At 46.7% G+C, this 144,179-nt stretch overlaps 3 protein-coding genes and 4 pseudogenes across 3 annotated transcripts; 4 read left to right on the top strand and 3 right to left on the bottom strand.

Annotated features, from left to right (window-relative positions):
* Nucleotides 1–30,646: 30,646 nt before the first annotated feature.
* LOC125528915 (3-ketoacyl-CoA synthase 6 pseudogene) lies at nucleotides 30,647–32,119 on the top strand (annotated as a pseudogene).
* Nucleotides 32,120–34,055: 1,936 nt separating this feature from the next.
* On the top strand, nucleotides 34,056–36,357 carry LOC125528914 (cytochrome P450 709B2-like). Its single transcript, XM_048693330.2, has 5 exons — nucleotides 34,056–34,326; nucleotides 34,611–34,834; nucleotides 34,929–35,179; nucleotides 35,275–35,632; nucleotides 35,920–36,357. Exons 1-5 carry the CDS (start codon nucleotides 34,056–34,058, stop codon nucleotides 36,355–36,357), a joined length of 1,542 nt encoding a protein of 513 aa, XP_048549287.2.
* A 3,097-nt stretch (nucleotides 36,358–39,454) lies between these two features.
* Nucleotides 39,455–107,217, bottom strand: LOC125531899 (disease resistance protein RPM1-like; annotated as a pseudogene).
* Nucleotides 41,593–42,619, top strand: LOC147982790 (uncharacterized; annotated as a pseudogene).
* A 9,185-nt stretch (nucleotides 107,218–116,402) lies between the features above and the next one.
* LOC147982789 (uncharacterized) lies at nucleotides 116,403–117,583 on the bottom strand. Its single transcript, XM_087540545.1, has 4 exons — nucleotides 117,458–117,583; nucleotides 117,075–117,360; nucleotides 116,762–116,976; nucleotides 116,403–116,669 (listed from the first exon to the last, which is right to left on the bottom strand). The coding sequence occupies exons 1-4, from the start codon at nucleotides 117,581–117,583 to the stop codon at nucleotides 116,403–116,405; spliced, it is 894 nt and encodes a 297-aa protein (XP_087396671.1).
* Nucleotides 117,584–128,193: 10,610 nt separating this feature from the next.
* Nucleotides 128,194–129,249, bottom strand: LOC147982788 (uncharacterized; annotated as a pseudogene).
* A 6,656-nt stretch (nucleotides 129,250–135,905) lies between these two features.
* On the top strand, nucleotides 135,906–138,937 carry LOC125534975 (uncharacterized). The gene is made up of 5 exons (XM_048698039.2): nucleotides 135,906–136,287; nucleotides 136,418–136,600; nucleotides 137,617–137,686; nucleotides 137,796–137,867; nucleotides 138,500–138,937. The coding sequence occupies exons 1-5, from the start codon at nucleotides 136,012–136,014 to the stop codon at nucleotides 138,550–138,552; spliced, it is 654 nt and encodes a 217-aa protein (XP_048553996.1). The 5' UTR covers nucleotides 135,906–136,011; the 3' UTR covers nucleotides 138,553–138,937.
* The last annotated feature ends 5,242 nt before the right edge of the window (nucleotides 138,938–144,179 follow it).

Below are 144,179 nucleotides of genomic sequence, written 5' to 3'. Positions count from 1 at the left end.
TACCAAGAATAATAGGACATGAAGGATTGCAATCTATGTCAAGAACAATGAAATCTACGGGCACATAATTCCTATTTGCAACAATAATAACATCATTAATTCTTCGCATAGGTTTCTTAATAGTGGAATCCGCAAGGTGCAAGTTTAAAGACCAATCATCAAAATCACGGAAACCTAACAAATCACACAAAGTATTTGGAATCGTGGAAACACTAGCACCCAAATCACATAAAGCATAGCATTCATGATCTTTAATTTTAATTTTAATAGTTGGTTCCCACTCATCATAAAGTTTTCTAGGGATAGAAACTTCCAATTCAAGTTTTTCTTCATAAGATTGCATCAAGGCATCAATGATATGTTTAGTAAACGCTTTATTTTGACTATAGGAGTGAGGAGGATTTAGCACGGATTGCAACAAGGAAATACAATCAATAAAAGAGCAATTTTCATAGTTAAATTCCTTCAAATCCATAATAGTGGGTTTAGCAACATCTAGGGTTTTAATTTCTTCAATCCAACTTTTATCAATTTTAGCATCAAGATCAACAAATTCCGAATTCTTGGAACGCCTTCTAGGTAAAGGTGGATCATATTCAGTCCAATCATTATCATGATTAATATTGCAAAACAAAGATTTAATAGGGGACACATCAATAAATTTTAGATCTTCATCTTTATTTTCATAGGAACTAGAAGAACACGCTCTTATAAAGGCATCATTCTTAGCACGCATCCTAGCGGTTCTTTCTTTGCACTCATCAATGGAAATTCTCATGGCTTTGAGAGACTCATTGATATCATGCTTAGGTGGAATAGATCAAATTTCAAATAATCAACATCAAGATAAATTCTATCAACGTTCCTAGCTAAATCATCAATCTTAAGGAATTTTTCTTCAATCAAAGCATTAAAATTCTTTTGCGGAGTAATAAATTCTTTAATATTAGATTCAAAATCAGAGGGCATCTTATTATAATTTCCATAAGAATTGTTGTAGGAATTACTGTTGGTGTCAAAACCGGTGGATCTCGGATAGGGGGTCCCGAACTGTGCGTCTAGGCCGGATGGTAACAGGAGGCAAGGGACACGAAGTTTTACCCAGGTTCGGGCCCTCTTGATGGAGGTAAAACCCTATGTCCTGCTTGATTAATATTGATGATTTGGGTAGTACAAGAGTAGATCTACCACGAGATCGGAGAGGCTAAACCCTAGAAGCTAGCCTATGGTATGATTGTTGTTCTATATGTTGTCCTACGGACTAAAACCCTCTGGTTTATATAGACACCGGAGAGGGTTAGGGTTACACAAAGTCGGTTACGATGGTAGGAGATCTACATATCGGTATCGCCAAGCTTGCCTTCCACGCCAAGGAAAGTCCCTTCTGGACACGGGACGAAGTCTTCAATCTTGTATCTTCATAGTTCAGGAGTCCGGCTGAAGGTATAGTCCGGCCATCCAGACACCCCCTAATCCAGGACTCCCTCAGTAGCCCCTAAACTAGGATTTAATGACGACGAGTCTGGCGCGCAGATTGTCTTTGGCATTGCAAGGCGGGTTCCTCCTCCAAGTACTTCATAGAAGATTTTGAACACAAAGATAGTGTCTGGCTCTGCAAAATAAGTTTCCACATATTGCCATAGAGAGAATAATATCTACACAAATCTAATCTACTGACGTATTCTGTAGCGTGACACACCACGGCCAAGCCTTTATCCGAATCGTTTTATTACCCACCTCAGCCCGTCATGCGAGGCGGTTTCCATGGCACGTCTTGTTAAAGCAGAGATCGTGTCCCGTTATTCCGGGATTCTCATCAATACGGGCGTGGGTAACCCAACCGCTTCTAGGACTCCTAGACTGTAGGCAAGTCCAAACGGCCACTTAGAGCACGCTTGATATTCACCCTCTTTATAAAGGGACAAGTCTTTTATTTTTTTCCCTCCCGTGCTCAATCGAATCCTTCCCCCAACTCAAGCTCAAACACCCAAAGTTCAGGTCAGGTGCTCCAAACCTTCAGTCATGTCCGGATCTAGCCTTCAAGGCCGATGGGTGCCTTCCTCCATCACGGAAGAAGACATCAAAAAGTTGAGGGAGGCCAGATATCTGACCGCCGAGATTTTGCATCGGCTGCCTGCCCCGAGGGCAGGCCGTCCCCTCCCCCGAACCCAACGAGAACGTCGTGTTCGTCTCCCACTTCCTCCGAGGTCTAGGCCTTGCTCTGGATCCTTTCGTCAGGGGTTTGATGTTTTATTACGGGCTAGATTTCCATTATCTAGCTCCGGACTCCTTTCTCCATATCACGACATTTATTGTCGTGTGTGAGGCCTTCCTCCGGGTTACCCCTCACTTTGGCGTGTGGCTCAAGACCTTTGAAGTAAAGCCAAAGATGATCGAGGGGCAACATGCGGCGTGTGGAGGTGCCTCAATATGCAAGATGACGGGAGCTCCATGGCCCAAAGGTTCCATTCCAGAGGTGTCTGAATTGTGGCAACAGGAGTGGTTCTACATCACGGCTCCTAGAAGTGCCAAGTGGGCGGCCGCCCCAGTTTTCCGCTCGGGCCGTCCACCACAACTGATGTCATGGATCAGCAGAGGTCTGAGCTGGGGTCCAGCCAAGGACGTGCCTATACTGCAAAGCCGCATTCGAGATCTCTTCAATGGAGATTTTAGTTTGGTTGCGGTAATACAAGTTATGCTGGTTCGTCAAGTCCAGCCTTGCAAACGCCGGCCCCTTCGCTTGTGGGAGTTCAATCCCGAGGGACCGCGTGTCATTCAAAATTTCCTCGGCCTGACGCACGAGGAGATGTATAAGTCATTCTTCGGACCTCGGGTAGAGTGTCCGGAAATCACCGAGGACGTGGGCGTGAGCAGTAACCGCGCCGCCGAACAGGTAAGGAATCTTCCGGCCGAACATACTATCTCTCATTTGTTACGAAGTTATTTCTGAGAGTTCGCTTTTTGACCAGGACTGGCTAACAAAGGCGAAGTTGATTCGGTGTTCGGCCCCCCTCCCTGAGGGTTTGGACAATCCGGTATTGGAAAAGATGCTCTAGGTCGCACCTTGCCCGGAGCCCTTGAAGGAAGATACTGGGGAGGATAATACGGGCGGATGCGGGCCCCCAACGCTGCCCATTCTAACCGAGGGAGCGAGCGTCTCCATGAAGGAAGACGACCGGAGGAGGAAAAGGACTGCGCCCAGGGATTCAGAAGGCGAAGCTTCCAAATGGGAGAAGAAGTCTCTCACAGAGGGTCCTACCTTGGGGGCTGCTTTTGCCGCACAAAGTCCGCGGGGGGATCAATTCTCCAGCGAGTCGTAAGTGACCCGAAATACTTTAATAGTACAGGTATGCCATCTTTTTCTTCTGAGAAAATAACCACCGCATATATCTTTGCAGTTCGGGCCTTAGCCCCTCTCAAATGAGCTCGTCTTCGGGGGATCTTTTTCCATAGATGATGGAGAGCGAAACGCCTCCTCCGGACTCCTCCGCTCCGGAAGCGGGCGATCCCAAAGTGTCGTCGCGGAGGGCCTCTCCGAGTCCGGTGAGGCCAGAAGATAATCCAATTGACCCCCGAAGCTCCCAGTGTCCGGCTCCCAAAGAGAGCGGACAAAAGAGTCCGGCACCGTCTGGTGTGCGATCGGATGTTCTGAGGGAGTTGGTGGGGCAAGCGGCCATCTCGGATGAACACCGTTTGCTGATGAATACGGTGATGGAGAGAATCTTGTCCGCCGAAAGCGGATTGCATGAAGCCTTTTTGAGTCTACTGACAGGCTTTGAGGTACGTAAAATAATGTATGATAGTCCTGCACATGCTAGGTGTGCCCTGTGTAGATAGTAGCCCCTGAGACTCTGGTTGTCGTCGGAAACGACGACGAACAGAGGATCATATTCCCAGGTAATAACCATACTGCCTCTATGTGCAGGTGATGGAAGCTCCAGTGGCTGGCCGGACTAGCGAGTTTGCCCATTTAAAATGGCAGTTGGATGCGGCAGACGCCGACATCGAGCTTGTTAGCAAAAGGCTTGACGAGGCACAGGGTAAGTGTCATTATCTGGTGAACGCCACATAGTAAGAGCAGCATGATGCCAGTATCTTTAATATGTTGTGACTGCAGATGGAGCTGCCACTGTTGAAGCCTTGCGGGCAGAACTTGCCCGAGCCAAGGAACAAGCGAGGTTTGATAATGCGGCTGCTTTGAAGGCGGCCGAAGAGTTGAAAGCCGAGAAGGCCGCGCATGGCGAGAGCTGAGATAAGATGGCCAAGATGGCCATAGAATTAAAAGACGCCGCCGGCCGTTGCCGGGTTCTTGAAAAGGAAAACCTAGCGAAGGCATCGAACCTTGAGAAGGCTGCTGCGACGAGAAAAGATCTTCGCTTTGTGATGAGGGCGAAGAAGGAGGAGCTGCGGGAAGCCGGGGATATTTTAGCCGGGAAATCCTTTATGTTGCGGAGGAAGTTCGGAGATCCACGGTATGCCTCTCTAGATCGGCTGTGGAGTTCGGAGGATGTGTATATGGATTTGGCGGCGAGCACTGCCGATGCGGCCAAGTACTTCCAGGGTCAGACGGACCGTGAAGTGGACCAGCTTTTTTGGACACAATTCCATTCTCCCGAGCGTCCGCTTTCATTGACTGACCAATTAGCCGAATGGGCCGAACTGAATAGGTTGTCCGGACTCGCCATGAGGTCTGTTGTGGATCAGTTATGGCCGGAAAGGCCAAAACCGAACAGCTATTTCAGCTTGGTGCAGCAGTTCCTTGACGTGGTGCCGCGCATTAATGCGATGAAGAGGTCGGCGTGCATAGAGGGCGCACGGATGGCCTTTGCCCGTATTAAAGCATGCTGGGCGGAGATGGATGCTACCACTGTTGCAGCTCGGGATTCGGCCATAGGTCGAATGGCTGCTGAGCACTACTTTGAATAAGTTCTTGAGGGTGCTCGTTTAATAGAGACCCGGTGCTCAAAAAATATTATGTTTGAGTGATATGTAATCTCATTGTAAGCGAAATGCTTTTATAAATTTTTATAAGGCTATTTTTATACTTTTGCCTGAAAGTAATATGATGCCTCCTGGGCGGCCGTTTATGTATACATGTGTATAACCTAAAAGATTGCAGCCGTCGGCTTCAACCCCCACGCATATAATGCGGAGGTGCTCACAAAAAAACACGCGTTCACACTTAACCCAACATCTTGGTCCTATTAAGGAGGTGATAGCGGAGCGAGCGAGGCAACCGGACTATAATGCTTTAGCACTTTCACTTAGCCATAGGAGTTTGACAGTGGGGCTACTAGATAGCCCCTGGTGGCTCCGCACTCTCCCGATCCCGAGGTGTGTACATGCCTGGCTGGAAAACGGCCCTTCGTTAAGGCGGAGGAATTCTAACATTCCAACAGGTCATCGAGTGGTTGACCAGTCTCATGCTATATCATGACAGTCAGTCTTCGGCTTTCTCTACTGAGGTGCTCGTCCGGATGAATTAGGGCACAATCGCAGTAGTTCTCCTGGTGTTACCTTAGCCGGTAAAGCGGAACGTAAGGCACCAAAACACAGGAGCCGGTTAAACCCAACATTTGACCAAAGATAATGATTCGGAGGTGATGCATATAAGGCCAAACTCGCGACGCCGAACACTCCCTAAGGTATTCGGTCTTTATGGTATAAACCGGGCCTAAATAATGGCCTTTGTAAGAAGCCCCTTGTGTCCAGGTACGTGCATTGTTCTGGCTGGCCACATGCTAAGACGTCAGCATCCTTCTCAACGGTGGATATGTATCAACAAGAGACAGTAAAAAAGGTTTACGCAGGGTCTTAATCTAAAAAGAATCCTTGGAGCGGGTCCCTGCTGCACGTCTGCGCCTGTGTCTCCATTGTGCCATATCCTGGACAGGTGTAGCACGATGATCGTCTGTAAAAGAGAGGAATTTGGGTGAAAAAGTTGTCGTGCAAAAAGATAGTTTTTAAAGAAACCATGTATAATTCAAGATGGGAAGAAATTGCCACTTGTCTGCGCGCGTTGAGCCCCTTGTATGGACAAATAGGGGTGTGACCATTTATTCGGTATAAATAGCGGCGCCGGACTTGATTAGTTGTGTCTGAGGTCTTGACGACCTATTGGATGCTTTCACTGGTCCGGGCGCCTTTAGTGTGCAGCTGCCAAGGCAGCCGCACTCTCTTCAGCGCGCAGAGATCGCTTGATATTTCCGTTCACTGCAATGATGCCACGTGGACCGGGCATCTTGAGTGTGACGGAGGCGTAGTGTGGTATTGCATTAAAGTGAGCGAAAGCTCCGCGTCCGAGCAGTGCTTGATAGCCACTTTCGAACGGAGCGATGTGGAAGGTTAAATGCTCGTGACGGAAGTTATCGGGGGAGCCGAATATAACTTGTAGTAGGAGGGAGCCCGTACAACGAGCCCCTGGGCCTGGCGTTACTCCTTTAAAGGTAGTATTGCTATGGCGAATTTTTGTTGGGTCTAACCCCATCCCGTGGATTGTATCCTGATATATTAGGTTTAGATTGCTGCCACCGTCCATCAAGACTCGTGTGAAGTGATATCCTACAATTACTGGGTCTAATACCAGGGCAGCCCATCCTGCGCGTCGGATACTTGCTGAGTAATCGCGATGGTCGAAAGTGATCGGTTGAGACGACCAGTGGCAGGACATCGCGGTGACAGGCACTTGGGTATATTTTCCTAGGAGTGCCGCATTGTTTTTTCCCTTGATCATGTGTAACACGTTTACTATTTTGACTTCTAGTGGAAATTTCTTTTGTTCCCTAGTGTCTTGCTTGGGAGGCTCGTCCTCGTCTTCACTTGGTGTATCCTCCCCCTTGTGTACGGCGTTGAGCTTGCCGGACTGCTTGAAGACCCAACATTCTCTGTGGGTATGATTAGCAGGCTTACCAGGGGTACTATGGATCTGACATACTTGGTCCAGAATTTTGTTGAGGCTGGACAGTTCATCCCTGGTGCCTTTAGAGGGCGGCTTTTGACCTGGCCGAGAGCTTTTGAATCCGGCGTTTACTGTCGTGCCCTTCGTGTTGTCTTCTTTATTCCGACGTTTGTTATTGCTGTTGCGCCATGATTTCCCGTTTCCATCTCTAACTTCAGATGTACTGGGGTCGCTGGTGCTGCATCTGGCTAGCCAGCTGTCCTCACCTGCGCAAAAGCAGGTCCATGAGGCCTGTTAATGCGGCCATCGTTCTCGGCTTATTTTGGCTGAGGTGTCTGGCGAGCCATTCGTCACGGACGCTATGCTTAAAAGCTGCCAAGGCTTCGGCCTCCGGAGAGTCGATGATCTGGTTCTTTTTAGTAAGAAACCTGTTCCAAAGCTTTCGGGCTGACTCTCCAGGCTGTTGAGTTATATGACTCAAATCGTCCGCATCCGGAGTTCGGACATAAGTCCCTTGAAAATTTGCTCGAAAGGCGTCTTCGAGCTCTTCCCAACTTCCAATGGAGCTTTCGGGGAGGCCTTTAAGCCAGTGACGAGTTGGCCCTTTGAGCTTGAGGGGTAAGTACTTGATGGCGTGGAGATCATCTCCTCGAGCCATATGGATATGAATGATGTAGTCCTCAATCCAGACCCCAGGGTCTGTTGTTCCGTCGTATGTCTCTATGTTTACGGGTTTGAATCCCTCTAGAAATTCATGGTCCAGCACCTCATCGCTGAAACATAGAGGGTGTGCGGCACCCCTGTAGCTGGGTGTACCGCATTGTTCGGATGTTTGTTGTGTTGCATTGTATACTGGGGCGCGCCTGTGTGGTCCATAGATGGATCTTGTTGCACCGTCCTTTGGGTGTGAGCCCTCGCATGGGTCGCGTGTTGTATTGTGAGTGGCGTTGTATGCCGCTCTGTGTTGGTAGAGGGGTCGTCTATCCGGCCAGGTGGCTGCTTTGATATTTGGTTGTGGGGGTCTGAGGCCTCCTCATCGAATTCAGGTAGCAGCTTCCGCTTTGGGTAGCTCTTGGAGGGGCGATTGTCGCCGTACCTCGCTGTTGTGTTGAGTATTTTACTCCATCTGATTTGGAGTGTGTCTTGCGCAGCCTTGATCCTTTGCTTCTGCTTTTTAAGACTCCTCGCGGTGGCAACAAGCCTTTTACGGGCATTCTGCTGCTCCGGGTGCGTGTCCGGCGTTATGTCGTCCGGACCATTATCCTTGATAGAATTTGTTTGTTCGGTTTGATTATCCGGATTGCCGTTGTCCGGCAGCGGTTCGCCCTGCTCCAGCGCTGGGTCTGTGTGATCGTTATTTCTGTCAAGGCGGGATTTGGGGCGGCGCTTGCGTCGCCGCTTTGACTGCTTCTCGAGGGAACAAGCCTTCGGTGCGTCCTTCCGCTCCTCGTCGTCATCTTTTGGTGCGTCCACCATGTATACGTCATATGACGAGGTGGCTTTCCAGGGCCCAATAGGCGCTGGTTCTTCATCGTCTCCTTCATCGGCGTCCATACAGTCGATGTCTTCGGAGTCGAAGTTGAGCATGTCGGTTAAATCGTCGACAGTGGCTACAAAGTGGGTGGTGGGTGGGCTTTGAATTTCTTCATCGTCCGTATCCCAACCTTGCCGACCGTAGTCCGGCCAGGGCTCTCCTGATAAAGAGAGAGACTTTAGTGTCTTCAGAACATCGCCGAAAGGCGAGTGCTGAAAGATGTCCGCAGCAGTAAACTCCATGATCGGCGCCCAATCGGATTCGATCGGCAGGGGCGCGGAGGGTTCGGAGTCCGGAGAGGAGTCCGGCTCCTTGGAGTCACGAGTCTCGCGGAGTGCGGGGCTGGTGTTCAGCTCGATCGTCGTTAGGATCGCAGCCCCCGAGGCGGCGTCCAACCACCCATCCTCGATCCGCACAGTTGGCTCCGAATTAAGGGTCGAAGCCAATGCGGGTGCGGCCTCCAGGGCACTGTTCGGCGGCAGAGCTAGATCATGCTCGTCGTGACAGTGTGGCACGCTCGGCAGTGGCTCAAATCCGTCGAAGATCAAGTCCCCGCGGATGTCAGCCGTGTAGTTTAAACTTCCCAATCTGACTTGACGGCCAGGGGCATAGCTTTCGATCTGCTCCAGATGGCCAAGTGAATTGGCCCGCAGTGCGAAGCCGCCAAAGACGAAGATCTGTCCGGGGAGGAAGGTCTCACCCTGGACTGCATCGCTATTGATGATCGTAGGAGCCATCAAGCCTGACGGCGACGACACAGAGGAACTCTCAATGAAAGCACCAATGTCGATGTCAAAACCGGCGGATCTCGGGTAGGGGGTCCCAAACTGTGCGTCTAGGTCGGATGGTAACAGGAGGCAAGGGACACGAAGTTTTACACAGGTTCGGGCCCTCTTGATGGAGGTAAAACCCTACGTCCTGCTTGATTAATATTGATGATATGGGTAGTACAAGAGTAGATCTACCATGAGATCGGAGAGGCTAAACCGTAGAAGCTAGCCTATGGTATGATTGTTGTTCTATATGTTGTCCTACGGACTAAAACCCTCCGGTTTATATAGACACCGGAGAGGGTTAGGGTTACACAAAGTCGGTTACAATGGTAGGAGATCTACATATCCGTATCGCCAAGCTTGCCTTCCACGCCAAGGAAAGTCCCTTCCGGACACGGGACAAAGTCTTCAATCTTGTATCTTCATAGTCCAGGAGTCTGGCTGAAGGTATAGTCCGGCCATCCGGACACCCCCTAATCCAGGACTCCCTCAATTACCATAATTATTAGAGGGATTACTAGGATAAGGCCTGGGGTTGAAATTTCCTCTATACGCGTTGTTACCAAAATCTTTCTTACCAACAAAATTCACATCCATAAATTCATTATTATTCTCAATCAAAGTATACAAGGGCATATCATTAGGATCAGAAGAAACACTCTTATTAGCAAATAATTTTATAAGTTCATCCATCTTTCCACTCAAAACATTAATTTCTTCTATCGCATGCACCTTTTTATTAGTAGATCTTTCAGTATGCCATTGAGAATAATTGACCATAATATTATCTAGGAGTTTAGTTGCTTCTCCTGAAGTGATTTCCATAAAAGTGCCTCCCGCAGCCGAATCTAAAAGATTTCTAGAAGCAAAATTCAATCCGGCATAAAAATTCTGAACAATCATCCACAAATTTAAACCATGAGTAGGGAAATTACATATCATTAATTTCATTCTCTCCCAACCTTGTGCAACATGTTCATGATCAAGTTGCTTAAAATTCATAATATCGTTTCTAAGAGAGATGATCTTAGCGGGAGGAAAATACTTAGAGATAAAAGCATATTTGCACTTATTCCATGAATCAATACTATTTTTAGGCAAAGACGAAAACCAAGCTTTAGCATGATCTCTAAGAGAAAAAGGAAATAGCTTCAATTTAACAATATCATTATCCACATCTTTCTTCTTTTGAATGTCACACAAATCAACGAAGCTATTTAGATGGGTAGCGGCATCTTCACTAGGAAGGCCGAAAAACGGATCTTTCATGACAAGATTCAGCAAAGCAGTATTAATTTAACAATATCAGTAAGAGGAGCAATCTGAGTGCTAATAAAATCATTGTTGTTGGTATTGGTGAAGTCACACAATTTAGTATTATCTTGATCCATCGTGAAAAGCAAGCAAACTAAAACACAAGCAAACAAAAAGCAAGCGGGCAAAAGCAGGAAAATAGAGAAAGAGAGGGAGGATAGAGAGAGAGGGAGAATAAAACGGCAAGGGTGAAGTGGGGGAGAGGAAAATGAGAGGCAAATGGCAAATAATGTAATGCGGGAGATAAGGGTATGTGATGGGTACTTGGTATGTTGACTTTTGCATAGACCTCCCCGGCAACGGCGCCAGAAATCCTTCTTGCTACCTCTTGAGCACTGTGTTGGTTTTCCCCGAAGAGGAAGGGATGATGCAACAAAGTAGCGTAAGTATTTCCCTTAGTTTTTGAGAACCAAGGTATCAATCCAGTAGGATGCTACGCACGAGTCCCTCATACCTGCACAAAACAAATAAATCCTCGCAGCCAACGCAAATAGGGGTTGTCAATCCCTATAAGGCCACTTACGAGAGTGAGATCTGATAGATATGATAAGATCAAATTTTTGGTATTTTTGTGATAAAGATGCAAAGTAAAATAAAGGCAAAGTAAATAGCAAAGGAAATAACTAAGTAGTAGGAGATTAATATGATGAAGATAGACCCGGGGGCCATAGGTTTCACTAGTGGCTTCTCTCGAGAGCATAAGTATTCTACGGTAGGTGAACAAATTACTGTTGAGAAATTGACAGAATTGAGCATAGTTATGAGAATATCTAGGTATGATCATGTATATAGGCATCACGTCCGAGACAAGTAGACCGACTCCTGCCTACAACTACTACTATTACTCCACTCATCGACCGCTATACAGCATGCATCTAGAGTATTAAGTTAAAAACAGAGTAACGCCTTAAGCAAGATGACATGATGTAGAGGGATAGACTCATGCAATATGAAGAAAACCCCATCTTGTTATCCTTGATGGCAACAATACAATACGTCCTTGCTGCCCCTACTGTCACTGGGAAAGGACACCGCAAGATTGAACCCAAAGCTAAGCACTTCTCCCATTGCAAGAAAGATCAATCTAGTAGGCCAAACCAAACTGATAATTTGAAGAGACTTGCAAAGATAACCAATCATACATAAAAGAATTCAGAGAAGATTCAAATATTTTTCATAGATAGACTTAATCAGAAACCCACAATTCATCGGTCTCAACAAACACATCGCAAAAAGAAGATTACATCGAGTAGCTCTCCACAAGAGAGGGGGAGAACATTGTATTGAGATCCAAAAAGAGAGAAGATGCCATCTAGCTAGTAACTATAGACCCGTAGGTCTGAGGTAAACTACTCACACTTCATCAGAGGGGTTATGGTGTTGATGTAGAAGCCCTCCATGATCGATGCCCCCTCCGGCGGAGCTCCGGAACAGGCCCCAAGATGGGATCTCGTGGATAGAGAAAGTTGCGGCTGTGGAATTAGGGTTTTGGCTCCGTATCTGATCGTTTGGGGGTACGTAGGTATATATAGGAGGAAGGAGTGCATCGGTGGAGCAATAGGGGGCCCACGAGGGTGGAGGGCACGCCTGGGGGGGTAGGCGCGCCCCCTACCTCGTGGCCTCCTCTTTTGTGTCTTGACGTAGGTTCCAAGTCTCCTGGGTCGTGTTCATTGAGAAAATCACGCTCCGAAGGTTTCATTCCGTTTGGACTCCGTTTGATATTCCTTTTCTTTGAAACCCTAAAACAGGCAAAAACAGCAATTCAGGGCTGGGGCTCCAGTTAATAGGTTAGTCCCAAAAATAATATAAAAGTGGATAATAAAGCCCAATAAGGTCCAAAACAGTAGATAATATAGCATGGAGCAATCAAAAATTATAGATACGTTGGAGACGTATCACTTTTCCCATTGCAAGAAAGATCAATCTAGTAGGCCAAACCAAACTGATAATTCGAAGAGACTTGCAAAGATAACCAATTATACATAAAAGAATTCATAGAAAATTCAAATATTGTCCATAGATAAACTTGTTCATAAACCCTTAAATTCATCGGTCTCAACAAACACACTGCAAAACAAGATTACATCGAATACATCTCCACAAGAGAGGGGGAGAACTTTGTATTGAGATCCAAAAAGAGAGAAGAAGCCATCTAGATAATAACTATGGACCTGTAGGTCTGAAGTAAACTACTCACACTTCATCGGAGAGGCTATGGTGTTGATGTAGAAGCCCTCCGTGATCGATGCCCCCTCCGGCGGAGCTCCGGAAAAAGCCCCAAGATGGGATCTTGAGGATACAGAAAGTTACGGCGGTGGAATTAGGGTTTTGGCTCCGTATTTGGTAGTTTGGGGGTACGTAGGTATATATAGGAGGAAGGAGTACGTCGGTGGAGCAACAGGGGGGCCACGAGGGTGGAGGGCACGCCCAGGGGGGTAGGCGCGCCCCCCTACCTCGTGGCCTCCTGGTTGATGTCTTGACGTAGGGTCCAAGTCCTCTGGATCACGTTCGTTCCGAAAATCACGTTCCCGAAGGTTTCATTTCGTTTGGACTCCATTTGATATTATTTTTCTGCAAAACACTAAAATAGGCAAAGAAACAGCAATTCTAGGCTGGGCCTCCGGTTAATAGGTTAGTCCCAAAAATAATATAAAAGTGTATAATAAAGCCCAATAATGTCCAAAACAGAATATAATATAGCATGGAACAATCAAAAAATATAGATACGTTGGAGACGTATCAGTGTCATGCGAACGTCGACTACATGACACTTCACCATTGTTTGCAAGAGTGATGGGTTGCTAAAGTGACAGAAGCTCAAACCCTAGTTTATGAGTTGTGTCGTAAGGGGCTGATTTGGATCCGTATGTTTCAAGCTATGGTGAGGTTTGCCTTAATACTTCTTTTGTAGTTGCGGATGCTTGCAAGAGGGGTTAATCATAAGTGGGATGCTTGTACAAGGAAGGGCAGCACCCAAGCACCGGTCTACCCACATATCAAATTATCAAAGTACCGAACGCAAATCATATGAACGTGATGAAAACTAGCTTGATGATAATTCCCATGTGTCCTCGGGAGCGTTTTCCTTTATATAAGAGTTTGTCCAGGCTTGTCCTTTGCTACAAAAAGGATTGGGACATCTTGCTGCACCTTGTTTACTTTTATTACTTGTTACCCGTTACAAATAACTTACCACAAAACTATCTGTTACCGATAATTTCAGTGCTTGCAGAGAATACCTTACTGAAAATTGCTTATCATTTCCTTCTGCTCCTCGTTGGGTTAGACACTCTTACTTATCGAAAGGACTATGATAGATCCCCTATACTTGTGGGTCATCAAGACTCTTTTATGGTGCCATTGCCGGGGAGTGAAGCGCCTTTGGTAGGTGGAATTTGGTAAGGAAACATTTATATAGTGTGCTGAAATTTACTGTCACTTGTTACTATGGAACATAATCCTTTAAGGGGCTTGTTCGGGGTATCTTCACCCCGACCAGTAGAGCAAAGAGTTGCTCCTCAACCTACTGAACCTACTGAAAATGATTACTTTAAAATTCCTTCGGGTATGATAGAGAAACTGCTAGCTAATCCTTTTACAGGAGATGGAACATTGCATCCCGATTTGCACCTAATCTATGTGGATGAAGTTTTTGGATTATTTAAGCTTGAAACTATGCCTGAGGATGTTATCAAGAAGAAGGTATTCCCTTTATCTTTGAAGGGAAAGGAATTGACATGGTTTAGGCTATGTGATGATATGGGATCATGGAACTACATCGATTGAAATTGGAATTTCATCAGAAGTTTTATCCTATGTATCTTGTTCATCGTGATCGTAATTATATATATAATTTTTGGCCTCGCGAAGGAGAAAGCATCGTCAAGCTTGGGGGAGGCTTAAGTCAATGTTATATTAATGCCCCAATCATGAGCTCTCAAGAGAAATTATTATTCAAAAATTTCATGCTCGGCTTTCTCTCGATAATAGCTCCATGCTCGATACCTCTTGTACTGGCTCTTTTATGATCAAGACTATTGAATTCAATTGGGATTTATTGGAAAGAATTAAACGCAACTCTGAAGATTGGGATCTCGGCGAAGGTAAGTAGTCAGGTATAATACCTAAGTTTGATTGTGTTAAATCTTTTATGGATACCGATACTCATTTTGATCTCCCTAAGGAGAAGTGGTTTAAATATAATCCTCCCATTGAAGTAAAAGTAGTTGCGCCTATTAAAGTTGAAGAAAAGACTATCACTTATAATGATTCTATTGTTCCTACTGCTTATATTGAGAAACCACCTTTCTCTGTTAGAATAAAGGATCATGTTAAAGCTTGAACTGTGGTTCGTAAGAGTAATACTAGAACACCTACACCCTCTGAGCAAATTAAAGTTGAACCTAGTGTTGCTATGGTTAAAGATCTCTTGGCTGATAATATTGATGGGCATGTTATTTACTTCTGTGATGAAGCTGCTAGAATTGCTAGACCTGAAACTAAAAATAAACATAGACCTGTTGTAGGCATGCCTGTTATTTCTGTTAAAATAGGAGATCATTGCTATCATGGCTTGTGTGATATGGGTGCTAGTGCAAGTGCAATACCTCATTCCTTATACAAAGAAATTATGCATGATATTGCACCTGCTGAGATAGAGGAAGTTGATGTTACAATTAAGCTTGCCAATAGAGACACTATTTCACCAGTTGGGATTGTTACAGATGTCGAAGGCTTGTGTGGGAAAGTTAAATATCGTACTCATTTTTTTGTTCTTGGTTCCCTACTCTACCCACAAGATACCTTTTGTCCCATTATATTTGGTAGACCCTTCTTGAATACTGTTAATGCTAGTATAGATTGCAAAAAGGATGTTGTTACTATTAGTTTAGGGGATATGTCTCATGAGTTTAATTTTGCTAAACTTCGTAGACAACCCCATGATAAAGAAATTACCTAGTAAAGACGAAATTATTGGTCTTGCTTCTATTGTTGTGCCTCCTATTGATACTTTAGAACAATATTTGCTCAACCATGAAAATGATATGCTTATCAATGAAAGAAGGGAAATAGATGAAGTATTCTTTAAACAAGGACCTATTTTGATGCACAACTTGCCTGTTGAAATCCTAGGGGATCCTCCTCCACCCAAGGGTGATCCCGTGTTTGAGCTTAAACCTTTACCAGATACTCTTAAATATGATTATCTTGATGAGAAAGAGATATATCATGTTATTATTAGTGCTAACCTTTCAGAGTATGAAGAAAAGAAATTATTGCAAACTCTGAAGAAGCACTGTGCTGCTATTGGATACACTCTTGATGATCTTAAGGGCATTAGTCCCACTCTATGCCAGCACAAAATAAAATTGGAGAAAGACGCGAAACCGGGTTTTGATCACCAATGGCGGTTAAATCCTAAGATGAAAGAAGTGGTAAGAAAAGAAATACTAAAGCTTCTGGAGGTAGGTATAATTTATCCCATTGCTGATAGTCAGTGGGTAAGTCCTGTCCATTGTGTACCTAAGAAGGGAGGTATTACTGTTGTTCCTAATGACAAAGATGAATTGATCCCACAAAGAATTGTTACAGGTTATAGAATGGTAATTGATTTCCGCAAATTAAATAAAGCTACTAAAAAGGATCATTACCCTTTACCTTTTATTGATCAAATGCTAGAAAGATTATCCAAACATACACATTTTTGCTTTCTAGATGGTTATTCTGGTTTCTCTCAAATACCTGTGTCAAAAGAGGATAAAGAAAAGACAACTTTTACTTGCCCTTTCGGTACCTTTGCTTATAGACGTATGCCTTTTGGTTTATGCAATGCACCTGCTACCTTTCAAAGATGTATGACTGCTATATTCTCTGACTTTTGTGAAAAGATTGTTGAGGTTTTCATGGATGATTTCTCCGTATATGGAATTTGTTTTGATGATTGCTTAAGCAACCTTGATCGAGTTTTGCAGAGATGTGAAGAAACTAATCTTGTCTTGAATTGGGAGAAGTGCCACTTTATGGTTAATGAAGGTATTCTCTTGGGGTATAAAATTTCTGAAAGAGGTATTGAAGTTGATAAAGCTAAGGTTGATGCTATTAAAAAGATGTCCTGTCCTAAGGACATTAAATGTATAAGAAGTTTCCTTGGTCATGCCGGTTTTTATAGGAGGTTCATTAAGGACTTCTCTAAAATTTCTGGGCCTCTGACTAATCTCTTACAAAAAGATGTTCCATTTGTCTTTGATGATGATTGTGTAGAAGCATTTGAAATTCTTAAGAAAGCTTTGATTTCTGCACCCATTGTGCAGCCACCTGCTTGGAATTTACCCTTTGAAATTATGTGTGATGCTACTGATTATGTTGTAGGGGCTGTTCTAGGACAAAGAGTTGATAAGAAATTAAATGTTATCCAATATGCTAGTAAGACTCTGGACAGTGCCCAGAGAAATTATGCTACTACTGAAAACGAATTTTTAGCAGTTGTATTTGCTTGTGATAAGTTCAGACCTTATATTGTTGATTCTAAAGTAACTGTTCACACTAATCATGTTGCTATTAAATACCTTATGGAAAAGAAAGATGCTAAACCTAGACTTATTAGATGGGTTCTCTTGCTACAAGAATTTGATTTGCATATTATTGATAGAAAGGGAGCGGAGAACCCCGTTGCAGACAACTTATCTTGGTTAGAGAATGTTATTGATGACCCACTACCTATTGATGATAGCTTTCCTGGTGAACAATTTGATTTGAAGTACTTTGTGTTGGTTTGAATAGATGAATCTGAGATTGTGTGATGCATATCGTATAATCATACCCATGGATACTTGAGGTGACATTGGAGTATCTAGGTGACATTAGGGTTTTGGTTGATTTGTGTCTTAAGGTGTTATTCTAGTACGAACTCTAGGATAGATGGAACGGAAAGAATAGCTTCATGTTATTTTACTACGGACTCTTGAATAGATCGATCAGAAAGGATAACTTTGAGGTGGTTTCGCACCCTACCATAATCTCTTCGTTTGTTCTCCGCTATGAGTGACTTTGGAGTGACTCTTTGTTGCATGTTGAGGGATAGTTATATGATCCAATTATGTTATTATTGTTGAGAGAACTTGCACTAGTGAAAGTATGAACCCTAGGCCTTGTTTCAACGCATTGCAATACCATTTGTGCTCACTTTTATCATTAGTTACCTTGTTGTTTTTATATTTTCAGATTACAAGAACATTTATCTACCATCCATATACCACTGGCATCACCATCTCTTCGCCGAACTAGTGCACCTATACAATTTACCATTGTATTGGGTGTGTTGGGGACACAAGAGACTCTTTGTTATTTGGTTGCAGGGTTGTTTGAGAGAGACCATCTTCATCCTATGCCTCCCATGGATTGATAAACCTTAGGTCATCCACTTGAGGGAAATTTGCTACTATCCTACAAACCTCTGCACTTGGAGGCCCAACAACGTCTACAAGAAGAAGGTTGTGTAGTAGACATCACTTAGCGTGTACCTATGGCTCATTTTTTGCGATAGCGTTCACGGTAGCGCTCTTGGCGTCGGGTATAGTCATGGTAGTGAAATTCCGTTTTCTCTTTCGACATTCTTAGCCCATCTGACACGGAACATCGTCGTGTTGTGCAGTCCAGAGTAGTCAAGCTCCCAGATCTCCTCGACCCTTCTGTAAAATCTTTCAGTTGCACCGTTGTCACTGCCGGTCATGCATTCCATCGTCACCCCTAAGTTCTAATCATCATTGTCCATATTTTTGGCCTCCGTGTAGAACGGTATCCATTGATATCGTATGCCTGATAGGTTAGGAGGCTGGGCGAGGGGCCATGTGCTAAGGCGTATATGAGCAATATGTCCTTAGAGCCCTCCTTCGGGGGATTAGCAATAATATTCTCTTTGAACCAATGCGGGAAAGTGGAGTTGTGCTCTCTAGTAACTTCGGCGTCCATCCTGCATACCCCCTGGACACGATACTTCTTTGCGATAATTTCTTTGTGCAGTGCCACGAAAGGATCTACCTCGTCTAGGTGTTGTAGCACTACCAAGTTTGCTATGTCAAAGTCGCTGCATCGATCTGAGTATGCCATGTGCAGTTCCTTGCGACCGTTGGAGTGACCTTCTCCTTCGAGCCTCCCATCGTGCTTGTTAACGGTCAAACCAACACTAACATCGGGCGGCTCGTCTACGCCATATAGAAAATTCTCGCAGAAAGAGATGCACTCTTTTGTTAGATAGCCCTGGACGATGCTTCCATCCGGACGGGACATGTTACGAACGAATCCTTTAATGATCCCATTCATCCTCTCAAACGGCATCATGTTGTGCAGAAATGACGGCCCCAAGTCTATTATGTCATCCACAATATGGACACATAGATGCACCATCACGTCATAGAGCGCGGACGGGAAGTACATCTCAAGCTCATTCAGTATCACAACGATCTCTTCCTGTAGCCTTCGGAGCTACTTCGGACTGATCGACTTTCAAGAGATGACGTCAAAAAAGTTGCAGAGACCAATAAGCGTGTCACGGACATGCTTGTCCATTATCCCTCTAAGGGCAACAAGTAGTATCTGCGTCATCATCACATGACAGTCATGGGACTTCATCCCACTGAACCTTTTCTTGTCCGTGTCTAGATATCTGCTTATCTTGCCACAGTAACCGGAACTAACTTTGACTCCTTTAAGGCACTTAGAATTGATGGATCTCATCCTGACTTAAGGTGAAGCAAGAAGGGGGGCAATAATCATCTTTCTTTATTTTCTTACCCTTCTTGGCCCGCGCCTCTGTCTCCGTCTCTGTCTCGTCTGACTGTTTACGAGGCGGCATGTGCAGATCTTCCCTGATTTTCAAATCTTGCAAGTCTTTTCTTGCCTTCGGCCCATCCATGGTCTTATCCGGCATATTCATCAGTGTCGCGAGCAAACTCTCAAGGACATTCTTACAGATGTGCATTTGATCAAGGCAATGAGGTGTATCGAGTTTGTGCCAGTACTCCAAGTCCCAGAACACAGACCTCGTCTTCCATACCATCAGTAGTGGCTCCGGCGCCTTTTTCATCGTCTTCCCCGGCGCGGGGCACTCCTTCCATTTTTTCAACAGCTCATCGATTTTGGCATCGCTCCGCTTACGTGGAGGTCCTCGATGCTCAGCGTGACCATTGAATAGATCTCCATGGTTTTTCCACGGGTCGTCATGTTCGAGCCATCTTCGATGCCCCATGTACACGATTTTCCTAGACCCATCATCTTTCCTTGACGTTAGCTGCTGAGACGTCGTATCATCCATGCACCGTGTGCATCCGCAATATCCATGGCACACCTGGGCTGCGACATATTCGTAACCAAGATAATCGTGCACCGTCGTGATCAGCGCGGCTCTCATGTAGAAATACTCGCCTTTGCTGGCGTCCCATGTCTTGGTCGGTGTTTTCCATAAAGTGTCTAACTCCTCTTGAAGTAGCCCCAGATACAAATTAATATTATTTCCTGGTTGTTTCGGCCCTTGAATAAGCATGCTCATGTGAATGTACTTCGACTTCATGCACAACCAGGGGGAGGTTGTACATCCATACAAACACGGGCCATGTGCTATGGTTGGTGCTCTGGTTGCCAAACGGATTCATGCCATCGGTACACGTGCCGAGCACGATGTTCCTTGCATCACATTCAAAATACTGATAGAAGTTGTTCAACGCTCTCCACTGGCTTCCATCCTTGACGTGCCTCAGCTTCGGATCATCTCCATCGTCGGGCTTCTTCCTCTCCCCGTGCCAGCGCATTAGCTTTGCTTCCTTGGGATCTACGAAATACCGCTGGAGACGGGAAGTGATCGGTAAGTACCATACAACTTGTTCCCGGCCTTCTTGTATCGAGAAGCATTGCACACCGGACAGCTTGTTTTTTCCGCGTGGTCCTTCCGATAAATTATGCAATCATTGATTCATGCATGGTATCTAACATGCGGCAGATCAAGAGGGCACACGATCTTCTTGGCCTCATCAACACTAGTAGTGCATAGGTTCCCCGTGGGAAGAACATCCTTTAGGTACTTGAGATGCTCATCGAGGCTAGTGTCGGTCCATTTGTTTTTAGCCTTCGTCTTCAGGAGTTGGAGCGTGAAACTCAAGCGGGTCACCTCAGGATTGCAACCATCATACAATGGAGTGTTCGAGTCTACCACCAGTTGCTCCAGCTTAGCCTCCTCTCTAGAAGCAGCTCTCTCAGTACTCGTCTCCTTGCAAAGCAATGCTTGAACATGAGGGTCCCACATGATTGAACTTAGTACCGACGAACTCTGCTGCGTGGAGTCCACATTCTCTCCACCGCCATGTCTGGCCCCTTCTACTCCGCCATGTCCGGCCCCTTCTCCGCCACCATGCCCGGCCTCTTCCCCGCCGCCATTATCGATCATCTCTTCGTCTTGCCCCGTGTCGTCATTGCCTGCCCCATCGGCATCCTCAACATCGTCATCCTCATCTTCAATTATCCACTGAGTATAGCCATCCATGAAACCAGTCATGAGCAGGTGCGCTTCGACACAACCATCGTCATAGGGGTCGAGCCAAACTATTCCTTTGCCCGGTTGTTTTCTTTCATGTCCTGCACCGCCGACCGCAACCACCTGTCCACCATCAATCCACTGACCATCATGAACGTCTGCACGGCAATAATAAACAAATTGATTATAAAAATGCGTGCATGCATCAAAGTCATACAAAAATTCGGCATGACCTTCCCTAAAAATAGGACATATGTAGATCTAGAGAGTTTGCCTGGAATTCGCCGAAACGGAAATAAATTGACATTTCTGCAAAACATAGGCAACTCAAAGCACAATTTGGCGTCAACACATGCCACACACAAAATTTCCATCATATTACCCAATTATCATATCACACACACATACACATATTTCCATTTTGCAAAAGCATGAAATTTTAATCACCTCTATCTCGACATCGAGCACACAGTGGAGATGATGATGTACGGAGATCAAAAGTGTACAAAGCTCTTCTTGACAAAGAAAGATCTGGTTAGGGGGCAAATAGGTCACTTAACTAAATGCTACATCTACCTAGCTAGCTAATTTGGGAGGAGACAACTTCAACTAGTGGAGGGGGGAAGAAAAAGGAGATGCATTAATGGAGGTGGTGTAGTTAGCTAGGAGTAATGAAGAGAGAGAAAGGTAGGTAGAAGAGGGAGAGTAATGGGGGAGAAGTATTGAGGAAGAAGAAGAGTGAGAGAGGGAGGATGTGGGAGGTAGGCGAAAGGGAGGACATGAGATGGGGAGAGGGGAGGTGGAAAAAGGTGGTGGGTCCTGCGTCTTAGCAGTAGCGCGTTAGGAAAAATGTGCTGCTGCTAAGAGCGTAGCAGCAGCGCGCTTTCCCACCACACGCTACTGCTAAACGAGCCAACCGTGTGGACAATTTCAAAATTAGCAGCAGCGACATGACTAAAAAGCGTGCTTCTACTATTGCATTAGCAATAGCGCGCTTCGCGACGCCGCACTGCTGGTAAACTTAGGTCGTTGTGTTCTGTCGGTGGATTTTTGTAACAACGCGGTTTAGACATCACGCGCTACTGCTAAATTTACATAAGTAGCGCACTTTTCCTAACCTCGGTGCTGCTAATTAGCAGCAGCGCCTCTTTTTGTGCCACGCTGCTGCTAAGATTCTGTGTATAAGGTTTTCCCTAGTAGTGAGTGTTGATCATAACACCTCTATTAAGATGCTTAAAGAAGTTATTTTTCCAAGGTTTGGAGTCCCTAGATACTTAATGATTGATGGTGGTTCACATTTTATTCATGGTGATTTTCGTAAAATGCTTGCTAAGTATGATGTTAATCATAGAATTGCATCTCCTTATCATCCACGGTCTAGTGGTCAAGTAGAACTGAGCAATAGAGAGCTTAAATTAATTTTGCAAAAGACTATTAATAGATGTAGAAAGAATTGGTCCAAGAAACTTGATGATGCATTATGGGCCTATAGAACTGCGTATAAAAATCCTATGGGTATGTCTCCGTATAAAATGGTTTATGGAAAAGCATGTCACTTACCTCCCGAACTAGAACATAAGGCATATTGGGCCATTAAAGAGCTCAATTATGATTTCAAACTTGCTGGTGAGAAGAGGCTTTTTGGCGTTAGCTCACTTGATGAATGGAGAACCCAGGCCTATGAGAATGCCAAACTGTTTAAGGAAAAAGTTAAAAGATGACATGACAAAAGGATACAAAAGCATGCGTTTAATGTAGGTGATTATGTTTTGCTATACAACTCTCATTTATGATTTTTTGCAGGAAAACTCCTCTCAAAATGGGAAGGTCCTTACATTATCGAGGAGGTCTATCGTTCCGGTGCAATAAAAATCAACAACTTCAAAGGCACAAATCCGAGGGTGGTGAACGGTCAAAGAATCAAACATTATATCTCAGGTAATCCTATAAATGTTGAAACTAATATTATTGAAACCGTAACCCCGGAGGAATACATAAGGGACACTTTTCCAGAACGTTTCAGCCCCCGAAAAGGAATAGGTATGTGGTATGGTAAGTAAACCGACTCCAAAGCAGTTCTAATAGCAATTTTTCTATGTTTTGGAATAACTAAGAAAATAGGAGAATAAGATGTAGTCCGGGAAGGACACGAGGCGTCCACGAGGGTGGAGGGCATGCCCTACCCCCCTGGGAGTGCCCCCCGGCTCGTGGGCACCTCGTGTGCTCTCCAGATTCCGATTTCTTGCATGATACTTCTTTTGGTCAGTAAAAATTCATTATACAATCTCCCGAAGGTTTTGACCACCGTACCACAAATATCCTTTGTTTTGTTTCGAGTTGTTTCTGCTGCTGATCTAGAGCAAGATGTCTTCTCAAGAGTCAGTCGGGGAGAGTCGGGTGTCTCATCCGATACCGGGGCCAAGAGCAAACAACGATGCTGACCACTTTGGGCCATCAACTAAGGAAGAGATGGAGGCCAACTTGAAAAGGATAGATGCCATGGAGGAGGATGAAGAAGTTACTTCTCGTTTCCGAGCTGGATTCACGATGGGGGAACTATAAAGCTCAGCTATTCCAAACTCGGTCATCCCTTCCAATGTTAGATTTCTTTCTTATGAAAATATGACAAAGAGTGTTACTTGTTCTCCCGCAGCTATGCAACATCCTTGGGTGAAAGGAGCTTTAGCTGTCACGAGCAAGCTCCGTAAGGAAATAATGGACCTCAAGCAGCAAGTCAATAAGCTCGAGGAAGAGAATCGTATCTTGAGGGCTGTCATCGCCAAGAATATCACATCACCACCCCCGAAGAAAGAGACATAAACACATGGGTATGGGCACTCCCCTTGGCAACTGCCAAGCTTGGGGGATTGCCCCGGTATCGTATCATCATCACACTCCTATCTTTACCATTTTTCTTAGTTCGATCCTTTTGGTTATATCTTGATCAAGTAGAATAAAGTTTTAGTATGATCTAGTTATGAGTTTTGCTTTATGATCCTTCTATGTAATCGAGTCCGTGAGTTGTATATAATAAAGATTAGTGTTGAGTCAAGGGCTTGATTATCTTGCTATGATCTTGAGGGCATAAAAATAAAAGAGAAGAGAAAAAATAAAAAGAAATAAAAAGATCATATGGATCTTATGGAGAGTAATGACTTCACATATAAAGAGTATGATGAATAAAAGTTGTTGAGAGTTGACAAACATAGTTTTGGTCATCGTTGCAATTAATAGGAAGTAATAAAGAAAGAGAGGTTTTCACATATAAATATACTATCTTGGACATCTTTTATGATTGTGAGCACTCATTAATATATTACATGCTAAAGAGTTGATGTTGGACAAGGAAGACAACATAATGGGTTATGTTTTCTTACATCCGAAATAAATTATATTGTCATGGATCATCCAACATGTTGAGCTTGCCTTTCCCCTCATGCTAGCCAAATTCTTTGCACCAAGTAGAGATACTACTTGTGCTTCCAAATATCCTTAAACCCAGTCTTTCCATGAGAGTCCACCATATCTACCTATGGATTGAGTAAGATCCTTCAAGTAAGTTGTCATTGTTGCAAGCAATAAAAATTGCTCTCTAAATATGTGTGATTTATTAGTGTGGAGAAAATAAGCTTTATACGATCTTGTGATGTGGAAGAAATAAAAGCGGCGGACTGCATAATAAATTTCCATATCACAAGTGGCAATATAAAGTGACGTTCTTTTGCATTAAGATTTCGTGCATCCAACCAGAAAAGCACATGACAACCTCTGCTTCCCTCTGTGAAGGGCCTATCTTTTATTCTTGTCTTATAGTTCATACAAGAGTCATGGTGATCTTCACCTTTCCTTTGTACATTGTATCCTTTGGCAAGCACAATGTGTTGGAAAGATCCTGATATATATAGCTAATTGGATGTGAGTTTTCATGAACTATTATTGTTGACATTACCCTTGAGGTAAAAGGTTGGGAGGCAAACTATAAGCTCATATCTTTCTCTGTGTCTGATTAAAACTTCATACCCACAAGTATTGCATGAGTGTTAGCAATTGTGAAAGACTAAATGATAGTTGAGTATGTGAACTTGCTGAAAAGCTCTTATATTGAATCTTTCTGATGTCATGATAAATTGCAATTGCTTCGATGACTGAGATTATAGTTTGTTAGTTTTCAATGAAGTTTATGATTCATATTTGAAATTGTGAATGAATTGTTACTTTAGCATGAGAAATCATATGACAATATATATATATATGTTATAAGAATGATCATGATGCCCTCATGTCCGTATTTTATTTTATCGACACCTCTATCTCTAAACATGTGGACATATTTTTTGATTTCAGCTTCCGCTTGAGGACAAGCGAGGTCTAAGCTTGGGGGAGTTGATTCCATTTTGCATCATGCTTTTATATCAATATTTATTGCATTATGGGCTGTTATTACACATTATGTCACAATACTTATGCCTATTCTCTCTTATTTTACAAGGTTTACATGAAGAGGGGGAATGCCGGCAGCTGGGATTCTGGCCTGGAAAAGGAGCAAATATTAGAGACCTAATCTGCACAACGCCAAAAGTCGTGAAACTTCACGGGAGCATGTTTCAGAATATATAAAAAATATTGGGCGAAGGAAGCACCAGAGTGGGGCCACCCACCATCCACGAGGGTGGGGTGCGCCCTACCCCCTGGGCGCGCGCCCTGCCTCGTGGGCCCCCTGGCAGGCCTCCGGTGCCCATCTTCTGCTATATGAGGTCTTTCGTTCGAGAAAAAATCATAAGCAAGCTTACGGGACGAAACTCCGCCGCCACGAGGCGGAACCAATTTAGGGCTCCGGCGGAGCTGTTCTGCCGAGGAAACTTCCCTCTGGGAGGGGGAAAATCATCACCATCGTCATCGCCATCGATCCTCTCATTGGGAGGGGGCCAATCTCCATCAACATCTTCATCGGCACCATCTCATCTCAAACCCTAGTTCATCTCTTATATCCAATCTTTGTCCCAAAACCTCATATTGGTACCTGTGGGTTGCTAGTAGTGTTGATTACTCCTTGTAGTTGATGCTAGTTGGTTTACTTGGTGGAAGATCATATGTTCAGATCCCTTATGCATATTAATACCCCTCTGATTATGAACATGAATATGATTTGTGAATAGTTACGTTTGTTCCTGAGGACATGGGAGAAGTCTTGCTATAAGTAGTCATGTGAATTTGGTATTCATTCGATATTTTGATGAGATGTATGTTGTCTCTCCTCTAGTGGTGTCATGTGAACGTCAACTACATGACATTTCACCATTGTTTGGGCCTAGGGGGAGAAATTGGGAAGTAATAAGTAGATGATGGGTTGCTAGAGTGACAGAAGCTTAAATCCTAGTTTACGAGTTGCTTCGTAAGGGGCTGATTTTGATCCATATGTTTCATGCTATGGTTAGGTTTACCTTAATACTTCTTTTGTAGTTGCGGATGCTTGCAAGAGGGGTTAATCATAAGTAGGATGCTTGTCCAAGGAAGGGAAGCACCCAAGCACCGGTCCACCCACATATCAAATTATCAAAGTACCAAACGCGAATCATATGAACGTGATGAAAACTAGCTTGACGATAATTCCCATGTGTCCTCGGGAGCGTTTTCCTTTATATAAGAGTTTGTCCAGGCTTGTCCTTTGCTACAAAAAGGCCATCTTGCTGCACCTTGTTTACTTTTATTACTTGTTACCCGTTACAAATTACCTTACCACAAAACTATCTGTTACCGATAATTTCAGTGCTTGCAGAGAATACCTTACTGAAAACTGCTTATCATTTCCTTCTGCTCCTCGTTGGGTTCGACACTCTTACTTATCGAAAGGACTACGATAGATCCCCTATACTTGTGGGCCATCACCCTCCTCCTCCAATTAAGCGCCACCCACAGCCATTTTACACGCAGTATAATGTGGAGCTGAGTACCATGCGGCCGCATGCGCGAACGAGGTCGCTATGGCTGCCATGCGTGTCGACCGCCCGATCTTGGAGGAGCACCTCATCTTCCAGGCCACCGTCGACACCGCCGCGCAGTTGTCTACTTTAAAATACAGTTCGTGATGTTTTCTCGAGGCCACTGCTAGTGTCTTCTAGTGATTTGTCCTCTGTAATGTTAATATGCAATCTGATGTTCAGTTAACAGTTTGGTCCTCTGAAATGTAATGTTCAATTAACACTTTAGTCCAACAATTGCTATATTTCATAGTACTATTCTCAAGCATTCTTTGTTTTGTTAACTGTCTTATCTTCTAGTACATGTATCTATTTTGCAATGCCGTGCTCAGTTAACTATTTTGGTTCATTTGGTCTGCTATCCATTTAACTGTTTGGTTCAGTTCTGCAATTTCATTTTCATTTGTTGTGGGTACAATTTTGTATTGTTATGCATGTGACACTAATCGAATTTGGTTGTACTCAATACATATTCTACTGATAGTATGGCAACTCTCAGTTAACCTGATCAAGATCTTCCTTATGTGTGTTGCAGGGAAACAATGGGAGACACTGCGGTTTACCATCGATGTTTGTTCAAGAAGGGTCCTTTGGCTAATAGCAAATTATTGTGCAGTTCCAGGAATCATTCTAATATTTAGGTTTCTTACAATTTGGTCTTGCACATGTAGGTCCTACTGTCAGAGGCTTAGACCCATTGTTCGACCCATTTTGCATATGGGGAAATGAGATGTCCATGAATATCAGTCAAGTCAAGAAACTCAGAAAGATTTTTAGGATGAAGAAACTTGCGACGAATAACCGCAAGATCTTTATGTGCACAATGAAGAAGACATCAGTCAACTATAGGATGGTACTAACTCTTTTACCTTGTTTTTACACCTTGCGCCATTTCAAAATTTACAACAGCGATTTATGCATAGCTTTGTTTTCAGTAATTTTCAAAGTAGTTCACCGATGATTACCTATCAAATAACCTGCATGGTCAAGAGGCGAGGAAGGTATTCATTCAACACCCACGGTACAATATTGAAGTCTTGCTGAAGAGGACGAAGGTTGGGCGGGCAATTATCCATAGCCACTGGCCTAAAGTTACAAGGACATTCAACATCACTGAAGGCTCAATATTTGCCTTCCGCTTATGCAGTTTCCCAGATGAGATTCATTTGTCTATTTACCGTGTATGATGCTACTTTCAAAAGGTTTTTGATGCTGCATGTGAAACTTGGTGCTGTTGTGTAATGGCGTAACTGAGTGTCGAAGCTATCTGATGTAATTCGATTATGAAATCCTGGTTTCTTTTATACGGATATGAAATATCTGGCATGTTTTATAAGAAATATTAGTTTGATTAGTACATGAATTATCAATAATAGGCTAATTACCCTGCTTATTGGGGTTTTCTATTGCAAATGGTTACTCAGAGAGCACCGTGGGCGATGAACTCAAACAACCCGCACGGTTTCTAGAAAGTAGGCGTGTTCGATCAACTAACAATCACACACGACTTCCGGCAGCGAACTATTTGTGTTAGGCCACCTTGCACAAATGTTTCCACACAAAGAACTGTGTGGGATGTACATACCTACGGAAATGATTTTCTGAGATTCACCGTGTGGGATGTACATACCTACGAAAATGATTTCTGGGATTCACCGTGTGAGATATACATACCTACGGAAATGGTTTCTGGGATTCACCGTGTGGGATGTACATACCTATGAAAATGATTGGGTTTCCATGCCTCGCCCGATCGCAAATGGCCCCAGCCTGGGTCCCAGGAGGGCCTATCCCAGATGATTTCTGGGTCGTGTGGGAAGGACCCCCTATCGCGGGGGTGCTCCAACCCCTATATGACCAATGGCTTCAAAAAAATACTAGGAAATTTGAAGAAGAAAAAACTGGGATTTGGGGTTATCAAACTTCGGTATCCAATCTACTTCTGTGTGGAATTTTGTCAAAAAAAATACCAGGAAATGTATTCATGGCAAAAAAGGACAAATAATTCCTATTTATAGAAAAAAAATGTTTAGATGGATTTTAGTTTGAATTGTATTTCCTTCGTTATGGATACATTTTCTAGTATTTTTTGCACGAAACTTCACGCTCGAGTAGATTGGACACCATTTGATATCCTCAAATTCCAGATTTTTCTGATTTTTTAATATTTAATATTCATATAAAGGTGTGGAACACTCGGGAGCTCCTGTGTATTTCCCCCAAAACTAAGTTGTACTACTTGTTTGCAGCCATCAGTCCCAAACGCGCCAACTACTAATGAAGTTACTGGCAGCCGGCCATGAACAAATAATGTCGTAGCAAATACTGCTTGAGGTCGCTGACACACGCACGGACAACTGAGGGAGTGAACGCGTGGGCATGCTCAATATGCTACACTGGTTTGGTTTTAGACTTGCAGGTCTTGCCGGCGGTGAGGAGGCCGTGGCCGCCCGGGGGGGCTACGTGCAGGGCGCAGAGCTGCGCCGAGCCCTGTGTGCTCATGTCAACCGCCGCCTAGACGCACCTCACCACGCTGCCGTGCTCCGATGTGCAAGGCGGACCGGCACCACAACCCGCCGCCACCATACCCGATGAGCACAACCGCCTCATGGACGCTCAGCAGGGAGCAGCGAGAGCGCACCTTGAGTGCCCACGCCCACCTCCGGCCTGCCCTTGCCGACAGGGAGGACCAGACTTCCTCCTCCATTGACCTACTTCAGTGGCACCCTTCACTGCACCAGGAGATTGGGAGGGGAACACGGCGTGGATGGCGGCATGAAGGGGCGCGACACGACATGGATGGCTACCGTTTCTTCCCGAACCACCTCAGCGAGCTGCTCGTTAGTGGCTCTTCGAGCACGCCCACCTTGGTGCCCATCGGTGGTGTTCCCTATGCGGCCTGCATCGACTTCATCTCCACCGCCTCCTGCCTATCATCCCCACCGCTACACTGTCGCGTCTCCGTCGCGCGCTCTGCATCGTCCTAGAAATCAACAACTCACAACTCAATAAAAGAGGAGTGGATAGAGAGAGTGGTCGAGTAACGAATAAGGTCGAACCAACGGGTCGCTTGCGTTCGTGCTTGACCACATGGGAGCGAACGCTTGTGGCGGCTGAGCTGCCAATGAAATTGCACGTCAAAGATTAATTGGTGAGTGCATCCAACGGTTGCTAAGATGTTCGCGTTGAGAGTGTACAAATGTGACATCAGGTGTGGGTGAACCAACCCGTGGTTGGCTGGTTAGGAGAACGTTGGTATCATCACCCCACCAGGATTTAAGTTCTAGACTTTATGGCGCTGTTCGTTCAGTGGGAGAAGACGTTTCGTCGACTACGAGGTGTCTGTAGCGGGTTCCTCAATCTCAAGATGCTATGCCGCTGAGTCTGTCTGAAGTGCTCATAGGGGCAGAATATGTGTTCATAGGGGTGAGTGCATGCTCGTTTATCTGAGCGACTTCGATTATACTATGTTAACAAAATAAGTAGTGTCGCATTATTGTTTTTGAAAATATAGCAGTTTTGGAACCAAGCGCACAAATACTACTATAGTTGTGCCGCTAGTGCCTATAAAAGCACCCGAATTGTCTTTCACCTCCGAACAGGAGCATCATGGCCATGGACTTGTTCCCCGTTGTTTCCGGCCTTGTCATTTCATGCAGCATCATCGCCATCAAAGCGACACGGCTACTGGGCTACGCTTTCTCACCCTTCAAGCTCCTCCTGCTCTGCGTGGGCATGGTGGCTGTGGTAGGGGCGGTAGTGAACCGCCCACGAGCGGTGTACCTCGTGGATTACGCTTGCTTCCTTCCCAGTCCCACCTCGCGTTTCCCCAACGCAACCTTCATCGAGCATGCTCGCCTCGTGCCGGCGTTCGCGGACGATCGCACTATCCGCTTCATGACGCGCGTGCTCAGCAGCAGCGGTATCGGCAACGAGACTAGCCTGCCCCCCGGCGACCACTTCATCCCGCCAGACAACAACTTGGACATGGCGCGCGACGAAGCTGAGCTAATCATCTTCTCTGCCATCGATGAACTGTTGGCCAAGTCCGGTGTCACCCCTGACGCCATCGACATCGTCGTCGTCAACTGCAGCGTCTTCGCCCCCGTGCCGTCCCTCACCGACATGATCATCAACAGATACGCGCTCCGCAGCGACGTCCGCAGCATAAATGTTTCTGGGATGGGGTGTAGCGCCGGAGTGATCTCGGTGGGACTCGCGGCTAGCCTTCTTCGTGTGTTGCCCCACGCCCACGGTGCTGCGCACGCTCTCGTCGTGTCCACGGAGACCATCACGCCCAACCTGTACGTCGGCAAGGAGCGCGCCATGCTACTGTCCAACTTGCTCTTCCGGGTGGGTGGCGCCGCCGCGCTGCTGTCCACATCCAAGGACAAGGCGCGGTTTCGCCTCGCCCACCTCGTGCGAACCATCACCGGCGGCGGACAAGACAGCTCCTACCGGTGCATCTTCCAAGAGGAGGACGTGGATGGTAACGTAGGGGTCATCCTTTCCAAGGACCTGATGTCGGTGGCCGGCGACGCGCTCAAGGCCAACATCACAGCCCTTGGCCCGCTCGTGCTCCCCTTCTTCGAGCAGCTGCGCTTCGTCGCCAACAAGCTGGTGCTCGAGCTTGCCCGGCGAGCCGGCGTGAAGCCTTACCTCCCTGACTTCCGCAAGGCCTCACTGCGCTTCGTCGGCGTGAAGCCGTGCGTCCCTGACTTTCACAAGGCGTTCCAGCACGTGTGCATCCACGCCGGGGGGCGTGCAGTCGTCGACAAGGTCCAGTCGAGCCTCGGGTTGTCGGACGAGCATGTGGAGCCATCTCGCATGACGCTTCACCGGTTCGGGAACACGTCCAGCAGCTCGGTGTGGTACGAGATGGCATACGTCGAGGCCAAGGGCCGATTGCGGAAGGGCGACCGTGTCTGGATGGTTGGGCTCGGAGCGGGGGTCAAGTGCAACAGCGCCGTCTGGGAATGCATCCGTCCCGCAGCCGAGCCAGACAAGGCGTGGGCCGGATGCATACGTCGCTACCCAGTAAACATCCATGGTCTCAACGTCAATGCGGCAGCTCAAAATGACCCCATAATTGCAGTGTAGCACATGTCGAATGTCAGTCACAATAAATCTCATTTGTCCTAATTCTCTTTCTTTCTTTTTTACATCTATATCTATCAATCTATCTATAGAGAATACACGTTAATAAAAAATTAAGAGATGTTTATCGTAGAGACGAGTTGTAACGGTGTAGATTGTTCCTAGGCTAAGAAAAAAACTTGAATAAATTATATCGAAACATTTACTTGATAATATGTGGCCTAACCTGAGAAAATGGTTCCCTTAATCAAATACAAAATAATCATGCTTAAGCAAGCATATTAGAGAGCGAGGCACATGATTGCATAGTATCCGCCAAATGATGGTCAAACGACTCATCCAACGTGGAGGATTTGCGGATGAAATGGAAATGATGTAGGCATCGGACACGCAGAGCATGGGAAAGAGCCTGTTCTATATTTTAAAGGATCGTTCAAGGATCATCAAGTGCTAAACTGGAATAGGGCATGGGGGCGTTTGACGCTAAAGGAGCATTACTTTTCCACGATGCCCTATTCACCGACACTTTTCGCCAGCGTATTTTGGATGCAAAAAAAAAATGTGTTCGATCGTCTCTACATTGGCATACGGTCCTATAATGACTACTTCATCTTGAAGAAGGATGATGTAAGAAGAATTCGATTCTCTGGGTACGGCTTCATTGCGGATACTTGCATATGGGATGGCATATATTCGTGGGATGAGTACTTCTGGATGTTTGATAGCACATGCGGAGATGCCATGGTCAGATTTTCTACGGCAGTTGTCGAGCTGTTTGGACCTCATTACTTGAGACAACCAACTGTCACAGACACAGAAATGCTCATGCCACTCTCGGGAGCAAGAGGATGGCCAGGTACACTCTGATCTCTTGATTGCATGCACTAGATAAGGAAGAACTGCCGAAAAGTTCTACAAGGGCAATATCAGGGTCATGTTAAGGGCAATACCAACTGTCTTGAAGCATTTGCATCATAGGATCTCTGGATTTTGCATGATCATGGAGGATGAGGGTGAATATGTTGTCGGAGGTACGGAATTTGAGATCATGGGTGATCCTCCACATCAGAATCCGGCCATGTTTGATGAGTATATCCAAATGCATCCACAAATTCGACATCGAGCAACTCAACAAAGATCTGACCGAGCATCTATGGGCGGTTAAAGGGGACAATTAAAACATATGTTCGAGTTGAATTCAAGTTTGAACTATTTTATTTCGAAAATTACTTGTATTGTAATATTTAATTTAGAACTATTATCGCATTTCAAATATTTTAGCTCGTCGAGGATTTGATATGCCATTATTTTGAGTGTTGTGGACTTCAAAAAATAGTGGTGGATGTTTAGGGACAGGGTTGAATGGCGGCTCCCGTATCCTTATCAACGGACAAGTACAGACCAATCCGCATACAAATACAGTGTCCGTTTGGGGAGGGGGTGACATTGGAGATGCCTTAAGTCACATAACTTATGTTCGTAGGTTTATTTTTTATTATTTTTTGCGAATCCATAAGTTAAATTAGTGGTTTTAAAGTTTAATTTTGAAATCTGTGTACGCCTAATTGATTGGAGTGGAGATAGAAGATATGGGTTTGCTAGATTACAAATTATATATATTCATGCAAACGAAATTTAAATTCAAAGTTTGTCGGAATAATTTTGGACGAAAAAAATCTATGATTTGCCAGAAACGATTCTTCCGGCCCCTAGAAGAAAATTCCAGTAGTGAGTATCGATTCTGATGGCAATAGGCTGAGCAGCAAGCGATTGGAAGCAGCTCCTTTTCGCCAGTGTTTCCCCCTCCTCAGGTAGTACTGATCCATCAAAGGCAGTTTGCAGGTAGACACATCAAAAACCGGTCTGGTGATGCTATATATTAATACCCAAAACAGCTAACGGAGAACACTAAAACAGAGAAAGGAGAGAAACAGTATTCATGGAGCCTAACATAGGGCAAGCCCTGGCCGCTGTCCTCACGCTGCTGGTGACCACGAGAGCACTGTGGTATCTGCTCTGGAGGCCGTATGCCATAGCCAGGTGGTTCGGGCGGCAGGGCATTAGAGGTCCGCCTTACAAATTCCTGGTTGGGTCCCTGCCGGAGTGCCAAAGGATGGTTGTTGCCGGGAGAGCCAAGGATCTGGACACCAGCTCCCACGACTGCGTCACTACGGTGCAACCCTTCTTCCGTAAATGGGCCTCCCTGTATGGTAAGTACGTACCCTTTTTTATAGAATACGCGTGAGTGTGTGTATCACATATTGATAGAAAAGAAGGGTGAAGAGCCCACCACCGTAGTGTTTACACAGACAAGATTACATGTATGCAACGCCAACACCACCGAATCATACAAATTACAAAACAACTATGATCATTATGGGCCTCCCCTGTATGGTAAGTACGTAGCTCAAATGTCTCTACCTACCTACTTGATCATTACGGTCTATAAATATGTGTATTATACAGATATATGATCACATGTTTGTACTATCAGGAAAAACATTCCTGTACTGGCTGGGACCGACACCAGCACTGTGTTGTACAGACATGGAGCTGGTGAAGAAAGTGTTAACCGACAGGACAGACATGTTCCAAAAGGACTATTTGAACCCAAGCTTGGATCCAGTTCTGGGGAACGGGGTCGTGTTCGCAAACGGAGACGACTGGAAGCGGCGCCGCAAATTCATCCACCCTGCTTTCAACCAAGGGACGATCAAGGTCAGTTTGTCACCGAAATTTTCCTCTTTTGAATGTACTGGAACGACAAATCTCAAGACAGCATTACGAGTTTGAATATATGTTTTGTGTTCAGGCCATGTCAGAAATAACGTTGGAGTGCACACAGCGGACAATGGAACGGTGGCGCGCAAAAATTCAAGAGAGCAGCAGGCAGCAGACCGAGATAGACATGAGTCACGACTCTGACGAAATAGCCATGAGTGTCATTGCACGAATGATGTTGGGCAAGAACTACAAGGAGGCCTGGGAGGTGCTGGTCGCCGGTAAAGAGCAGTTGAAGCTTGCCACATATGCTTTTGCGGATCCTCCGGTAACTGGATTCAAGTAGGTAGCAAGAAAATCCATGTACTACCAAAGTTTGAATTAAATCGATTGAATGGATATAGAGCTTGAAACAAATTAATCTTGGTTGATTCTAGGTACCTGCCGACACCTCGCAACCGTCGGACGTGGCAACTTGACAAGCTTGTGAGAAGCAAGATCTCACGGATCATAGAGGCACGACTTGGTAGCAGCATCTACGAAGACGACCTGCTGGGGCAGATGCTGCAGCTGCAGGCATGTAGCAAGACCCAGACTCTGAGCACCGAGGAAATGGTCGGCGAGTGCAGGACCTTCTTCGCGGCTGGGTACGATACCAGCGCCAGCCTCATTACCTGGGCGATGTTCCTGCTGGCCAGCTACCCACAGTGGCAGGAGATGGTCAGGGAGGAGGTCGTCCGGGAATATCCTGCTCACCACCTGCCCTTAGTTGATTCCCCTGGCAAACTGAAGCTGGTATGATATGCATATAATATCTTCTAGTGTCTAAAATATAACTTTCATAAACCATGAGCAATTTTATAGCTTATACCAGACCTTATAAAAAAATCATGATATAAATCTAATTGAATTGATTTGGTATTATACATAAGTATAACTGTTTCTGTAAAAATTTCAAATGTTTAACTTTTAGAAAATGTTACATACAATATAATTTGCCAAGGACGTGTAGATGGACCTTAAATCTCATGCATGCATATATCCATGTCCATAGAACCAATAAACGCCGTGGTGACTTGCAGCTTAACATGTTGCTCTTGGAGACACTGAGGCTCTATGGCCCCATAGCTTTCCTACAGAGGAAGACTTCCTCAGACACCACCCTCGCGCACATGAAGGTGCCGAAAGGAACTATGATAACAATACCGTTGGTGATGTTGCACCGGGACAAAGATGTCTGGGGGCCTGACGCTGACATGTTTAACCCCATGAGGTTCCAGAATGGCTTCTTGAAGGCCGCCAAGCATTCGCATGCGCTGTTGGCCTTCTCATGCGGTCCTAGGGTCTGTGCTGGGCAGAATTTCGCCATGGTTGAGGTGCAGATCGTGATAGCCACCATCCTGAAGAGTTTCTCCTTCTCCCTGTCCCCTACTTATGTGCACAAGCCCAGCAATTTCATCACTCTGACGCCCAGGTACGGGCTCCCTCTCATCGTGAGGAAACTGCAGCAGGCTGTGTGATCATCCTGCGACATCATACTGGAGCTCTTTTTTTGTTGCGAAAATCATACTGGAGCTCTATAGTGTGATATGTCATGTACTATGCAATAGTGTACTAAATAATATGCCTAGCACAAAAATGTTCTACGGAACCATGGCTCAGCCGAACCTACGCTCGACACCATTAATTTCTAGACACTATTCATGAGGATCCATGCATGGTTGATTAAAAAAATACAGTTGGCATGCATGTCTATTCATGAGGATCCATATATGGTTGATTAAAAAATTCAGTTGGCATGCATGTCACAGATCCACGTGTAGTAGGATGTTAAATCATACGGCATAGACCATAGGTTCGGCTGAACCATGGTCCTGAATCACGTCTCTCCTAGCCACTAGCATGTACTGTATTTGAAATGTATTGTTATGTCACCATTTTCCTCCAAGCTACATATATGTTTATAAACTTGTACGATATGATACTGACATCTATGCAACTAGCAATGTGACCCGCACCCTGTGTGTTTTAAACTTGGGGGGCTTTCTGAGATAACTTATGGCATGTAATCCAAACCTATGCTAGTTTTAACTAGGTGAGTTTTAGTTATGTATGTCAAATTATTATGGTAATAGGAACGGAATGATGCATGCAATCAAGGAGGAGAAGGAAAAATAACAGTAGGGTATTTCCTGCAAAATCACCAGTCCCCACCGACCTCACATGACAATGTCCAGCAAAAAACCGGCAGCTGGCCGGTCCAGTGGCCGACATGGCCAGTTTGTGACCAATCTGCACCTGCCTCGCAAGTTGAGCGATGGGTTTTTCCGTTTTGCGAGTTCAGTGACTAAAGTGCACCCCCTAGACAAGTTGTGGTACCGCAGGTGCCATTTACTCCTACCTTGGGTAACTATTTGTTCCCTCTATACCGCCTACCCAACAGAGAAATACAGTGTTGTGCATTTCAAAATTCATTTCCTTTTTCGGGTAAATATTCTTCCAAAGAAAAGATAATGCTATCTTTGGTAGTAGATGCTGCTGCAATAATGCTCATACACATGACTCTTGTAAGGATTCTACAATCTTAGCAACAACCGGAATTCGTTGCCATGGCTCGCCATTTCATTCAGGCACTAATAGAAAAAGGGTCAAACGTGAAACACGTTAGTGCCGATTTGAATTTGAGACGGCACTAATGGTACCATTAGTGCCGGTTCGAACGACTATGCATTAATGCCGGTTCGTGTTGAACCTTTAGTACCAGTTCGTGCCACGAACCGGTACTAAAGGGGTGATGGCAGGCTGGCGTCAGGCTAGGGCCCCACGATCACCTTTAGTACCGGTTCGTTGCACAAACCGGTACTAAAGGGCTAACCTTTAGGACCGGTTTGTGCCACGAACCGGTAGTAAAGGGGTCTGACCTATAGTACCGGTTTGTGACACAAAACGGCACTATAGAGCAATTTTCAAACTCTACCCCCCCCCCCCCCCCCCCCCCGTGTGTCGCCATTTCAGTTCTGAAAAAATCAAAAGAAAATGATAAAAACTTCAAAAAATAAAATCCTTCGAGAGGTAGTTATGTTACTACATCTACTAGTTAGGAAAATTTGAAAACTTAAATTTGGACATGTTTTGCAAAAAGTGTAGGGAAAATGTAAAACGGCTATAACTTTTGCATACGATGTCGGAAAAAAACGTATAATATATCAAAAAATCCGCATCCGATGGAGACGGCCTACGGCCTGTTTGCAATTTTTTAGAATCCTCAAATTTCAAAAGGAAAACAGATATGGTCAAATTTAAGTTTTTAAAAAAGAAATTGTTAAATCTGGTCAAAATACTTATTCAAGAAGTATTAATGTTACTACATAATTATTCAAGAATATTAGTGTTACTAAATAATTATTTCAATTTTTTGAATTTTGGTCAAATCTGGTCAAACTATGGTCAAAATGTGGTCAAACTATGGTCAAACTTATTCAAGAAATATTAGTGTTACTAAATAATTACTGTTTTTTAGAATAATAGTTTCAAACTCAAACAGTGAAATGTGTGACTTCATGCTCAAGCTAAACTCTTGAGGGTTAATAGGATTGGCATCTTACTATTGTCAGGAAAACAACAAGTGCAGACTTGGAAACGAAGGAGAATAGAATCCGAAAGTTAAGCGTGCTTGGGTTGGAGTAGTGAGAGGGATGGGTGACCGGTCAGGAAGTTAGATGATTTGAAATGAGTGATCCACGCTTGAGCAGTTAAGAGAGGTGATTAGAGACTAAATCACCAAATAATTCAGAAAAAATAAAAATCAAAAAAATAATCAAAAAAATTTCCAAAATTAAAAAAAAACCTTTTAGTACCGGTTGGTAACACCAACCGGTACACCGGTTGGTAACACCAACCGGTACTAAAGGTCCCCCATACCAGGGCACGAGCTCACGCCACGTGATGGCACTTTAGCGCCGGTTCGTGCCAAACTGGTACTAAAGGGGGGAGGCCTTTAGTGCCCACCAATTAGTGCCGGTTATGAAACCGGCACTAAAGGCCCTTACGAACCGGTTTTAAAGCTCCATTTTCTACTAGTGAGGGATGTCCGCCACAGATGTGGTCAAGATCATCATTGCAAACTACTCCCTCTATAAAGAAATATAAGAACGGTTTAGATCACTACTTTAGACGCTCTTATATTTCTTTATAGAGGCAAATATAAGAACGATTTAGATCACTACTTTAGTGATTTAAACGCTCTTATATTTCTTTACAGAGGCAGTACTAGTTGATTGCAAATTTGTAGCTATGCTGAAGGCGAAAGTACCCTTGTGAGCTCGAGCTCAAATGAGCTCGGAATAAATTTCGACAAATATTCTAAGTGTTTGCAAATTTTCATCATGAGATCACATTCATGGAGGGCGTGGCAAAAAAAATCAGCATTTTTGGAGCATCGATTCTTAGGCTGAAGGCTTTTCACATGAAAATTGTAACAATGGACCTCCATCTTCACATCAATGCTTAATAGGGCATCCATTACCGAGACTGAGATTTGCAGATGAATTAAATTATATAAATGCCATACACCAGGAAAAATTATTGCACACAAATGGTTGAGTTATTCAACACGCACAACAGGAATAGACAGTGTCGATTATAGTTTACGAGCTCACACGAATTGAATACATACAATATTTGAAAGCATAACGCATAAAGTCATAGCACAATTCAATCTTACACCACGAGCAAGTGCTTTGTCATTCAAAAGCCATAAACGAAATAGTCTGAATATCGTGGTGCATGAACATATGTGTGTTGGGCAGATCCACTGCAGGCATATGCATGGACCGCATATATGCCTTCCACTCCATGCGGCGACCTGCATAGCCAGCAAGGTGTTAGTAAATCTTGAGAGTGGTGTAAGTAGAACTGACTGGGAGTTGGAAGTTATCGACTTACTTACAAATACAGAGATCATGGGTCATCGTTGCGGAGAGTGTGCTGCCACTGTGTACCAACAAGTTCAGAGCTTTGACGCAGTAACGTCGGGAATGTTAGGTTGATCTCTCCATCGAGCGGGCTCAACGGCCCATCGGGCCCTGATCTATTCGCGCCCTGATCGGGGGCGCCGCGAACCCTCTTATGGCTGGTGGGCCCCTGTGACCTGCGATATATAGAGAGGTGGGGGCCGGGGCATACGGTACGAGGTTAACCGCGCCGCCAGACTCCCCACCGAAATCCCTTCCGATCTAGGGCAATCACAGTGCTCACGCGAAGCACCACTGCCACCTCTCCATCTCGATCTCTCTGCTATCACCGGCCCCTACTTCACCATGGCCGGCGCTGGATCGAGCTCATCCGCACCCAAAGAAGGTATGTTTACCGGATGATCTAGCCTACCCCGATCCAAAGGATCTATCAATGGTATCAGATGCCACTGGCTAGATGATTTCGGTACAAAGAAACAAAAACAGAAAAAGAAAAAGAGATCCCCTCCCCCAAGAACCATAGACAGGGCAAAGAACGAATCCTTCACAGAAACGAAAAAAGTAGCGCCGCCGCAAGGCCACGCCGTTCCTCTTGATCTCGATGCGCATCGGCAAGCCGAGGCATCGAGAAGAAGAACACCACCCCTTTTCAGGGGCAAAGGGGTCAGCGGGGGCGCTGCGTTTGATGGCGCGGGACCTCTCGAGTCTCTCTATTTCTGCACGAAGGAGGAGGTGGTGGATGGGTGAGAGAAGGGGGAAGGGAAAAGGAGAGCACAGCGGGGCACGGTGGCTCTCGCCGCCGTCACCGGCGGCCGGAGCGGCCAAGAAGGGCGCTGCCCTTTTTCCCCGACAGGACAGAGGAAAAGAAAGAAGAAGGGAAAGGGAAGGGAGAGTAGGCGCGCGCGGCGCGGTGGAAGCCGACGCCGGCGGCCGGACTGGGCGGCCGGAGCAAAGCTCCTTGGCTCCGCCGTCACGGAGCGAGAGATGCAGGGAGAGGCATGGGGGCTGGGGGCAAATGAACTAGGGTTTCCCCCCGCTGGCGCTGTGAACCTGTTTTTGTTCAGGCTAGATCCGCGGGTGGCCGTTGGATCTTAGTGGATGGCTGAGATTAAAAACCTAAGCCGTCGCTGCACAGCTGGGCCTTTTGGGCCGAAAGCGCTGGCCAGCTGAGCTGCTGGGCCGGCAGCCGCGCGCGCGAGCCGGACAGGCCTTGAGAGGCTGGGCCGTCTTCGGCCAGGACAGGTGCGCACAGCGCGCGAGCAGGCCGTGGGCCGGTCGAGAGGGCAGGCCGGCGCTGTGCTGCTGCTATTTTTTGTTTTTTAAAGAATAGACAATTTCCAGAAAAAGAAAAGTTCATGTATTTTATAAAGTAAAAGTTTCTGTAGAACTAAAAAAGTTCATGATTTTTTATTCGGTCATAGAAAAGTTTCCGTAAAAAGTAAAAAGTTCGTGAATTTTTATTCATGTTTTTCCGCTACGTAAATAATTAATAGTGTTTTTTTACAAAGAAAATAAAAGTTTAAATAGAATTATGTTTTTAAGAGCATGTTAAAGTGATTATTAGAATGAATATGATTATGTTATTTTTTATGACCAACGTTGTTTAATAACATGATCATGTTTTATTATTGAAATTTAAAGGTGCATTTATTTCTAATATTTTTCCCAACGGTAATATAGATTTAATTGCATAGACAATTATATGTTTAATTTGACCAACGTTAGATTAATGCATATGATTGTTATATTGATGTCACTTAAATTGTGATTTCAGGAGGCTTTCACTTGATGAGTTGCCTAAAAGAAGTTCCGACACTCAGAGGTGACAACCACACTGAGTGGAGGAAGAAAGTTGAACTAGCATTTGTTTGTGCTCATCTGGACTGGGTTCTGGATGAACCACAGCCGGTCATACCTACAGAGCCAGTAAGAGAGACTACTGATGATGATGCTGCATGGGCTAAAAAGAGGGGGGGTTATGCTCCTTTGGATATGTCCTACATCATAGACAACCAAAAGTGGGTCAATGCAAATAAAAATGCATGGCCTTTATAAAGAATACAATTGAGAGCACCATTGTGGGCTGCATTGCAGAGTGCACTTCCGCAGGGGAGTTGCTGACAAAGATAAAGAACCAGTTCACTGGCTCTTCAAAGATATATGCCACCCAGGTGTTAAAACAACTTGTGGCAGAACAATACACAGGTGGTGGAATAAGAGAGCACATCCTCAGGATGAGCAATATGGCAGCAAAGCTAAAGCCCATGGATGAGGATCTGGAGATCAAACCAAATCTTCTGGTCCACCTGGTCATGGCTTCACTGTCAAAGGAGTTTGAAACTTTTGTTGTGAACTATAATATGTCACCTGGAACATGGGACATTGAAAAGACAATTGCAATGTGTGTCCAAGAAGGGGACAGACTAAAAGCCTCACATGGTGGTACACTCAACTATGTGAAGGATCACAAGAAAAAGAACTACAATCAAAACAACAAAAGTTCTCCTTCAAAGCCACAAGGAAAAGCTCCCTATCAGCATCAGCGTCAGCAACAGTCTTTCCCAGTGGACAAAGACACTTGTCTCCACTGTAAGCAGACCGAGCATTACAAGAAAGACTGCCCTGTTTGGCTAAAGTCCTTAATGGCAAAGCAAGGTAACAACATTGTTTTCTTAGTTAATGAATCCTTGTACACACAGTTTTCAAAATCTACTTGGTGGATTGACTCAGGGGCAACTGTTCATGTTGCAAATTGTTTACAGGGATTCCATTCGACCCGGACTACGCTAAGAAGAGAAGGAGGCATTGAAGTAGCCAATGGAATAAAAGCGGAAGTTGAAGCTGTCGGCGACATTTCCTTGGAGTTAGCTGATGGATTCAATCTTCTACTTAGAGATGTTCTTTATGTTCCTTCATGTAATAGAAACTTAATTAGCGTTTCATGTTTGGACAAAGAAAATTATGAGTGTTATTTTGGACATGCAAGTGTGCCATCTGGTATAATAATGCTTATGTGGGTAATGCTTTACTACATGATGAGCTTTATTTGTTATCACTTCGTGAAAAAGTGCATTCTGTATGCAATGTGAATGAACATGTTTCCGCGTCGAACAAAGAACAAAAGAAAAGAAAGAGAACATTCGACTCATCGAAATTATGGCACTATCGTTTGGGCCATATTTCGAAGGGGAGAATAGAAAGATTAGTCAAATGTGAAATTCTTCCACAGTTAGAATTCTCGGACTTAGAAAAATGTGTAGATTGCATTAAAGGAAAGTATATAAAACAAATCAAAAAAAAGGTGCAATCCATAGCACAAGCACACTAGAAATCATCCACATTGACATTTGTGGATCATTTCCGATGAAAAGTGTGGATGGATATGACTCGTTCATAACATTCACAAATGATTACTCTCGCTATGGTTATATTTATCCAATCAAAGAAAGATCTGAAGCGTTGGATAAATTTAAAATATTCAAAGCTGAAGTTGAAAATCAGCATGATAAAAGAATAAATATAGTAAGGTCCGACCGTGGGGGAGAGTACTATAGTCGGCACACTCCATATGGCCAAGTCCCTGGACCTTTTGCAAAGTTCTTACAGGAGATTGGCATAGTCGCCTAGTATTCAATGCCGGGTGAACCTCAGCAAAATGGTGTAGCTGAAAGGCGCAACCATACACTTATGGATATGGCGCGCAGCATGATGAGTTATTCCAACTTACCATTGGGATTATGGATGGAGGCGCTTAAAACCGCCATTCACATTCTCAATAGAGTACCAAGCAAGTCGGTGCCCAAAACACCATATGAGCTATGGACAGGAAGGGTGCCCTTCCTACACCACTTCAGGGTGTAGGGGTGCCCTGCTGAGGCCAAAATGTTTAATCCAAACATTGCAAAGTTAGATCCCAAAACAGTAAGTTGCCACTTCATTGGCTATCCAGACAGATCAAAAGGTTTTCGTTTCTACTGCCCAGACAGATATACAAAGTTTGTAGAAACGAGACATGCAGTCTTCTTTGAGGACGAAATGATGAGGGGGAGCTTGGTAGCTTGGAAAATTGATCTTGAGGAGAAGAGGGTGCATGCACCTAATCCGATGATTCAGGAGCCATTTTTCTCACTACCAGTTGCAACTCCACCCATGACAACTATGGGAGCAGACCCGGAACCTGTCCGTCAGGAGCCGACTGAACCCGTTGTTGAGCATCAAAGGGAGGTGCAATAGAAAATTTTAGAAGAAGTGCCAGAAGTTGAGGCACGGAATGTGCCAGAAACCGAGGCCCTTAGAAGGTCTACAAGACCAAGAAAGTCAGCTATTTCTACTGACTTTAAAGTTTATAACACAGAAATGGTTCATATGGAAAAAGATCCCATCTCATATGAAGAAGCCATGAGAAGCTCTCACTCATCGAAGTGGATGAAGGAAATGGAAGACGAGATGAAATCGATGAGTTCCAAAGATGTTTGGGACTTAGAGGAAATTCCTAAAGGAGCCAAAACAGTAGGCTGTAAATGGGTCTACAAAATTAAGTATGACTCTAAAGGGAATATAGAAAAGTATAAAGCACGACTCGTGGCAAAAGGATTTACACAAAGAGAAGGGATAGATTACAATGAGACATTTTCTCTAGTCTCATGTAAGGATTGCTTCAGAATCATAATGGCATTAGTTGCTCATTTTGATTTAGAGTTACATCAAATGGATGTTAAGACGGCATTTCTGAATGGTGATTTAAAAGAAAATGTCTACATGAAACAGCCTAAGGGTTTTATCATGGAAGCCAAGGAAAATATGGGATGCCGCCTGAAGAAATCCATTTATGGATTAAGACAAGCCTCTTGACAGTGGTATCTAAAGTTCAATCAAACGATTAAAAGTTTTGGATTTAAAGAAAACATTGAGGATAATTGCATTTATGCAAAGCTTAAAAATGGGAAATATATTTTCCTAATCTTTTATGTGGATGATATCCTGCTTGCTAGTAGTGATGTTAGTCTACTACAAGAAACAAAGAAATATTTATCCTCAAATTTTGACATAACAGATCTTGGTGAAGCATCATATGTTTTGGGCATAGAAATTCACCGAGATAGGAACAATGGCGTCTTAGGACTATCGCAGAAAGCATATTTAGAAAAGGTTCTTAAAAAGTATAATATGCATGCGAGTAAAGCCACGCCTGCTCCTATAGTCAAGGGCGATAGTTTTGGGAAATTCCAATGTCCCAAGAACCATTACGAGATCGATCAAATGAAAGCAGTACCATATGCTTCGGCAGTTGGCAGCTTACAGTATGCACAAGTGTGCACTCGCCCTGACTTAGCTTTTATCACCGGGGTACTCGGTAGATATCAAGAGAATCCAGGCATGGAGCACTGGAAGATGGTAAATAAAGCATTGTGTTATGCACAAGGCACGAAGGACTACATGCTAATATACAGGAGAGGTGATTCCCTAGAGATAAAAGGGTATTCAGACGCAGATTTTGCGGGGGACAGAGATGATAGAAAATCCACGTCAGGATACGTATTCACTCTCGCTGGGGGAGCTATTTCATGGAAAAGCTCCAAACAGTCGATAGTTGCATCATCCACGATGTATGCAGAATTCATAGCATGCTTCGAAGCACGGGGCAGGCGATATGGCTAAAGAAATTTGTACCCGACTTGAAAGTGGTAGATTGTATTCACAAACCACTAAAGATGTACTGCGACAACCAACCAGCAGTATTTTGCGCTCACAACAACAAGTCGAGTAGTGCTGCCAAAACAATAGAGATAAGGTATTATGTTGTGAAAGATAAAATCCAGGATCAAACTATAAGTCTCGAGCATATAAGGACAAAGGATATGCTTGCGGATCCGCTAACAAAAGGCTTACCACCCAATGTGTTCAAGGAACACTTAGCCAGCATGGGTTTAAGGGAAAGCCTTATGATTCCTGGATAGGCCCAAAAGGAATAGAATTTGCTTCTGATCATAACGTATGTTGTAGCTGTATGATTCTAACGGCAATTAAGTTGTGACGATGAAACATGCTCTATGTACCAATATGTGATGAAACAAATAAACAAGAAAGTATAAGGTTAAAAGTAAAAGTTAAGATCAAGGGGGAGAATATTAGGTTGATCTCTCCACCGAGTGGGCTCAACGGCCCATCGGGCCCTGATCTATTCGCGCCCTGATCGGGGGCGCCCAACCCTCTTATGGTTGGTGGGCCCCTGTGACCTGCGATATATAGAGAGGTGGGGGCCGGGGCACACGGTACGAGGTTAACCGCACCGCTAGACTCCCCACCGAAATCCCTTCCGATCTAGGGCAATCGCAGTGCTCACGGGAAGCACCACTGCCACCTCTCCATCTCGATCTCTCTGCTATCACCGGCCCCTACTTCACCATGGCCGGCACTGGATCGAGCTCATCCGCACCCAAAGAAGGTAGGTTTACCGGATGATCTAGCCTACCCCGATCCAAAGGATCTATCAAGGAAGTCACAGGTGATTTGTTGGAAGCATAGATTCTGCAGGGGCAATGGGAACTCAAGGCCAGGTGAGATCTCTGTCATGCTTTTTAGGTTGCCGAGTACTAAGTTTTCCAGAGTCGCCATAGCACCTTGATGTATCTCTAGCCTCTCCAGGCCAGGCACGTCCCAGATAAAAAGTCCCTTCAGCTTTGGAAACCACCCCGTGAGAAACTCCAGCTTCTCTCCGTTGTACGCTTTGTCGAGACATAGATCCGTCAAATTTGCCAACTGGGAAAGGGATGACAAAGGATCTTCTCTCAACTGCGACCAGGATAGACGTACTGAATACAAGTTCTGCTCTATAGCTTGAAAGAGAGGAGACTCCCTCAACAATGTCCGTTCTACTAATCATCCTCTCAAATTTAGCTTTTGCAGGCTAGGTGGGAGGCTGATCAACATGAGAACCTAATTCTCATCAGATGCACCCACACATAGATAAGACAAAAATGGCATTTGTACTAGAGACACACAGAGGCGTTCACAATAGGTTCTCTTCACATTCCATATCCTCAAGCTTCTTAGTTGCCTTAGCTCCCCTATCTATTGAATCTCGAATGGACCCATCCTGCACTTCCAATACTTGCAGTGTTTGCAGACTTGTTAGGTTGCCAAGCCCAATAGGAATGCATACACCTCTAGAAAATTGAATATGTCTTGTTGGAATAGCTTTCTCAGCAAATAAGTGCGTAAGCTTCTTCAGCTTAACAATCCCTCCAGGTAGCTCCTGAATGTCTAATATAGCAAGGTCCAGTGTCAACAAATTCGGAAGTCTCTCGATAGATTTCGGGAGAAGCTTCACTTTGGAGTACCGCAAGCCTAAATGGCGGAGATTAAAAATATCGCCAATAGCATCGGGGATCTTCTCAATGGGTAGACCACTTAATTCTAGCACTGTCATATGTCTTGACTTCTCAGATAATAGAGCTAGTAGGGTAAATGATGGCATACTTTTCTCTAGTGCAATGAAAGTTCAAAGTCTGTGTAAACTTAAAAATGGTTGTTCAATATCCTTCTTTAGTTTATGCACTACCAATCGACGACCATCTCTCTGAAGAGACCCCCCCCCCAAAATTTATCCCCCTCATATATAACACCAAAACAATCCTTCAGGCACAAATCAACAGCTAGTTCACGAATGATATCGTGCATTTTGAATCTGTTCATCCCACCAAATGAGTTCCTTCCAACAAGTTGAAGCATGTTTCTGTTGACCAACTCCTTAACATAGCTTTCTGCCACTTCTTCTAATGTGCTGCCTGTCACCCTTCTCCATGATGAACCCCTCCGCCAGCCATAGTCGCACAAGCTTTTTTCTTTGGAAAAGATAGTCTTCTGGAAATAAGTTGCAGTACAGGAAACAACTTTTCAAGTGTGTTGGAAGGTAGATGAAGCTCAGATGCAAAACATTCATTATGTGCTCAAGCCTCGAGTTATTAATTATCTATGTGCCGATGAACGGGAAGCGCGTGTACGTTGGAATTGCGCAAACTCCTTAAAACTTGGGCATGCAGATAGCTCCAGGTTTTTAGGAGATTACATCATCCCAATGTGAGGAGAGCGGCCAGGGTGTCGGTGTCAAAACTGGCGGATCTCGGGTAGGGGGTCCCGAACTGTGCGTCTAGACTGGATGGTAACAGGAGGCAGGGGACACGATGTTTTACCCAGGTTCGGGCCCTCTTGATGGAGGTAAAATCCTACGTCCTGCTTGATTAATATTGATGATATGGGTAGTACAAGAGTAGATCTACCACGAGATCAGAGAGGCTAAACCCTAGAAGCTAGCCTATGGTATGATTGTATGTTGTGATTGTTGTCCTACGGACTAAAACCCTTCGGTTTATATAGACACCAAAGAGGGTTAGGGTTACACAAGGTCGGTTACAAAGGAGGAGATATCCATATCCGTATTGCCTAGCTTGCCTTCCACGCCAAGTAGAGTCCCACCCGGACACGAGACGAAGTCTTCAATCTTGTATCTTCATAGTCTAACAGTCCGGCCAATGGAGATAGTCCGGTTGTCCGGAGACCCCCTAATCCAGGACTCCCTCGGTAGCCCCTGAACCAGGCTTCAATGACGATGAGTTCGGCGCGCAGTATTGTCTTCGGCATTGCAAGGCGGGTTCCTTCTCCGAATACATCATAGAAGAATTTGGATACGAGGATAGTGTCCGACCCTGCAAAATATGTTCCACATTCCACCGTAGAGAGAATAATATTTTTGCAGATCTAATTTGCTGGCTTGTTTTGGCAGCATGACGTTACGTCATGGCCCGGTGATCATTCGAACTGTTTCTTTTAACCAGTCCCGCACATAACGCGAGGCAGTTTTTCGACACGTCTTGTCAAACAGAGATCGTGTCCCCTTATTACGGGATTCTCATCAATACGGGCGTCGGTAACCTAACCGCGTCATCAATTGCGGCGCTTGGGGGATAAGCGAGTTTTACCAGGCAAGTGGGGACGCTTAGTTTCGTCCGCCCATATAAAGGGATAAGGATTCACCTTTCTATCCATGCCTTCTTCCTCCCTTGCCCACCCATTTTCGCACACTCGAGCTCTAGCACCCAAGTCCGCACTTCCCACCTCGGTCTTCTCCAATCATGTCCGGAGCGGGAGGTAAGTGGATGGTCTCCTCCGTCATGGAGGGAGACATCAAGAAACTGAGGAGAGCCGGATACCTGACCGACGACATCGCGCACCGGCTCCCAGATGAGGGGCAGCTCATCCCCACCCCCAGGCCCCATGAGAGGGTAGTGTTCCTCACCCATTTCCTCCGCGGACTGGGATTCCCTCTCCACCCCTTCATCCGGGGGCTCATGTTTTATTACGGCCTATATTTCCACGATCTGGCCCCTAACTTCATCATCAACATCTCGGCGTTTATCGTCATGTGCGAGGCCTTCCTCCGCACCAAGTCCCACTTTGGCTTATGGCTGAAGACCTTCAATGTCAAGACGAAGGTGGTGGGCGGCCGCCAGGCGGAGTGCGGAGGCGCCATGGTGGGTAAGATGCCCAACGTAACATCGCTCGAGGGCTCCTTTGTGGAAACCATAAAGGGGTGGCAATCGGGGTGGTTCTATATCACCGAGCCGCGCGACCCTGCATGGGCAGCGGCCCCCGAGTTCCGATCTGGCATCCCCACGCGGCTCACCTCCTGAAAAAAGAAGGGCCTATCCTGGGGTAATTCAAAAGAGCTGACCGGACTCCAAACATGTATTCAAAACATGGTGGACAAGAAGCTCAAGCTCGTCAACATAGTCCAAGTTATGCTCATCCGCGGGATACTCTCGTGCCAACAACGGGAATTCAAATTGTGGGAGTTGAATCCGGCGCAGCACCAAACTCTGAACAGGCTCTTCGACACGACTCATGAAGACGCCTGGAGGGTGCTGTTCAAAAGCGCCAAGGTCCCCCCCCTATTACTGAGGATCGCGGATTTAGCGCAAAGCGCCAAGCCAGTGCAGTAAGCTGCTTTACCTTTCACAGGATACTTATTTTATATAGATTGGCTCTGTGCGGGATCTAAACTCCCGTACCTTTGACAGGACTGGCAGAAGATGGCCGGACAGATCGACTATCCAGCTCCTTTGCCCGAAGGCCCCGCAGACGCTCTTCTGGCGAAGATGTTGACTCCGGCCCCTTATACGGTGCCGGAGAAGACCAAGAAGGCCAAGGGAACTCGAAAGAGTTCCCGACGCCAGGCGTCGTCGGACTCACCATCCGATGACTCTGCGGCGCACTCTTCCCCCGAAGACAAGGAAGAAGAAGAAGAAGATGCTCCCCCATCGACTGGGGGAGACAGGAAAAGGAAGGCCGCCCCAACCGGGGAGGCCGGAGGGTCCAAGAAGGGAAGGACTCTCCTTCCGGACGGTTCCACCGCCGTCGATGAAGGCGAAGACGAGTGGTTGCCCAGGGTCAAGCCCGGGGGGAGATCGTAAGTATTCGGATACCAGAGTAACTCATAGGATTCCTTCGTTGCATTGCTTTCCCTAACGCCGAACGCAATTATGCAGGATGCCACGAGCCAATATCGAGGTATCATCGGACGGCTCTTTGGGCTCGTCGGACATGGATAGTGATCCAGTCCCGACCGCGACCTCCCCTCATCCTGCCGACGACGCCGAGGTGTTGTCTCAAGAGGCACCGGATCAAGGGGAGACAATCCCGGAGGCGCCTCAAGGTGACCTTCCAGACTCCGGGAGCCGAGGGGACGGGGCCCCCGAGAGCTCCGAGTTTGGGCCTCAGCCGAACACCGCGCCGGACACTCCAGCGGTTCCGGGCTCGGGCAGGCAGCCTCCTTCTAAGAGGGGCAAGACGCCTGTGCCGGTGACCTCTGTCCATCCAGAGGCGCCGGACAATCTGCTGGAAGCGCTTCGCAGCGCTTCCATCGACGAGGAGCACCGCACTATCATGAGTGCGGTGATCCAGAAGGTTCAGTCCGCCAAGAGCGGATTGACTGAAGCCTATGCCAGCCTTCTAACAGGCTTCGAGGTAAGTGTTTTAAAATGTAGTAGAAATATTACCGCATAGACAGTAGCCCCTGATGCTCTGTTCGGTGTTCACAAAGAAAAGCCGAACAGAGGATTAAATAATATCGCAGGAGTCTAATATAAGTATGTCAATATGCGTATGCAGGCTTCGCTGCTGGCATCCGCCGCACTGACTGCGGAGGTCGCCGTACTGAAGCAGGACCTCGAGGGGTCCAGGAAAGAGCTCAGCCTTGCCAAGAGGCAGCTCGAGGAGAACAGGGGTAAGTAATGCCCCATCTATAGATATGTATATATAAAAAAGGACGCGATTGCAAAATGGCAGGATCATTGTATGTTTGCCAGGGGTCACGACCGAGGTGGCGACCCTGAAGCAAGCGCTAACCGAGGCCGAAGATGAAGCGGCCAAGGAGCGCACCGAGCGAGAGAAGCACGAGGCTCGGGTGGGCGAGGTGCAGCAAGAGCTCCAGGCTCTCGTGACGAAGCACGAGGCGTTGGAGCTTGACTCGAAGACGCGAGAGTATGAGCTTGCCGCGGCCCTTGAGAGCATAAAGAGTGCCAAGGCCGAGGCCCAGAAGGCCCTCCAAGAGATCGACGCTATGAAGAAGAAAGCGGCGGGTAAGGCTTTCTATATGCAAAGCAAGCATGTAAAAGTAAATTACCGGTCACTTACCCGGATCCAGAGCTCTTCAGGAGCATTCGCAGATTTGCCCCGCAGTGTGTCCGATGCCGCACAATTTACCAGGCCGAGGACGGAAGCTCGGCGGAGAAGTTGTTCTGGTCTCAGTATGCTGAGGCCGAACATCCGGTGCCAATGAGTGACCAGCTGAAGCAGATGGTCGAGCTGCATAAGGCGGCCGATCGGGCCATGAAGAGCTTTATAGTCCGGCTGTGGCCTGGCGACGCCCTTCCGAACAGCTTCTTCGGCCTGGTGAGGCGGCTTGTGGATGTCTGCCCGCGGCTGGAGGTCGTCAAGCGATCTATCTGCATTGAAGGTGCACGTCGGGCTTTTGCCCGTGTGAAATTGCAGTGGGTCAAGCTAGATGCCGTGAAGCTGATCAAGGAGGGGCCGCCAGAGGGCAAGGACCACCGCCACCCCGAGATGTACTACGAGGGTGTTCTGCCGGGTGCCCGCCTCATCACGGACGAGTGTTCAAAAGATGTAATATTTGAGTAAACTTGCTCATTTTATCCTGTATTTATGGAAACTTGTTTCATATGTGCTATGCAACGCTTGTTTGAATTTAAAATATTACCTTCTATTTGGCTGTTTATCCAATCTGAGAGATGGCTAGTCCTCGGCTTCTACCCCCATGCCACGAGTGCTGGGGTGTTCGGGATAAACCTGAGCACTCTTGTTCCCATATTTGGGTCCTTCGAGGGAGGTGCTCAGCACAACGAACAAGGCAACCAGACTAATAATGCTTTATCACTCTCACTTAGCCATAGAATTCTATAATTTTAAATTTCGGTGAAGCCCCTGGTATTTGGAAGGCCGAATTCGGGGCGTGATACACGCCTGTAAGCCGGACAGGGCCGGCCCCTCGCCCTAAGCGGCGTAAGTCTTTAGGGACTCGAAAAACCTCGCCGAACAGCGACCAGTCTCTCGCCTTATCATGACAGTCAGTTTTAGCTTTCTCTACTGAGGTGCTAAGCCCGGCAGAACCGGGGCACAATCACAGTAGTTCTCCTAGCGCTACCTTAGCCGATAGAGCGGAACGTAAGGTACCAAAACATAGGAGCCGGGCAAACCCAACATTTGACCAAAGACATGATTCGGAGCTGATGCATATAATGCTATAAGTTCGGGGTGCCGCACTTGTGAAAGTGTTCGGACTTTTCACACCGCATTGTGGGGTACGTAAGCCCCTGGTGTATTGGTCGTACCATAGTGTGTGGTTGCAAGGCATCATTAATGAACATATATATATATATATATATATATAACAAGAATGTAATAATAGTCTTAATGTCATGCATTATTTATTAAAAAATGCGTTAAAGCAGAGTGATACAGATAGTGCGATAAGCAAAGAGTAGGACTATGTCCCTTCCAAGGGCAAGCTGAGGAATGATATTAAATTGAATATTTCACTCGTTACTATAATCAACCTGGGAATTCCGTGATATAACGTAGCTGTCTGCCTCCTTTGTTGCTGCATCATGTGTTCGGCAATAGTGCTGCCGGACAGTGTTTCCAGAGATTAAGGTCCTGAAAGAAAAGGAAAAATAACCGAACGGGAAGCCCCTAGTGCAGTTTAGGCCGCGTCTTGGGGCGTGCCGTAGTTGTGCCCCCCTCCCCACCTGTGCCCATGGTATTTTTAATGCGTAATTATGTACGCGCGGCATGAGTTTCGCCGATGGGGTGGGATTGGGGTGGACGCCGTATTGCTACGCGAGCTCAGATCGCGCCAGGCGGTCTATTTGCCGATTGCCCCGAGCGTGCTTGAAGGTGTCCGGGCTGTGAAGCGCCGAACTGGTTCATTGCCTTGAGAGGCTGCTTTGCGTTTCTGCTGCGAGGGCTACGGTGTGCTCCTATGTTCGGAGAGAGCACTCTGTGTTTCCATTGACTGTGATAACTCTGCGAGGTCCTGGCATCTTGAGCTTGAGGTATGCATAATTCGGTACCGCATTGAATCTAGCAAATGCGGTTCGCCCGAGCAGCGCATGATAACCACTGCGGAACGGGACTATATCGAAGATTAACTCTTCGCTTCGGAAGTTATCCGGGGATCCGAAGACCACTTCCAGTGTAATTGAGCCTGTGTAATGGGCCTCTACACCTGGAATGACGCCCTTAAAGGTCGTCTTTGTGGGTTTGATCCTTGAGGGGTCTATACCCATTTTGCACACTATGTCCTGATAAAGCAGGTTCAGGCTGCTGCCGTCGTCCATAAGGACTCGAGTGAGGTGAAATCCGTCGATGATTGGGTGTAGGACCAGTGTGGCGAATCCGCCATGACGGATACTAGTGGGGTGGTCCCTGCGATCGAAGGTGATCGGACAGGAGGACCAAGGGTTGAACTTTGGGGCGACTGGCTCCAACGCATATACGTCCCTGAGCGCACGCTTCCGCTCCCTCTTGGGGATGTGGGTTGCGTATATCATGTTCACCGTCCGCACTTGCGGGGGAAACCTCTTCTGTCCTCCAGTGTGCGGCTGCCGGGGCTCCTCCTCGTCATCGCTATGTGGCCCCTTGTCCTTGTTTTCGACAATTAACTTGCCGGCCTGCTTGAACACCGAACAATCCCTGTTGGTGTGATTGGCTGGCTTGTCTGGGGTGCCGTGTATTTGACACAAGCGATCGAGTATATGGTCCAAGCTAGACGGACCCGGCATACTTTGTTTGAATGGTCCGCTGACCGGGTTTAGAGCCTTTGAATCCGGCATTGACTGCCGTATCCTCAGTATTTTCGCTATTAATGCGGCGCTTATGCTTGTTGCGATGTGACCTGCTATTGCCGTCCTGGGTATGTGAGGTACCATGGTTCTTTGATATGTTACTACTGCGAGCCAGCCAGCTGTCTTCTCCCGCACAAAAGCGGGTCATGAGCGTCGTGAGAGCTGCCATAGATTTCGGCTTTTCCTGATCAAGGTGTCGGGCTAGCCACTCATCTCAGATGTTGTGCTTGAAAGCTGCTAAGGACTCCGCATCCGGACATTCGACGATTTGATTTTTCTTTGTAAGGAACCGAGTCCAGAATTGCCTGGCCGACTCTTCTGGCTGCTGAATTATGTGGCTCAAATCATCGGCGTCTGGTGGTCGCACATAAGTGCCCTGAAAGTTGTCGAGGAATGCGGCTTCCAGATCTTCCCAACAGCTAATGGAGTCCGCTGGCAAGCTGTTAAGCCAATGCCGCGCTGGTAATTTGAGCTTTAGTGGGAGGTATTTGATGGCGTGTAAGTCATCGCCGCGGGCCATGTGGATGTGGAGGAGGATGTCCTCAATCCATACTGCGGGATCTGTTGTGACGTCGTATGATTCAATATTTATAGGTTTGAAACCTTCTGGGAATTGATGTTCAATTACTTCGTCTGTGAAGCATAAGGGGTGTGCGGCGCCTCTGTATTGGGCTATATCTCGACGCAGCTCGAATGGGTCTTGCCCACTGTGTTCAGCCTGGTCGGATTTGCTTTTACTGTATCCGGGATGACGTTTGTCGTCTCGCAGAGTGGTGCGCCCTCGTGATCCGTAGATCGATCTTGAATGCTTTGCCTTGTCCTCCAATATGTCTCGCAGGTCTGGCGTATCTCCCCATGCCTTTTTATTTGAATGGCATTGGGGTGGAGGCTGAGCTTTTGGCTGGAATGCCTCTCTATCGCGGCCACGAGGTGGCCGATCAGCCGTCTCATACGCTTATTCCTCCAGTCGGGGTAGTAACCTGCGCCTTGGGTAACTCTTGGAGGGGCGCTCGAGTTTATATTCCTCGGCCACGAGGACTTCAGTCCATTTGTCAGCTAGCAGATCTTGATCAGCTTGAAGCTGTTGCTGCTTTTTCTTCAGGCTATTTGCCGTGGCCATAAGCCCACGCTTGAAGCGCTCTTGTTCGACGGGATCCTCTGGTACGGCGAATTCATTGTCGCCGAGGCTTGCCTCGTCTTCGGAGGGGGGCATGTGATTGTCATCCTCCTCCTCTCTGTCTGCTGCTTTCTCGGTAGAGCTGGCTCCTCTATCCTCCTGCTCTAAATCTTGCTAGAGGGGTTTGTTGTTTTCTTCGGCACTACCCGGAGTGTTATTATCTCCGGTGCCGGTATCACCACTTTTGCTTTGGCGGGACTTAGAGCGGCGCCGCTGATGTCGGCGGCGTTTGGGTTGCTTCTTGGAGGGGTCATCCTCCGCTATCCCGTCGCCATTGACTTCTTTGGGTGTATCCACCATGTATATGTCATATGATGAGATGGCTTTCCAGTGCCCTATAGGTGCTGGTTCATGTTCGTCTCCTACATCGTTGTCCATACCGTCGATATCTTCGGAGTCGAAGTCGAGCATGTCGGTTAAATCATCGACAGTGGCTACGAAGTGGGTGGTGGGTGGGCGTCGAATTTCTTCATCGTCCGCATCCCAATCCTGTTGGCCATAATCCGGCCAGGGCTCTCCTGACAAAGAGAGAGACCTTAGTGAATTCAGAATGTCGCCGAAGGGCGAGTGCTGAAAGATATCCGCGGCGGTGAATTCCATGATCGGTGCCCAATCGGATTCGATGGCAGGGGCACGGGCGGTTCGGAGTCAGAAAAAGAGTCCGGCACCTTGGAGTCACGGGCTGCGCAGAGGATTATGCTGGTGTTCGGCTCGATCGCCGTTGAGACTGCAGCCCCTGAGGCGCTGTCTAACCACCCGTCCTCGATTGGCGCAGTCGGCTCCAAACTAAGGGTCGAAGCTGATGCGGGCGCGGCCTCTGGGGTACTGTTCGGCGGCAGAGCTAGGTCATACCCATCGCGACAGTGCGGCGCGCCTGGCTGTGGCTCGAATCCGTCGAAGATCAAGTCTCCGCGGATGTCGGCTGTGTAGTTCAAACTTCCAAATCTGACCTGATGGCCAGGGGCGTAGCTTTCAATCTGCTCCAGATAGCCAAGCGAATTATCCCGCAGCGCAAAACCGCCGAATACGAAGATCTGTCCGGGGAGAAAAGTCTCACCCTGGACAGCATCGCTATCAATTATAGTAGGAGCCATCAAGCCTAACGGCGACGACACAGAGGAACTCTCAATGAAAGCACCAATGTCGGTGTCAAAACCGGCGGATCTCGGGTAGGGGGTCCCGAACTGTGCATCTAGGCCGGATGGTAACCGGAGGCAGGGGACACGATGTTTTACCCAGGTTCGGGCCCTCTTGATGGAGGTAAAACCCTACGTCCTGCTTGATTAATATTGATGATATGGGTAGTACAAGAGTAGATCTACCACGAGATCAGAGAGGCTAAACCCTAGAAGCTAGCCTATGGTATGATTGTATGTTGTGATTGTTGTCCTACGGACTAAAACCCTTCGGTTTATATAGACACCGGAGAGGTTAGGGTTACACAAGGTCGGTTACAAAGGAGGAGATATCCATATCCGTATTGCCTAGCTTGCCTTCCACGCCAAGTAGAGTCCCACCCGGACACGAGACGAAGTCTTCAATCTTGTATCTTCATAGTCTAACAGTCCGGCCAATGGAGATAGTCCGGCTGTCCGGAGACCCCCTAATCCAGGACTCCCTCATAGGGCTTGCCCTATGTTAGGCTCCATGAATGTTGCCTCCTTTCTCTGCTTTGTTGTACGTAAGGGAGGCCTCTGATTGTTCTCCGGTGACAGTTTTGGGTATTTATATACTCCCTCCATTTCTTTTTATTCTGCATATAAGATTTGGTCAGAGTCAAGCGTTGTAAAGTTTGACCAACTTTTTAGTAGAAAATATCAACATCTACAATACTAAAGTTATATATTATAAAAACTAATTTCATCATGCATCTAATAATATTTATTTCATATTATGAATATTGATATTTTCTTCCACAAAGCTAGTCAAACTTTACATAGTTTGACTTTGACCAAATCTTATATGCGAACTAGAAAGAAACGGAGGGAGTATATACAACACTATACATGCTTTGATGTGACAAACTAAAAAACTGCCTTCGATGGATCAGTAGTACTTGTGCTTCAAAATGGCAACGAGGATGAAACGCACCGGGTTTTGCTTGCCAAAACCCATCCCCGCGAGAAAATCGCAAGCCCGTCCCCATCCTCGTCACCATGCACAGGACTAGTTTTTCGCCCGTTCCCTAAACATGTCGGGTTTTCTAAACCCATGGGGAACCCGTTGAAGCAAATATGCCCTAGAGGCAATAATAAAGTTGTTAGTTATATTTCCTTATATCATGATAAATGTTTATTATTCATGCTAGAATTGTATTAACCGGAAACTTAGTACATGTGTGAATACATCGACAAACCGAGTGTCCCTAGTATGCCTCTACTTGACTAGTTCGTTAATCAAAGATGGTTAAGTTTCCTGACCATAGACATGTGTTGTCATTTGATGAACGGGATCACATCATTAGAGAATGATGTGATGGACAAGACCCATCCGTTAGATTAGCACTATGATCGTTTAGTTTATTGTTATTGCTTTCTTCATGACTTATAGATGTTCCTATGACTATGAGATTATGCAACTCCCGAATATCGGAGGAACACTTAGTGTCCTATCAAACGTCACAATGTAACTGGGTGATTATAAAGATGCTCTACAGGTGTCTCCAATGGTGTTTGTTGAGTTGGCATAGATCGAGATTAGGATTTGCCACTCTGATTGTCGGAGAGGTATGTTTGGGCCCTATCGGTAATGCACATCACTATAAGCCTTGCAAGCAATGTGACTAATGAGTTAGTTACGGGATGATGCAATACGGAACGAGTAAAGAGACTTTCCGGTAAAGAGATTGAACTAGGTATGATGATACTGACGATCGAATCTCGGGCAAGTAACATACTGATGACAAAGGGAACAAACGTATGTTGTTATGCGGTTTGACCGATAAAGATCTTCATAGAATATGTAGAAACCAATATGAGCATCTAGGTTCCGCTATTGGTTATTGACCGGAGACGAGTCTCGGTCATGTCTACATAGTTCTCGAACCTGTAGGGTCCGCACGCTTAACATTCGATGATGATATGTATTATGAGTTATGTGATTTGATGTACCAAAGATAGTTCAGAGTCCCGGATGTGATCACGGACATGACGAGGAGTCTCGAAATGGTTGAGACATAAATATTGATATATTGGAAGGATATGTTTGGACACCGAAAAGGTTTTGGATAGGTTCGGGCATTTTCCGGAGTACCGGGGGGTTACCGGAACCCCCCGGGGAGTTAATGGGCCTTAATGGGCCATGGTGGGAGAGAGGAGGACGCAGCCAAGTGGGAGGCGCGCGCCCCCAAGCCCAATCTGAATTGGGAGGGGGCCGGGCCCCCTTTCCTTCTCTCCCTCTCCCTCTTCCTTCTTCTCCTACTCCAACTAGGGAAAGGGGGAAACCTACTCCTACTAGGAGTAGGAATCCCCCTTGGGGCGCGCCATAGGAGGTCGGCCCTCCCCTCCTCCACTCCTTTATATACGGGGGAGGGGGCACCCCATAGACACACAAGTTGATCTCTTTGCCGTGTGCGGTGCCCCCCTCCACAGATTTCCACCTCGGTCATATTGTCGTAGTGCTTAGGCGAAGCCCTGCGTCGGTAACTTCATCATCACCATCAACATGCCGTCATGCTGACGAAACTCTCCCTCGGCCTCAGCTAGATCTAGAGTCCGAGGGACATCACCGAGCTGAATGTGTGCAGATCGCGGAGGTGTCGTGCATTTGGTACTTGATCGGTTGGATCGCGAAGACGTTCGACTACATCAACTGCGTTACTTAACGCTTCCGCTTTCGGTCTACGAGGGTACGTAGACACACTCAGCCCTCTCGTTGCTATGCATCCCTAGATAGATCTTGCGTGATCGTAGGAAAATTTTGAAATACTGCGTTCCCCAATAGTGGCATCAGAGCCAGGTCTATGCGTAGATGTTATATGCATGAGTAGAACACAAAGAGTTGTGGGCGATAATAGTCATACTGCTTACCAGCATGTCATACTTTAATTCAGCGGTATTCTTGGATGAAGCGGCCCAGACCGACATTACATGACCGCGTTCATGAGACTGGTTCTACCGTCGTGCTTCGCACACAGGTGGCCAGTGGGTGTCTGTTTCCCCAGCTTTAGTTGAATCGAGTTTGACTACGCCCAGTCCTTGTTGCAGGTTAAAACAGCACACATGATGAAAAATCATTGTGGTTTTGATGCATAGGTAAGAATGGTTCTTGCTAGAAGCCCGTAGCAGCCATGTAAAACTTGCAATGACAAAGTAGAGGATGTCTAACTTGTTTGCGTGGGCCTTGCTATGATGTGATATGGTCAAGACATGATGATATATAAATTGTTGTATGAGATGATCATGTTTTGTAACAGTTATCGACAACTGGCAGGAGCCATATGGTTGTCGCTTTATTGTATGAAATGCAATCGCCATGTAATTGCTTTACTTTATCACTAAGCGGTAGCGATAGTCGTGGAAGCAATAGTTGGCGAAACGACAATGATGCTTCGATGGAGATCAAGGTGTCAAGCCGATGACGATGGTGATCATGACGGTGCTTTGGAGATGGAGATCAAAGGCACAAGATGATGATGGCCATATCATATCACTTATTTGATTGCATGTGATGTTTATCCTTTATGCATCTTATTTTGCTTAGTACGGCGGTAGCATTATAAGATGATCTCTCACTAAATTTCAAGGTACAAGTGTTCTCCCTGAGTATGCACCGTTGCGACAGTTCGTCAGGCCGAGACACCACGTGATGATCAGGTGTGATAAGCTCTACGTTCACATACAACGGGTGCAAGCCAGTTTTGCACAAAATACTTGGGTTAAACTTGACGAGCCTAGCATATGCAGATATGGCCTCGGAACACTGAGACCGAAAGGTCAAGCGTGAATCATATAGTAGATATGATCAACATACTGATGTTCACCATTGAATACTTCTCCATCTCACGTGATGATCGGACATGGTTTAGTTGATATGGATCACATTATCATTTAGATGACCAGAGGGATGTCTATCTAAGTGGGAGTTCTTAAGTAATATGATTAATTGAACTTTAATTTATCATGAACTTAGTCTTGATAGTATTTGCATAACTATGTTGTAGATCAATAGGTCGCGATGTAGCTCCCCGTTTATTTTTGATATGTTCCTAGAGAAAAACTATGTTGAAAGATGATAGTAGCAATGATTCAGAGTAGGTCCATGATCTGAGGATTATCCTCATTGCTGCACAGAAGAATTATGTCCTTGATGCACCGCTAGGTGACAAAATTATTGCAGGAGCAAATGCATACGTTATGAACATTTGACAAGTTCGGTATGATGATTACTTGTTAGTTTAGTGCACCATGCTTTACGGCTTAGAACAGGGACTTCAAAATTTTTTTGAAACTCCATGGAGCATATGAGATGTTCCAAGAGTTGAAATTGGTATTTCAGACTCATGCCCGAGTCGAGAGGTATGAGACCTCTGACAAGTACTTTGCCTACAAGATGGAGGACAATAGCTCAACTAGTGAGCATGTGCTCAGATTGTCTGAGAACTACAATCGCTTGAATCAAGTGGGAGTTCATCTTCCAGATAAAATAGTGATTGACAGAGTTCTCTAGTCACTATCACCAAGTTACTGGAACTTCGTGATGAACTATAATATGCAAGGGATGACGAAAATGATTCTCGAGTTCTTCGTGATGATGAAATCGACGAAGGTAGAAATCAAGAAAAGCATCAAATGTTGATGGTTGACAAGACCACTAGTTTCAAGTAAAAGGGCAAGGGAAAGAAAGGGAACTTCAAGAAGAATGACAAGCAAGTTTCCACTCCCATGAAGAAGTCCAAAGCTAGACCCAAGCCTAAAACTGAGTGCTTCTATTGTGAAGGAAATGGTCACTGGAAGTGGAACTGCCCCAAATACTTGCCGGATAAGAAGGATGGCAAAGTGAACAAAAGTATATATGATATACATGTTATTGATGTGTATTTTACTAGTGTTCATAGTAGCCCTTGGGTATTTGATACTGGTTCAGTTGCTATGATTAGTAACTCGAAACAGGAGTTACAAAATGAACAAAGACTAGTTGAGGGGAAGGTGACGATGTGTGTTGGAAGTGATTCCAAGGTTGATAAGATCACCATCGCACACTCCCTTTACCTTCGGGATTAGTGTTGAACCTAAAATAAATGTTATTTGGTGTTTGCGTTGAGCATAATATGATTGGATCATGTTTATTGCAATACAGTTATTCATTTAAGTCAAAGAATAATTGTTATTTTGGTTACATGAATAATACCTTCTGAGGTCATACACCCAAGGTGAATGCTTTATTGAATCTCGATTGTAGTGGTACACATATTCATAATATTGATGCCAAAAGATGAAAAGTTGATAATGATAGTGCAACATATTTGTGGCACTGCCGTTAAGGTCATATTGGTGTAAAGCGCATGAAGAAACTCCATGTTGATGGGCTTTTGGAATCACTTTATTATGAATCACTTGATGCTTGCGAACCATGCCTCATGGGTAAGATGACTAAGACTCCGTTCTCCGGAACAATGCAGCGAGCAACTGACTTATTGGAAACAATACATACTGATGTATGCGATCCGATGAGTGTTGAGGCTCGCGGCGGGTATCGTTATTTTCTGACCTTCAGAGATGCTTTGAGAAGATATGGGTATATCTACTTAATGAAACACAAGTCTAAAACATTTGAAAAGTTCAAAGAATTTCAGAGTGAAGTAGAGAATCATCTTAACAAGAAAAATAAAGTTTCTACGATCTGATTGCGGAGGAGAATATTTGAGTTACGAGTTTGGTCTTCAATTAAAACAATGTGGAATAGTTTCACAAACTCATGCCACCTGGAACACCATAGCATAATGGTGTGTCCGAACATCATAACCGTACTCTATTAGATATGGTGCGATTTATGATGTCTCTTACGGATTTACCACTATCATTTTGGGATTATGCATTAGAGACAACTGCACTCACGTTAAATAGAGCACCATCTAAATCCGTTGAGACGACACCATATGAATTGTGGTTTAGCAAGAAACCTAAGTTGTCGTTTATTAAAGTTTGGTCCTATGATGCTTATGTGAAAAAGCTTCAACCAGATAAGCTCGAACCCAAATCGGAGAAATGCGTCTTCATAGGATACCCAAAGGAAACTGTTGGGTACACCTTCTATCACAGATCCGAAGGCAAGATTTTCATTGCTAAGAATGGATCCTTTCTAGAGAATGAGTTTCTCTCGAAAGAAGTGAGTGGGGGGAAAGTAGAACTTGATGAGGCAAATGTACCTTCTCTCGAATTGGAAAGTAGTTCATCAGAGAAATCTGTTCCCGTGATGCCTACACCAACTAGAGAGGAAGTTAATGATGATGATCATGAAACTTCGGATCAAGTTACTACAGAACTTCGTAGGTCAACCAGAGCACGATCCGCACCAAAGTGGTACGGTAATCCTGTACTGGAAGTCATGTTACTTGACCATGATGAACTTACGAACTATGAGGAAGCGATGATGAGCCCAGATTCCGCAGCATGGCTTGAGGACATGAAATCTGAGATGGGATCCATGTATGAGAACAAAGTATGGACTTTGCTGGACTTGCCCAATGATTGGCAAGCCATAGAGAATAAATAGATCTTCAAGACGAAGACGGACACTGATAGTAGTGTTACTATATACAAAGCTCGAATTATCGAAACACAGTTTTTGACAAGTTCAAGGTGTTGACTACGATGAGATTTTCTCATTCGTAGCGATGCTTAAGTCTGTCCGAATCATGTTAACAAATTGCCACATTTTATGAAATCTGGCAAATGGATATCAAAACTACATTCCTTAATGGATTTCTTAAAGAAGAGTTGTATATGATGCAACCAGAACGTTTTGTCAATCCTAAAGGTGCTAACAAAATGTGCAAGCTCCAGCGATCCATCTATGGACTGGTGCAAGCATCTCAGAGTTGGAATATACGCTTTGATAAGTTGATCAAAGCATATAGTTTTATATATACTTGAGGTGAAGCATGTATTTACAAGAAAGTGAGTGGGAGCACTACAGCCTTTCTGATAAGTATATGTGAATGACATATTGTTGATCGGAAATGATGTAGAATTTTCTGGAAAGCATAAAGGAGTGTTCGAACGGAGTTTTTCAAAAAAGACCTCGGTGAAGCTGCTTACATGTTGAGCATCAAGATCTATAGAGATAGATCAAGATGCTTGATAAAAAATTTCAATGAGTACATACCTTGACAAGTTTTTTGAAGTAGTTCAAAATGGGACAGTCAAAGAAGGAGTTCTTGTCTGTGTTGCAAGGTGTGAAGTTAAGTAAAGACTCAAAACCCGACCACGGCAAAAAAAATAGAAAGAGAATGAAAATTCATTGCCTATGTCTCAGTCATAGGTTCTATAAAGTATGCTATGTTGTGTACCAGACCTATTGTGTACCTCACCATGAGTTTGGCAAGAGGTTACAGTAGTGATCCAGGAGTGGATCACTGAACAGCGATCAAAATTATCCTTAGTGGAATAAGGAAATATTACTCGGTTATGGAGGTGACAAAGAGTTCATCGTAAAGATTTACGTCGATGCAAGCTTTGACACCGATCTGGATGACTCTAAGTCTCGATCTAGATACATATTGAAAGTGGGAGCGATTACCTAGAGTAGCTCCGTGCAGAGCATTGTAGACATAGAAAATTTGCAAAATACATATGGCTCTGAATGTGGCAAACCCGTTGACTAAACTTCTCTCACAAGAAAAACATGATCACTCTTTCGGTGTTAATCACAAAGAGATGTGAACTAGATTATTGACTCTAGTAAACCCTTTGGGTATTAGTCACATGGAGATGTGAACTAATCACATAAATATGTGAACTATTGGTGTGAAATCACATGACGATGTGATCTAGATTATTGACTCTAGTGCAAGTGGGAGACTGAAGAAAATATGCCCTAGAGGCAATAATAAAGTTGTTATTTATATTTCTGTATATCATGATAAATGTCTATTATTCATGCTAGAATTGTATTAACCGGAAACTTAGTACATGTGTGAATACATAGACAAACTGAGTGTCCCTAGTATGCCTCTACTTGACTAGCTCGTTAATCATAGATGGTTAAGTTTCCTGACCATAGACATGTGTTTTTTTAACCCTGACCATAGACATGTGTTGTCGTTTGATGAACGGGATCACATTATTAGAGAATGATGTGATGGACAAGACCCATCCGTTAGCTTAGCACTATGATCGTTTAGTTTATTGCTATTGCTTTCTTCATGACTTATAGATGTTCCTATGACTATGAGATTATGCAACTCCCGAATACCGGAGGAACACTTAGTGTGCTATCAAACGTCACAACGTAACTGGGTGATTATAAAGATGCTCTACAGGTGTCTCCGATGGTGTTTGTTGAGTTGGCATAGGTCGAGATTAGGATTTGTCACTCCGATTGTCGGAGAGGTATCTCTGGGCCCTCTCGGTAATGCACATCACTATAAGCCTTGCAAGCAATGTGACTAATGAGTTAGTTACAGGATGATGCATTACGGAATGAGTAAAGAGACTTGCCGGTAACGAGATTGAACTAGGTATGATGATACCGATGATCGAATCTCGGGCAAGTAACATACCGATGACAAAGGGAACAAACGTATGTTGTTGTGCGGTTTGGCTGATAAAGATCTTCGTAGAATATGTAGGAACCAATATGAGCATCGAGGTTCCGGTATTGGTTATTGACCGGAGATGAGTCTTGGTCAAATCTACATAGTTCTCGAACCCGTAGGGTCCGCACGCTTAACGTTCGATGATGATATGTATTATGAGTTATGTGATTTGATGTACCGAAGATAGTTCGGAGTCCTAGATGTGATCACGGACATGATGAGGAGTCTCGAAATGGTCGATACATAAATATTGATATATTGGACAGCTATGTTTGGACACCGGAAAGGTTTCGGATAGGTTCGGGCATTTTCCGGAGTACCGGGGGGTTACCGGAACCCGCGGAGAGTTAATGGGCCTTAATGGGCCATGGTGGGAGAGAGGAGGAGGCGGCCAAGTGGGAGGCTCGCGCCCCCAAGCCCAATCCGAATTGGGAGGGGGTCGGCCCCCCTTTCCTTCTCTCCATCTCCCTCTTCCTTCTTCTCCTACTCCAACTAGGGAAAGGAGGAAACCTACTCCTACTAGGAGTAGGAATCCCCCCCCCCTTGGTGCGCTCCATAGGAGGCTAGCCCTCCTCTCCTCCACTCCTTTATATACGGGGAGGGGGCACCCCTTAGACACACAAATTGATCCCTTAGCCGTGTGCGGTGCCCCCCTCCCCAGATTTCCACCTCGGTCATATTGTCGTAGTGCTTAGGCGAAGCCCTGCATCGGTAACTTCATCATCACCGTCAACACGCCGTCGTGCTGACGAAACTCTTCCTCGGCCTCAGCTAGATCTAGAGTTCGAGGGACATCACCGAGCTGAACGTGTGCAGATCGCGGAGGTGTCGTGCGTTCAGTACTTGATCGGTTGGATCGCGAAGACATTCGACTACATCAACCGCGTTACTTAACGCTTCTGCTTTCGGTCTACGAGGGTACGTAGACACACTCTCCCCTCTCGTTGCTATGCATCCCTAGATAGATCTTGCGTGATTGTAGGAAAATTTTGAAATACTGCATTCCCCAACACCCATCCCCATGAGCAATCAATGAAAACAACAGCATTTGAAGCCCCCAAATAAACATGAAGATGCTTTCTCCTAGTTATTGATTCCCCTCCAAGTTTCTTCTTACAATGAAAACATTGTGCCATACATCTCCATGGAGCTTCCAGCGCCTAAGCAAGGGGTTGTTTTGTACTCCAGGCCTCGACGCTGGGGGGCTAGGCCGCTGTGGCTTTGGACTGCTTCAGTCAAGATAGAACTGTGCATGCTAAAAAACATATTTTGACGCGTATTGTCAGGTTTTGGGTGTGGGTTTTATAATGTGCCGACTAGCAGCCCCACGGGGATAGAAAGTCAGCCTTCCCTGTCCCCTAATATGGTAACACATGGGGACGCGGGTTTTGGGCCCCATTGCCATCTTTACTTGTGCTCGGCAGGCAACTCAATCCACTGGCCCCAGAATCGACACTTGACTTGAGAAAAGACCTGCTTCGAGTCGCTTGTTGCTGAGCACACTGCCCTCATAATCGACACTTGACTCTAGAGAATGCGTCGGCAACTTCTGGAATCACGGTCGGGGCCAAGTATCCAATAGATATCGTGGCAATTATTTTTCTTTATGACACCAAACCACTTTATTGCATCATCTATAGAAGAAGAGGAATGGTACTACTGGTTGCCTGGGCGGTTCATCCATCCTACTAGATGGAGTAGAACATAATTAGTTATGATGTCTAGTATCATCTGTCATCTTATTGGGATCCAAAATTAGATATCTCCTATAAAGGCACAAACTTGCAGTCGCTAAATAACATATATCCGTTGCTTTCAGTTTGAGTTGTATTGGTGGCCAGGGTTTCTCTCTCATGTGTGCGGTTGTATTACTATCAATTAAGTGGAGATAAACGATCGAGCAGCTGAGCTGCCTGCCGAGCACAAGCGCTGCTGATTTCTGGCGAGGATAGTGGATGAACAAGCTCAATAATCTTGACCGTGACTAACAAGTCCTAGATACATGGCGAACATTTTCCAAACCATGATGCACTTTTTTTGTACACATTGATTTTTTTTTCTGTCTCTCCAAATACACTGTAAACATTTTTTAAATACATGCTTAACATTTCTGAAAACACTAAGAAATTATTTTATACATGATGAATATTTTTTAATATGTGATGAACATTTTTTAAATACATGACAAACATTTTTTTAAACACCATGAACTTTTTCCATAGACGATTATCAAAGAAAATAAACACTGTAAGAAAAGAAAAAAACAAAGAAACGGAAAAATGAAATAATAAAAATGTAATAAAAAGGAAATCAAGAACAAATAAAGGTCTAGTAGGAGCAAACCTCCATAAAAATCCTCCCATGTAAAAAACCAGGCTAACTCAACGTGGGAGGAATTTTTTGATGGAAAACTGCTTGATTGCCCGCGGCCCACGATCTGGAAGTTGTAGGCGATCGCTTTGTGTCAGTACTATATCTCGCTAATGCCAGATGTAGCTTATATTTGTGGGACAGCCTAATGAATTGGTTTTGAGAAGGTTCTACACAGCGGTAAGGACCCGTTTTAGAACCTTTAACGTGGTTTGATTTCATTTAGGTTTTACTCTTTTATCTTTATTTGATTTGTTTGGTTTTTTTATTTCTTGTCTTCCATGTGTTTTTTTATTGGTTGTCATTCGGTTTTTAAAATTCTTCTTTTCATTTTTTCCATTTCAAAAATACATGTTGACTTTATTTGAATACATGTTGAACATTTTCTAGATACAATTTAAATATATTCCAAATACATGTTATTTTTTTCCAAAGACATGTTGCGCATTGAAAAATGCACACTAAGTAGTTTTTAATACACTGCGAACATTATTAAACAAACGTTTTATAGTTTTCCAAAATTATCATGAACATATTTTGAAAAAATTAATTAATTTTAAATCGTGTCACATTTTTTTAAATGGAACATAAAAAAAATTGTATGTTCTGAGCATTTTTTAAAGGTGTCCAAACAACTTTTTACAATCCATGAACTTTTTTGAAAAATGTGATGAAATATATTTTCAAATGTGCGACATTTTATAAATGTCTTGAACATTTTTTGAATGGTATAATTGGTTTTTACAAATTAAATGAATAATATTTTAAATTTTCATGATTTTTTCTCAAAGGTAATGATCATAATTTTTAAACATGTGAACATTCTACAAATGTCATGGACATTTTTTAATGATAAAAACATTTTGCAAAAAATCTATGAACACTTATTTTCGCACTAGATGAAAATACTTTAAATGTGCGGTGACCAAGTGGATTGATTTGAAGGCGAGTCATAGTGCAGAGTAACTTAGAGTAGTGTCATGCATATGACCCTAGTCTATGTTATACATTTATAGTGCAAAGTATCTAAAAGTAGTATCATAAATGATTGCATTTATTAGGTTGTAGACTTATTTTTACCTTGGGTTGTGTTATGTTTTGGTAACATATTATATTACCACAAACAGCTCTGTCCTTGTTAACTCTTTGCCACATAAGCAAACTTGTCTTTAGATGTGTTATGTTACTCCCACGATGACCAGCCGAACAAATGGCATGCTTGTTTTCTTTATCACTAAGTAGTTTTTATTTTCTGTTCTAACTTGTTTTATATCTTGAGTTATGGATATGGGACACGAAATACCAAAAAAATAGTTGTACTTGCTACTCATGGAGATGGGAACCTCCTAGAACCCTCGATGCTCGTTATGTGAAAAATATTAAGCACTACATTGATAATCCTGGGAAAACTGCATTCAACTTGGTAATGGGAGACACATTGGATCAACGTGAATACTTTAGGGATTATCGCTTGAATCAAAAAGGGAGACTCTTATGGGATTAAATTGATTGTTTGCATTGTTATGCTTGGAATTTATCCTTGAGATATGATTATCCTTGTTTCTCTAGGATGAAGACTCCACACCTTCCCTTTTCATGTGAATTTAATAATAATGAAACATTGGCTTCTTATGCTAATGTTGCCGGGGTTTCTGATCCACGGACACCTATGGGACCGGCGGACCGGGTCCCTTTTGGTTCGGCGGGGGGCGGAGGTCGCGCAAAGAGCAGATCGAGGCGAAGCACGCGAGCGGAGGAAGATCGAGGCGAAGCACGCGGGCGATTTACCCAGGTTCGGGCCGCACGGATGCGTAAAACCCTACTCCTGCTTTGTGGTGTTGTATTGATTTCTAGCTCGGGAGCACGGAGTGCTACAGTATACTCCAGCGACTAGCAAGACCGAGCGTGAGTGTTCGAAGTGGCTAACCCGAAGGCTCTCAGAATGGCCGACCCCCCCTCTACGTTGCAGACGGGCCTCCTTTTATACTCAAGGGGTTACCGACATAGAGCAACGGGGGCCAAGGGCAAAAATGGAAAGGGAGCCGCGGATAGGCACAGCTAGGTGCTGTAGCAGGCACAGCTACCTGCTACAGTGCTATCATACCTAACCCTGACGGCAGGGGACAAGGGCATTAAATGCCCGTCTGTGTCGCCTAAACAGTACCGAGAGGGACCGCTAGGGACACCACCGTTCGCCGCGATGGTTATCTCGTCAGCGCCTGCTCGCCACCTCGCACCCCTAGCTGCGCGACCTCCTGCCACATGTGCTTGGGGGAGGCCCCCAGAGCGACACGTGGTGGTTGTGCTGGGGCGCGGGCTCGGAGAGGCGGTTCCCACGGCAAACTCCTCGCCGCGGTCGTCGTCTTGTCGCGTCCGGGAGCTTGTCGCTCACCGGGTCTTGCCGGGACGCGTGGCGCGCCGTGGCAGGTCTTCTGGGAATGCCTTGAGTGGGGCCTTGCCGGGACGCGTGGTGCGTCACGGCAAGTCCCTTGAAAATGCCTTGAGTGGCCTTCCCGGCAAGCTCCTCTTGCCGGGGTCTCGTTTCCTTCCCGGCAAGCTCCTTTTGCCGGGGCCTTGGTTTGAGTACTTTGTTCTTGAATGGTCTTCAAAGTAGCCGCGGAGGGTCTTGGCGGTCACCCGGCAAGCCTTGCCGCGGGGATGCTGCGACTGCCCGTGCACGAGTTCGGGGTACTAGGGTACCCCTACTCTAGTACACCGACAGGAGCCCCCGGGCCTGGGCCAGACACGGTGCCGAGCGCTGTTGGGCCAGGCCCAAAACAGTGCACGGGCACGCGCGGCCTAGGTCACGCCGCATCTTCCTCCGTATCCACCGCGCCCTCCCACCGAACGGCATGCGTCGAATGCGGCGTCGTGGGAGAGGTCGTGGGGGTTCCTTTACTCGAAATGTGGAACGTCCGCCCCCTCCCCCCTTTAAAAGCAGGGGAAACAGGGGCAGTTGGCCCATCCGCCCGTTGCCGTTCCCAATCTCAGAAATCTCCGCCGCTCCCTCGCCTCCCCAAAGCTGAGAGAGAGAGAGAGAGAGAGCAGCACTCCCCCCCCCATCGCCATTAGCACCACCAACGCCGTCGACCTCCTCCACTACTCCCGTCATGGCTCCAAAAGCCGACAAAGGGAAGACCGTGAAGACGACCGAGGCGCAGCGGCTCGCGGCGCTGCGGAAGGTGCGATCTGTTTTCCCCCCCCAGGCTCGGCGCGAAGGAGCTGAGGGAGGACTACTCTCTGTTCTGGTCGGCGGAGACGCGCGCGCATCCGCGCACAAGGGTTCTCCCCGCCGTCGCTCGGGAGAGGGCTCCGAACGGGTACCCCTTCTTCACATTGTTTTTCTACTGCGGGCTCTGCCCGCCTTTCTCTGATTTCTTCTGCGACATCATGAACACCTATGGATTCCACCTCCTCGACTTCACCCCCAACGCCGTTCTGACGATGGCAGTTTTCGCGCATCTCTGCGAAAACTTTGTCGGAGTCCTTCCCAACGTAGCCCTCTTCCGCCACTTTTTCATCCCCCGAGTAGAGAGAGGAGAGCCTCTATCCGGCGGGATTGCCTGGGTCTCAAGGGCCGACAAGAAGGAGACGTATCTGGAGGGAGAGCTCCGCGGCAAGTGGGAGGAGTGGAGGGCGGACTGGTGCTGGATTGTCGAAGAGGATCCGCAGCCATTCACCACCCGGCGCCAAATCCCAGTAGTACGCGGCGGCGATTGGAGCGACCTGGCCCCGGAGGACGACAGGCTGAGAATTGCTGCCACCAGGATCCTGCGCCTCAGGCTCGCCGGTCTTACTGTCGGCGCTGTTGGCGCAGACTTCCTTCGCCGCCGCATCGCCCCCCTGCAGGAACGAGGGAGGCCCACTTGGGAGTTCAAGAACGCGGCAGATATCATGAGGCTGCGGCCGGTCCTCAACTACAACTTCACAGTTCTGGAGCTCCACACGATGCTGCAGGAGCTGTTCAAATATGACCCCCAGCATCCTGAGGTGTTCAGGTTGCCGGGGGGCGTCGTGCCTTTGTGCAACAACTCCGCGCTCGACCGCATCTGTGCAATGATGCCGGAATGCGACTCGCAAGGGATTGTGCCAACTTGGCAGGAGCCTGCCGACGAGGTCGTGCAGCAGTTCTTCGACGACTTGGTGGAGGTGGCAGTCCGCCCCGACGAGAAGGACGGCCTCACCCGCGACACCACTGACGCGGAGATGGCGCGTATCGCCACCAGGCTGGAGGAGGCGGCGGCAGCCGCAGCCGCTGGCGAGTTTGGGTTCACTGCCGCGGAAGCAGATGCGGCAGAAGTGGCGAGTTGTGGCGAGCAAGGGGGGCCTGCCGGCAAGAAGGGGCTTGCCGGGCAAGACGCCGAGCCGAGCGAGCCTACCAAAGATACGGGCAGCTCGTGGCAAATCGACTCCTCTTCCTCCTTGTCTCCGGACAACCCACCAGTAGCAGGGCCTCCATCCCCACCAAGGAGGCGCCTCCGCAAGGTTGGTGATGCGGCGGAGTGGCAAGCGGGCCAACAGTCGCCACGCCGCGTGACGCGCTCGACCACGGCAAACACCGTTGCCGCGGGAGCGCCTCATGCTACGATGGCAACTGGAGCGGGGTCCAGCCGGACCACCGCTTCGGTCCCTGCCGCTTCTCGTGCCGCGCCGACAGCCGGAGCGGGGTCCTCTCAGACCGCCGCCACTGCTCCCGCTAAGCGGCCAAGGGAAGCTTCTCCTCCGCCTCCTCGCTCTGGGAGCGCGCCCGGGTTCGACTTCTCCGCGCTGAGCTCCGACGAGGAAGAAGAGGGAGAGTAAGCTTCTCTTGTTATACTTGCATTTCTTCAATCCTTGCTGTTGGTCTTGTTTCTCACTTGCCTTTCCCTGAACCTGTTCCTCTTTAGGACTCTGGCCCAGAGAGCGGCAAAGAGAGTTAGGGCCCCGGCGATCACCATCGAGGACGAGCCCCCTGCGACAACAGGTGGCGCGCCCGAGATAACCTTGCCGGAGCTGGCGACTTTCCTCCATGGCAGCCCCCAGCGTAAGTGTGTGATTTACTTTCCGCTGCGAGGCACACTTGGGTACTTCGCCTTTGCTGATATCTGCTTGTTGCCTTGTGTAGGAGCCGAGCAGCCCCACCAGGAGCCGAGGGAGAATCCCCCGTCAAGGGAGAATTCTCCGGCAAGGGAAGGCTCCCCGGTGAGGGAGAAGTCTCCGGCAAGGGAGGGTTCTCCGGCGGGGGACAGCGCAAGCGGCCCCCCGACGACGGAGACCACGACCGCGGAGCCTGGTGCAGGTACTCCCCTTGCTTCGAGACTTTCCTCGGATTCTTCTTTTCTTGACCTTTGCTGGATTCTGTTTGACTTTTCTCCCCTTTGCTGGCCGTCAGATCCATCCGCTGCGGAGCGGATAGAAGCAGAGGTCGCCACCGACGAAGCTGCCGGTGCTGGCGACGCCGCCGGCGCGGGTAATCCCGACGGCGCCGAGGCCGCTGAGGCCGGCGCCGCGGCGACTGGCGAGGGATCTGGCGATCGTACTGACGGCCCAGAGGCCACAGGAGCGCCAGGCGCTACATCAACCGCCGACCCGCCTGCCGAGGCCGCAGCGCCAAGCATCGAGGAGCCCCAGCCGGGCGTTTATTTGAAGGCCGGCGAAGGCGTCTTCATCAACCTCCCCTGGGCGTCAAGCTCCAGAACGCCGGTCGAAGGGGAGATCTTCGACGGTGAGGTGCTCGCCTCCGCGGGGATGAAGCTAGTCGACGCGCCAAGCAGTAGCAGCAGCGAGCCCGAAGAGGAGCGGCTGCTGCATAGGTTGATGTCGCTCTACCGCGCGCAACAAGCCAAGCTGGAGTCCCGCGAGGCGCTTGTCGCGAAGGCAGGAGCAGACATTGAGAAGTGCGCAGACGAGCTCTGGGGTTTCCATCGGGAAGCCCTCCGATCCCTGGCGGAGGAGCGGGAGCAGCTCGCTGAAGCGAAGAAGGCTTTTCTCCTCGAGAAGGCCGAGGCCGAAGAGCTGCAGCGACTGGCCGCTGTGAAGCTAGCCGCGGAAGAGGGCGAGCAGGCGCAGCGGAAGGTCAACCTCAACGCTCACGAGGAGGAGCTTGCCGCGCGCGAGGAGAGGCTCGGCGGAGCCCTCAAGCAAGCGGAGGACGCTGCCGCTGCCGCTGAGGCCGCCAAAAAGGTGCTGGAGATGAAGGTGGCGCAGCTGGAGGCTGACCGCAAAGCCTATGGCGAAGAGCTCAGCGCCGCCAAGGACTCCAACGCCGCTCTTGAGTCGAAGCTGGCCGCTTTGACCAGGGCGCTGGACGGCGCCAAGGAGCGGGAGGCGGCCCTGAAGAAGGAGATCGAAGCCGACAAGGCGTTGCTAGAGAGTGCCACCACCCAAAACGCCTTTAGGGATACGGTGGAGCACTGGACGGAGAGCCTTGCGAACGCCGCCGGGGACATCGATAAGGAGCTGGCGCAGCTGGGGGTGGAGGACTTCGGGTACTCCTCCGACGAGAACCTCCAACCTAGCGCCAAGCTCACTCTGTTCTTCCAGGGCGTGGCGACGGCGCTCCAGCGGCTCCGGGATAGGATCCCGAAGCAGCTGGCCGACGAGTCGCGCGAGATCTGTGCGGGAGCCCTTCAAAAGGTGTTGATGAAGGTGGCCTTCCGCAATCCAGGCCTCCGCCTCCACAACGTCCTCAGACCCTTGCCGCCTGATATCGATCAGGAGGAGCTCAAGGCCCTTGTCGCACCCATTGTGGACAAGGTGGGCAGGATCAAGAGGGTTGAGGGCGACCGGGTTGATTAGGCCGCCTGCTTCCTTCTTTCCTTGTCGCTGCTAGCTATGCCATAGAAAACATTTATTAGAGCTGCGAAAAGCCATTTTGTAATATAACTTTCTTCTGGGTAGTGATTGCTAGGTTATTCCCCTTTACTCGATCCCTTGCCTTGTATGCTTTTACCCTACGCTTTTAGGGAACTTGCCGGTGTAGGCACCTGAGCCGCGGGCGCTGAGTGCGGGACGTCAGCAGCCTGCTGGCGGTGCCACCACCGGCAAGAAACCTTGTCGCCGCTAGCTGCAGCTAACTTAAATTGCTGAGCGGGGCTCGAAGCAAAGTAAGGGCGCGGCTAGTTAAGCAACTAGTCGCAGCTCACTTACGTTGTTGAGCAGGCTCGAAACAATGCAAGGGCGCGGCTAGTTAAGCAACTAGCCGCAGCTCACCTAATGTTGTTGAGCGAGCTCGAAACAACGCAAGGGCGCAGCTGGCTGCGAGTTGGCTCCTCCGCGCACAGGTTTTCCATACAAGGCGCGGCCGTTTAGGGGAGATAACTCAAAAATTTTAAAAATTTGATTGCTCAAACTTTGGCAACTTATCTTTTCTGTCGCTTGCTTCCCGGCAAGGCAAAACTTTTGAACGATGCCTGGTCCATACCATCACCTTCTCCTTTCCCCCCGGGCAAACTTGTGCGCGCGGGGTCCTTCCTTTTCTTGTGAAAAAGAAAGAAGAGAAAATACAGATATGGAGCCTTATGGCTCGTTATTGCTTACCGGGGAGTAGATGTTTACTTGATTGCCATGCATTCCTGCCAACAGCTTTTGTCCGTCTTCCCGGCGAACACGCTTCAATTTCGCACCATTGAGTCCTCTTCTGTACAGTGTCTTGTCGACAAACTGGTACATACTTGACTACCGGGCTACTCTTTCCGCTTCTTCTTGTTCTTCGGGAAGTTCTCCTGTCTGGAGGAGGCGGACAATCTGCTGTGCCCATGCTGGAGCTCGTGGCTCGACAGCAAGGACCAAAGGCAATTCTGCGGCTGCGAGAACGTCCGCTTCTATGGCAAGAACCTGCAGGTCTGCCGGAGCGTGACGTTCCCCGGCAAGCTTGCCGGAGCAAAACTTGTTAGGAGGTCGTGGGCAATGATTGCAATGTTACTCCCTTTACTTGATTCCTCCCTTTGTATGTTTTTGCCCTACGCTTTTAGGGAACTTGCCGGTGCAGGCACCTGGGCCGCGAGCGCTGAGTGCGGAACATCAGCAGCCTGCTGGCGGTGCCGCTACCGGCAAGTAGCCTTGTCGCAACTAACTGCAGCTCGCTTAAGTTGCTGAGCGGGGCTCGAAGCAAAGTAAGGGCGCGGCTAGTTAAGCAACCAGCCGCAGCTAACTTACGCTGTTGAGCAGGCCCAAAACAATGCAAGGGCGTGGCTAGTTAAGCAACTAGCCGCAGCTCACCTTATGTCGTTGAGCGAGCTCGAAACAACGCAAGGGCGCAGCTAGCTACGAGTCGGCTCCTCCGCGCACGGGTTTTCCATACAAAGGGCGGTCGTTCGAGGGAGGAAACTTAAAATTTAAAAGATTCGGTTGCTCAAACTTTGGCAACTTATCTTTGGCCCTCTGCGCGGACGGAGCGGCTGCTTCCGAAACCTTCTTCTTCGGCAGCATGTTGACGAAGATGATGAAGATCTAGCTCGCGAGAACGCCCTACCTGGCGCGCCAGAGATGCCGGTGTTTCTGATCCACGGACACCTATGGGACCGGCGGACCGGGTCCCTTTTGGTTCGGCGGGGGGCGGAGGTCGCGCAAAGAGCAGATCGAGGCAAAGCACACGAGCGGAGGACAGATCGAGGCGAAGCACGCGGGCGATTTACCCAGGTTCGGGCTGCACGGATGCGTAAAACCCTACTCCTGCTTTGTGGTGTTGTATTGATTTCTAGCTCGGGAGTGCGGAATGCTACAGTATACTCCAGCGACTAGCAAGACCGAGCATGAGTGTTCGAAGTGGCTAACCCGAAGGCTCTCAGAATGGCCGACCCCCCTCTACGTTGCAGACGGGCCTCCTTTTATACTCAAGGGGTTACCGACATAGAGCAACGGGGGCCAAGGGCAAAAATGGAAAGGGAGCCGCGGATAGGCACAGCTAGGTGCTGTAGCAGGCACAGCTACCTACTACAGTGCTATCATACCTAACCCTGACGGCAGGGGACAAGGGCATTAAATGCCCGTCTGTGTCGCCTAAACAGTACCGAGAGGGACCGCTAGGGACACGACCGTTCGCCACGATGGTCATCTCGTCAGCGCCTGCTCGCCACCTCGCACCCCTAGCTGCGCGACCTCCTGCCACGTGTGCTTGGGGGAGGCCCCCAGAGCGACACGTGGTGGTTGTGCTGGGGCGCGGGCTCGGAGAGGCGGTTCCCGCGGCAAACTCCTCGCCGCGGTCGTCGTCTTGTCGCGTCCGGGAGCTTGTCGCTCACCGGGTCTTGCCGGGACGCGTGGCGCGCCGCGGCAGGTCTTCTGGGAATGCCTTGAGTGGGGCCTTGCCGGGACGCGTGGTGCGTCACGGCAAGTCCCTTGAAAATGCCTTGAGTGGCCTTCCCGGCAAGCTCCTCTTGCCGGGGTCTCGTTTCCTTCCCGGCAAGCTCCTTTTGCCGGGGCCTTGGTTTGAGTACTTTGTTCTTGAATGGTCTTCAAAGTAGCCGCGGAGGGTCTTGGCGGTCACCCGGCAAGCCTTGCCGCGGGGATGCTGCGACTGCCCGTGCACGAGTTCGGGGTACTAGGGTACCCCTACTCTAGTACACCGACAGGTAGATATGATTACTATGATGTGGAACGAATAGAAGAATTTGTTGCTTTTGAGGGTGGTTTTGAAATCGAATCTCTGTTTGAAAAGTATGAAGATTATGATGATGCCGTTTATGGACCTGAAATTTTTTGCTATACTTAAATATTGCTATGAGAATTATAAATACAATTCTGATATTGATGTATTTATTGAGAAAGTCTCCGCTGTCCAAGAAGAGACTAATATTCTGCAGGAAACTATGGAAGAAGAAAGTGCTGAAATTGTGAGCTCATTAGATGATAAAGATGAGGAGAAGAGCGAAGAACAAAAGGAGGAAGAGCGGATTTGCTACCTGTGCCCATCTTCTAATGAGAGTAACTTTTGAACTCATATATTGTTCAATTTCCCTTCGTACATATGAAGGATGAATGCTATGATAATTGCTATGATCCCGTTGATTCTGTTGACATATCCCTTTTGATGAACTTGATGCTTGCTATGCTTACAGCCATGATGCCAATATGAATTATGCTTATGGAGATCAACTTGCTATAGTTCCTTATGTTAATAATGAAATTGTTGCTATTGCACCCACACATGATAGTCCTATTGTCCTTTTGAATTCTCCCAACTTCACTCTATCGGAGAAGTTTGCTCTTATTAAGGATTATATTGATGGGTTTCGTTCTACCGTTACACATGATGATTTTGATAAATATAACATGCATGTGCTTGCTCCTCCTACTTGCAATTATTATGAGAGAGGAACTACATCTCCACCTCTCTATGTTTCCAACACGATAAAATTGCAAGAAACTGTTTATGCTATGTATTGGCCTTTAATTGATGTGCATGCATTGTTATTTTATGACATGCCGATACATAGGAATAGATTTAGATTTCGTCATGGCATGGTATATGTTTATTTGTGGTCACTACTAAAATAGAAGTCATTGCTAATTAACATTGGCTTTAATATACCTTGGGATACGAGTGGATCAATTATTTGAGCACTATATGTCTGGCTTAATGGCTTTAAAGAAGGCGCTGCTAGGGAGACAACCCCGAAGTTTTAGAGAGTTTAAAAAGTTTAAAACAAAAAATATAGAGGGGTACTTAAAACTTTTCAAAAAGAAAAGTGAAAGTAAGAAAGACGAGCACCTTAAAGTGGGGGAGCTCCTTGAACTTTGTCCATGCCCATGGAAACTTTGTGAATCTGGAATTACAAAAACTTTTCAACAAAAATGATTATCCCCTTGTACAAATTCATAGTATTATAAAAATAATGTGCCAAGATTTGCCTTTAGGGTGATTAGATTGCTTGTTGGTATGTGTGGTGCAAAAACAGAAGCTTTGGTTGTAGTGCATGAATTTACATTTTTTTTACTAGAAAGTCAAAAGTTTCTGAAATTTTTAAAAAGTACTGCTATGCAAATTGTTTATTTTGTCCTAATTTGTCAGAATTTTTAGAGTTACAGAAGTATGGTCAATGTTCAAACTGCTACAGACTGTCATGTTCTTGACAGATTCAGTTTTTGATGCATTGTTTTGCTTGTTTTGATAGAACTATAGATCTTAGTGATGATATAAGCCATGGAGAAGTTAGGATACAATAGGGATATTGCAAAAAATAAAATATTAATGGGTTTGCAACATTACTTAAATTAGTAATTTGCATTATTATACTAACGGATCTCAAGAGGTTTCTGGTAAGTTTTTTGTGGATGAAGTGTTCAAAGATCGAGGAGGTATCGATATGAGGAGAAGGAGGGGAGGCAAGAGTGCAAGCTTGGGGATGCCCAAGGCACCCAAAATAAATATACAAGGAGACTCAAGCGTCTAAGCTTGGGGATGCCCCGGAAGGCATCCCATCTTTCTTCAACAAGTATTGGTATGTTTCAGTTTTTGTTTCATTCACGTGATATGCGTAAATCTTGGAGCGTCTTTTGTGTTTAGTTTTCAATTTTATTTTATGCACCATGCTGGTATGAGATAGTCCATTGTCAATTTATAGAATGCTCATTGCACTTCACTTATATATTTCGAGTATGGCTTTATATAATGCTTCATGTGTTTCACTTATATCATTTGAAGTTTGGATTGCCTGTTTCTCTATATATAGAAAACCATTATTTGTAGAATGCTCTTTTGCTTCACTTATAATTATTAGAGCATGGTCTTTTGTAGAAAAAAATTAAACTCTCTTGCTTCACTTATATCTATTTAGCGAGTCAATAGGAATTGGTTAGTCACATGATTAGTCATAAAATCCTACATAAAACTTATGCATTGCTGAATATGATATGTTTGATTCCTTGCAATAATTTTGCGATATAGAGATGATAATATGTTGGAGGTACTAGTAAATGGTTGTGGTTAGTAGGAATGTTGGTGCTAAGGTTTGTGACTCCCGAAGCATGCATGTATAGTCTCTCGTTATGCTATGAAGTTGGAGCATGATTTATTATTGATTGTCTTCCTTATGAGTGGCGATCGGGGACAAGCGATGGTCTTTTCCTACCAATCTATCCCCCTAGGGGCATGCGTAGTAGTACTTTGCATAGAGGGCTAATAAACTTTTGCAATAAGTATATGAGTTCTTTATGACTAATGCGAGTCCATGGATTATACACACTCTTACCTTTCCGCAATTTGCTAGCCTCTTCGGTACCATGCATTGCCCTTTCTCACCTCGAGATGTGGTGAAAACTTCACAGGTGCATCCAAACCCCATGATATGATTCGCTCTATCACACATAAACCTTATTATATCTTTCTCAAAACAGCCAGAATACCTACCTATTATGGCATTTTCATAGTCATTCCAAGATATATTGCCATACAACTTTCACCATTCTGTTTGTATGACTTGAGCATTCATTGTCATATTGTGTTGCAAGATCATAGGATAGCTAGCATGATATTTTCATGGCTTGTCCATTTTTTGATATCCTTGCTATGCTAGATCATTTCACATCCTGATACACTGCCAGAGGCATTCATATAGAGGCATACTTTGTTCTAGGTGTCGAGTTGTAATATTGAGTTGTAAGTAAATAGAAGTGTGATGATCATCATTATTCATTATTAGAGCATGTCCCAGTGAGGAAAGGATGATGGATACTATGATTCCCCCACAAGTCGGGATGAGACTCCAGACAAAAAGAAAAAAATAAAAGAAAAAAGGGAAAGAAGTGATGCCAAAAGGAGCCCAAGAAAAAAAAGGAAAAAAGGAAAAAAAGAAAAAAGAAGAAGAAAAGAAACATATGAGAGAAAAAGAGAGAAGGGGCATGCTAATTCCACACTTGTGCTTCAAAGTAGCACCATGTTTTTCATATAGAGAGCCTCCTATGTAGTCACTTTCATATACTCACTAGTAGAAAAAGGGTCAAATGTGAAGCACATTAGTGCCGGTTTGAATTTGAGCCGGCACTAATGTGTCCATTAGTGCCGGTTCCAACGGCTAGCCGGGCCACTCTCATGAGTACTGGTTTGTGGCAAACCTTTAGCACCGGTTCGTACCACGAACCGGTACTTAAGAGAGTGGTGGCAGGATGTTGTAAGTCTGGGGCCCCTCCAGCACCTTTAGTACCGGTTCGTGTCACGAACCGGTACTAAAGGTCGTCCTACATAAACCCTTCGTCCACTCGAGCTCACTCTATTCTTCCCCTTTCCCCTCTCCTCTCTGTTCTTCCCCTCTTCCTCTCGAGCTCATCACACATTTTTCCCAAAATTTGTCAAGATTTGAAGGCCCCCATCCATTCAAATGATCACAAAGGTAATCAACTTTGTCCTTTCATCTCTCATTGCTAGATTATCTCTCACAATGCTTTATATAGTGATTAATTTGTGAGTTTAGTAATTTGGGAGGAATTATATGTGCTATTATTTGATTTATATGCAATTTGAGGTCAAAAATAACACTTAGTTTGCATATGTAGGTGTGGTTTACTTAGTGCCTTCTAAATCTCCGTCGTAACCATCGTCGATCACCCGCATTGTCCCGTCACCGGCACCACCTTGTGGTGAGCCTCTTGTTCATGAATGTTTAATATAAAAATTGATGTTTCTGTGATTTGGATATATAGTTACTCGTATAATTATCTTACCCATACGTTGTTTGTTATACATAGTGCCATGGTTTTGATATCCATCCCCGTCGGCCCTCGTCCTTGTTATGATTTGGATGTGGTATATTCTCTTTTAAAACTATTTGTTGCATTTCGTGTTTATGAAAAATTATGCCCATCAAGTTGACATAGATATTTTTGTGTAGCAGGTATGTGAACCGGAAATTCCAACCGACCCTATTGTCGAGAGGTTAAATTTATTTGAAAGAGAAAATGAGTATTGGAAAGAAAAATTGAAAATAATTGAGGGGGATAAGATGGAATTGGAGTTGCATGTTGCCGATGTCGTCGATGATCACAAGATCAAGATGGAGAAAATGCGCTTGAAGATTAGAAAGATTAGAAAATATGCCATTGATAGTGAGGCTTGGTATCATTATGTTGTTGGATCAATTGTTACCTTAGTTGCGATCTTGATCGCATTTGTTGTTGCATTTAAATGCTTTAGCTAGAGAGTTATTTGTTTGTTGCATTTAAGTGTTGTATGAAATTTATATATGTATGAACTTTATGTATGAACTTGTATTAATTTGGTGTTTTCGGTGTTGTGTAATAAAGATGAGCCGACAATGGATGTACGATGACCGATGCTCTCCCGAGTTCATTAATGGCGTGCATACTTTTCTGCTTGTGGATGAGGGAAACAAGCGGGCGGATGGTTTTATGCCTTGTCCATGTGCTGGCTATAAGAAAGTCAAGAACCATTCACGTCCACCTGTTTGAGTCCGGTTTCATGCCCCACTATAATGTTTGGACCAAGCACGGAGAAAGATGGGTTATGATGGAAGACAATGAAGAAGAAGAGGACGACGAAAGCTATCATGGCCATGGGTTCCCTGAATACGATGATACAACAATGGGGGAAGAAGCTGAGCCGGCAATGCGGGAAAAAGCTGAAGAAGAGGCATCAGATGAGCCCGCTGATGATCTAGGTCGGGCCATTGCCGATGCAAAGAGAAACTGCGCAAGTGATTTGGAGAAGAAGAAGTTGCAGCGCATGTTAGAGGATCACAAGAAATTGTTGTACCCGAATTCCGAAGCTGACAAGAAAAAGTTGGGCACCACACTGGAATTGCTGCAATGGAAGGCAGAGAATGGTGTATCTGACAAGGGATTTGGAAAGTTGCTGATAATGATAAAGAATATGCTTCCAAAGGACAACGAATTGCCCGAGAGTACGTAAGAAGCAAAGAAGGTTGTCTTCCCTCTAGGGTTAGAGGTGCATAAGATACATGCATGCCCTAATGACTGCATCCTCTACCGCGGTGAGTATGAGGATTTGAACGCTTGCCCGGTATGCGGTGCATTGCGCTATAAGATTAGCCGCGATGACCCTGGTGATGTCGAGGACGAGCGCCCCAGGAAGAAGATTCCTGCCAAGGTGATGTGGTATGCTCCTATAATACCACGGTTGAAACGTTTGTTCCAAAACAAAGAGCATGCCAAGGCGATGCGATGGCACATAGAAGACCTTAAGAAAGACGGAAAGTTGAGAGTACCCGCTGACGGGTCGTAGTGGAGAAAAATCGAGAGAAAGTACAGGAAGGAGTTTGCAAGTGACGCAAGGAATGTATGGTTTGGTCTAAGCGCAGATGGCATTAATCCATTCGGAGAGCAGAGCAGCAACCATAGCACCTGGCCTATGACTCTATGTTTGTATAACCTTCCTCCTTGGTTGTGCATGAAGCGGAAGTTCATTATGATGCCAGTGCTCATCCAAGGCCCTAAGAAACCCGGAAACGACATTGATGTGTACCTAAGGCCATTAGTTGAAGAACTCTTACAGGTGTGGAATGGAACAGGTGTACGTGTGTGGGATGAGCACGCACATGTAGAATTTGACCTAAAGGCGTTGCTGTTCGTGACCATCAATGATTGGCCTGCTCTCAGTAACCTTTCAGGACAGACAAACAAGGGATACCGCGCATGCACACACTATTTGGATGATACTGACAGTAGGTATTTGGATAATTGTAGGAAGAATGTATACCTGGGACATCGTCCATTTCTTCCGAGTAGGCATCCCGTAAGAAAGAAAGGAAAGCATTTCAAAGATGAGGTGGATCACCGGACGAAGCCTCACCACCGTACTGGTGCTGATGTACATGATATGGTCAAGGATTTGAAGGTAGTCTTTGGAAAGGGTCCTGGCGGACAACCTATTCCGAATGACGCTGACGAACGCGCACCCATGTGGAAGAAGAAATCTATATTTTGGGACCTGCCCTATTGGAAAGACCTAGAGGTCTGCTCCGCAATCGACGTGATGCACGTGACGAAGAATCTTTGCGTGACCCTGCTTGGCTTCTTGGGCATGTATGGGAAGACAAAAGATACACCTGAGGCATGGGAGGACCAGCAACGTATGCACAGAAAAGATAGCATACATCAGGGTCATGCCAGCTACGCTCTTACCAAAGAAGAGAAGGAAATCTTCTTTGAATGCCTGCTCAGTATTAAGGTACCATCTGGCTTCTCATCGAATATAAAGGGAATAATAAATATGATAGATAAAAAGTTCCAGAACCTAAAGTCTCATGACTGCCACATGATTATGACGCAACTGCTTCCGGTTGCATTGAGGGGGCTTCTACCGGAAAACGTTCGATTAGCCATTGTGAAGCTATGTGCATTCCTCAATGCAATATCTCAGAAGGTAATAGATCCGGAAAACCAAGGTTAGAGAATGATTTGGTGCAATGTCTTGTCAGTTTCGAGTTGGTGTTCCCACCATCCTTCTTCAACATCATGACGCACGTCCTAGTTCACCTATGCGAAGAGATTAACATTTTGGGTCATGTATTTCTACATAGTATGTTCCCCTTTGAGAGGTTCATGGGAGTCTTAAAGAAATATGTTCGTAACCGTGCTAGGCCAGAAAGAAGCATCTTCGAGGGCCATGAAAATGAGGAGGTCATTGAGTTTTGTATTGACTTTATTCCGGACCTTAAGCCGATTGGTCTCCTGAATCGCGACATAAGAGCAGACTGGATGGAAAAGGCACGCTAGGAGGGGATCAAATAATATGTATGGATGGACATTCTCTCACTGAAGCACACTACACAGTTCTATAGAATTCCGCCTTGGTGGCTCCGTATATGGACGAACACAAGAATTTTCTACGCTCCAAACACCCGGAGCGGTCTGATGACTAGATTACACGTGAACAAACGAGGACTTTCACCAGCTGGTTGTAGACACTTACCATGCATGACGCCTCTATTGAAGATGACCTGTACTCACTGTCCCAGTTACCATCTTCGAATATAATGACTTTCAAAGGGTACGAGATAAGTGGGAATACATTTTACACGATCGCCCAAGATAAGAAGAGCACCAACCAAAACAGTGGTGTCCGCTTTGATGTAGCGACCAAGACGGGAAAGGAAACATATTATGGTTACATAGAGGACATATGGGAACTTGACTATGGACGTGGTTTGAAGGTCCCTTTGTTTCGGTGCAAATGGGTCAATATGACACGAGGCAGGGTAACGGAAGACCCGCGGTATGGAACGACAACAGTGGATCTCAACAATCTTGCGTATGCAGACGAACCATTCGTCCTAGCCAATGATGTGGCACAGGTTTTCTATGTGAAGGACATGTCTACCAAGCCGAGAAAAAGAAAAGATAAGGAAGCGAATGCATCATACGATGAGCCAAAGCGCCACATAGTTCTTTCTGGGAAGAGAAACATCGTGGGAGTGGATGACAAGACAGACATGTCAGAAGATTATGAAAAGTTTGATGCAATTGCTTAATTCACAGTGAATATTGACCCGAGCATCCAGTTAAATGATGAAGATTTTCCATGGTTACGGCGCAAAGGGACACACGCGAAGAAAAAGTTTCACACCCAAAGATCTAGGATGTGATCGGCTTCACTATCATCACTTTCTTCTGTGTTTCACACCCAGGAGGGAATCTCTGTAATAGTTAGGGTAGTTATGTGTTTTGGCATTTGAAACGCGAAGAAATTTATGTGCAAACAAATTCTTTCATGCATTTACTGATTTTTTCAGCTAAATGACCCTGGAATTGAAAAGCACTTCAAATGAACTCAGAAAAGGTTGAAAGTTGGCGTGGTATCATAATTTCACCCACATAGCATGTGCAAAAAAGTATAGAGGGTTACGGCAAAAACTGGATGCACTTCGTGTACAAAATGGACAATCTCTTTCGAAGTATCAGGGTTTCGGACGAAAACTCATCTGTTACGAAGGCATTTCATTTTTTAAATAACCTAAGCATTACCAAATTGAATATAATGATAAAACACACTAATATTAAATCTATTTTCAAAGTTAAGTTATTCACAAACTAGTGATTCACACAAATTTCAAATAATTCAAAATTTAAACTATTCAAATTTGAAAACTACCGGCACTAACAGAAAGTTTGTAATTCGTTGTACCTAAAGCAAAAATATTCACAAAGAGACTCTAAATACAGCAAAAAACAACTCCAAAATAAATAAAGCAAAAAAGAAAAAAGAAAATAAAAAGCCCGCCTACTGCGCCACAGTGGCCTGCATACGACTAGAAACCCAACCTGTTGTCGGGCCAGGATGCATGCCCGCAAAGGCCCAGTAGGCCCATAGGGCAGCACAGAACAGGTAGGCCCAGTAGGCCTGCTTTGGAGAGGAGCTCGAGAGAGCTACCACACTGGGGCTTATAAATTAGTGTGGACGCCCCTTGGCTAGCAAGGTGGGACTAAACTTGCCGCACCGCACCTGCGCTAGCGCACCCCCTTTAGTATGGTCGTGGCTCCAACCGGTACTAAAGGGGGGTCTTTAGTACCGGTTGGAGCCACCACCCGATACTAAAGAGGGCGCTTCCCGCCGCTTGGCCTGGCCAAAATTGACCTTTAGTACTGGTTGGTGGCTCCAACCGGTACTAAAGGCCCATCCTATATAAAAAACACTTCAAAAAATTCAGTTTCTCATCTGCTTCTTCTCCTCTGCCCCATCGCCCGCCGCCCCCGTCGCCACCCCTCGTCGACGCCCACGTCGACGCCCCCGTCGCCGCCCCGTCCCCATCCTCCTCCCCGTTGTCGCTGCACCCTGCCCCCGTCATCCCGTCATCCCCGCCCGGCCCGTCCCCGTCCCCGTCGTCGCCACCCCGTCCCCATCCCCGTCGTCGCCATCCCCGTCGGCGCCGCCCGTCGCCGCCCCCCGTCGCCTCGCCTCGCTGGTGAGCTCCTGCCCCAGCCACCATGTCCACACACACACACATTGTTTTTTAGTTTTTTAGTTATAAATTTTAGTTATAGAAATTTTTCTGTTTTTAGTTATAGAAATATTAGAAATGTTATAGAAATGTTAGTTATATAGAAATGTTCTAAATTTTTCTGTTTTTAGTTATAGAAATATTTATAGAAATGTTCTAAATTTTTCTTTTTTTTAGTTATAGAAATGTTAGTTATATAGAAATTCTAGAATTAGTTTTAGCTAGATGAATTAGATTAATTGCAAATTGTTAGATGATGATTGATGTTTTATTAGTTTCTTATAATTTTAGCTATAGAAAATTTAGAATTTGCATATAGAATTTTAGTTATCACAATCCAATCATTTAAAAAATGTTACTTTTTGCGGGCATATAGTATTTGTTCTCGACGATGCCCGGCCCGCATCCTCGCTGTCGACTTGTTTGCGACGACGTCCGGCTGACCCATGTCCGGGACTGGGCTTCGCCGGGCTGGCACTGGGAGGTGCTACCTGCAGGGGCACGCCGCTTGGTGAGGAACCCGGCCTCGGGTCCCGTCGTCGACCCTAATCTCCTTTGGTGGCGTTCACGTGGGCAACATTCGGTGCTGAGGGAGCCGGCCCCGCCGGAGGTGGTGCATCAACGTGTCAGGGAGGAGGACGAGCACGTCCATCGCTACATGGCTGCTATGGACGTCAAGTTCTCCAATACCTGGCAGGTTCTTTGGGAAGATGACCTGAGATATGATCCTGTGATGGTTCCTTATCTTTGGGTGTCCACCGCCCACGCCCCAGGAACCGCGAGTGGCCTAGATTCTTCTGTAGTATTCGATCTTTATTAGCTACCTAGCCAGTGATGTATTCGATATATAATATTCGAGACGATGTATTCGAGATTATATATATTATTTGAGACGATGTATTCGATATTATATATTATTCGAGACGATGTATTCGACATTATATATTATTCGAGACGATGTATTCGAGATTATATATTATTCGAGACGATGCATATTATGTACTATATGATTCAGTTTTTCCTTATTGGTTGCATCCATGCATATTGTAATTTGAATACTAAATTGTTTTATATTTCTTCTGTATTAGTTAAATAAAAGCTATGGTGGACAATACCGACAGAGAGGGAGAAGAGGCCTTGTTCGAGATCATACGCAGCCCACGCAGGCCAGATGATCTGAATGAAGCAAATGACGGCTCCCAATATCTGAACAATACCGGGGAGGGTGATGATAGGATATTCGATCTCGACGACCGAGCTGATGAAGTCATGAACTATGATTATGATTATGATGACGCAGACAATGTTGATCTCGAAATAACAAAGACTACCGGCAAGGTATATTTATATAAGCAGGCATCTGGTGATCATCACATTTTTTATTTGAAGATATATTAACGAATCGATCTTTCTTCTTTCAGCCCTCCGGATCGAGCAAATCTGCTTCTACAGACAGCAGGACAAAGCGAGGCCCGGGCAAAAAGTTGAAGGAGGGTGTAAAGTACAACATCGATTCCATCAAAGCTAATGGTGAACCCCTCATGCCTAAGAACATTGCGAACAAGTTCGTTCATCAGTGCAGAGTTCTTGTGAAGGACCAACTCCCGATCTCCATTCAAGAATGGAAAGAGCCAAAAAATAAACGTCCAGATGTTACTTGGGTCGACGACAGAGCAAAAAATGCTTTGGGAATCTCTAATGGAATATTTCACCCTACCAGATCATTTCATTGATGCAGATGTGCAGAAAGTCAAGGACGCTGCTCTTAGGAAGATGGAAATTGCATTCAACACCCACAAGAAAACTGTATGGGCCAACTACGTCGCTTCACAAAGGAAGACTCCAGAATTTAAGGGAACACTGGAGAAGCAAAGAGAACACTGGCCCGCTTTCGTGAAATTCAAGGAATCAGAATTATCTAAGGAACGGTCGAGAAAAAACAAGGCCAATGCCGCAAAAAAGACGCAGTTCCATAGGCTGGGCCAGGTGGCTACGCGGTGGCAATGCCTAACTGGGATAAGTCTAAGCAAGAGATGTTGGATGCAAGGGTCACTCCAATTACTAGGAGCTGGGCCCCCAGGTACAGAACTTGGTTCTATGCGCATGGGGGGCGTTGGACCCGAAGACAGGCCTGGTATCGAAGAAGGCAAGTCTAAAAGGAGCCGAAGAGAAGTTACTTCAAGCAATAGAAGATGCTCGAACGGGGGTGTTCACCCCCAACATAGATAACAACAAGCTTACGCGCGCCCTGGGAAATCCTGAACACCCGGGAAGAACACGAGGCAAGGGCGTTATTCCCTGGTATGAGGGTTTTCGGACTGGAAAGACGACTATAGAAGCCTGATACGTCTCCGTCATATCTATAATTTTTTATTGTTCCATGCCAATATTCTACAACTTTCATATACTTTTGGCAACTTTTTATACTATTTTTGGGACTAACATATTGATCCAGTGCCCAATGCTAGTTCATGTTTGTTGCATATTTTTTGTTTCGCAGTAAATCCATATCAAACGGAGTCCAAACGGGAGAAAAACTGACGGAGATTTTTTTGGAATATATGTGATTTTTGGGGAGAAAAATCAACGCGAGACGATGCCCGAGGGGGCCACGAGGCAGGGGCGCGCTCTGGGCCCTCGTGGCCACCCCATAAGGCGGTTGATGCCCTTATTTCGCCGTAAGAAAGCTAATATCCGAATAGAGATCGTGCTAAAATTTCAGCCCAATCGGAGTTACGAATCTCCAGGAATTTAAGAAACGGTGAAAGGGCAGAATCTGAGAACGCAGAAACAGAGAGAGACAGAGAGACAGATCCAATCTCGGAGGGGCTCTCGCCCCTCCCATGCCATGGAGGCCATGGACCAGAGGGGAAACCCTTCTCCCATCTAGGGAGAAGGTCAAGGAAGAAGAAGAATGAGGGGGGCTCTCTCCCCCTCGCTTCTGGTGGCGCCGGAACGCCGTCGGGGGCCATCATCATCACCGCAATCTACACCAACACCTCCGCCATCTTCACCAACATCTCCATCACCTTCCCCCCCTCTATCTACAGCGGTCCACTCTCCCGCAACCCGCTGTACCCTCTACTTGAACATGGTGCTTTATGTTTCATATTATTATCCAATGATGTGTTGCCATCCTATGATGTCTGAGTAGATTTTTGTTGTCCTATCGGTGATTGATGAATTACTATGATTGATTTAATTTGCTTGTGGTTATGTTGCTGTCCTTTGGTGTCCATCATATGAGCGCGCGCGTGGATAACACCATAGGGTTAGTTGTATGTTGATAGTACTATGTATTGGAGGGCAAGAGTGACAGAAGCTTCAACCTTGCATAGAAATTGATGCATACGGGATTGAAGGGGGACCAATATATCTTTATGATATGGTTGGGTATTACCTTAATGAATGTTAGTAGTTGCGGATGCTTGCTAATAGTTCCAATCATAAGTGCATAGAATTTCAAGTCAGGGATGGCATGCTAGAAGTGGCCTCTCCCACATAAAACTTGCTATCGGTCTAGTAAAGTAGTCAATTGCTTAGGGGAAATTTCGCAACTCCTACCACCACTTTTCCACACTCGCTATACTAAATTTATTGCTTATTTATCTAAAAAGCCCCTAGCGTTTATTTACGTGCTCTTTATATTCTTGCAAACCTATCCAAAAACACCTAAAGTACTTCTAGTTTCATACTTGTTTTGGGTAAAGCGAACGTCAAGCGTGCGTAGAGTTGTATCGGTGGTCGATAGAACTTGAGGGAATATTTGTTCTACCTTTAGCTCCTCGTTGGGTTCGACACTCTTACTTATATAAAGAGGCTACAATTGATCCCCTATACTTGTGGGTTATCAAGACCTTTTTCTGGCGCCGTTGCTGGGGAGCCATAGCCTGGGGGAATATTCTCGTGTGTGCTTGTTTGCTTTATCACTAAGTAATTTTTATTTCCTATTCTAGGTTGTTCTCTATCTTTAGTTATGGATATGGAACACGAAATAGAAAAAAATTAGGTGTACCTGCTACTCATGGAGATGGGGAACCTCCTAAAACCCTCGATGCTGGTTATGTGAAAGAGATTATGTACTACTTTGATAATCCTGAGAAAACCCCATTCAATTATGTTATGGGAGACACGTTGGATCAACGTGAATACTTTAGGGATTATCGCTTGACTCAAAAAGGGAAACTATTATGGGATCAAATTCATATGTTGCATTGGTATGCTCGGGAACTATGCTTGAGATATGACTATACTTGTTGCTCTAGGATGAAGGCTCCACACCTTCCCTTTTCATGCAAATTTAATGATGATAAAACATTGCCTTCTTATGCTAATGGTATATATGATTACTATGATGTGGAACAAACAGAAGAATTTGTTGCTTTTATGGGTTCTTGTGAAATTGAATCTTTGTTTAAATAGTGTAAAAATTTTGATGATTCAGTTTATAGACCTGAAAATTTAGCTATCCTTAAATATTGCTATGAGAATTATGAATACAATGCTGATATTGATGTGTTTATTGAGAAAGTCTCCGCTGTCCAAGAAGAGACTAATATTTTGCAGGAGTCTATGGAAGAAGAAATTAATGACATTGTGAGCTCATTGGATGAAAAGATGAGGAGGAGAGCGAAGAACAAAAGGATGAAGAGAGGATTGATCACCCGTGCCCACCTTCTAATGAGAGTAATTCTTCAACTCATACATTATTTAATTTCCCTTCGTGCTTACCGAAGGATGATTGCTATGATGACTGTTATGATCCCATTGATTCTCTTGAAATATCCCTTTTTGATGATGTTTGCTATGCTTGTGGCCAAGATGCCAATATGAATTATGCTTATTGAGATGAACTTGCTATAGTTCCTTATGTTAAACATGAAATTGTTGCTATTGCACCCACGCATGATAGTCCTATTATCTTTTTGAATTCTCCCAACTGCACTATATCAGAGAAGTTTACCCTTGTTAAGGATTATATTGATGGGTTGCGTTTTACTATTACACATGATGATTTTGATAGATATAATATGCATGTGCTTGCTGCTCCTACTTGAAATTATTATGAGAGAGGAACTACATCTCCGCCTCTTTATGTTTCCAACACGAAAAAATTGCAAGAAACTGTTTATACTATGCATTGGCCTTTACCTTGTGTGCATGAATTGTTCTTTTATGACATGCCGATGCATAGGAAGAGAGTTAGACTTCATTATTACATGATATATGTTACTTTGTTCTCACTAATAAATTACAAATCATTGCTGATTCAAATTGGATTTGATATACCTTGGGATCCGGGTGGATTCATTACTTGAGCACTATATGCCTAGCTTAATGGCTTTCAAGAAAGCGCTGCCAGAGAGACAACCCGGAAGTTTTAGAGAGTCATTTATTTCTGTTGAGTGCTTTCATATAGTTTAAAAACAAAAAAATAAAGAGGGGAACCCAAAACTTTTCAAAAAGGAAAGTGAAAGTGAGAGAGACAAGCATGGTTGAAGTGGGGGAGCTCCTTGAACTTTGTTCATGCTCACGGAAAATTTGTGAATCTTGATTACAGAAACTTTTCAACAAAAATAATTATCCTCTTGTACAATTCCATTGTATTATAAAAATAATGTGCCAAGGTTTGCCTTTAGGATGTTTTAGATGCTTGTTGGTTTGTACGGGGCAGGACAGAAACTTTGGCTGTAGCGCGCGATTTTACATTTTCTTTCTGGAATGTCAAATGGTTCTGAAACTTTTTGCACTGTCTTTCTATACAAATTGTTTATTTTTCCCAATTTTGGTAGAATTGTTGGAGTACCAGAGGTATGGTGAATGTTCATATTATTACAGACTGTTCTGTTTTAGACAGATTCTGTTTTTGATGCATAGTTTGCTTGTTTTGATGAAACTATTGATTTATATCAGTGGATTAAGCCATGGAAAAGTTATATTACAGTAGCTACAATGCAAACAAAATATGAATTGGTTTGCAACAGTACTTAGAGTATTGATTTGCTTTATTATACTAATGGATCTTACCGAGCTTTCTGTTGAGTTTTGTGTGGATGAAGTGTTCGAAGATCGAGGAGGTCTCGATGTGAGAAGAAGGAAGAGAGGCAAGAGATCAAGCTTGGGGATGCCCGAGGCACCCCAAGTAAATATTCAAGGAGACTCAAGAGTCTAAGCTTTGGGATGCCCCGGAAGGCATCCCATCTTTCTTCAACAAGTATCGGTATGTTTTCGGATTCGTTTCGTTCATGCGATATGTGCAATCTTGGAGCGTCTTTTGCATTTAGTTTTCACTTTTCTTTGATGCACCATGCTGGTATGAGATAGTCCTTGGTTGATTTATAGAATGCTCATTGCACTTCACTTATATATCTTTTGAGTATGGCTTTATAGAATGCTTCATGTGCTTCGCTTATATCATTTGAAGTTTGGATTGCGTGTTTCTCTTCACATAGAAAACCGCCATTTGTAGAATGCTCTTTTGCTTCACTAATATTTGTTAGAGCGTGGGCATATCTTTTGTAGAAAGAATTAAACTCTCTTGCTTCACTTATATCCATTTAGAGAGATGACAGGAATGGGTCATTCACATGGTTAATCATAAAATCCTACATAAAACTTGTAGATCACTGAATATGATATGTTTGATGCCTTGCAATAGTTTTGCGATATAAAGATGGTGATATTAGAGTCATGCTAGTGGGTAGTTGTGGATTGTAGAAATGCTTGTGTTGGAGTTTGTGATTCCCGTAGCATGCACGTATGGTGAACCGTTATGTGATGAAGTCGGAGCATGATTTATTTATTGATTGTCTTCCTTATGAGTGGCGGTCGGGGATGAGCGATGGTATTTTCCTACCAATCTACCCCCCTAGGAGCATGTGTGTAGTACTTTGTTTCAATGACTAATAGATTTTTGCAATAAGTATGTGAGTTCTTTATGACTAATGTTGAGTCCATGGATTATACGCACTCTCACCCTTCCATCATTGCTAGCCTCTTCGGTACCGTGCATTACCCTTTCTCACCTCGAGAGTTGGTGCAAACTTTGCCGGTGCATCCAAACCCCGTGATACGATACGCTCTATCACACATAAGCCTCTTATATCTTCCTCAAAACAGGCACCATACCTACCTATTATGGCATTTCCATAGCCATTCCGAAATATATTGCCATGGAACTTCCATCATCATCATATACATGACTTGAGCATTCATTCTCATATTGCTTTGCATGATTGTAAGATAGCTAGCATGATGTTTTCATGGCTTGTCCGTTTTTTGATGTCATTGCTGCGCTAGATCATTGCATATCCCGGTACACCGCCGGAGGCATTCATATAGAGTCATATTTTGTTCTAGTATTGAGTTGTAAGTAAATAAAAGTGTGATGATCATCATTATTAGAGCATTGTCCCATGTGAGGAAAGGATGATGGAAGCTATGATTCCCTCACAAGTTGGGATGAGTCTCCGGACTTTACAAAAAATAAAAGAGGCCAAAGAAGCCCACAAAAAAAGAGGCCAAAGAAGCCCACCAAAAAAAGAAAAGAGGAAAAAAAGAGAAAAAATAAAAAAAATGAGAGAAAAGAGAGAAGGGACAATGTTACTATCCTTTTACCACACTTGTGCTTCAGAATAGCACCATGTTCTTCATATAGATAGTCTCTTGAGTTATCACTTTCATATACTAGTGGGAATTTTCATTATAGAACTTGGCTTGTATATTCTGATGACGGGCTTCCTCAAATGCCCGAGGTCTTCATGAGCAAGCAAGTTGGATGCACACCCACTTAGTTTCCAGTTTGAGCTTTCATACACTTATAACTCTTAGTGCATCCGTTGCATGGCAATCCCTACTCCTCACATTGACATCAATTGATGGGCATCTCCATAGCCCGTTGATTAGCCGCGTCGATGTGAGACTTTCTCCCTTTTGTCTTCTCCACACAACCTCCACCATCATATTCTATTCCACCTATAGTGCTATATCCATGGCTCACACTCATGTACTGCGTGAAAGTTGAAAAGGTTTGAGAACATCAAAAGTATGAAACAATTGCTTGGCTTGTCATCGTGGTTGTGCATGATTTGAATATTTTGTGTGGTGAAGATGGAGCATAGCCAGACAATATGATTTTGTAGGGATAACTGTCTTTGGCCATGTTATTTTGAAAAGACATGATTGCTTTATTAGTATGCTTGAAGTATTATTATCTTAATGTCAAATGATAGACTATTGCTTTGAATCACTCGTGTCTTAATATTCATGCCATGATTAGATTACATGATCAAGATTATGCTAGGTAGCATTCCACATCAAAAATTCTCTTTTTTATCATTTACCTACTCGAGGACGAGCAGGAATTAAGCTTGGGGCTGCTGATATGTCTCCATCGTATCTATAATTTTTGATTGTTCCATACCAATATTCTACAACTTTCATATACTTTTGGCAACTTTTTATACTATTGTTGGGACTAACATATTGATCCAGTGCCCAGTGCCAGTTTCCTGTTAGTTGCATTTTTTGTTTCGTAGTAAATCCATATCAAACGGAGTCCAAACGGGATAAAACTGACGGAGATTTTTTTGGAATATATGTGATTTTTGGGAAGAAAAATCAACGCGAGACGATGCCCGAGGGGACCACGAGGCAGGGGACGCGCCCCAGGGGGCAGGCGCGCCCTAGGCCCTCGTGGCCACCCCGTAAGGCGGTTGATGCCCTTCTTTCGCCGCAAGAAAGCCAATATCCGGATAGAGATCGTGTTAAAATTTCAGCCCAATCAGAGTTACGGATCTCCGGGAATTTAAGAAACGGTGAAAGGGCAGAATCTGAGAATGCAGAAACAGAGAGAGACAGAGAGACAGATCCAATCTCGGAGGGGCTCTCGCCCCTCCCAAGCCATGGAGGCCATGGACCAGAGGGGAAACCCTTCTCCCATCTAGGGAGAAGGTCAAGGAAGAAGAAGAATGAGGGGGGCTCTCTCCTCCTCGCTTCCGGTGGCGCCGGAACGCCGCCGGGGGCCATCATCATCACCGCAATCTACACCAACACCTCCGGCATCTTCACCAACATCTCCATCACCTTCCCCCCTCTATCTACAGCGGTCCACTCTCCCGCAACCCGCTGTACCCTCTACTTGAACATGGTGCTTTATGTTTCATATTATTATCCAATGATGTGTTGCCATCCTATGATGTCTGAGTAGATTTTCGTTGTCCTATCCGTGATTGGTGAATTACTATGATTGATTTAATTTGCTTGTGGTTATGTTGCTGTCCTTTGGTGTCCATCACATGAGCGCGCGCGTGGATCACACCATAGGGTTAGTTGTATGTTGATAGGACTATGTATTGGAGGGCAAGAGTGACAGAAGCTTCAACCTAGCATAGAAATTGATGCATACGGGATTGAAGGGGGACCAATATATCTTAATGCTATTGTTGGGTTTTACCTTAATGAATGTTAGTTGTCGGAGTAAATAGCCATGGGTAGCCTAGCCCGCTTCCCCTGGCACTTCTGAAAAAGTTACGAGCCCGCCCGGCTCTCAAGAATCCAAGACATAGGGGCCGCCTTCCCCTAAACGGCTGCGATCAAGGTCGGCTTTAGGAAGGCTGTTCTACTTTAACCCTCATGAGAGGGCCGACTCCAAGAAGCCGACTGTGAGAAGGCCGACTCCTTCGAGCCGGCTCCCCGTAAAGCAGTCAAGACCGTACCCACAAAGTTTGCACCCACCTAACGGCGGTGCGACGGGGCGTGACTACAGAAGAACCTGCCACCCTCGAATCCCGGGGCACGCCTGGCACAGTGCACCGTACGGGGTAGGCATGACCCGTCCGGCGCAGCACTGTAGCCATGTTGACCCTGGCCTCACCTACGACGGGCCGCCAGCGCGGCCCACAGGCGGTGGGCCCCTTTGCGCAGAGAGACGGCCGAAGGCGGCCACGCTTCCAACAAGCCGGCCCAAGACAGAGCCGGCTACCCGCAGCCGGCTCGCCGCCTCCCTCGAAGAAGACGCCCCATAAAAGAGACAAGACGCGGTAAGGCTACAGCGATCGTCCGACAGGCGGCGGTACTGTAGCCACGCTTACCACGATGGAGCTCACGTCAACAAGATGAAGCCAAAGTGACCGGCCGCTGACCTGGCCCCGGATAGTGGGGCCTGCCTGTCAATCAAGGAGTTGGCAGCCGGCGGGACCCACCAGTCGGCGGGCCCCAGCAGCCGGCGCAGAAGCCGGCGAGCGCAGTCACAGACGGCTGGGCCTCGCGCCCAGCCGGATTACCATTGTACCCCCGGGGGGTAGGCCTATATAAACCCCCCGGAGCACCCATGCAAAGGGTTCGACCCTCTGCTAGCTCTAGACACCATACAAGGAGAAGAAGCAGGCTAGCCGTGCCCTTTCTTCCTCCTCCCCCCCAAAAAAAACAGCTCAAGGAGCGTCGTGTAGCTACTCGATTCATCTAGTGAACATGCGGAGACCCCGCAGAGCAGCAGTAGGGGTGTTATCTCCTCGGAGAGCCCCGAAGCTGGGTAAGATCCGCCGGCGTGCATGTCTTCGCCTCATCCCGCTTCCAGGCACCGGCGATGTCTTACTGGTTCCCACAAAGATAAGCCACCCGTTGGCATATGTCGCACCCACCACCCGACATTTGGCGCCCACCGTGGGGCCAAGCGCACCGTCGTCCGGAGACCTGTTCTGGACGGGAACCCTTTTCCTCCCCAGCGAGCGTAGCCAGCCCGGCACGCCCGATGGCGCTTGCCACGACGCGCTGCAAGGCGTCACCAGCATCTGCGCGGCAAGCGGCCTCGCCGATCTCCCCGACGAGACCTTCACCTCCGACGAGCTCGCCTCCGATGCGGGCACTGACCGCCTCGCCAACCTTCTCTGCCAGCTCCATGTCTCCAGCGAGCCCGCTGCGGACCTAGAGTCGGTTGGCTCCACCGACCCGATGCCTGTCGACTCCGACACGGCCTCTACGACGCCTTCCCCACCAACGTCGCGATCTACAACGACCCGCTTCCTCGAGCCGACGGCCACGATGCTGTCACCGCCGAAGTGATGGTTGTCGGCCACAGCGGCCCGGCCGACGAGAGCGCCCGCGACGCCTCGCGCGCGGTGGCCCACGATTTGTCCGCTCCTCTCCCGGCCGACGCCGACGACGAAGCACTGGAAGCACGCTGCCTCGCTCTCCTCGCGGAGGGCCGGAGGCTGGCCTCCGTAAGACGCCTCACTGAGGCCTACCAGCGTGAGGCTGACCGCGCCGCCTTCGGCACGCTGGCCCCGGGCGGGCCAAGCCGGGCCGGCCTTGTCAAGCAACGCGGCGCCGTCATCGCCGACACGCTGGGAATCGATTGCCCGGTCTATGCCACTCCGCTCGAGAACTTGCGTGCCGCCCAGGCGGCCGTAGACGAGCTGGACGGCCTGGAAGCCGAAGACCTTCCCCACATGAACCGGCGCATCCAGCAATTGATTGACGCCGCCGCGCAGCGGCACGAAGCCGACGCTCACGCGGAAAGCCTTCCCCCGCGCCGAGAGCACGGCGCGACGTCCCGGACGCCGACTACGAGCAATACCCGCGCGCGACGCGAGAAGGAGCCGGCTACCAGCCGCAGCCGGACCCGGATCTCCATCGAGCGGGACGCGGACGGTCATCCCCCCCGAGCCATGGAGTGGCGGGGCGACCCGCCTCCGCCTCCGCCCCATGGAGAGAGATATCCCGCCTCACCGCCAGTGGCGCACCCGACTCTCAGCGGCCGGCTGGGCCGCCGCGAAGGAATCGGCGAGAACGACGCCCGTCATCGGCTCGACCGCCTGGCGCGATCCCTGGCATTGGAAGAAGAAGACGATGTTGGCCCGCCTTGCATTGGCCCCCGCATCCGCGACGAGCCCTTTCCCAAAGGGTTCTTGCTCCCAAGAGACACGCCCAAGTACAACGGCTCCGTGAAGCCGGAAGATTAGTTGATCGACTACTCCACCGCATTTAGCATAGCCAACGGCAATCGACGCGTCGCCGTGAAGTACGTGCCCCTCATGCTGCAGGGCACGGCGCGGACCTGGCTCAACAGCCTCAAGCCGCGTAGCATCAACAGCTGGCTAGACTTCACAGAAGCCTTCATCCGCAACTTCACCAGCACCTACAAGCGGGCTCCCAAGCCCAGACAGCTCTCCTTGTGCGTACAAGGCCCCGCCGAGTCCACTCGCGATTACCTCACGCGTTGGGCCGAGCTCCGCAACTCCTGTGAAGGGGTGCACGAGGTGCAAGCCATAGAGTACTTCACAGCCGGATGCCGAGAAGGCACCCTCCTCAAGCACAAGCTCCTCTGTGACGAGCCGGCTACCCTCGACGAGCTTCTGGACATAGCGGACAAGTACGCCACCACCGACTCCTCGATGAAGACCGAGCTTCGGGTAGACGCGTCCGGAAAGGTGCTCAACCCGGCGCCCAAGACGCCGGCTGGAGAACCCGGCCGACACCCCAACTCGAACGACAACAAGCGCAAGGGCCCCGCGCCGCCTCCCGCTAGCCGGCAGGTGGCCACGGTCGAAGATGCGCCGCCTGAAGAACGACCGGCACCCAAGAAGCCCAAGGGCGGCAGGCCGGCTTGGCAGCCCGCCTTCTCCTACGAGCAAACCCTCGACGCCCCTTGCAAGTTCCACAGCGGCGCGAAGCCGTCCAACCACACGACCCGGAAGTGCAACTGGCTCACCCGAATCTCTAAGGGCGAGGGGCTCTTGCCACCTCCGCCTGCCGGCCCGCCGCCTCCGCCTCCGCCGCCTCCGGCCGCTCGGCCCGCAGTCGGAGCCGTGCATGACGAGTTTCCTGATGAGCAAGCAACCTACATCGTCTTTACAAGCCAGCCCGAAGACCGGCGCAGCAAACGCCGAGAGCACCAGGGAGTCAGCGTGGTCGCTGCCAACCCCGCCAGACACATGCATTGGTCAGAAAAACCCATCAGCTGGAGCCGGGCCGACCATCCGGAGGTGACGCCGTCTCCCGGCTCTTATGCTTTGGCCCTGGAAGCCACCCTTGCGACGGACAGACGCGCCGCCCGCTTCTCCCGTGTGCTGATAGACGGCGGGAGCAGCATCAACATCCTGTATCGTGACACCCTGGAGAAGCTGAACGTCAAGACAAAACAGCTCATGCCCACTCGGACAGTTTTCCACGGCATCGTACCCGGCCTGTCCTGCGCCCCCATTGGCAAAATCAAGATTGATGTACTTTTTGGGGACAAGGAGCATTTCCGCCGGGAAGCGATCTGGTTTGAAGTGGTGGACCTGGAGAGCCCTTACCATGCATTGCTGGGCCAACCTGCTTTGGCCAAGTTCATGGCAGTTCCCCACTATGCCTACCTCAAGATGAAGATACCAAGCACCAAAGGCATCATCACCATAGCCGGTGACTACAAGAAGTCCTCTGAGTGCGCAGCAGCCAGCAACCGGCTGGCCGAGTCCCTTGTGATCGCCGAAGAGAAGAAGATGCTGGACCGAGTCGTGGCCATAGCCGGCAAGCAGTCGGCCGTGTCCCCCGACCCCAAGGAGCATGATACTCAAGGGTCTTTTCAGCCGGCCAAGGAGACGAAGAAGATACCTCTTGACCCCGAGCGTCCAGAGAGGTTTGCCGTCATCGGGGCAAACCTGAACAGCAAATAGGAAGGCGAGCTCGCCGATTTCCTCCGTGAGAATCGGGACATCTTTGCGTGGTCCCCCAAGGACATGCCGGGTGTTCCGAAGAAATTCGCCGAGCACAAACTACATGTTCGAGAAGACGCAAAGCCAGTCAGACAACCCCTTCGCCGACTGTTGGAGGAGAAACGCAGGATTGTAGGGGAGGAGATAGCCCGGCTCTTGGCGGCCGGCTTTATCATGGAAGTTTTCTTTCCAGAGTGGCTCGCCAACCCGGTCCTTGTGCTAAAGAAGAATAACAAGTGGCGCATGTGTATAGACTACACAAGTCTCAACAAGGCTTGCCCCAAAGATCCTTTTGCCCTGCCAAGGATAGACCAAGTGATAGACTCCACAGCCGGATGCGAGCTGTTGAGTTTTTTGGATGCTTACTCCGGATATCACCAGATAAAGCTAGACCCGGATGACCGCCTGAAGACCGCCTTCATCACGCCGTTCGGAGCCTTCTGCTACCTGACTATGACATTCGGCTTGAGAAATGCCGGTGCCACCTTTCAGCATTGCATGCAGAAGTGCCTCCTCAAGCAGCTCGGCAGGAATGCCCACGTTTACGTGGACGACATTGTGGTGAAGATGGAGAAGCGTGGCACCTTGCTGGAAGACCTCAAGGAAACATTTGAGAACCTGCGCCAGTTCCAAATCAAGCTCAACCCCGAGAAATGCGTGTTCGGGGTGCCAGCCGGCCAGCTCCTGGGCTTCCTGGTCTCCGAATGCGGCATCGAATGCAACCTGGCGAAGATCAAGGCCATCGAGAGAATGGCGATCCCTACCAAGCTTCGAGACATTCAGAAGTTCACCGGATGCTTGGCCTCCTTGAACCGCTTCATGAGCCGGCTCGGAGAGAAAGCCCTCCCCCTCTACCGCCTCATGAAGAAGAGCACTCACTTCGAGTGGAACGACCAGGCCGACCAAGCTTTCCACGAGTTGAAGAAGATGCTGGCCACGCCGCCTGTCCTCGCGGCGCCGATCGAGAAAGAGCCCATGCTCCTTTACATCGCTGCAACCAGCCGGGTGGTCAGCACCGTCATCGTAGTCCAGCGCCCGGAAGAAGGCCGAGCCCAGCTGGTCCAGAGGCCGGTGTACTATTTGAGCGAGGTGCTGTCCGCCTCGAAGCAAAACTACCCGCACTACCAAAAGATGTGTTACGGCGTGTACTTCACCGCCAAGAAGTTGAAGCCCTACTTTCAAGAGCATCCCGTCACGGTCGTATGCACTGCCCCGCTAGCCGAGATCATAGGCAGCCGGGATGCATCCGGCCGAGTCGCGAAATGGGCAATCGAGCTAGCCCCGTACACGATCTTCTACCAACCCCGCACCGCCATCAAGTCCCAAGCACTGGCCGACTTCCTCGTCGACTGGGCCGAGACCCAGTACCTGCCGCCGGCTCCCGACTCCACCCATTGGCGCATGCACTTCGACGGGTCCAAGATGCGCACCGGCTTGGGAGCCGGCATCGTCCTTACCTCTCCCAAAGGCGACAAGCTCAGATACACGCTACAAATCCACTTCGCCGCCTCCAACAATGTGGCCGAGTACGAGGCGCTCATACATGGGCTCCGGCTTGCCAAAGAACTTGGCATTCGTCGGATCCTATGTTATGGCGACTCGGACCTGGTAGTCCAGCAATCATCCGGCGACTGGGACGCCAAGGACGCGAATATGGCGAGCTACCGTTTCCTGGTCCAACAACTCAGCGGATACTTTGAAGGATGCGAGTTCCTCCACGTACCACGAGCCGACAACGAGCCAGCCGATGCCCTGGCTCGAATAGGCTCCACTCGGCAAGCAATCCCAACCGGCGTCGCTCTACAACGCCTCCTCAAGCCGTCCATCAAGCCGTCTCCGGAATCCGATTCCATCTTCGTGCCGCCTGACCCCGATGCGGCCAGGTCCGGCTCGAAGAATCAAGTAGCCGACCCCAAGACCCCCGTAGCCGGCTCGGGGACTTCGGCAGCCGGCTCGGGGACTTCGGCAGCCGGCTCGGGGACTTCGGCAGCCGGCTCGGGGACTGCGGTAGCCGGCCCGGGGACTTCGGCAGCCGGCTCGGGGACTGCGGTAGCCGGCCCGGGGACTGCACCAGCACTACAGCCGGCGGCTGACTCCAGCACCTCACCGCCCAGCCCGCCCACCCTGGTGGCAGTAGCCACTTTGGCAGTAGAAGAAGTCCTGGCTCCGTCATGGGCTCAGTCCATCCTCAACTTCCTAGTAAACCAAGACCTGCCGGCTGACGAAACAGAAGCAAGACAAGTCCAGCGTCGAGCCGGAGTGTACACAATCGTCAACAGAGAACTACTCAAGCGCAGCGTCACCGGAGTCCTCCAGCGATGCGTCGAGCAAGAGAAGGGCATTGCAATCCTTGCAGACATTCACCAAGGAGAATGCGGCCACCATGCGGCCTCAAGATCACTTGTCGCCAAAGCCTTCCGCCATGGTTTCTTCTGGCCGACTGCTTTGGACGACGCCAAAGAATTAGTCAAGCATTGCAAGGGATGCCAGCTCTTCAGCTCCAAGCAACACATGCCGGCTTCGGCACTCAAGACCATTCCCCTCACTTGGCCCTTTGCTGTTTGGGGACTGGACATGGTGGGCCCATTCAAGACGGCGCGCGGCGGCATGACGCATTTGCTCGTCGTCGTGGACAAATTCACCAAGTGGGTTGAGGCGAAGCCGATCAAGAAGCTGAATGGGCCGACTGCCGTGACGTTCATCGCGGACATAACAACTCGGTACGGCGTGCCGCACAGCATCATCACCGACAATGGCACGAATTTCGCCAAAGGAGCCTTGGCACGTTTCTGCGCAGCCCAAGGTATCCGGCTGGACCTAGCATCCGTCGCCCACCCGCAGTCAAACGGCCAGGTCGAGCGAGCCAACGGCCTCATCCTCTCCGGCATCAAGCCCCGACTGGTTGTACCTCTGGAGCGCTCAGCCGGCTGTTGGCTCGATGAGCTGCCGGCTGTCCTCTGGAGTCTGCGCACTACACCAAACAAGTCAACCGGCTTCACCCCTTTCTTCCTTGTGTATGGTGCCGAGGCGGTCATCCCAACTGACATCGAATTCGACTCGCCTCGAGTAACCATGTACACGGAAGCGGAGGCCAAGGAAGCACGAGAAGACGGCGTCGACCTGCTCGAAGAAAGCCGGTTGTTGGCTCTCAGCCGGTCTGCAATTTACCAGCAGGGTTTGCGCCGCTACCACAACCGGAAGGTCAGGCCAAGATCTTTCCAAGAGGGCGACCTTGTGCTCCGGCTGATTCAGCGAACAGCCGGCCAGCACAAGCTCTCAGCCCCTTGGGAAGGCCCTTTCGTCATCAGCAGAGCTCTAGGCAACGACTCCTACTACCTGATCGACGCACAGAAGCTGAAGGCACGCAAGAGAGACGACTCCGGCAAGGAGTCGGAACGGCCATGGAACGCCAACCTCCTTCGAAGATTTTACAGTTGAAAGGCAGCATGTATCACGCTAACTTTTGTATTAAGTACAAGACAATAGGCTCCCCGAGGAGGGCTCGGGGACTGCCATCCCTTATTTATGAATGAAAAGTATCATGCTTATGACCTTGTCGTATCGTTTACTTTTTCCGTCCGGCACCGAGTTCGACTAGTCGGCTCGGGGACTGGCCGACTGAAGTTATATTAGAAGTCCTCCCCGCAGTCAGACAAGTAGTGTGCCGGCTCTCAAGCCTTCCCTTGCCAAAGTCGCAGTTCGAAGAACCGGCTGTCCGGCTGGCAAGGGTTAAAGGTAGGAACGACCGCCCACACGAAAAATGGCTAGGGACTAGCAGACTAATATAACAAAAGCCGGTTTTTCCCACACCGCCGACTGGCTACCAGAGTAGCCGGCCGGCCGGTTTCCATTCACTCTACTTTAAATCCAAGAAAGCTCAAGTACTTGCCTCCCCAAAGAGGGAAGGCGGCAAAGGAAAAAGCCTAAGGATAAACAAGCATACGCGAATGGAAACCAAGCATGCACATGATAATATTTACATAAAAAGACCTCCAAGAGGCCAGCATTCAACATAGTTTGGATACACCCCCAGTGGGTGGAACTGCGAAACTTAACAAAAGATTGTTCAAAGACAACAAAGCAGGAAAAATAAAGACGGCAGGTCAAGCTGGCGGAGCGGCCGACTGGTTGGCGGAGACGGTCGCGCCGGCTGAAGGAGCGGCCGGCTGACGAACTTCGGCTTGGTCGCCGCCTCCCGCAGAGGGCGCACTTCCACGCGCCTCGTTGCTGGAGGCACGGTCGGCCTGAGGTCGGCTGGTTGTTCCACCAGCCGGCTCGACGTCTCCGCCGTCGTCGTCTTTGTCTTCTTCGCCCTCGTCGCTGGAGGCGATCTCCTCCGCCGAGTCCTCGCCCACCGCCGGGTTCAGCCCGAACCACTCCTCCGGCTGCGCGACACCGTCATCATCAATTTCGGGTGCGAAAATGCTGATGTCGGTGCACTCGGCGATCGTTGAAGCCCGCTGGGCGATAGCCGGCCTCATCGCCTCCAGCTCCGCGTCGGCCTCCATCCGCGAAGTGCGCAGCTGGTCCAGGCTCAGCCCTGGGTACCAAGCCCGGACGAATTCCAACGCCCGCCCGGCTCCGAGGCGGGCCGCTGACGCTTTCCAAGCCTCGAAGCGTCCAACTGCGACTTCCAGCCAGTCGGCAGTTCGGCTCGGAGTGCGGGGGATCGTCTCGCCGGGCCAGAGGGCGGCCAGCACTTGCGCCCCGGCACGTTGGAGCCGGCGAAGCATCCGATGAGCCGGCTGCAACCATGCCTGGACAGCCAGAAGCTGCTCCTCAAGGGTCCGGTTTGCATCCGGCGCGATGTCGGCCCCCGCTTGCCGGCGCGCCTCGCGATGGGCCTCAATGCTTTGGGCGGAGAAGGCGGAGTAGCCTGGGAAGTAATCTGCAAGAAACAACAAGCAAGAGCTCAAGATAAGTCAAAAAACCCAAGCGGCAAGGGGCAGGGGAGAGCCGAGAAAGGCAGCTTACCATCGATCAAGTCCTCGATCCGGCCAAAGCCTTCGTCCAGGCCTCGCCGGGTCTCAGACCAGGTCGCCGCCGCCATCTCATATTCCGCCATCAAGGCGTCTTCGCTTTCCCGCGCCGCCTGCAGGGCCGTTTTGTGGCTTTCCTCTTGGTCGGCTAGCTTCTTGGCCAGGCGATCCCGTTCCTGGACCAAGGCAGTGCACTCGGCCTCTTTGGCGTAAAGGGCGGCCTTCGCTTCGCCAAGCTCCTTCCGCAAGTCGGCGTTGGCCCCTGAAGGCAAAGAAAAAGAAAAATCAATAAGAAAAGAGTCGTCAAGAAAGATTCGACCCGACTGCGCAGCAGTCGGCCCGAATCTCAGGGACTACACCCAGTGGGTGCGCTGACGCGCCCCCATAGGAGACAAACAAAACCAAGTACTTACTTCAGCTGTCGGCCAGGTCGTCGGTCCGCCGGCTCAACTCTTGAGCCTGGGAGTCGAAGGCGGCAGCACGAAGGTTGTGGTATTCCTGAAAGTTTAGAAAGAAAGCAAAGTAAGGTGGCCGTCGAGAAAGATCCGACCCGACTGCGCAGCAGTCGGCCCGAATCTCGGGGACTACACCCAGTGGGTGCGCTGACGCGCCCCCACGGAAGAAATCAAGAAAGCAAAGCAGCCAAGAGCGAAGGACTCACCCAGACAGTGGTTCGCGTCGACAAGAACTCTTGGTTGAGCTGTTGCAGCAGGGCGGCTTGAGCTCGTAGCCGGCTCCGGACCCCTTGAGCCGCCGCTTCCAGCTCGCCGGTCCCCCCGCTGGGAGTCCACTCGGACACGGCGGAGCTGGCCGCCTCCAGATCTCCGGTCGGCTAGCCTGCGCTCGCGGCTCGGCGCAACTCCGGCGGAGCGGCGCCTCCTCTAGCACGCCGGCCCGGCACCAGCTGCACCTTGAGGCCGGCCCTGCTCTCCGGCTCACCTCCGGCCGGCTCCTCTGGCACCGCAGATGATTGACCGCCCTGGCCCGCTCCGGTTGGCGCAGCAGGCGGCACTCTCCCCGCCAAGGCCACGGGGTCCTCCTCCCTCTCCAACAGCGGCGGGTCTTGGATGATCTCCTCCGCCAAGGGCAACGGGGTGTCGGGGGCCACGGCTCAGAGAGGAACGGCGAGCAGCGGAGGCTGGCTGCGTGAGCTTTCCGCCTCCGTCTCTGTGGGAGCCGCCTCCCTCTGGGCCTTGGCTACCGCTTCGGTCTGCCGCCTGGGCGGCCGCCTTCTCCGCCGCCTCGCGCTCCTCCCGCGCTTCGCGGGCGTTCCGATCTGTGGCCTCCCTAAGATCGGCGCGGGGGTCCACGCGGCGGGAACTCGAGGACCCTCCAGCCGGCCCCACGACGGAGCCGCCTGGGCCCCGCTCAAGGGAAAGCGGCGCCCTGTCCAGCAAGCGAGGAAAGTTAAGAAGAAATTCGAAGAAAAGAGAACAACAACGACGAGTGCGGCAAAGCAATTGAAGACTCACGCCGAGACCGCCTGGGGCTGTTTCACAGCCTTGCGGAAGCGGGCCGCCTTCGCGGCCGCCTCATCCCGCTTTGTCGCCGCGGCGGAAGGCTTGGACTTCTTCGGCCGACTGCCGAAGAGGCCTAGAGCGGCCCGGCGCTTCTGCGCGCCGCCGGCAGGCGGCGCGACAGATGAGCCCGCGCCCTGTTGGTCGACCGCCGACTGGCAACGCGGAGCGACTTCGGCTTCGAAATCGTCCGGCCAGTCCTCGAAGCTCGCGGTGAACTTTGAGCCTCCGGGCTCGGCGCTGTCCCCCACGACGGCGTCTTCCATGGCAGCCGCCCCCAAGTCCGGGTCGTCAACATCATCCACCATGCGGTCGGGGGCGTATTGGCGTTCGATCCCTGCCACCCCGGCCGGTGGCGCAAGAAGAGGGTTCTGCTCAGAAAACCGACTGGTCAGAAGCCGGCCGACACGAAGCCGGCTGACGATAGAAAAGAAGATAAAGAGAGAAACTTACCACGGGTGGAGGATTTGCGCGAGAATATGTTGCCTTGCCGTATTGCCAGTCCCCACTGAGCTTGCAGTTGGCAATGTAGTTGACCATGAGCGCCACCTCTGTGTGGGGCATCTCCCATGTGCTCAGCCGACTTGGGTCGAAGCGGACGCTCATTTGACACATCATATGGGGCCGGCTCTGGAGAGGAAGGATCCGGCGCTCCACGAAGGCGGCCACCAAGTCGGCCCCGCGCAAGCCTTCTGACTGAATCAGCACCCGAAGCCGGGAGATGGCGGCGTTCCCGGCCGGAGACAACGACCGGGATCGGAAGCTCCACGAGGGCTGCCTCCCAGCCGGTGGGCCGGCTACGTAAGCCGACAGGTTGATGTAGTCTTCTCGCTCGGCGACGTTCTTCACATAGAAATAAGATCTCTGCCAGACCTTTACCGACTGGATCAGGGGGATGGGCGGGAACGGATTGTTCTCACTCGCCCTCCTCATGGCGATGAAGGCCCCACAGGGGGCGGGCACGCCGGCGACGACTGTGCCGAGCTTGCTCTGGAAGAACTCTCCCCAGAGCTCCAGCGTGGGGAGCAGCCCCAAGAAGCCTTCGCAGAGGGAGACGAAGGCCGACAGCAGCATCACCGCATTGGGCGTGAGGTGATGCGGCTGGAGGTTGTAGAAGTCGAGGAAGGAACGCAGAAACCCGCTCGTCGGGAAGCCGAAGCCGCGCAGGCAGTGCGAGCGGAAGACGACCCGCTCGCCCTCCTCCGGCGCCGGCGAGATCTCCCTCGCGGGCGCCAAGCGGACCTGTACGCGGTCGGCGCCGGGCAGGCGCCGGGTCTGGCGAAGGAACTCCACGTGATCTTCATGGACGTTGGAGCCGTCCCAGGAGCTTGACAATGCCATGGGAGCGACGTGGCGTGGAGACGCGACGGCGCTGAGGCGGGAGGCTGCGGCGGCAGCAAGAGGAAGAAGACGAGAGTTAGGAGGGACGGAGTGGGAGGGAGCGCGCGAACCTCTGTCGCTCCCCCTCCTCCCCCTACTTATAGGCTCACGTGGCGGAGCCGAGGAGGCGTGGCGTGGGGAAGCGTGGGGGTCGATCGTGCCCACTCCCCACGCCCCGCGATTATCGATCCTTAATGGCGAGACGAAAACTGCCTTGAGAAGGCGAGCGGCCCTGTGGGCCACGGGAGATCCGCGCCCGGACCGAGGCTCGCGAGTGGCGGGCCCGAGCCTGCGGCGGCGTCCCATCATGCGCGTGCGCTCGCAGGATCCTGCCGCCACGTGGCCGCGAGGGGGCCCGTGGTCAGCACGCAGGTCCCCTCTCCTCCCGCCTACGCGGGGTTATCTGAAGTCGGCGTACGCCCGCAAAGCCGGCTCTTCAGGATAGGAAGCTGACCAAGCTTCTCGTCCCCCCGTTCACCTCGGAGCTCGATCAGCTTCGGGGACTACTGTCGGAGTAAATAGCCATGGGTAGCCTAGCCGGCTTCCCCTGGCACTTCTGAAAAAGTTACGAGCCCGCCCGGCTCTCAAGAATCCAAGACATAGGGGCCGCCTTCCCCTAAATGGCTGCGATCAAGGCCGGCTTTAGGAAGGCGGTCCGACTTTAACCCTCATGAGAGGGCCGACTCCAAGAAGCCGACTGTGAGAAGGCCGACTCCTTCGAGCCGGCAGTCAAGACCGTACCCACAAAGTTTGCACCCACCTAACGGCGGTGCGACGGGGCGTGGCTATAGAAGAACCTGCCATCCTCGAATCCCGGGGCACGCCTGGCACAGTGCGCCGTACGGGGTAGGCATGACCCGTCCGGCGCAGCACTGTAGCCATGTTGACCCTGGCCTCACCTACGACGGGCCGCCAGCGCGGCCCACAGGCGGTGGGGCCCTTTGCGCAGAGAGACAGCCGAAGGCGGCCACGCTTCCAACAAGCCGGCCCAAGACAGAGCCGGCTCCCCGCAGCCGGCTCGCCGCCTCCCTCGAAGAAGACGCCCCATAAAGGAGACAAGACGTGGTAAGGCTACAGCGATCGTCCGACAGGCGGCGGTACTGTAGCCACGCTTACCACGATGGAGCTCACGTCAACAAGATGAAGCCACAGTGACCGGCCGCTGACCTGGCCCCGGATAGTGGGGCCTACCTGTCAATCAAGGAGTTGGCAGCCGGCGGGACCCACCAGTCGGCGGGCCCCAGCAGCCGGCGCAGAAGCCGGCGAGCGCAGTCACAGACGGCTGGGCCCCGCGCCCAGCCGGGTTACCATTGTACCCCCGGGGGGTAGGCCTATATAAACCCCCCGGAGCACCCATGCAAAGGGTTCGACCCTCTGCTAGCTCTAGACACCATACAAGGAGAAGAAGCAGGCTAGCCGTGCCCTTTCTTCCTCCTCCCCCCAAAAAAAACAGCTCAAGGAGCGTCGTGTAGCTACTCGATTCATCTAGTGAACATGCGGAGACCCCACAGAGCAGCAGTAGGGGTGTTATCTCCTCGGAGAGCCCCGAAGCTGGGTAAGATCTGCCGGCGTGCATGTCTTCGCCTCATCCCGCTTCCAGGCACCGGCGATGTCTTACTGGTTCCCACAAAGATAAGCCACCCGTTGGCATATGTCGCACCCACCACCCGACATTAGTAGTTGCGGATGCTTGCTAATAGTTCCAATCATAAGTGCATAGAATTTCAAGTCAGGGATGACATGCTAGAAGTGGCCTCTCCCACATAAAACTTGCTATCGGTCTAGTAAAGTAGTCAATTGCTTAGGGGCAATTTCGCAACTCCTACCACCACTTTTCCACACTCGCTATACTAACTTTATTGCTTCTTTATCTAAAAAGCCCCTAGCTTTTATTTATGTGCTCTTTATATTCTTGCAAACCTATCCAAAAACACCTACAAAGTACTTCTAGTTTCATACTTGTTTTGGGTAAAGCGAACGTCAAGCGTGCGTAGAGTTGTATCGGTGGTCGATCGAACTTGAGGGAATATTTGTTCTACCTTTAGCTCCTCGTTGGGTTTGACACTCTTACTTATAGAAAGAGGCTACAATTGATCCCCTATACTTGTGGGTTATCAAAGCCGTGCAAGAAGGAAGATGAAGGAGGAGAAGAAGAGGAAGTTGGAGGAGGAGCAGAGGAAGCAGGAAGCAGAACGGCTTCAAGGCCTAGAATCAGCACACGCGGACTTGGCACTCAAATTCCAGCGGCAGCAGTAGCAGATCGACTCACTTAGCCAGGAAAGGGGGTCTCAACAGTGGCGGCAGCTAGCGGATGATCCAGCATTAGATAGCACTGTCCCATCCATGCCGAGAAGCATCGTGGGTTCCGCCCCGGGCGATGCACTGCTGGATAGATACCCTGTGGATGACATCATGGAGAACACTAACTGTGAGCTACACTTCAAAATTAAGAACATATCCATGAAGGTGGCGGACGCCGTTGCTTTTACAAATCCCCCCGAAGCAACCTTCCATTGCAACCCGATTCCAGCAGGCTATGCTCGTGTCTTGGTTGATGAGGTGGTGGACCAATATTCGGGGCTAGAGCTTGACATTCCTGGAGGTGACGACGAGCACATACTGGGAGAGGCCATACATCGTATCATCCTATGGAGAAAGGATTGCATCATCTTTCGAAGGCCACCGACACCGCGTCAGCCGACTCCTCCTCGAAGTCTGCCACCGAGTCATCAGACTCCCACTCCTCCAAGTCCACGAATGCGTGAGCCGACTCCTCCTCAAAGTCCGCCACCGTGTCAGCAGACTCCCGCTCCTCCAAGTCCACCAATGCTTGAGCAGACTCCTGCTCCAACTCAGCCACGTCGGCCGTCTCCGCCGCCTCAACAATCGCAGAAGAGAGCCACCGCAGCTATGGTGCGTAGCGGTACGAGTCGAGGTAGTACAGGAGGTACAGGCGGAGGCAAGCGATATAAATATGGTCCAAGCCTCGCTCCTCTTCCTCAGAGGCCTTACGACATGACCGAGGATCAAAACGCAGCCATAGTGCAGGCCCAAGTGGATGCCCATTTTGGACCTAAACCGGCACCGCCGCCAAGGGAGAAAGTGCCTGAGGAAAAGATTGACCAGTTCATTCATATGGCTAGACCACCAGCTCCCAAGCCTGTTGACTCAGACTATGAGCGCCAAATCAGGAAGGCATGTCGATCACGACTACAGAAGGAGTCGATCTCGAGCTTGAGCCAAGCATCTGGCAAAAAATGCAGGAAAACTGTTCCCCAACTAGGAGAACAGGCGGCACAGTCGATCCCCCTGCTTGTTGTGCCAACAACACTTGAGAGTACCGCCGCTCTATATAGATGTGGGCAAACCGTTCCCTAGCTGGGCAATCTGGTAATAACCGAGGAGCATATAATGCAGGCTCAAATGCTCAATATCACTGTTGGACAACCCCTCGAGATCGAGCCCATGTCTCTGCTTAGAGAGGAGGAAATAAAACGGAAATATGTCCGCGGCCAACCTTTGGTCGAGCCCGAGGAGGTCAAGAACCTCCCAACGAGAATGTATGAATTGCATGATTGGTACATGAAAATTACCAAGAGTTCCAATCGAGAGTCCCTCATGGTGAAGGTCAAGGAAGAGCATTACTTCCATAAGCTAGCTTTGTGCGTTGAGTATTCAGAACTATTTCAGTTATTCAATCAAGATGCACTCGACAAATCTCTCGTCAGTTGCTATTGTCCGTAAGTGATTTCTTTCTGTAATTTAAGTCTCAATCTAGATTTAGTGCTCATTGATCGATCATTACCTGTAATTGTCCTCACTATATTCTTTTTTATGGTATTATGCAGGATGAAGATGTATGAAATGAAAAAAGCTGGACGCTATGGCATTGGCTTCATTGAACCAAATACCATTAAGGAATAGACATGGACATATGATTATTGTAAACAAGATGTAGAGAATAAAATGCTAGAGTTCTTGAAGCGCCTCAATAGCAATGAAGATATGCTACTTCCTTACAACTTGAGGTGAGTCACACTGTCTTGTAGTACAAATTTTGTTTTTGCTTACTAGCTAGCTAGATGTTAATAATAAAGTGTATAGGGTTTAGGGTAGTTGATTAGTGTTATACACATGCCCTTAATTAAGACATGCAAACGTGTGCGCATGTAGTTACGACTGGGTCTTGTTAGACATTAAAGTTGAAGAAGGAAAAGTTGAAGTACTGGACTCACTACTTAAGAAAGAAAGTGACTTCACCATCGTGAAGGGGATACTCGACAGGTAATTTCAATCATTATTAACTATATCTCGGCCTATTTAGTTCGTCATTTCCTGATATCAACTATATTTAGTAACCCATTTATTAATTTTCTTTGCCGGCGGGCAGGGCTTGTGCAAAGTTCATGAAGGTGACTCCAGGCAAATGGCGAAAAAAGTTGTTGTGGTATCGACCCAAGGTCAGTAATTAAGTAGTACTAACTAGCTATCATCTCTTTAATTCTTGTTTCAATACCATTAATTAATTATCATGATTGATTAATTATTATCTGATTAAATTCTCTTCTCGTAAAGGCCCTTAAGTAGGCGTCGGGACTGATGTGTGTGCATACTATGTTTTTGAGAACATTCGCATGGTAGCGTTTGAAAGGAGCAAATCTCAAAGACAGGAATGGGTACGTTTGTCAGAACACTATTCACAATTTTTGCATGATTATCGATATCTAGTCACACAACTAATACACATGCATATTGATCTCCTTCTTAACAGTTCAAAGAGGTGTGGGACAAGCTCCTAGCAACGGAGCGCATACGAGCACTTCAAGAGGAAATAGCGGGATTTTTGCTCGACCAGGTCATAGAACCCAAAGGAGAATACTATTACCCTCTACCACCCCCATGAACCACTCCCAATTGTCATCGTGCTCCGAAGGCACCAAGGCAACATGCAGGAGAAATTGTATATATACATGTGTATGTGTATAATGGTGGTTGTGAGACATTCGATTATATATATATATGTATGTGTATATATATGATCGGTTTTACGAGAAATTTTATTTATATATATGCATAACGTGTACAATATATAGTATCGTAAAATACCAGCAAACAAAAAAGAATTAAATGGAAAACACAAAATTAAAGAAAAAATAAAAAATAAAACAAAAACCACCCAAATATTTTAGTACCGGTTGGTGTTACCAACCGGTACTAAAGGGCTCCCCCGCCTCCGGCGCTGGCTCGTGCCACGTGGTGGCCCTTTAGCGGCGGATCGTGCAGAACCGATACTAAAGGGGGACCTTTAGTCCCCACTCTTTAGTGCCGGTTGCAGAACCGGCACTAAAGGCCCTTACGAACCGGTGATACATTCCGGTTCTGCACTAGTGACTGGTGGGAATTTTTCATTATAGAACTTGGCTTGTATATTCCGATGATGGGCTTCCTCAAATGCCTGAGGTCTTCATGAGCAAGAAAGTTGGATGCACACCCACTTAGTTTTCATGTTGAGCTTTCATACACTTATAGCTCTTAGTGCATCCATTGCATGGCAATCCCTACTCCTCACATTGATATCAATTGATGGGCATCTTGATGTCTACTATGCAACCTTCTTCTTGTAAACGTTGTTTGGCCTCCAAGTGCAGAGGTTTGTAGGACAGCAGCAATTTTCCCTCAAGTGGATGACCTAAGGTTTATCAATCCATGGGAGGCGTATGTTGAAGATGGTCTCTCTCGAATAACCCTGCAACCAAATAACAAAGAGTCTTTTGTGTCCCCAACACTCCCAATACAATGGTAAATTGTATAGGTGCACTAGTTCGGCGAAGAGATGGTGATACAAGTGCAATATGGATAGTAGATATAGGTTTTTGTAATCTGAAAAATATAAAAACAGCAAGGTAACTAACGGTAAAAGTGAGCGAAACGGTATTGCAATGCTAGGAAACAAGGCCTAGGGTTCATACTTTCACTAGTGTAAGTCCTCTCAACAATGATAACATAATTAGATAATATAACAATCCCTCAACATGCAACAAAGAGTCGCTCCAAAGTCACTAATAGCGGAGAACAAACGAAGAGATTATTGTAGGGTATGAAACTACCTCAAAGTTATTCTTTCTGATCGATCTATTGGCCCGATACATACCCGGCACCCCCAGAACACTTTCGGTGTCCGAATACTATCGTCCTATATATGAATCTTTACCTGTCGACCATTTTGAGACTCCTCATCATGTCTGTGATCTCATCCGGGACTCCGAACAACATTCGGTCACCAAATCACATAACTCATATAATACAAAATCGTCATCGAACGTTAAGCGTGCGGACCCTACGGGTTCAAGAACTATGTAGACATGACCGAGACACCTCTCCGGTCAATAACCAACAGCGGAACCTGGATGATCATATTGGTTCCCACATATTCTACAAAGATCTTTATCGGTCATACCGTAATGACAACATGCGTTATTCCCTTTGTCATCGGTATGTTACTTGCCCGAGATTCGATCATCGGTATGTTCATACCTAGTTCAATCTCGTTGCCGGCAAGTCTCTTTACTCGTTCTGTAATGCATCATCCCGCAACTAATCTTTAGTCACATTGCTTGCAAGCCTTATTATGATGTGCATTACCGAGAGGGCCCAGAGATACCTCTCCGATACTCAGAGTGACAAATCATAATCTCGATCTATGCCAACCCAACAAACACCTTCGGAGATACATGTAGAGCATATTTCTAATCACCCAGTTACGTTGTGAAGTTTGATAACACACAAGGTATTCCTCCGGTATCCGGGAGTTGCATAATCTCATAGTCAAAGGAATATGTATATGGCATGAAGAAAGCTATAGCAATAAAGCTGAACAATCAACATGCTAAGGTAACGGATGGGTCTTGTCCATCACATAATTCTCCTATGATGTGATCCCATTTATCAAATGACAACACATTTCTATGGTTAGGAAACTTAACCATCTTTGATTAACGAGCTAGTCTAGCGGAGGCTTACTAGGGACACTATGTTTTGTCTATGTATTCACACATGTATAAAGTTTCCGGTTAATACAATTCTAGCATAAATAATAAACATTTATCATGATGTAAGGAAATAAAATAACAAGTTTATTATTGCCTCTAGGGCATATTTCCTTCATATTATGCAAAACGCAGCCATGGTTGCAAAATGTTGTCGTGGCTGCAAAAAAAAATCCTAGCACAATCATTTTAGTGGCGGGAATTGCAGAGTTCCTTCCACTATGGCATACATCAACAGTGGCGGCGCGATGACCGCCACTGCTAACCTATTAGCAGTGGCAGGAGATTAGTGGTGGGCGCTTGCCCCAGCGATGCCAACCACTAATGGGCTTTTTGTGCCCGCCACTGCTAGGCATTCCTGAAGTAGTGCAAACATGGTTGTTACTGATGGCCACCGTCATTCATATAACCTCGACTGGACACACATTTAAGTAGCCACGTCAGCACTTCTGGGCCCATATGTTAGAATCGTTGACTAGTCAAAATGTGGCACCGATTGTCAGCGATGCATTAGCGTCACCAAAAACTATGTTACATGACGAATCGCCTTATCTATGTTAATAGTCATGGTCATCACACAAAATAGGCTTCCATGAAGAAAACGGATCTATTACCAATGATATAATATTAGGTGACGGAAAACGTGGTACTGTCACAAATGTTTTTTGGTGACGTACATCGTGATGGCTGGAAACAGTCAGTAGCACATTTTTCGGTGATAAAAATCATTTTATGTGGCACAAGTGAACCATCTCTAAAACTCTTCCATTTTGTAGTGTAATAATGGTGGGCCCGGAGTGTATCTCTCTATCCTGGTGGAGCAAATCGTAGTCTTGACATATCGAACAACAAAACATACGTTTCTATTATACTCGACTGTCACCTTTATAATCACCCAGCTATAGCATGATCATTTGGTAACCAGAAAGTAATCATTGGATTTTCGAGTTTACGATATTTTAATGGTCTAAGGACTTAAGTAATCATTAACACTTTATACTAAAATCACGACAATGTGATCTCATAGTATTTCATAAGTTAGGTCTATCCAACACCGACATTGTGGCAATAATGTTTTCTCATTATTTTGAGCATCCTTGTTACATTTAAAATGATCATGGTAAGAAAATAGAACTATCAACAATACATGATCTAGTTCAGTGGCCTGACTAGGGATCTGATTAGGGTTTATCTTTCCACACATGCAAAAATACTTTCCTCTGAATCTCACATTCAATAACAACTGCAATTATACCACTAAAATATACACATAATTCTGAACATGGGAAACAACTTCATTATTGCATCTAGGGCATATTTCCAACAAAACCATAAAGCACATTTAGATTTAACCATAAACGATATTCATGTTTTATGATACTCTAAAACACCATCAAATATGGAGGTGAGAAAGAGGAAAGGTCCTCGAGGTCCATGGTGTAGCACTGAGATCAACCTATCCCCGATTTCTATATGGTAGGTCTCAAGTAGATGATTCCACCCATTGATGAAGACGCATCCATCATCTGCTGAAGTCGAGTAGGTGCCTGTGAAGTTTGTTTTGTCATGGACAATGATTTGCATGTCACCATTAGCAGGCATTTGCGGAGGCACACATGGTCTTGGGATTTTCTATTGCAAATGAACACAATTGTAACATATTAAGCACTCTAGTTAATTTAAAAAGAGTATATGACTAACATGAAACCGAATTCAATTCTTACCAGGTACTTCTTATTAATGTTTCTCATGTTCAAGATGTGCGCTAGTGGCACATATGGTCCAATGGTGGTTCCGGAATGGTAATGCCTCACGCCGTCCTCGATGCCATCCAGAAATCTTATGACCTCCTCCATCTCTTCCCATGTAATTGTGGTGCCAGTAGTATAATACATGTTATCTACCATCCTCTGAGTTTCTCTTGGCACTAAGAAATAACCTATCCAATTTTATATATAAAAGATTAATTAGTTACAACTAGCAACTAATTTTGAATAACATAAAGTTTACCAAGTATGTTCATGGAAACTTAATTACATGGAGGAATAATTGGAAGCTTGTCCAAGTCCACCCAAATGTCACAATCAGTTTGTTGGCCAATATATAAGCATAGTTCCATCCCAACCTCGAAATTGTATGCTTTGGAAAATGATGTCCAATTAGGACAATTGAAACCGAAAAAGCTTCGATCTTTTTCATTTCGGATCATAACCTTGAAACAAAAGCCTTCTTTCGTCTTAAGGAAGGTGGTCGTGGTGGTCTCCTCATCCCTGGCAACCTTCAACTTCTTTAGTAGTTCACCCCTTGCAAAGCAGGGGATGCGCTGTGCAAAATTAAGGAAAAATAGAGTTCTACCTATTAGAGAAAAATCATAAGACATGCTTGCGAAAGAAATGTGGGAAATTATTCAAAAAATATACCGTCACAAGTTTGAAGTCCTCTGAAAGTGTTAGGTGGAAGTAATTATCGTCCAATCCATCCTTGTCGCACAAACCCTTAGTGTCTAAACAGTTTGGGCACTCCATTTGCTGCAGTGATGATGACATCCTTTAGATCATGTCATGACCTTTGGTAAAAATTGGATGTATTGATTGCTAGATATTTGATGAAATAGAAATGAAACAACGCTTCGCCAAAATGTTGCAACACATTTTGATTCCCTCAGATAGGCAACAAATCCCCCTCCCACCAACTGACATGATGGTCGGTACCACAACTTGTGTAATTCTCCTGGGTGGATGGTGGGGAACATTTCTTTTGTATTTTGAGCATCAACAGTTTAGACTATATATCAACAACTCATTGAAAAAGATAAGTGCATGCCTATTGGTTATTTCTATTGAACAAAAAAATTCATGTCATCGATTTCATGTATATCAAGATATACGGCTAGCACTTAATTAGCACTAGGACAAAGAAATGTTTCCCTCTTCATTCTATTTGGTTATGGATCCATCATGTGTGATGATGATTTGTTTGTTGTCCTATAGTGCTAAAAATTGTTAACTGATCACACATGAGCGTTTGTCTTCAAATCTTGTTAGTCTTAGGACGTCTGCATAAATATTTCTTCAGCATATCTAATTTTGCATGCCAATATAACTTCAAAAGATTTGACAAGTTGGTGGTTATTTGAAATGCTAATCTTTAATTAGTACTAAGTCCATGTGTCACCAAAAAACATGCATAGTAGGAATTTAATTGTGCCACTACATGAGTTGCGCAAATCAGCACCTGCTAGGAGCGCCATGGAATCACTGAGGAAGTTATATAGCTACGGACCTAGCTTCATCGGTAGGGATGGGAAGAGGGGTCGGATGAGGTCTTGCGTTCTTCAGAATGGAGGAGCTCGGACAGCAAGGGCCTAGGCTCGAGGCCTGCGAAGGTGCTCGTGGTGGCGAGCTAACCGGGGCGCAGAGTGCAGAGGAGTTTTGGGCACGCGGCTCAGTCCAGAGTGGCGATGTCGGCCAACGACAATGTCAAGGGAGGCTACGTCTAGGACTGCTGATAGGGTTCGTGTGGGGTTGTTGAGAGAGAGAGAGCGAGGGAGGGAGAGAGAGAGAGGGGGGGTAGTTCTTTTAATTGAGGTGGTTGGGGAAAGTTGTATTTCCCGCACTACCCTTAATGTGAGGTATACCAGTAGCAGGAAGTCCAAGAGGACTGCCATTGGTAATAGCAATACTAGTGGGGGTGCTTTCAGCCGCGCGCCACTAGTAACTTTTAAAGATTTTTTGTTGAGACTTTTTGTATGGTTTAGTGTTTTAGGTTTACAACTAGGGTCCGATTTTCTTTATGGTTGAAGATACACTATTATAAGAATATATGTAAAATTGCGTTCTTTTTTGGAATAATTAGCTATTTTGTTGTCACTAAATGAATTTCTAGGTACTTAATAGAGGTATTAGCTTTTGATTTTGAAAACAGGCTAAATGAATTTTGGAAAAGATGAAACTTAGCATGATTTCAGGGTATGACCTATAGAGAGTGTGGTGAAAAATTGACAGAATTATGGAAAGTTTGTGATGCACTTTGCTTAGAAACTGGGGAAATATGAGAGTTTCGAAGACAAACTATCATGTTTGAAACGGAATTTCATTTTTCACTATTCCCACATGAAACTTTTTGTATGTTAAATATACTCCATTTCAAGTTCTATGTTAAACTTTTAGACCTTTGTAAACATAAACCAAATATGATGTATATGTATATTAAATGTGCATGAAAATGGTGCAAGAATCTCATTTAAGTTCTTGAGTATGTATTTAGGTCATATACAAGACGGAACTATAAACTCATAATTTGATATGACCTCAAAGTAGTATTCAGTTTCTAAGCAAGCTATACCATTACTCTTTCAAAAAAATTCGAAATTGAAACCACATATTGCACCCCCGAAAAAAAAATGTACATGTTGTATAATTACACCATGCAAGGTTTCATACTCCCTCCGTTCCTAAATATAAGTTTTTTTAGCCATTTCAAATGGACTACAACATACGGATGTATGTAAACATATTTTAGAGTGTAGATTCACTCACTTTGCTCCGTATATAGTCACTTGTTGAAATCTCTAAAAAGACCTATATTTAGGAACGGAGGGAGTACTTTTCATATATCATTCACTTTTTCTATAATACAAAAACATTTTTACGTAAAATTAGTTCTGTGTTAGAGTTTGCACATAGGCATGTTTGAAAGTACCTAAATTTTGTTTTATTAGAACTAAATATTTGCTAACTACCTTATTATGATCTTCCTTCTATTATTTGAAATTTTGAATATTCTAGCATTTCAAATTTGAATTATATCCAATGAAATACAAATTTATACATAAGAAATAAAATTTGGCAAATAATGAAAACTACAAAATTAAATCCATTTGTCATACAAATGCCCTAAAACTAAAACACTAAAAAATACACAAAACAAATAGAAATACAGAAATGCCTAAATATTATAGTGGCGGAACGAGCCACTGATTTGGTCCGCTCCATGGCTAATATTGATCAAAATCTGGCCCATATTACCTGTGGCAGTCAGGGAAACGTGCATGCCACTGCTGGTATAGTTACAAGTGACGGGGAGCATAGAGCCCCGCCACAATAAGTTTCGCCCATGTATAACCTGAGACAAAATCGCTAGTGGCAGGTGCCACAAACCACTCTACACTGGTACTATGATAACAGTGGCGGGCAACTCCTTCCGGTGTTGATGGTATTTTGCCAGACTACCAGTGCAGGGTTCTAAGCATTGGCGCCATTAGTGAGGTCCCACCTATAAACACTTTCCTAGTAGTGGGATATATATTATATCTTTTTTATAATATGAAAATATTTAGAAATTAATAGATGTAGTTATCGTTTTCACTAATTTCATGTTGCCTTGACGTTTTGAAAATCTGAGTCACCAAAAATTGCACACCATAAAGTAAAAGATTGCACTTTTTAAAGGTGTGCATAGCGGATGAATTATTAGATAAATTTTGTGTGTGCAGTTAAGGCTAAACATAAATATGTTCTTTCGCTGGAATATTATACAGTAAACAGGATACTAAGATGGGTGGATGCTAATCCAGAAGCCTAATTAAAAGTGTGGCTCGGATATAAGAAGAGTTCAGGCCATTGATGAATAGAGGTTTAGATAATTACCTTCTGGTCGTCGACCTGACAAGGCTTAATACGCAGGTAGATAAGAGCTTGCTCCTGCGCACGGGAGAAAACTAAGCAGCAGACTAAACAATTATGGACTGTGTTGTAGGATGGGAGGGAAAGTGCTGGAAGGAGGTGGCAACTATTTAAAGGGAGCAGCTGCAGAGCAGGTGGACGGTTGAAAACAACACCGATGCACGTATACCTCAACGTTGCTCTGCGTCGCGCCCGGGACATAAATTTGTTTGCTTGCCGCCTTCCCATCGGTACAGCTTGAATTTGGTCAAGATTTTGAGTTGTCCTACTCCTATCCTTAGACCAAACATCCCCTGCACTCAACCTCTCGTCTACTCCCTCCGTCCGAAAATTTTTTGTCACAAACTTATCTCTTAAATGGATGTATCTAGCACCTTTGAGGAACAAGCTTTTTAGACGCATGGATTATTTGCCATGCAATGTTTTTCCTCGTGGTGACATTGCACAAATTCATTTAGTTAGGCAGGCAACAAATACCCATTGGTTTCACTGAAACGATTAAAATGGCCTGTAACCCACAAACACGAGGCCAACGTATGTAAACAAAGTGAAAAATGTACTTAGGACATGTCCAACGCTATCCCCAGTAACGGACACGATACAGAGCGCGGGTCATCCAACTATGATCCAACCCTGTCCCAAACGTCCGCCCCCTCCACCGTGGCTTCGGCCATCTGCCGTTGCCTTACTCCATGCACAACGCACCTTCAGCCACACATGCATGCGCCTTCCGCCATTAGCATACATAGCATGCATACACCTTCAGCGATCCACAGAGATAGATGCACATGCACATTCCGCCATCCACCACAAGCATACACACCGCCATTTCCGCCATCACATGCACATATGGCAAATGTCCCTAAAGTTTGCGGCGATTTTACCAGAATTCATAAATATATCGATCTGGAATATTTCTACAGGTTTATATCTCTTTTTATTTTATATCAGACTATGTTTTATTTGTAGAAATATAATAGGGATTAGATTGTGGAGAGATGGTTGGGTGGTTGTTAGCTCTGGTCGTGTAAACTGGTGTTTTTCTCGGAACTATTGGGTGTCCAAATCCCTCTTCTTTTGCTTATTGAACATGTTTGTTTCTTTCATTGCTTTTTTATTTATTCTGTCCTGGGTCTTTCTTTCATAAAAGTTGAATGAATGGCTCAGTTTGATGGAATAGCCGAGTCAATATAGAAGAAAAATTCTAACAAGTATAAATACGAAAATCTTTGTTAAGAGGGTTCATGCAAAGAACATGTTCCAAATCTTGATTTATCTAGTTTTCAAAATTTGTACTAGTAGCCTGATTTATTCTCGCATGCCACAAAGACCCATGAAAAGAATCCTGGAACTAAATGAGAGATCGATAAAATTTTTGAGAAGAGACACAATTAACTGTGTTGATATCTGTGCCACCCACATAATTTAAAGAGCTTAACTAATTAAGGGAGCATGCATAGTATATTCTGGCAAATATCGTCCTTGCCAAGGTTTTATGTTATTCCCAACCTACTCAAGTACAAACCATTCGGGCAGCCTTTCCATAGAGGTTCTAACCATGGAGCACTGAGGTCCCAAAATCACATAGTTTGCCGCTCCAAAGTTAACCTTGCCGCTTGGGTAAAACATTAGATGTTTACCTTAACATGTGGTTCATTGAGCGGATCCTACATTAGCTCCAATACTCTTATCTCTAACTAAAAAATTAAATGCTTGAGCTTGAGAAGCTTCTGGCTCGGTGGGTCCATAGAACTAACTCGAAGAAGCCGTATTATTGAACCATACAAGTGGATATAACCGATCTATTTGCAACCAAAGTACCAAACAATAATCCCGTACTCCATATCTAATATGTATGGGCGCATCTGCCATTGTCTTGTACAAAAAGGCAATATGTACACCAAAATCACATGATAATATATTGCTCCTAACCTTCTTGTGCATCACGTGCCTAGATCCTAAACCTGAGCGATGCCCTCGTCATTCTTGCCAGCATCTGGATAGCACAGAGATATATAGTCGATGTGTGGGAGAGCATACTCAATGCGCAATTAAGCTGTTGTGTTCATCCTTATGCCCGGTCGATTTTTAGGCAGGTGAAAATAATCACTGCTTTAACAGAACATGAACCGCGTAAGACATGTGAATTGCTAATACTGATTTAATTACTACAACATATGGTTTCTGTCAAAATAACTGAACCTTCTATGCAGACTTATTTCCAAAATTAATGAATTGGATCTATTTTTTTGCTAGAATTAAGGTGCTGGCTCAATGTGTATATGCCTCGAAGTAGAAGATATAAGACAGAGTAATACAAAGGAGTACCACGTCCCCCTATATTCAGGCATTCATCAATCCCCGGGATGTGAGGCATCAATCCAGGCATTTATATGATAAGATGGAGAAATACCTAGGAGCGCCATGTTATCCCATGTCCAGCCATTCATCAGTATCAGAAGGTGGCTTCGGATGGATTGATCTTTTATCTTGTAAGGATTTGTTAAATAATACAGTAGTATAATAAAAATGGCTGTGTGCATCATTTGATGCAGAGGCCACCGCGGGTTCAACCTCCTTTATGGAAAAAAAGAAAGGCAACCAGTATACTGGCATGTCATCCTACTTGTACTGTACTACTATTTCACACCTGGGGTGTGGACCTATATTGTACTGGAGCACTGTACTACCAGTACTATCTCAGTAGATGTATCCATCGAGTATTATCTTAGAACACTATTTTCTTGACCAATATTAAACCTTGAGCTCCGAACAGTTCCATTCAATGTGGGCATTATACCATTCCAATTTCCAAACGACTATCTGTGCCACCGATCAACCAGATATACAGTATCATGGTTAAACAGGTCAAACAACAGTCCATACATCCACTATGTTAATCGTGGGATTTGCCACGATATAGGACAGTTTCATGACGTCCTCCGCCACTGATGCCAAGCTCCTGTTGAAGCCTCTTCGAGCCGCCCCTCCGTCACCGATGCCAACCTCCTGCCTCATCAAGCCGCCGCCATGCTCGCACCGGGTCCCTCGGAACGTCTGCATCCGGCATCCCATCCAATCTATTCCTACACGGTAGTGTAATGCAACTCGTAGTTGTGGCTTGCACACTCAGCTGCAAGGGAAGTTGTATTTCAAGTCATTCAGTTGGAGATTAAATCACATATTCAAAAGGCTCTATTGCAGTGATGTAATTTGAAACTTTCGGCTTAGAATAAATGTGTTTAATCTCCTACGTCGTGTCTCTCCACAACCTCTATTATCGTGATATAATTTGAAATCTTGGGCATAAACATCACAATTCTTCAAAGAGGACTAACTGTGTAGAAAAATGTTTTTTCTGGAAAACAAAAACAAATATGTTGATCATAGAAATTTATGTACAATGTAATGGTTGGGCCACAAGTTGATGCATCCCTTTTGGCAATTTCATGTTTTTTGCATGATTTTAAACTGTTCACGGAAATTGACGCTATCAGACCGCTATAGCGGCTGGGAAGCCTCGGCGTAATGCTGTTGCCGCTGCTGCGAATTATCCGTAAAATCTTGCATGGGTGACATATTTCAACCATAAAAAACAAAAAAAATGTTTAAACCAAAGGTAAAAAATTGTGAATCACTTGTCTAATCATACTATACTATTTCAATTGAGCTTAGCATGGTTAAATTTACATTTCAATTTTTATATGATGTCTTCTTGATTTGTTTGATTTTTTGTTGCTGAAACCAATTACTGGTGTAAATCAATAACATTAATAATCATTAAAAAAATATAGTTGCCATATACGTAAAAAATTAGGTGGGCTTTCTATTCGAACATAAAAGGCAAAAACTTTAATTCTGATTTTTTTTAGAGTCTTTGGGATTTGTTATAATTTTCACTGAGAGGAAGAGGTGTATTCATATTAATAAGCATAATAATATTGTTGTCATAACAAAAAAAATCCTTGTCAACTCCAAGCTCTTATGTTATATGACAATTGTTTATATCATAGAAGTAACATATTAATACATTGCATGTGTAGTATGTGGGCGTGCCACTGTGCTAGTGAATAAAAAAATTACAAGTCATATATATATTTATTTACAAGGCTAAGGGGGCATGTGTGGGCTTACGTATCTCTAGCTCATCGGTCAATCCACATGTTGACTATGATTCCAATAATACAACTCTAGAAAATTGCATCTCAATGAAAAAGGGATACAAAAACAAATCTACACAATTGGTCTACTAGACAAACTGATGGCATCGTTTCGACGTTTCCTTTGCAGCCGTCAAGTTTGCTTGATGCACGGGTAGGGAGACTCTGATCCGAGGGCGGCATCTTCTTTGTCGTATTGAATCTGAGACTACAAGTTCTCCAAACACATGGGAAAATTGAGAGGCTACACATATGTGATTTGGTAGTCGGACACATGGATGGGTGGACCATGTGGCTGTGGTAGTCTCGTGACAAAAATATATCACCATCATGGTCAGCACAAGAATTAAAGAGTAGAGAAGCCGGGAGATCGCAATCGCCACTCGTTGCTGTGTTAAACAGATATCATGGTGATTAATAATGATGTGTAAGTATAATCTGCTGTCCTTTTGGGGACTCCATAGTACAGTCTCATCAAAGCACTAATATGCAGTTGCTAAATCGTATCCGTTGCTTTCAATTGGACTGATGTTGATGAGCTGGACAACTGCTAACTGTTCATACTTCTTGTGATGAGCAGGACTGGTTCTGGTGCCTCCGTCGCTCCTGCCGGCGTCCAAAAACAGCAAGTTAGAGCAGCTGTTCCCATCGAGCTCCAGGGATTTGGTTCAGATTACGACGACAAACTACGGCTGTGATAGCATCTCCAAGCTTCCACATCCCAGAGTACAGTGTGGTGATTGTTGAAACTCGCTCACAGGATCGATCACATCAAATCACAATAAACACACACACACACAAAAACTTTTACCAAAGGCACGTGTCATGCCTTTCTTCTTTTTATTTCTTTTTCTCTTTTAATTCACGGTGTTACAAAACTCACGCAGCCGGACCTGTATATATATACAGAACCAACCGACCTAAACACAACTCCAAGACCTACACGGCAAGTGCAACATCTTGGCGGAGACTTATTCCTAAACGGACTAGTACTATTCACCTGGACACTAATTCCTAACCGAACTAGTATTACCTAGCGTACCGGTCAACACATCTAATTAATTACTTTCTCTGTTCTTAAATATTTGTCTTTCTAAGTATTTCAACAAGTGACTACATACGGAGCAAAATGAGTGAATCTACACTCTAAAATATGTCTACATACATCCGTGTGTAGTAGTCATTTGAAATGTCTAGAAAAAAAAATATTTAGAAACGGAGGAAGTACAACTCAAGATTATCTCTAACATTCTTTCCCTAATCTTGATCTTGTCTTCTGTGCTTCTTCTAATCTTGACTTATTGATGATCCGCCCCTTGTCGACTCATCTACTCGCACCACGACAAGTTAAATTGATAGGCTTCATTGATCGCAACAATTTCTTCCCAATTTCAACTTGGCGAATTTACGGACCACCTTAAATATGCCTTGGACTACCCAGCCTTGCTAGTAACCTATGGAACACACCACCCGATGGACTACACCGTCCATCCTAGCAAGATACATGCCGGCTCCTTGTGGATCACACCACCCTGTGCACTACACCATGCACTCCAACCTCATGTAGAGACATGGCCTCATTGAAGAGACTCACCTTCACTGGTTTACCGCCCTCGCATACTTGAACTTGATCCTCTCGTCGAGACACATAGACGACCTGGATGCGCTTCATCTTCAACGCCTCCTCACAGAGACGAGCACTTAGACATGACGACGCTGACACGACGATGACCGACCGACCGACCATGCTAACCCGCACGATTCCTTGACTCATCTATCTCCCGAGGACGACGATCTTGACGACTTTCCGGCACCCCATCTCGGCACCACCGCTCCCGTCAACGATCTTCCTCCACCGCCTTGCCGACGACAGCCCGCCGTCTCCCTCCTTGTCGCTCCATCGATCGCATGATCTTCCTCTTTGCTGCAGCACCCAGCAACAACATCGCCCGCCCCGAGGCGCTAGTAGGTCGCCACCCCGGGGCAAGCGCAGCTTCAAATCGACCTAACTCTGATACCAATTGTTGGAACTCGCTCACAGGATCGATCACATCAAATCACAATGAACACACACGCACAAAAACTTTTGCCAAAGGCACGTGTCATGCCTCTCTTCTCTTTATTTCTTTTTCTCTTTTAATTCACGGTGTTACAAAACTCACGCAGCCGGACCTGTATATATATACAGAACCAACCGACCTAAACACAACTCCAAGACCTACACGGCAAGTGCAGCATCTTGGCGGAGACTTATTCCTAAACGGACTAGTACTATTCACCTGGACACTAATTCCTAACCGAACTAGTATTACCTAGCGTACCGGTCAACACATCTAATTAATTACAACTCAAGATTATCTCTAACAGTGATGCTGCTGTAAGAGCATCTCCAGCCGTTGGCCCCTTAGGGGGCGTCTAAAATCGCCGCCTGGGGGTGAGCCGGCACAAAATATTGGTCTGGGGGCGAGTTGGTCCTCAGCCGCCAGCCCCAGGGTCGCCCCAAACGCGTTCAAAAAAAAATTATAACAAATTTCGGCAAAGTTTGGCGAAGTTCGGCATATATTTGACATGTTCGCGGATTTTTATTACATAGCAAATGTATATCTAATCTAAAAAAGAAACTGGTTGAATTCGAAGTAGTCGCCGTCGTCGCCGCCATCCTCGCCGCCGCTGTCATTGTCGGCCTTCTCCTCCTTGACGCGGGCGTCCCCGCTGGACCCCTGCACGGCGTCGCCATGGCGGACTGGTGGCGGCGGCGCGCGTCCTCGTCGCCGATGACTCCTCCTCCTCCTTCGTCGCGGCCCCGGCGGCGCACTAGCGCTCCCTCGCCATCTTCAGGGGAGTCTTGGCGTGCCCATTCCAGGGCCGTGTCGTCGTTGAGCTCCACGTCGCCGTGCTCCGTCTTCACGACAGGGAGACCCGGCTCCGCCTTCAGTGGCGCGAGCCCCGGCTCAGTCTTTGGCTTGAAGAAGCGTGGAGGAGCCGACGAGGAGGCGCGCCGGCCACCCTCGTTGATGACGATGCCGGCGCTGCGAGTGCGTCGGCCGAGCGGTGTCTCCGCCGCGGCCTTGGCCTTGACGCCGAGCATCACCGGAGAACCGGAGGAGTGGAAAGAAGAGCGCGAGGAGGAAGAAGAGGAGGAGCCGAACCTCCTGGGCATCCATTGCCCGTCGCGTCGGTGGTAGGCCGGGGCGGCCGCCCTCGCCGGGGGGGTATGTCAACGGCGGGTTGTTGCCGTCCTCGAGGTGCGTCAGCACGCCCTCGAGCGTGCGGCCGGGGACGCCTCACCACAGGTGGCGCCCTCGCTGTTCTTCATGCCGCCCACGACTGGCGCCCTGTTGGTGGACGCCAGCCTCTGCTGCTGACGGCACTCGAAATACGCCGCCCACGCCGCTTGGTTGTCGGCGGCGTACTGGGGGAGGGCGAGCTAGTCGTCGGTGAGGGAGGCGCGCACGATCTCTACCTCGGCGGCGAAGTAGGAGGGGCGCACCACGGCGTCGGGCAATGGGAGAATGGGCACTCCGCCGTTGTTGAGCCTCCACCCTGTCAGACCGGCGTGCATGTCCGGTGGCGCCGGGATGTTGGCCTCGAACAGGAGCCAGGACTCCTGTTCGCGGAGCGAGCGGCGGTCGAAGCCGTTGGCCGCCGCCTCGTCTCCGGGGAAACGTTCGGCCATCGGGAGAGGGAGAGGGAGGGCTCGGGGGGCGTCGCACGGGTGAGGGAGAGGGACGGCTCTGCGGCGGCGCACGGGAGAGGTAGAGCTCGGCGGCTAGGGCTGATGTGGCCAGGGGCGAGGGAGGCGACCGACTTATATAGTCGCGCCGCGCCCGTGTGTACGCGTGCGAGGGAGGGGAGGCGTCGGCGCGCCGCCCGTGAGGAATCAATGGCAAGGCTGACCGGCGGCAGCCTTGCCATTGATTCCCCACGGGAAACCGAGGCGTTGGGGGAAGACGAGCGTGGTGTCGCTGACGCGGCTGGCCCGCGGCGCTTTAGCGCCAAAACCGCTCGCCCCGGCGCCCCCGGGCCCCCCCAGCGCGCCGGGTTCAGTCTGGGTCCGCCGGCGCTGATTTCGGCCTAGGCCAATGAAAATCGGACTCCTGGGACATGACTGGGCCGTTTTTTCGGTGCTGGCATAAAAAAATCACCTCGAAAGGCCTTCCTGGGACGCGGCTGGAGATGCTCTAAAGCATGTAACATGTATACAGTGATGATTACATGCTGTTGTAAAACCTTCATTGAATTTGAAAATAACATATTTGGTGCCGACGAAGATACTGAACAAGACACCGAGAAGCTGCCCACGACAATAAATTTCTTTTTTTTAAACACGGTAAAATCACATATGCTCACACACATACATACACTCATCCTCGGAGAGCTTGCGTGTGATCATCCTGACCAAGATGGAGATAGACTAAATTGGTTTACAAATAAAACCTCTAATTATGTTTCTTTTTTAAACATACTCTCTCCGTAAAGAAATATAAGAGCATTTCGATAAGACAAAGGGAGTAGTTTTAAAATTTATGAAAAACTAGCTTCTCTTATCCTGGGATCTGTTATGGTAACCAAAAAAAGTTTTAATTAGTTAGTTATAATGTGTCTATGGTACATTTAGATGTAACATAACAATGTCAGTTGATGTCATCAGTTTTTTCCTTTGTTTTTTATTTTCCTTTTTCTTTTTCTTTTTTGCGGTTGTCTAGGAAGGGCTCCTAATCGGCGCCAAAGGCGTCGGTTAGGAGATCTGTCGCTTACACGATTCCATAGTGGGCTGCAACTTCGAAACCCACTTGGTCGCTAACTATTTTCTCGACTTTTTTCGTTCGATCACTGGTCCCTGTACCGTTGGTTTCCTGGTTCGTGGTATGGTTGACAGGTCACGGTTGAACCCGCCAGTTAACTCTTTGTGAAAAAATATTCATTAAAAAAATGCATAAAAATTGAATGTTTAACAGAATTTGAAGAAAATTAGTAAATTTTTAAAAGTTCATCAACTTTGAAGAAAGTTCATGAATTTGAAAAAAGTTCATCAAAATTGAAAAAAGGTTCATTGATCTTGAAAAAAAGTTCATCGATTTTGAAGAAAGTACATCGAATTTGAAAAAAGTTCATAAAATTTGAAAAAACAATTATCTATGTTGAAAAAAGTTCATCGATCTTGAAAAAAATCATCGATTTTGAAAAGAGTTCATCTAATTTTAAAAACAATTCATCAAATTTGATAAAAGTTCATCATATTTGAAAAAAGGTCATGTAAATTTGAAAAGAAGTTCATCAAGTTTAAAAAAAGTTTATCGAATTTGAAAGTAGTTCGTGAATTTTGAGAAAAAAGAAAAAGGAAAAGAGAAAACTAGAAAGAAGAAAAGAAGGGAAGGATGTTAGTATTCACGTGAGGACCGGTGGTGGGATGGTTAGTGTGTCGCCCGAGGTCACCGGTACGAGTCGCGACATTGCAGCACACAGTAACGGGCATCTGAAGCGTCAAATAGGAACCACCTTGTCCTGGGGCTTGCAGCGAGGCGGAAGCTCGCCTCGGCAATGTCTTGGGCCTCTCCGTTCAGTTTCGTTTACGTAGCTTTGTTCAGTTAGGCTATCCTTTGTTTATTTTTCTTTTCTTTTCTTTTTTCCGTTCGATGGCTCGTCCTTTTCCTTCACAAGAATGTTGTTTTCTCGTATAAACCATATATTCATGTATAGTTTAGAGATACATGGAAACATTGCGTTTTTTTATGTTCATGTAGCTTTTAGAAAAGTGTCCACATGTTTTAAAAATGTTCACTGCAAATTCGAAAAATGTTAATGCAATGTAAATTTTTTGTTAGCTTAATTTAAAAAAATTTGATAACATTCCCAAAAAATGTTTGTGACATTTAAAAAATGCTCACACGTCTCATAAAATGTATGTCAAATTTTAGAAAAAATATACAGCATAAAAAATGTTCGTATAATTCAAAAAGAATGCTTTCTACCATTCAAAAACTGTACGTGACTTGTACAAAAAATATGTTTGCGCCATTCAAAAAATGTTTATATAAATGTAAAAAATGTTCATGTAGTACAATAAATGTTTCATATTATTCAAACAAATCTTCAATGTTTATTTGAAAAAAAATCTTTAACACATAATGGAAAAATGTTCAAACATATATTGGAAAAATGTTAATCATGTATTCAAAAATAATTCAACATGTATAAAAATACAGATATGTACAGAGAATGCACAACGTGTATTTGGAAAGAGTATTACGAAACATGTAAAAAAATAAAACCATGTATTTAAAGAATGTTAAAGACATGCTTGTTGCACTTATGTTGAAGACATGCAGTTGCGAGCGGGGTGACACATGCAGGGTGAGGGATACATTTGTAGTTGCATGTTTGATAATGGTCATGCAACAGGCATTAAAAAACCATGAGTTCTAAAAGAAAAAGAAAAAAAAGTAAACAATAGAAAGAAAAAAATAAAACAAAGAGGATGGACTATAACTAGGACACAAATTTGTCCGGCCCACCAGTTGTGTATTAAGGGTGGACTTGCAACTGGGACAAAAACGGATCACCCCCACCACTAGTTGAGTGTCGACGGTGGACTTGCAACTAGGATGAAAATGGGTCGGGGTTGCATATCGAGGATTGACTTGCAATTGAGACAAAAATGGATCTGCCCCCAGTTGTGTATCATGTTGGGGATCGTAGCAGAAATTTAAAATTTTCTACGCATCACCAAGATCAATCTATGGAGTAATCTAGCAACGAGAGGAAGGGGAGTGCATCTACATACCCTTGTAGATCGCTAAGCGGAAGCGTTGCAAGAACGCAGATGAAGGAGTCGTACTCGTAGCGATTCAGATCGCGGTTGATTCCGATCTAAGCGCCGAACAACGGCGCCTCCGCGTTCAACACACGTGCAGCCCGGTGACGTCTCCTACGCCTTGATCCAGCAAGGGGAGAAGGAGAGGTTGGGGAAGACTCCGTCCAGCAGCAGCACGACGGCGTGGTGGTGGTGGAGGAGCGCGGAACTCCAGCAGGGCTTCGCCAAGCACTACGAGAGACGATGAGGTAGAGAGGTAGGGCTGCGCCAAGAGGGAGAGGATCTCGCGTGTCTTGCAGCCCCCAATACCTCAAGTATATATAGGGGAAGGGGAGGGGCTGCGCCCCCATCTAGGGTTCCCTCCCTAGGGGTGGCGGCAGCCCCAAAACCCATCTAGGGTGGCGGCCAAGGGGGGAGGAGAGGGAGGCGCACCAGGCATGGGCCTTAGGGCCCATCTGCCCTTAGGGTTTGCCCCCTCTTCTCTCTAGGCGCATGGGCCTTGGTGGGGAGGCGCCCCCGCCCACCTAGGGGCTGGTCCCTTCTCACACTTGGCCCATGTATGCCTCCGAGGCCCGTGGCCCCTCCCGGTGGACCCCCGGACCCCTTCGGTGGTCCCGGTACACTACCGATGATGCCCGGAACACTTTCGGTGGCCAAAAACATACTTCCTATATATCAATCCTTACCTCCGGACCATTCCGGAACTCCTCGTGACGTCCGGGATCTCATCCGGGACTCCGAACAACATTCGGTAACCGCATACATACTTTCCCTATAACCCTAGCGTCATCGAACCTTAAGTGTGTAGACCCTACGGGCTCGGGAGTCATGCAGACATGGCCGAGACAACTCTCTGGTCAATAACCAACAGCGGGATCTGGATACCCATGTTGGTTCCGACATGCTCCACGATGATCTCATCGGATGAACCACGATGTCAAGGATTCAATCAATCCCGTATACAATTCCCTTTGTCTATCGGTACGATACTTGCCCGAGATTCGATCGTCGGTATCCCGATAAATTGTTCAATCTCGTTACCGGCAAGTCTCTTTACTCGTTCCGTAACACATCATCCCGTGATCAACTCCTTGGTCACTTTGTGCACATTATGATGATGTCCTATCTAGTGGGCCCAGAGATACCTCTCCGTTTACACGGAGTGACAAATCCCAGTCTCGATTCGTGCCAACCCAACAGACACTTTCGGAGATACCCGTAGTGCACCTTTATAGCCACCCAGTTACGTTGTGACGTTTGGCACACCCAAAGCACTCCTACGGTATCCGGGAGTTGCACAATCTCATGGTCTAAGGAAATGATACTTGACATTAGAAAAGCTTTAGCATACGAACTACACGATCTTGTGCCAGGCTTAGGATTTGGTCTTGTCCATCACATCATTCTTCTAATGATGTGATCCCGTTATCAACAACATCCAATGTCCATGGTCAGGAAACCGTAACCATCTATTGATCAACGAGCTAGTCAACTAGAGGCTTACTAGGGACATGGTGTTGTCTATGTATCCACACATGTATCTGAGTTTCCTATCAATACAATTCTAGCATGGATAATAAACGATTATCATGAACAAGGAAATATGATAATAACGAATTTATTATTGCCTCTAGGGCATATTTCCAACATATCATGGGTGGAATTGCAACTAAGACAAAAACAGATAGCCCGACACCCTAGTTGAATGTCGAGTGTGGACTTGCAACTCGGACAAAAAATGGACCATGTCTAGTTGTGTGTTGTAGATGCACTTGCAATTGGGACAAAAGTGGGTAGGGCCCTCAATTGCGTGTCAAGGATGGACTTATAGCTGGAACAAAAATTGGTCGCGGCCCCAGTTGCATGTCGTGAGTGGATTTGCAACTGGGGCAAAAATGGGTCAGGGCCAATTGTGTGTGAAGGATGGACTAGTAACTAGGACAAAAATGGTTCAGACCCCAGTGGTGTATCTAGGGTGGAGTTGTAACTGAGAACATAAAAAGAGTCGCCACCACCCCTGGTTGCGTGTCGAGGGTGGACTTGCAATAATGGAAAAAAATGGGTAGGGTCCAGTTGCGTGTTGAGGATGGACTTGCGACCGGGACAGAAATTTGGCCTTTAATTGCATATCCAAGGTGGAGTTGGAACTAGGATAAAACGCTCGTAGTTGCGTGTCAAGGATGGATTTGAAGTTGTAATAATTCTTTTTCACCCCACTCGTCAACATGTCTTTATTTCTTAGAACATTTTGTGGATCTCTCTCTCTTGATCAACTTGTGCATAATTTCGATCAAGAGAAACATCATTATTTTGAGTTCACTCCTGAGACACATTTTTGTTACACCTAAACGCTGAGTTCGTCGTAACATCAGCAGCAACAACAACAACAAAATCGTCGACATGTCTTTGTTCCTTGGAACGCTTTGTGGACCTCTCTCTTAGTGAACTTGTGCATAATTTCAATAAAGAGAAACAACTTTATTTTTCACTCATGACACACATTTTTTTATATTTGGGGAATCGACAGGAGCACTAACTTTTGATAATGTATAGGGCACACGTTTTTGATGGGTGTACGCAGCAAAACCCAAAGAAACAAAAACATTTACTCAACCAATGCCCACAGTGGGCATGGCCCCAGCAAATGCCAAGTCACTCCTTGAAGGTCAGCAAGGCTGCCTCATGGTGTGTCATGCGACGACCTATGAAAACATGTATGTTCCTCTCTTTTCAGATGGGCCATGAGTTGTAAATGACTTTTCAGATGGGCCATGAGTTGTGAATGAGCCTGCCGCTACAATGCCTTCACATTTCATTTGACTAGTTAATGAGCATCCACCATCCAGACACGACACCAGGTTCACGGAGGAAATTTGACACCGGCAACTCCTCATTGGCCAAGTGATCACCTGGTTCCAGACTACGACCGAGCAGGGGCAATCTTTGCAAAGGTGGGTCGCAATTTTATTTTTTTTTTGAGGGGAAAGCCTTCATGACTAGCTTTATTAGAACTCAAATAATATTTACATCGTCTGCTAATAAAGCACGATGTGTTTCTTCAATTTTTTAATCCGTTCACCACCGGAATTTTTTTTGTTCTATCCAAGATGGTACTAAATTTTTGTGTGTCCACCTGTTAAAAAAAGAAATAGTTTTGTACCGAATTTTGTACGTGGGCCGGCGGCGGTCCAGCAAAGCAAGACCATTGGTTTCCTGCTCATGCATATGAGAAACATTATTTACCGTATGGGGCGGCAAATAGTCAGAATTTCGTACATGGGGCCGAAGATTGAGCTGGCCTGTTTTTTTTCTCCATTTTGTACATGTGTTTGAGTTGGCCATTTTTTAGCAGGAGTTATTTGTTCGAATGGCTATAAGCACGTGGTCAAAATATTGAGGTCATGAGTCTAATCCTTTGACTCAACGGTTCTTCTGGATTTTTATTCGTCTCTTACAAGCACACGTCATTTTGGTAACTGCCAGTGACCTGACCCAGACACGAATTATTGTGCATCCCACATGCCATTTGACGATACAGGAGAATATATTGCTTAGGTATAATTAAAAGAAATTTTGGCACATGCCAATAAAAAAGGATATGCTGGTTTGGCTCTGATTAAAAAAATATAGGCAAGTAAGCGCTAAGATAATTAAAGAGAATAAACCCCGATAAAGTAGGGACCACCTGTTTATGTGTTGATTATGGCAATGAAATGAGATTAATTGAGTTAGTAATCTATCTGGTTACGTCATCGTAGGAAAATGGTCGAAGCAACTATGCCCTGAAGGTCATCATGGAGCCACAAAATGAGGAGGCAACCATAACCTAGACACGAAGGCAGACGAAGAAGAAAAAAAAACACGAGTTGAGTGATAGCCACCACACCGACCAACTCCAGCACTATCAAGATCTCGCGGGCCAAACATGACCCGCAAGAACACCGCAACTCCTCGCTCTGTCGCCCAATCGCTACGGAGACCGTTTTGATGGACACATCTGTTAGCTCTTCCGATGCTTCTTGCAAAAAAAATAAATTCTGTTACAGCGCGCGGGCATATGTGCTAGTATAGACAAAACTATGTAGACACGGGACAAGAGGCGGGCGACACATCACACACGTCACGTGGCCACCGTCCGTCCGCCTGCAGGTGGGCCCCCTCCTCCACGTCCTTCCAGAAACATCCACACCACTCGCCACTGCCCACTCCACTCCACCCCACCCGTGATACACGCGCGCGCGAGAGCGAGACCCATCGCCACAGCACTCACTCCGGACCGCAATCCCGTCGCCGAATCTCACGCGCCGTCGACGTCAATGGCGTCCACGCCCTCCGCCGCCGTCCACTGCGCCGCGAGGACATTCTCCCCCTCCGCGCCGCGCCGCGGGCCGGCGAAATCTGCCTCCTTTGTCAGCGTTCCGGGGGGGCGGCGCCGGGTGGTGGCCGCGGCGCTGGGGGACATGGACATGCGCCCGGCCATCGACGAGAACCCGGAGGGCGTGCTCTCCGGCGAGTGGCCCGGCAACTTCTCCCTCGCCAGCTACGACGACCTCCGCCAGTACCTCGAGTCCCAGATCGTCTCCACCGACAAGGTCCGTCCGTCGCTCGCTCGCCTTCTTGCCAGATGCGTCTTTTTCGCTTTCTCTGGCTGGATCTGATGGCTTTCCGGTGGTTCCGTCGCGACTGCATCGAATTGAATCTGGTTCGGTTGGTCTGCTGCAGATGAGCCCCACGGCGAAGCTCGGGGAGGTGATGTCGCGCCCGGTGGAGGTGGCCACGCCGGACCAGAAGCTGGCCGAGATCGACGCCCTCTTCGCCACCCAGTCCGGCCTGCCCGTCGTCGACGGCGAGGGCAGGTGCATCGGGGTCGTCTCCAAGAAGGACAAGGCCAGGGCATCCAATGGGGTGAGTCGGTGCTCTTCAACCAATTGTATCTTGAATCATCAATTGTAGGAATATGTCTAATCTGAAAGAAGGCGTGGATGGGGAATTGTTCCTGTCTTGTTTCATCTGTCGAACATGGATTTATGTCAAAGTCAAATTCAGTTGTATGCTCCACCGATTGTTAGGCTTACAGTGACACTAGCTGAACTTTCAGTTCATACTGAATGCTGAAGCAAATTAAGGCCAACAATAGCATGCTGAGGTCCCCTGAGGTTGGTTCCTGAATGTTCAGGGATTGGATTAGATGGCATGAACTTCAAAGAATAACCTCGAATGCACAGAACGTTTGGGGGTGCAAAGAAAATGTTGCCTGCTGAAGCGCAAACTTATAACTAAAAGAATTTAACCATTAACATGTTCAAGTCCTTTAAGGTGGTGCTGCCACAGCATTTAGGGGTTGAATTAGATCGTGTGAGCTTCCAAAAATTACCTCGAGCGCAGAAAACATCTACCCTGAATTTCACATCTAACATGCTGAATATTACAGTTATCCAATGGCAAGCAGTTACCTATATATGGTTCAGCATGCAAGCGAGGGACGACAATAGTTCATTGCCCTGTGTCTCAAATTTTCTTTTACAGAGTAAAGAAAATAAATACGACTAAGCAGTAAAGTTTTGAGATACAAATTGAGTATGTAGAAGCTGTACTTCTGTTTTCTAAATACATCATTTTAATCCAGGGCCTATTTAGTTTTAGGCGCGATATGTGTGTTAGAAACATCCCTGAATAAAGGCCCCTACCAAAGCATCTCACCTTGCTTAGTGCATAGACCATTCTACTGTGGTGTTCCTAGGATGGGTCTATTTCCATGTTGAATAAATTTTCTAACAATCTTCAGTTTGGCTCGATATGACCAGGACATGTGCACATAATTGTATTAGAGAATAATGTTCGGTTTTTCTTTTGTAAAGTTGCTGAGATTCATTCTATAAGGGTTTCTGATGATGCTGATCCGGCCTGCTCTTATAATGCAGTTGGACTCAACCATTGGAGAAGTCATGTCCTCACCTGCTGTAACTCTGACCCTGGAGAAGACCGTCTTGGGTAACTTTTGCTTCCCCTCTACTCTACAACCTACTGCTCTACAGCATATGGTTAATAGAAACACAAAGTGTACTGATGTGTTCTTTTTTGTAATTGTGTGTATGAGCAGAAGCTGCTGCATTGATGCTCAAGCATAAAGTTCACAGGATACCAGTTGTGAATGAACAACAGCAAGTGATAGGTAAGAATTTGAAAATCCCTTCAATTGCCATTTTTGAAAAATAAGTAGATGTAGTCATTTACTTGGTATAGTTCATCTAGGTTGTCATAAATGCTATGGGCTGCAATGTAATTTTGTAAAACAAAAAAGGGTTTGCTGCTATGTAGAACTTTTGCTTGTAGCTGTTTGCATTAGGATCCTAGGGTAAAGAGATAACTGTGTTGAAAATGCTTGGGCTCTTGCTGGTTCGATGGAAACTGGTAGGTCTCCAGTGATGCTCTTATGAACAATGCATTTAGTTTTTGTAATCTTTATCGAGCCTCATATTTCCTGAACATTCTGCTACCAGTATAATCTACCTTCCCAGGGCTTCCATAAAAAACAAGCCAAAACCTGCCATGTGTCCACATCAATTTCTATTGTTAACTGTCAGATTTTCACCGGTTCCCAGTTCCGCAAAACCTAGTGTGACTGATCCGCAAATGCATAAAATTCCAATGACTGCGTACACATTACTTACCTAACAAGAACAAAGAACACTGTTTTCACTTAACTCGGTAGAATCCTTCCATTATAACTGCATAAACATTGTCCTCCTAGCCAGAACAAGAACACTGTTCACATACATAACCATGTTTCTTTCCGACAAGCAGGGATTGTCACGCGGACGGACGTGTTCCAGGCCTTGGAGGCCAGCAAGGCATAAGAAGATCCTGCATCCTTTGTCCTCACTGTACATGTCGACAGCGGCAGCAGCCTATTTAGCCTATGGGACTGCCGCTCCTGTACAGTAATAACCCTAGTGGTGTGATGTGTACATGCCAAGGCCTTCCTATAGCGTGCTCTTGGGGTGTATGAGTCGCGCCATGTGTTGTTGGACCTGTGTGACCTTGAATAGCTGTTCTGGCATGGGTATGTTTGCTCTCTCTTTTGTGATGAAATTGTGAGTATTTGTGCAGTTGAGAACTTTGCCTTGGTTGGAGCTGCTCTCCGAAGCTATCTATCTTTCATGTAAACAGGTGCTATCCGAAGCTGAAGTACATTTGAACTTTGATCGTTTTAGCATGTATATATGGTTTTGTTTTGAGAAAGATGTGGGAAGGCTATCCATGTGGAACCAATATATTTATCTGCCTCTTACAGTATCCATGTGACCATGTGAATTGCCAGAAAGTTTGAGCTTTAAATTAGAGCTTGAGAACCAGAAAAGACAATAAAAAATAGGATGGTGCAAAATGGGCCGAATTCGAGGCAGTTCAGCAACTACCCATTACAAACTCCGTTGGTAGGATCTGGATTTGAAATTTGTGGCATGGTAGATGAACATTGTGTAACTTCTCACCAGCAGGCACTAAGGGTCTGAGAGAGTAAAGCATCTTTTTCTAAAAAAAGAGAGTAAAACATCTGAGGCTACCGTTCCCCCAAGATGAGGGTACCAAATAGTCGCGACAAATGATGTTGAAATTCGATAATATCGACACCATACCATGAAATTTTGTATGTATTTTCGATCTATGAATCAACAAAACCAAAACAAAAGAAGGCAAATTCCTGTGAAGCTAGTACTAGCCAACTCTTTTTTTTTCTTTGGCAAATATTAATGTGAGCTGCTGCTATCTGTAGTGGAATTTATCTGCTTTGTCTGCTGAGATGTAGATCGAATTTGGGATATTAACTTTTTGTCGCATATATTGATAATTTGAAGGAATTTAAAAAATTTCAGCAATTTGTGTTCAAATAGTAGCTGAAATGTACCATATGGTAGTAGCAAAAGGTGTGAATATCCATTTCTGAGGCTAGACTCATCTGCACCCGCGTTGAAGAAAAAACTCAAAATAATTATTAGAAGAAATAAAAAAATTCCAATTTTTTTTTGCATGGTGGATAATTTGATGCGTGAGGTCCGCTCCAATTTTCAGATCATTTGAACATCTGAGCAGAGCAGCTCTCGGCAAAAAAGACAAATTTGAGGTTTATAAAAAATTTACTCTTTCATTTACTATTCGGACTCTTTTTTGTTGAGAGCAACTCAGATGTCCAAATGATCTAAAAAATTGAAGCGAATCTCACGCATCAAATTATCTACCATGCAAAAAAAATTGTAATTTTTTGAATTGTGTTGAATTTTTTGTGAATTACTTTTTGACCGGTTGCAGATGAGCCTGAGCAAAAGGTGTATATTTATTCTCTAATTTTGCGCTAAGCTTCACCGCTGACGTCAGCTAAATCATACTCCTGGTCCTACTAGTAAGGGCATCTCCAGCCGTTGGCCCCCCCAGGACGCATAAAAATCGCCCCCTGGGGGCAAGCCGGCGATGCATCGGCGCTGGGGCGGTTTTGCGCCCAGTCGTCGCCCCCAGCTCGCCCCCAAGCGCCGAAATTGGCCCACTTTGCAGCCCAATTTCGGCGAATAAACGGCCCATATGGGCGAGAATAGGCCCATATTCGGCGTGGTTTCGCCGTGTCTCGGCGTTCAATTATTAACACAATTATTTCTTATCACATATTTCATCACAGAAAAATCAAATACTTCAACAAAATACTACAACAACAAATAGTTCAATACAAATTATATTGTTCAACAAATAAAAACTCGTATTTCATCACGAGGCGTCCCCCTTGAGCCTTCATAGGTGCTCAATCAGATCTTTCTACAGTTGATGATGCACCTGTGGGTCTCGTATCTCCTGACGCATACTGAGATAGGCAGTCCAAGTTGCTGGTAGTTGGTGATCAACTTCGGCTAGAGGACCCTGCCTGTAGTATGGTTCAGTGTCAAACACTGGGTCTTCTTGCTCGCTCTCGATGATCATGTTGTGCAAGATGACACAGCAAGTCATGATCTCCCACATTTGATCTTTCGACCAGGTCTGAGCGGGGTACCGAACAACAGCGAATCGAGATTGGAGCACACCAAATGCCCGCTCGACATCCTTCCTGCAAGCCTCCTGAAGCTTCGCAAACCAGGCGTTCTTGCCTCCTGCCACAGGGTTTGAGATCGTCTTCACAAATGTCGACCATCTCGGATAGATGCCGTCAGCTAGATAGTACCCCTTGTTGTATTGGTGCCCATTGATCTCGAAGTTCACCGGAGGAGAATGGCCCTCAACGAGCTTGGCAAAAACAGGAGAGCACTGCAGCACGTTGATGTCATTGTGAGTTCCTGGCATACCAAAGAAGGAGTGCCAAATCCAGAGGTCCTGTGTGGCTACCGCCTCAAGCACCACACCGCAACCGCCTTTGGCGCCTTTGTACATCCCCTGCCAACCAAATGGGCAGTTCTTCCATTTCCAATGCATGCAGTCGATGCTTCCAAGCATCCCAGGAAATCCTCTTGCTGCATTCTGGGCTAGGATCCGAGCAGTGTCTTCTGTTGGGGAACATAATAATTTCAAAAAAATTCCTACGCACACACAAGATCATGGTGATGCATAGCAACGAGAGGGGAGAGTGTTGTCTACATACCCTCGTAGACCGAAGCGAAAGCGTTGACGCAACGTAGAGGAAATAGTCGTACGTCTTCCCGATCCGACCGATCCAAGCACCGTTACTCCGGCACCTCCGAGTTCTTAGCACACGTACAGCTCGATGACACTCCCCGGGCTCCGATCCAGCAAAGCTTCGGGGATGAGTTCCGTCAGCACAACGGCGTGGTGACGATTATGATGTTCTACCGACGCAGGGCTTCGCCTAAGCACTGCAACGATATGACCGAGGTGGAATATGGTGGAGGGGGGCACCGCACACGGCTAAGGAACGATCACGAAGATCAACTTGTGTGTTTCTAGGGTGCCCCCCCTGCCTCCGTATATAAAGGATCCAAGGGGGGGTGCGGCCGGCCCTAGAGGAGGCGCGCAGGAGGAGTCCTACTCCTACCGGGAGTAGGACTCCCCTCCCTTTCCTTGTCCAAGTAGGAGAGGTGGAAGAAGAGAAGGAAAAAGGGGGGGCGCCGCCCCTCCCTCCTTGTCCAATTCGGACTAGGGGGAGAGGGGGCGTGCGGCCTGCCCTGGCAGCCCCTTCCTCTTCTCCACTTTAGGCCCATGAGGCCCATTAACCCCCTGGGGGGTTCCGGTAACCCCCCGGTGCTCCGGTTTTATCCGAAACCTTTCCGAAACACTTCCGGTGTCCGAATATAGTCGTCCAATATATCAATCTTTATGTCTCGACCATTTCGAGACTCCTCGTCATGTCCGTGATCACATCCGGGACTCCGAACTAACTTCGGTACATCAAAATGCATAAACTCATAATAACTGTCATCGTAACGTTAAGCGTGCGGACCCTACGGTTCGAGAACAATGTAGACATGACTGAGACAAATCTCCGGTCAATAACCAACAGCGGGACCTGGATGCCCATATTGGCTCCTACATATTCTACGAAGATCTTTATCAGTCAGACCTCATAACAACATACGTTGTTCCCTTTGTCATCGGTATGTTACTTGCCCGAGATTCGATCGTCGGTATCCAATACCTAGTTCAATCTCGTTACCGACAAGTCTCTTTACTCGTTCTGTAATGCATCATCTCGCAACTAACTCATTAGTTGCAATGCTTGCAAGGCTTATGTGATGTGCATTACCGAGAGGGCCCAGAGATACCTCTCCGACAATCGGAGTGACAAATCCTAATCTCGAAATACGCCAACCCAACATGTACCTTTGGAGACACCTGTAGAGCACCTTTATAATCACCCATTTACGTTGTGACGTTTGGTAGCACACAAAGTGTTCCTCCGGCAAACGGAAATTGCATAATCTCATAGTCATAGGAACATGTATAAGTCATGAAGAAAGCAATAGCAACATACTAAACGATCGGGTGCTAAGCTAATGGAATGGGTCATGTCAATCAGATCATTCACCTAATGATGTGATCTCGTTAATCAAATAACAACTCTTTGTTTATGGTTAGGAAACATAACCATCTTTGATTAACGAGCTAGTCAAGTAGAGGCATACTAGTGATACTCTGTTTGTCTATGTATTCACACATGTATTATGTTTCCGGTTAATACAATTCTAGCATGAATAATAAACATTTATCATGATATAAGGAAATAGATAATAACTTTATTATTGCCTCTAGGGCATATTTCCTTCAGTCTCCCACTTGCACTAGAGTCAATAATCTAGATTACACTGTAATGATTCTAACACCCATGGAGCCTTGGTGCTGATCATGTTTTGCTCGTGGAAGAGGCTTAGTCAATGGGTCTGCAACATTCAGATCCGTATGTATCTTGCAAATCTCTATGTCTCCCACCTGGACTAGATCCCGGATGGAATTGAAGCGTCTCTTGATGTGCTTGGTTCTCTTGTGAAATCTGGATTCCTTTGCCAAGGCAATTGCACCAGTATTGTCACAAAAGATTTTCATTGGACCCGATGCACTAGGTATGACACCTAGATCGGATATGAACTCCTTCATCCAGACTCCTTCGTTTGCTGCTTCCGAAGTAGCTATGTACTCCGCTTCACATGTAGATCCCGCCACAACGCTTTGTTTAGAACTGCACCAACTGACAGCTCCACCGTTTAATGTAAACACGTATCCGGTTTGCGATTTAGAATCGTCCGGATCAGTGTCAAAGCTTGCATCAACGTAACCGTTTACGATGAGCTCTTTGTCACCTCCATATATGAGAAACATATCCTTAGTCCTTTTCAGGTACTTCAGGATGTTCTTGACCGCTGTCCAGTGATCCACTCCTGGATTACTTTGGTACCTCCCTGCTAGACTTATAGCAAGGCACACATCAGGTCTGGTACACAACATTGCATACATGATAGATCCTATGGCTGAAGCATAGGGAACATCTTTCATTTTCTCTCTATCTTCTGCAGTGGTCGGGCATTGAGTCTGACTCAACTTCACACCTTGTAACACAGGCAAGAACCCTTTCTTTGCTTGATCCATTTTGAACTTCTTCAAAATCTTGTCAAGGTATGTGCTCTGTGAAAGTCCAATTAAGCGTCTTGATCTATCTCTATAGATCTTTATTCCTAATATGTAAGCAGCTTCACCGAGGTCTTTCATTGAAAAACTTTTATTCAAGTATCCTTTTATGCTATCCAGAAATTCTATATCATTTCCAATCAGTAATATGTCATCCACATATAATATCAGAAATGCTACAGAGCTCCCACTCACTTTCTTGTAAATACAGGCTTCTCCGAAAGTCTGTATAAAACCAAATGCTTTGATCACACTATCAAAGCGTTTATTCCAACTCCGAGAGGCTTGCACCAGTCCATAAATGGATCGTTGGAGCTTGCACACTTTGTTAGCTCCCTTTGGATCGACAAAACTTTCTGGTTGCATCATATAC

The sequence above is a fragment of the Triticum urartu genome, chromosome 2A (genome assembly GCF_056163025.1).
Source record: "Triticum urartu cultivar PI428250 chromosome 2A, HENAU_Tu73, whole genome shotgun sequence".
Taxonomy (NCBI): Eukaryota; Viridiplantae; Streptophyta; class Magnoliopsida; order Poales; family Poaceae; genus Triticum; species Triticum urartu.
The sequence above is the reverse complement of the archived record's forward strand: the minus strand, read 5'-3'. Positions and strand labels throughout refer to the sequence as shown.

Excerpts from the sequence above, each read along its gene's own strand:
- LOC125528914 (XM_048693330.2), top strand. The coding sequence starts at position 34,056 with ATGGAGCCTAACATAGGGCAAGCCCTGGCCGCTGTCCTCACGCTGCTG. Across the intron at positions 34,835-34,928 it reads TCAACCAAGGGACGATCAAG|GCCATGTCAGAAATAACGTT; the intron begins GTCAGTTTGTCA and ends TTTTGTGTTCAG. Across the intron at positions 35,633-35,919 it reads CCCCTGGCAAACTGAAGCTG|CTTAACATGTTGCTCTTGGA; the intron begins GTATGATATGCA and ends GGTGACTTGCAG.
- LOC147982789 (XM_087540545.1), bottom strand. The coding sequence starts at position 117,583 with ATGTCATCATCACTGCAGCAAATGGAGTGCCCAAACTGTTTAGACACT. Across the intron at positions 117,361-117,457 it reads AGGACTTCAAACTTGTGACG|CGCATCCCCTGCTTTGCAAG; the intron begins GTATATTTTTTG and ends AATTTTGCACAG. Across the intron at positions 116,977-117,074 it reads GCTTCCAATTATTCCTCCAT|GTTATTTCTTAGTGCCAAGA; the intron begins GTAATTAAGTTT and ends AAAATTGGATAG.
- LOC125534975 (XM_048698039.2), top strand. The coding sequence starts at position 136,012 with ATGGCGTCCACGCCCTCCGCCGCCGTCCACTGCGCCGCGAGGACATTC. Across the intron at positions 137,687-137,795 it reads CCTGGAGAAGACCGTCTTGG|AAGCTGCTGCATTGATGCTC; the intron begins GTAACTTTTGCT and ends GTGTATGAGCAG. Across the intron at positions 137,868-138,499 it reads TGAACAACAGCAAGTGATAG|GGATTGTCACGCGGACGGAC; the intron begins GTAAGAATTTGA and ends TCCGACAAGCAG.